This window comes from Haliotis cracherodii, unplaced genomic scaffold, assembly GCF_022045235.1.
Source record: "Haliotis cracherodii isolate W230 unplaced genomic scaffold, xgHalCrac1.p SCAF_27, whole genome shotgun sequence".
Classification (NCBI taxonomy): Eukaryota; Metazoa; Mollusca; class Gastropoda; order Lepetellida; family Haliotidae; genus Haliotis; species Haliotis cracherodii.
In genome coordinates, this window is record NW_027266283.1 from 4,377,078 (window position 1) to 4,517,585 (window position 140,508).

The 140,508-nt window shown below is 41.1% G+C and overlaps 3 protein-coding genes across 3 annotated transcripts; all 3 read right to left on the reverse strand.

Moving 5' to 3' along the window:
• Nucleotides 1–12,999: 12,999 nt before the first annotated feature.
• On the reverse strand, nt 13,000–38,998 carry LOC139473170 (pro-epidermal growth factor-like). The gene is made up of 11 exons (XM_071255686.1): nt 38,922–38,998; nt 36,847–37,098; nt 34,584–34,752; nt 32,679–32,806; nt 29,442–29,586; nt 27,494–27,603; nt 27,094–27,231; nt 25,568–25,699; nt 24,743–24,824; nt 13,262–13,279; nt 13,000–13,162 (listed from the first exon to the last, which is right to left on the reverse strand). Exons 1-11 carry the CDS (start codon nt 38,983–38,985, stop codon nt 13,000–13,002), a joined length of 1,401 nt encoding a protein of 466 aa, XP_071111787.1. The 5' UTR covers nt 38,986–38,998.
• Nucleotides 38,999–40,393: 1,395 nt separating this feature from the next.
• LOC139473232 (E3 ubiquitin-protein ligase MIB2-like) lies at nt 40,394–67,606 on the reverse strand. Its single transcript, XM_071255761.1, has 19 exons — nt 67,532–67,606; nt 62,558–62,807; nt 61,732–61,903; nt 57,283–57,389; nt 55,516–55,716; nt 54,631–54,752; nt 54,261–54,374; nt 53,500–53,604; nt 51,897–52,089; nt 51,114–51,271; nt 48,332–48,480; nt 46,259–46,421; nt 45,873–46,033; nt 45,411–45,534; nt 45,136–45,238; nt 44,569–44,648; nt 43,827–43,969; nt 43,132–43,362; nt 40,394–42,379 (listed from the first exon to the last, which is right to left on the reverse strand). The coding sequence occupies exons 2-19, from the start codon at nt 62,784–62,786 to the stop codon at nt 41,962–41,964; spliced, it is 2,973 nt and encodes a 990-aa protein (XP_071111862.1). The 5' UTR covers nt 62,787–62,807; nt 67,532–67,606; the 3' UTR covers nt 40,394–41,961.
• A 1,953-nt stretch (nt 67,607–69,559) lies between these two features.
• Nucleotides 69,560–95,655, reverse strand: LOC139473247 (E3 ubiquitin-protein ligase MIB2-like). Its single transcript, XM_071255778.1, has 19 exons — nt 95,545–95,655; nt 91,917–92,166; nt 91,115–91,286; nt 89,922–90,037; nt 88,868–89,068; nt 87,082–87,203; nt 85,929–86,042; nt 84,393–84,497; nt 82,869–83,055; nt 81,509–81,672; nt 80,140–80,288; nt 78,798–78,960; nt 78,454–78,614; nt 77,777–77,900; nt 75,751–75,853; nt 75,003–75,082; nt 74,489–74,631; nt 72,991–73,221; nt 69,560–71,599 (listed from the first exon to the last, which is right to left on the reverse strand). Exons 2-19 carry the CDS (start codon nt 92,143–92,145, stop codon nt 71,182–71,184), a joined length of 2,982 nt encoding a protein of 993 aa, XP_071111879.1. The 5' UTR covers nt 92,146–92,166; nt 95,545–95,655; the 3' UTR covers nt 69,560–71,181.
• Between the last annotated feature and the right edge of the window lie 44,853 nt (nt 95,656–140,508).

Sequence of the window (140,508 nt, forward strand, 5' to 3'; positions counted from 1 at the left end):
ACTCACTCACTAATACAGGAGGAGGGCCCGAGAGGGTGCAGGTTGTAGACGATTGTGAAATACACAACCACGAGTGTGGTGCTTACAAATGACGGATATTAATTAATGCGGATCCTCAAGAGGTCATTCCCAAGAGACACAACTCTGTATGGCAACGACAATACATTTCCCTCGAGTGAGTGAGTGAGTGAGTTTGGTTTTACGCCGCTTTTAGCAATATTCCAGCAATATCACGACGGGGAACACCAGAAATGGGGTTCACACATTGTACCCATGTGGGGAATAGAACCCGGGGCTTCGGCTTGACGAGCGAAAGCTTCAACCACTAGGCTACCCTACCACCCCATCAGTATTCGACAGAACAGTCTTTGTATCAATGGATATAACGGGCGCTGCTGTGCTGTAAGGCTCGGCAAATAGCTTAGCAGAGTTGCATCCCTTCCCTGTGCCAGGATATGCTTGGCAACGGGTTCAGCCGTCCGGATTTGTCCCTATTATGAAGTATATACTTATTACTAATGAATTCTCAAAGTTATACATCAGTGTCTACAGGGGGCATGGGTGGCCCAGTCGTCTGAGGCGTCGCGATTCGCTGTGCAGGGTTGTGTCCCTTGGGCACGCCAGAAACCTATGATTGTGGGTTGGAATCCCGGTTTGCCTCGATTATGTTTCTAGGTTTGTCAGCACCATACCCGTGCTCGTGGGTTTCACGGAAGTGGTAAACGTCTGAGACCTGCATCACCTCGTGCTTTCCTCCCACATTAAGCTGACACATATAACTGGAATGATGTTAAAAGCGGCGTTAAACCCAACTCACTCACTCAATGAATATATTACGCCATACAACATACAACAATTTTTATAGATACTAATATTGGGTTAACGGACAACGCAGCGGTGTTCAATTAAGAAACACAACTGTAACTAGAAAGGAACATAACAGATGACCCAGCTGTTTCTCGTATTATTACGTTTAAAAAGGATTTAAGATTTGATAGAATTTGAAGAGCAAGGGACCTAGATAACAGTTTATTTATGTATTATTTGAACATTGATTATAATGAATGGATCCTTCTTGGAATTGTCATGAGATATGTTACATTCGACAACACCCGTGAAGATCCGGGGTAGAATAGGTCTTCAGCAACCCATGCTTGCCGTAAAAGGCGACTATGTTTGTCGTTAGAGGCGACTAACCGGATTGGGTGGTCAGGCTCGCTGACCTGGTTGAAGCATGTCATCGATCCCAATTTCGTGGATCGATGCTCATGATATCAATCACTGATTTGTCTGGTCCAGACTCGATTATTTACAGACCGCCGTCATATAGTTGGAATATTGCTGAGTGCGGCGTAAAACACCAAACCAACCAACATTCGAGAAATGTTGAAGTTTGATGATAACGTGAACCTGTTCCTTGTACGACTATAACAGCATCAACTAAACTGTATAAAACACACTGGAATTTGTTTTTTAAAAAGTGTCTCAAATGACAGTGCCACAATAATGTGTGGTTTGTACAATGCATGTGCTGTCAGAGGCAAGATTCTTGTGACGTACAAAAACAAACAGAAGCAGTCAAAAGATTGTACTGTCGTGGTTGGTCTCCATCAAACGGAGACAACAATGTCTGAAGTAACACGCAACAGTCCATGAAGAGCGTTCCTGTCATATACACACGGGTCGTGTCATACGAAGGGGTCAGTCACAGCGGCAAGTTCACAGTCAGTCGCGAGTGTGTCCACTTCGTGCAACTACACGTTGAACAGAGACAGGGAATGACATGACTAAGCGGTAGTTGCAACGTTGTAGGAGGACGTCACAAACGTCGTTCCTTTCATCCCAGACATGTTTGATTGGTGACAGATCAGGGGAGCTTGCATGACAGGTTAACACATTGATCTGAGTCAGATACTGTTGCACAACTATAGCAAAATTCTATTGAATGGTTAAATTTCAATTTCAAACAATCACAATAATTCGAGTCTTTCCTGTAGCCGTTATTCCGCCCATGTCCTATGTTAATATGCGACAACCTTCACAGCGATCGCCTTCAAGAACACATGGCGTGACGTAACGTTCAGCTCGACGCCTGTAGACGGTGCTCTGCCATCGAATCGGTGAAGAAAGAAACGTGCCTGTGAAAAGAGGACCCTTCTTCACTGACGCGATGTCCACCACAAGTGTTGTCTGCACCAATGGAGACGTCAACGGCGATGTCGTCACGGGTGGCCACTACGTGCACATGGTTGTTCTGTTGATAACGTCGCCGTAACCATGGTGACCATGAGCGAGATAATGGATTCAAGGATTCCTATGGCTCGCAATGTGAGAATTTCACTTTATCTGATATCTCATCACATCTCTCAAAAGTTTCCGAAGTCTGCCCTTAAGAATGAATAGACATGTACAAAGACACGTTATTGTTCTGCGAGTATATGTGTCAATAAGAAATTAAAGGTCGTGAAGTGTCACTTGAACAATTATTCATTTCTGACGTTCCAGTTTTTGTCATACGTATTCTCCTTGGACAGTTGACGTTGGTCAGGAGGACGGTCTAGAGCACTTGTCTAACGGTGGCCACGCCCACAGCGGAGAGAACTATCCCAAAGGTCGATGACGTCACAGCGCTGGCAGTGTTCTGAAACGTTTAATTTCTTAAATTATTGTCTTCCCAGAAATATCTGTAACACTTCATTTTGGCAAATTCTAATTGTCCATATTTTGTGACATCTTGTGAAGCTATGATAAGACTCCATGCTACCTATGTGAAAAGCTTGTGACGGTATTACCCCTGTCAACCCAGGCATCCATTCATTTATCCACCATCCCTCCACCCGTCCATCCATTCATCCACCATCCCTCCATCTGCCCATCTATCCATCAGCCACCCATCTTTTGCCCATCAATCACCCACCCGTCCTTCCACGAGTACGTGCGGGACGAACAAATACGTACGTTGATTGGTGCTCCAGACACCTTAAAATAAACGTCACACATATAACACAATGTCGTGGAACAGTTTTTATGCAGTCGTAAATTCTACCCGAATACGACCTAGGTACCAAGATATTCTAATTTTGGTTCAATTCAGTGTTGGAGATTATGGCAATTTTTTTATGTTTATTAAGAACTCTTTGTGCACTCGTCACCAGGATCCCGATTGTTGTACTCCAATACTTTAAACACGGACCTGTTTCAAATCACAAACTTGACATGTTTGAAATGACCTTCTTTCAACCAATTCATGTTTAACGGTTGATGGGGTAGCCCAGTGTTTAAAGCGTTGTCTCGCCTCCCCGAAGCTGATCCGGGTTCAATTGCCTACATGGGTACAATGTTGAAGACCATTTCTGGTGTCCCCTGCCGTGATATTTCCGGAGTATTGCTAAACGCGGCGTAAAAACATTCACACACTCATATTTAACGTTCTCCTAGAATAAGAGTGAAATCCTTTCGATATCCTTGAACATAAGTCTGTATAACGTTTTCAACATTTCTTCAGTAAAATATATTAATAAGCAAGTATGTCCTTCTATTCTTCATATCCTTCAGGGGCGGTCGGGTAGCTGAGTCGTTAAAGCGTTCGCTCGTCACGCCGAAGACCCAGGTTCGATTCCTAACATGGGTACAATGTGTGAAGCCCATTTCTGGTGTCCCCCGCCGTGATATTGCTGGAATATTGCTTACTCACTTCACTAACTCACCTACTCATATCCTTCAGGGGCCACGGGTGGCCCATACGTCTAAGGCGCCGCGATTCGCTGTGCAGAGTTGTGTCACTTGGGCACGCCAGAAACCTAGCAATGTGCGTTCGAATCCCGGTTGGCCCCGTTTATGTTTCCAAGTTTGTCAGCACCATAAACGTGCTCATGTGTTTCAACGAAATGGTAAACGTCTGAGACCTGCATCACTTCGGGCTCTCCTCCCACATTAAGCTGACACGCCGCAATATAACTGGAATACTGTTAAAAGCGGCGTTAAATAAAACTCACTCACTCATATCCTTCATATCACCCCAGTTTTAATCATATTTTAAACTCTGCACTGGGTGTACCTATAGAGATTAAGTGTTATTTTATGCTGCATTTAGCAGTACTGAGATACCGCGCAAACTTCCACTACTTCACTGAATAATAGAAACCGGATATTCTCTGGTGTTGACGTTTTTTTTATTTAGGGAAGGGAACTTCAGTTCAAGTTATTATCTTTCACAGTAAAGATGGTAAGGTTCAGCAAAAGGTTATGCCACATTATAGATTTAATATACGTAAACAATATATGACACACGGGATGAAATACATTGATCTGATGATCTTTGTGACTGACGCCATGATATAACTGAAATACTGTCCAAAGCGGCGGCCGTAAATCAAAACTCACACACTCACATACGTGTCATCATTTAACTATTATGTATAGTGTGCCCACAACGAATTATGGCATTCATTACATATCAAGTCAATATTTTTATTTAAAAATACTTTTCATTTCATGTAGCAAAAAAAGAAACCTATTGGAAGTAAACATCGGGTATTCACTCACGTTCCCACCACCCGTTCCTGATGTTCCAGAAGCTCCCTGAAAGAAGGAAAAGATTCCATTAGGGGTAGCTTTCAAAAGTGAAACAATATCTGCAAAAATAAAGTGTGTAGTCGACGGAATGAATGATTTTTTAACGCAGCAGTCAGCTATGGTGCAGTTACATCACGGCAGCCTGAACATATACGAGTCTGGGTCAGACCCCCTGAATATGAAATGGTCGGTCCCTTGTGGACACAATACACGTAACACAAATGTTCCACCAGTGATGAAATACATTGATCTGATAATCGTAGATGACATATAAATCAAGAAGTCGAATTTATCCTGACGCCGTCATATAACTGGAATAATGTCCAAAACTTCGTTAAACAACACTCACTCAACCACTTATGCATCAAGAATTAACTATCATGTAATTATATAAAGTGTACCCTCAACGAATTATTGCATTCATTTCATGCCAAGTCAATATTTTTATTAAATATACTTTAATTTCATTTCACGTAACAACCGAGGAAACCAATATGAAGTAAACATCGGGTATTCACTCACGTTCTCACCACTCGTTATTGATGCTGCAGAAGGTGACTGAAAGAAGGAAAAGATTCCGTTAGGGGTAGCTTTCAAAAATGAAACAATATCTGCAAAAATAAAGTCACATGGATACAATAAACGTGACACAAATGTTCTACTAGTGATGAAATACATTGATCTGATAATCGTAGATGACATATTAATCAAGAAGTCGAATTTATCCTGACGCCGTCATATAACTGGAATAATGTCCAAAACTGCGTTAAACAACACTCACTCAACCACTTATGCATCAAGAATTAACTATCATGTAATTATATAAAGTGTACCCTCAACGAATTATTGCATTCATTACATATCGAGTCAATATTTATATTTAAAAGTACATTTTTGAAATTGGAAGTAAACATCGGGTATTCACTCACGTTCCTAACACCCGATACTGATGCTGCAGAAGGTGACTGAAAGAAGGAAAAGATTCAGTTTGGGGTAGCTTTCAAAAGTGAAACAATATTTGCAATAATAAAGTCACTGTGCATAATTCTATTACAATGTAGGTGTGTAGTCGACGGAATGAATGTTTTTTTAACGCTGCAGTCAGCTATGGTGCAGTTACATCACGGCAGTCTGAACATATACGAGTCTGGGTCAGACCCCCTGAATATGAAATGGTCGGTCCCTTGTGGATACAATAAACGTGACACAAATGTTCTACTAGTGATGAAATACATTGATCTGATAATCGTAGATGACATATTAATCAAGAAGTCGAATTTATCCTGAAGCCGTCATATAACTGGAATTATGTCCAACACTTCGTTAAAACAAAATTCAATCAACCGCTTATGTATCAAGAATTAACTATTATGTATAGCAAACCCTCAACGAATTATTGCATTCATTTCATGCCAAGTCAATATTTTTATTAAATATACTTTAATTTCATTTCACGTAACAACCGAGGAAACCAATTGGAAGTAAACATCGGGTATTCACTCACGTTCTCACCACTCGTTATTGATGCTGCAGAAGGTGACTGAAAGAAGGAAAAGATTCCGTTAGGGGTAGCTTTCAAAAATGAAACAATATCTGCAAAAATAAAGTCACATGGATACAATAAACGTGACACAAATGTTCTACTAGTGATGAAATACATTGATCTGATAATCGTAGATGACATATTAATCAAGAAGTCGAATTTATCCTGACGCCGTCATATAACTGGAATAATGTCCAAAACTGCGTTAAACAACACTCACTCAACCACTTATGCATCAAGAATTAACTATCATGTAATTATATAAAGTGTACCCTCAACGAATTATTGCATTCATTACATATCGAGTCAATATTTATATTTAAAAGTACATTTTTCTTTTCATGTAACAACGAAAGAAACCAGTTGGAAGTAAACATCGGGTATTCACTCACGTTCCTAACACCCGATACTGATGCTGCAGAAGGTGACTGAAAGAAGGAAAAGATTCAGTTTGGGGTAGCTTTCAAAAGTGAAACAATATTTGCAATAATAAAGTCACTGTGCATAATTCTATTACAATGTAGGTGTGTAGTCGACGGAATGAATGTTTTTTTAACGCTGCAGTCAGCTATGGTGCACTTACATCACGGCAGCCTGAACATATACGAGTCTGGGTCAGACCCCCTGAATAGGAAATGGTCGGTCCCTTGTGGATACAAGAAACGTGACACAAATGTTCTACTAGTGATGAAATACATTGATCTGATAATCGTAGATGACACATTAATCAAGAAGTCGAATTTGCCAAGACGCCGTACATATAACTGGAATAATGTCCAAACGGCTTTAATTGAAAACTCACTCAACCAGTTATGTATCAAGAATGAAGTATTATGTAAAGTATACCCTGAACGAATTATTGCATTCATTTCATACCAAGTCAATTTTTCTATTTAAAAGTACTTTTCTTTTCATGTAACAACCGAGGAAACCAATTGGGAGTAAACATCGGGTAATCACTCACGTTCTCACCACCCGTTCCTGATGTTGCAGAAGGTGACTGAAGGAAGGAAAAGATTCAGTTTGGGATAGCTTTCAAAAGTGAAAAAACCCAATAATATCTGCATAAATAACACCACTGTGCATACATCCACTACTCGTGACGTCGAGAATGAATGTCGTTTAACGCCACACTCAGCAATGGCCCGGCTACGTCATGGCAGCTTGCACATAAACGAGTCTGGATCAGATAAACCTGTTGTAATCACAGTAGTTAAGTCTTTCCCACAATGCCCACATCCATGCATCCATGACGAACGTGAATTGCGCGTGTTCTTCATGAAACAGTTTGAGGCTGATTTTCATTACAGAAATATTTAAAACGCATAACGAAGTGTTTCCTAAGCCATCTAGTGATGGGTATATGACGTCCTTTGACAGAAGTTATTGTCGAAAAGAAAATCATTTATAAACCGATCTGGCCAAGATTTATAATGGACTTCTATTAAAACGTATAATTTCAGCACATTGCCGGATAAACCTTTCTAGTTATATACATGTATACTTACTGGCTTGTCGCCGGATGATGGTGATGATGACGATCCACCTGTTGTGAACATCGAAGTCGGGAAAAAGATTATACTCAATCTGTCAAAGTGACGTCGCGTATATTAGTTGCCATGTATCGCAAGACTACCTAACATCTCGCCTTTGCGGGACGTCGCAAGTACGTGGATCGTAATTACTTTTCGATCATTTCGACATCTTAATTTGTGCAACGTCCGATTACGATATTTTAACACCTATCATGTATAAATCTACAAATATAAATAAACAAAAAATGATGGCTAGAGCTGTAGGTTTGCCTGCCCAGATGTCAAACAAAGTTCGGATCATGTATCAAGCCTAATGGTGAAAGTCTTTGCCCGTCACACCGAAGGCCGTATGGGTACAAAAGGTGTCCCCCGCTGGAGTATTGCTAAAAGTGGCGAAAAATATTTATTCACTCAGTCTTCAGTCCATCGTCCTGGGCTTTGGCAGACGAAATCTTGTTGCCTCGGTGATAGCTGGTATATATATATACCAAATACAGTATTTGATAAATAACACCTACATCAACCTATGTTATAATATCGTAGACATTTGAGATATTTCCTATATCAACCTGCCTTTTACATATTGACCATGAAGTTAAGGATATGATGCACGATCTCGCTTTAGGTAAGCATGTTATATTAATATTGATGTTTAATTTAAAGAAAATTACATTAGAACTTTTAATGAAAAAGTAAGCTTGTTTAATGTCACAATCAACAATATTTAAACTACATCATAGCGGTCAGTAAATAATCGCGGCTGGGCCAGAGACGTACCTGCACTCGTCCTCAACACCATGACACCGACTGTCACAACCAACAACAGAATGATGGCTCGCATTGTCAGTTCTCAATTGAAAGTCCTGTAAAAAATCACGGAATTTAGTTTCAAATCTGGTTTTAGTGTTTGAGTTATATGCTTGATTTATGGTAAATACATTTTCTATAATTTGGAGTGTCTGCTCCGACGTTCATACAAATTGGCCCTCTCTCTATGAAGGTTCATACTCCAATGAACTCAAGTCAATTCTTAAATAACACAGACGCTGCAAACAAAAAACCCAAATAACCTTGAATGTTATGCAATATAATCGATAACAACGTTTTAATAAATCATTGTTTATTGCTTTTTCCTAACGCTGACTAATTCGTTGTGACCATCATAAAAGAATCATAGCTGCGTCAACTGATAAGGGATGTTCAATCACGACATACCTGTGTAAATAATTGTCGGCTGTGCTCGTCCTCCGATCTTCCCCTTTTCAACACTTCGAAGGGGAGGTCCCTCCTTTTAAATGGTGCTTGGGCTGTTTCATTTTTTAAAAATAGGGCACTATTGTCATTAAATATTAAAGTTTGTATGAGTCAGCGTGCAGGTGTTTCACTGGATCTTGTCGGTCTGTGCTGCATGATTGTATTTATGTTGTATAGTATTATTTCACAACTTCGAAACGGTCAATGTTACTTCCAAATTAAACATTAGTAGACAACACCCCTTTCTCGTGAATGAGGTTCGTCAGACTACTTGTCGACAGTAACGCCTGAGAGCGGGTTTACTGTTTACTGCTCCCTTGGAAACGTGATAACAAAGCCATGAAAATTATACCTCTCAAAGCCTAAACGTAATAAAACTTGACAAACAATCTTTTCACAAAACAATATTTCCATATATATTCAGCCTATATCCCTCCAAAACTTTGTCACCCTTCTTTTCAATATGTGACCCCAAGAGTATATTTTAAGCAAGTGAAGGCACTGGTATTTTTTCTGAGAGTGAGTTGTGTTTTATTTCACGGGGTGTTAGACGTCGATTATCACGTTGGTGAAACCCTCGATCAGGGATGAAATTCGTGGGCAGGGCGCTTTCGGATTCGAACTTACGATTCTTAGGTATCTCTCAGTGCCTTCAATTTTGACTATTAATCCTATCACAAAGCAAATATTTCAATGTAAATTCCATCCTATATTCAAATACCAAACCTAAGCCTTACTAACAAGACATAGTTACTTTTAATAAGCGGGAGTAAGTTTTAAGCTGATTGGAACAGTACTCCAGTTATATCAGGGCGTGTCAGCTTGATGTGGGGGACAGGTCAAAATCCAGAATGCTGAAGGCGATTATCATGTTGGTGAAACCCAAGAGCATTTTATAGGGAGGGCTCATCTTGGATTCGAGGAGGCAGCCACTGGTTTACTCGTGCCGGCATTGGTGAGGGTTATGTATAAAGGATCAAGAAAAATGTTTCCGGTTTTTGCGCGGATGAGCGTGTGTTTAATTAGGCCTGTGTGCACGTTATGCCCTCGGAACCATTCCGATGATGACCGTATGTGGGAATGAAGCAGTGTGTTGGTTGATTTTGTATTTGTCACCAAGGTCAGTTGGTTAAGGTTTTCATAAGGCGCCATTCTCCATAAATAACATTGACCAGAAAATATCGTTTGAAGGAGTTATTTTTTCTGGTTGGTGCTACCACCTCGCAGGCGTAAAACCCATAACGTTTTGGTCGGTGAAATGTCTGATCGGAAATATTAATATTCTAATGGGGAGGTCCTTTTGAAAAAAGACATAGCATTAATGTAGAGGATATATTATTTTACCCCTGATGTTTGCTAGATTTCGTCTTCGATGGTTTTTTGTACTCTGAAATGCAAACTTATTGGACAAATTGGAAGAATGTCGACTATCGCATAACGTCAGTCCCTATATGTCTATGTTTCTGGATACATGCTGCACTGAGATACATTCTAGCAATATGACGGTGCCCCGTTAATACCAGTACTCGAGTCTGGATTACGTGCTTGATATTATAAGCAACGATCCATACCGTCGTAGTACAATGAAATGTTAACAAAGTCGCCTCTCACAACCATAATACACGTTGCTGGGCTCTATTCTAACCCGGCAACACCACGGTATCATTTCTACATGTACCCCAAGACATGTAAAGTCTAGGTCAATCGATACTTTCCTCCACCATTCCTTGGTTTCAGGTCATCAATACAAATCAAAGACGTTTCTGTACATATTCAAGTGACCAAAATCATCAACTTGAAAAATTAAGATTTTCTCTCAGTGATACATATTTTAGGTGTAACTGGGCTTATCCACATACATCACATACCTTGAAGCTGTTGGGGTATTACATTGGCGGCTGTCACAGTCGGCCTCTGTCCCAACAATGAACTGACAGCGCATGGTAACTAATCATACGTGTAAACTGTTTCTACAAAAAAGTCCTTCGAAATATGCATCGTGCGTGCCGATTGCAGAGGCTCATTTTAGAAGAGAGCAACATGAACCGAAATACAATCACTCACACGTATGTTCTTCGGGTGTTTGGGAACTGGCCAACTGCTAATGTCAATTAGCTCTCGTAAGGAACCTTATCTCCTTTTACAGTTTGTGTATTCTCCTTGTACTGTCTCCACAGGACCATTGTAGTGCATCCTATATCGCTTCCATATAACTCATATATTGTATCCTATATCGCTCCTATATAACACATATATTGTATCCTATATCCCTCCCATATAACACATATATTGTATCCTGTATATTTCCAATCCGACTAATGTATTGTCTCCCTATACCCCACACATATTATTAATGTATAGTCTTTCCTGTGTCGTACCCGTGTGACCAATGTAGTATCTCCTTTATACCACACCTGTGACCAATGTAGTATCTCCTTTATACCACACATGTGACCAATGTAGTATCTCCTTTATACCACACCTGTGACCAATGTAGTATCTCCTTTATACCACACCTGTGACCAATGTAGTATCTCCTTTATACCACACATGTGACCAATGTTGTATCTCCTTTATACCACACATGTGACCAATGTAGTATCTCCTTTATACCACACATGTGACTAATGTAGTATCTCCTATGTACCACACATGTGACTAATGTAGTATCTCCTTTATACCACACATGTGACTAATGTAGTATCTCCTTTATACAACACATGTGACTAATGTAGTATCTCCTTTATACTACACATGTGACCAATGTAGTTTCTCCTTTATACAACACACGTGACTAATGTAGTATCTCCTTTATACCACACATGTGACTAATGTAGTATCTCCTTTATACCACACATGTGACTAATCGAGTATCTCATTTATACCACACCTGTGACCAATGTAGTATCTCCTTTATACCACAAAGGTGACTAATATTGTATCTCCTTTATACAACACATGTGACTAATGTAGTAACTCCTTTATACCACACATGTGACTAATGTAGTATCTCCTTTATACCACACATGTGACCAATGTAGTATCTCCTTTATACCACGCATGTGACCAATGTAGTATCTCCTTTACACCACACACGTGACCAATGTAGTATACACGTGACCAATGTAGTATCTCCTTTACACCACACACGTGACCAATGTAGTATACACGTGACCAATGTAGTATCTCCTTTACACCACACACGTGACCAATGTAGTATGTCCTTTATACCACAAATGTGACTAATATTGTATCTCCTTTATACAACACATGTGACTAATGTAGTAAATCCTTTATACCACACATGTGACCAATGTAGTATCTCCTTTACACCACACATGTGACTAATGTAGTATCTCCTTTATACCACGCATGTGACCAATGTAGTATCTCCTTTACACCACACACGTGACCAATGTAGTATACACGTGACCAATGTAGTATCTCCTTTACACCACACACGTGACCAATGTAGTATACACGTGACCAATGTAGTATCTCCTTTACACCACACACGTGACCAATGTAGTATGTCCTTTATACCACAAATGTGACTAATATTGTATCTCCTTTATACAACACATGTGACTAATGTAGTAAATCCTTTATACCACACATGTGACCAATGTAGTATCTCCTTTACACCACACATGTGACTAATGTAGTATCTCCTTTATACCACACATGTGACTTATGTGTCGTCTCCTGTACCACGCCCATATAATGTAATTAGGTGGAAATATTCTTTGTTTTGATTGCTAACTTGAATGGAATATATATACTCAACAGCAAAAGAAATGCAAGTTGTACATAAAATGCGGATAACGTTAAAACCATAAGAGACATGTAGATAATATTAAGAAATGATTACAGAAAATATTTGATAACAAATGGCTGTTGATTGTTTTATGACAACCACCCGTGTTTATTGAAAAAATCCCCCGAAAACGGTTCCCCAAAAAAGAAAAATGACAAGTGTCAGTCATGACCATGAAAAGCGTGTGTGGCCTCCGTTAGCAACGATACAGGCCGCACATCGCCGTCTCATTGTTGACATGTCTTTGGAAGAAGAGTTGAGGAATCCCGTCCCATTCACGCACCAAAAAGGTTTCCAGTTCCTGAAGTGTATAGCACTCTGCGGAAGTCCATAGAGACCCGTGCTGTATGGGGACGTGCGTTGTCCTGCTGAAAGACATGACTTTGAGGTCTGACGTGATTACGAAGAACATCATCCCTGTACACGACAGTCACAAGCCGACAGACCACGTGAGGAGGGGTCCTGTGATGATAACTGAAGCCCCCCCACACACACGTGCACACACACACACGTGCACACACACACCATGATGCTACATCCTCCCGACCGGTCGTCCTGTAAGACGCAGCAGTTAGCCTAACACTCATTACGTCGTCTCCACACTCTGATGCTGCCATCGGAGTGAGAAAGGTTGAGTGAGTGAGTGAGTTGGGTTTAACGCCGCTATTAAGAGTATTCCAGTGATATCACGGCGTGTCAGTTTAATGTGGGAGGAAAGCCCGAAATGATGCAGGTCTCAGACGTTTACCACTTCGGTGAAACCCACGAGCACGGGTATAGTGCTGACAAACCTAGAAACATAATCAGGGCGAACCGGGATTCGAGCCAAACAATCATAGGTTTCTGGCGTGAACAAAGGACGCGACTCTGAGACGACTGGGCCACCCGTGCCTCCTTTTACACTGTATATGCATCCAGGTTACCTTCTGATTATGTGCTTAGGTTTGTTAGCATCACACCCGTGCTGCGTTAAGTCCATCCCACTCTCCATGTAACGTACTGCGGCGGGCTTTTGCAATGACAAAATATGAAATGTTCCCGTTATCTGCTACGTGCTTGAACCTGATGCACCTGCTAATGCACAAAAAAATCCAGCAGATCGATATGAACGCGACAACACCGGTTCCCTAGATAACTTGGAACTTACAAGACGTAAAGACCCTGGCGATATAAGCTGGACGACATTAAAGACTTCTAAAGGATTGCTCAGGAGATAAGAAAACACCTCATGGCACAGCTGATAAGATCTTGAAACACAAGCATTATATACTTGCTTAATCGATCACAACGCCTTGTTTTGAAGAGAGAGAGAGAGAGAGAGAGAGAGAGAGAGAGAGAGAGAGCAGTTTAGTTCAAACTCCTAAGCATTATAATAACAAAAATTAAGTGACGTCACAGCGTTAAGGACGACTGTGACGTCATAATGCCAAGGTGACAATGGACAAATACCTTACGCCTGTACATTCAACTTAGAAATTTAACTGATTTATGAATGAAATGTTGCTCCTTTCGGGACAGTTAAGGTTCATCATCAAACTTCAGTTAAAATAGCGGAAAAAATAAACAATTGCGACTTCCACATGTATGTAAGTGTTCACTAACTTGAATTGTGCGGTTGTGTGGCTGTTTTATTTGTGAACGGTGAAGAGTCATTCTTCTTTTTAATTTATTTTCTGCCTTCGTGATTATACTTTTCATTGCTCCCACTATAAACAATCAAGTAAATAACATTTAAGTATCACAAGACATATTTTGTTTCACAGTAAATTTAGTGTCCTTGTAATTTGGACTGAAAAGCCTTCAATTATATTGCTGCAAGTAAGGGAACGTTTGTCACCGGATTTAGAAACCTGTGGAGTAACGGCAACAGAATCAAATTAAGAATTTCTTGAACATTTTCTAAGATATTTTTGTTTTCTTAAGCTATTGATAACAGGCACGTGTCGTTGAACCATGGACAATGTTTTTTCATGATTTGGGTTGTTGGTAGATACCACCGTCAAAAGTGTTACCCTCATCGTTGTAGACGTTTCTGTAAGTATTGGTAGCTCAATACTTGGTGCCCTGCGTATGCTATCTTCACTTGTCTTTTCGGTGTTATTTTGATGCAATAGGACAAGGTGAGAGATGGCACATTAGTACTCGCATCACGTGCAAGAATAACAAGAGACTATAATATAAGCATTCAAACACGCATATAATTGACATATGTATCCCTAGATTGTATTTTTAAAACATTTGAGTTGTTTACCTTCAGCTTCAATGTGCTCGTTAGAGGAATCGATATCCAACAACTACATGTAGGCGTGTCTTAGTATGCATTTATAATATTGATTTAAATCAATCTTATGTGGGGATATAATCTGACAAGTATGAGATACTGTGGACCTATTCTGACAAGGTTGAAATATTGGCGACCTATTTTGATCATGTATTATATATTGGCGACCAATGTTGACAAGCATGCGATACTGTGGACCTAATCTGACAAATATGAGGTGCTGGGGATCTATTCTGCCAAGGACGAGATAGTGGTGGCCTATTCGGATAAATATATCATGGTGGGGATGTATTCTTTCGAGAATGGGATACTGGGGACCTATTCTGACAAGTATGGGCTACTGGGGACCCTTCCTGACATGTATGAGACACTGGGGACCTATCATGACAAGTATTATCTACTGGGGACCTATTCTGACAAGTATTATCTACTGGGCACCTATTCTGACAAGTATTATCTACTGGGGACCTATTCTGACAAGTATTATCTACTGGTGACCTATTCTGACAAGTATTATCTACTGGGGACCTATTCGGACAAGTATTATCTACTGGGGACCTATTCGGACAAGTATTATCTACTGGGGACCTATTCTGACAAGTAATATCTACTGGGGACCTATTCTGACAAGTATGAGATACTGGGGACCTATTCTGACAAGTATTATCTACTGGGGACCTATTCTGACAAGTATTATCTACTGGGGACCTATTCTGACAAGTATGAGCTACTGGGGACCCTTTCGTACATGTATGAGATACTGGGGACAACATATTCTGACAAATATTACATATTGGAGACCAATGTTGACAAGTATGAGATACTAGGGGCCTTTTCTTACAAGCATGAGACAGTGGGGGCTATTCGGACACGTATGAGATACTGAGGACCTATCCTGACAGGTATTATTTATTGGGGACCTGTGTTGACAAAAACGAGATACTGACGACTTATTCCGACAAGTATGCGATACTGGGGAATACTATGCTTACATATATCGGCTTCAGTGGCAACGGAGGTAAGTAGCGGTCTTGCACAACCTTGACATACCTTAGTGGGATGTGGTACATTCAGTGCCTACCTACGGATCTTATTGCGGAACAAAACAAAGAACTTGGCACATGGGTCAGCTGGACGTCCTTGCGCGGCCTGTATTACTCTAGCAAAACGTCAGTGACGCAAATAATACTTGTCTTGAAAGATGAATTAAACTGACAGGTTCCCCGCTCTGTCATTGACTAATCAGTATGTTTTCCTTCATTAGTTAGGAACCGAAGACTGACCATAATTGTATTAACACAGGCAGTTCTACATGGACTACATCAGTTAAGCGCCCCTCAACACCAGTGTGCCTTTGTGAACTGTTTCCTTTTATATATGTGTGTGTTTTGCCTGCTATTGGCGTCAAGAACATCGGGGATCTTTCATACAAAATCTTCTTGTTTGTCAAGTAATATTTAACGTGTGAACATTTGTAAAAGAAGTATTGACAACCACTCACAAATCTCTTTTATCAGGTTACGTCTGCTGTATAAAATGGCGTTAGCGCTCCACGGGTACATGTTTGTTTGTTTGTTTGTTTGTTTGTTTGTTTGTTTAACATCGCCAGCAATATTGCAGCTATATGATATCGGTCCATAAATAATCTGGACCAGGCAATCCAGTGATTGACATCATGAGCATCGACCTACGTAATTGGAATACGATGACATGCATGAACTAAGTCAGCGAGCTTGACCACCCGATCCCGTTAGCCGCCTCTTACGACAAGCATAGCCGGATTTTAGGGCAAACATGGTTTGCTGAAGATCAGTTCAAACCCGGATCTTCACGGGTGATCAAGACACGCACATGTACACGGGATATCATGTATTCTGTCAGTAATAGGTGAGGTGAAATGGGGTTTAACGTCGCGTCGAAGATTATTGCACTTATATAGCGACGTGCATGTGCGTGTGTGTGTGTTTGTTTGTGTGGCTGCTTGTACTTGTCCGGGCTGATGCCGATTTATAGTGCTAGCTCACAGAGAGAAAAGGGCTGCAGATTAACATGAATACCCCACTCAGACACAGTATACTGACTCCGAGCCGACCAGTCCTTGTTTTAGCTATATATTTGTTAGCCCCTTATTGCCGAGCGCCAGAGAGGGTAACAACAAGTACCATCTTTTAACGTCTTTTGGTATGACGCGGTCGTGGATCGAACCCCGGACCTTCCGCTCTCCGGGCCGACGCTCTACCACTAGACCACGGAGGCGGTCTCTCAGTAATAGCAACATGTATTTGTGGTGGGCTGAAAGGAGATTGTTATGTGAACTTCAAATGTCAGTTCAGTTTATTTCTCAGAAGGACCCACCAACAGTGGTACAGTGAAAAAATATACTATAAATTCATAATATAATAAAAATATCAATATCAAGATGACAGGAGAATAATGCAAACACATATAGGGATCAAAGGTTACAATGAAATATGATAGACATAAAGTAACAAGAATCTCATACACGTTTTTTAACAGCTTCAGTATTTCTAAAGATGGTATTCATGAATTTTTCATATTTTTTACTCTAATGCTGGATAAACTTTTTGTCTCAGTTTATACACATTAGGCCATTCATGGAGATCTTTACGTATGTGCATAGACCGCCACTGGAGAAGAGCTTCACATCTGAACAGGTCATGGAGCTCGTCACCAACCGCGGGAGAACGACTTAAATGACCCAAACACGTGAAGCTAACAGGAGACGGGTAGGCCTATCTATCGACCATCGTGTTGAGTGACTAAAGGTAGCTAACGAACGATACTCCAAGACAGGAAGATCTAAACCAACACATAATCTCAGAATGTCACACTGGAAATCCCTTTTTGTAAACGACACCAACTGTAACCACCAGTAAGGGCCTATGTGTAGAAAACACGGCTACGCTTAAGACTATCACGATAACGTAAGTCCGTCCCATTATGGAAGGTACAGGGTTTGGAATGAGGGCTACATTTAACACTGAAGACGAAATATATTTTTGTCATCACAACACCACGGCTTAATCCTGCGTTGAACTTCCCCCCAAATGGTACATGTACTCCTTTTCAAATCATGCTTTCACAAGAGTGAGTGAGTTGGATTTAACGCCGCTTTGAACACTATTCCAGCTACATCACGTCGTGTCACCTTGATGTTGGATGAAAGCCCTTCCACATGAACCTACTTACTATGCATACTATACTACATCACCAAACATTCATATAATTTATTCATAACTGGTAATGAAGGTGACACCTCGTTAATCCGGACACCTTTAATCAGAAACCTCCTCTTTTCGGACCATTATATTTGTAACGTCAACATATATTTTACAACAGTATCTACCATTCATGATTCTTTAATCCGGACAGTATTAATCAGGACTAGGAACGATACCGTCCGGATTATCGAGGTTCCACGGTATTTATAATTTTAAGACTACGACACGTCTAAAAAAGGTCACATTCAGCACAGAAGACGATAACAACAATTGTTTGACCTCCATTCGTCATTATGAATCAATGAACGCATCACCTATAACATCTACAAAACAGATTCCACAATAGATATCAACTCTGAAACATTCAGTTGGGCGTAAAAGGCAAAAAAAAGGTGACTAAAGTCTAAATAATAAATAATTTGGAAATTACTCGATTCTGAGCATTTTCAAATCACAATAATCCCCCTCTGATTATAACAGCTGGTCGCATTAAAGCGGAAGCTAATATAAAAAGAAAAGTTTTATTTCAGTCATTGTGGGTAGGCATATAAAAATAACATTTCCTGCAGAAAAACATGATAGAAATCTTCAACGAGATTGTATTTTTATGTTTTGGGGACAACTGAGAGCTTGGAATTCGGCGCTTTTCTATATAGACTGTGACGTCATATCTTTTGCGTCACAGTGACCAAAATGACGTCATAATGATGACGTGCTGTGTGGAGCGACGCTCTGCAAAGCTTGCTGAGTTTTCTTTAGCGGTTTTTACATCGAAGTAGCTGTGCCACATGCCTTCGCGCGTTCGGTTCCAAATTCAGTTTTCTCGGTTAAATCTACAGGTAACCTAGCTCTAAATTGAATACGCGGTATATACATATATATATGATATGTCTCCTAATTAATTACAGATCCACGAATATCACAATGCTTTCTTGCTGTCGTGTACGTGGTTGTGATATGTACCTGAAAATCGTTCGTTTTGTTTGATGCTGGCAGTAAGGGTTGGGCTGGTGAAGCTGGCAATAAGGGTCGGGCCGGTGATACTGGCAGTAGGGGTTGGGCCGGTGATGCTGGCAGTAGTGGTTAGACCGGTGATGCTGGCAGTAGGGGTTGGGCCGGTAATGCTGGCAATAAGGGTCGGGCCGGTGATGCTGGCAGTAAGGGTCGGGCTGGTGATGCTGGCAGTAGGGGTTGGGCCGGTGATGCTGGCAGTAAGGGTCGGGCTGGTGATGCTGGCAGTAAGGGTCGGGCTGGTGATGCTGGCAGTAGGGGTTGGGCCGGTAATGCTGGCAGTAGGGGTTGGGCCGGTGATGCTGGCAGTAGCGGTCAGACCGGTGATGCTGGCAGTAGGGGTTGGGCCGGTGATGCTGGCAGTAGTGGTTGGGCCGGTAATGCTGGCAGTAGGGGTTGGGCCGGTGATGCTGGCAGTAGCGGTTAGACCGGTGATGCTGGCAGTAGGGGTTGGGCCGCTGATGCTGGCAGTAGTGGTTAGGCCGGTAATGCTGGCAGTAGGGGCTGGGCCGGTGATGCTGGCAGTAGCGGTTGGGCCGGTGATGCTGGCAGTAGGGGCTGGGCCGGTGATGCTGGCAGTAAGGTTTGGGCGTTTGATGCTTGCAGTAGGGGTTGGGCTGGTGATCCTGGCAGTAGGGGTTGGGCTGGTGATGCTTGCAGTAGGGGTTGGGCTGGTGATGCTGGCAGTAGGGGTTGGACGAGTGAAGCTGGCAGTAGGGGTTGGGCTGGTGATGCTGGCAGTAGGCTTTGGGCCGGTGATGCTGGCAGTAGGGGTTGGGCCGGTGAAGCTGGCAGTAGGGGCTGGGCCGGTGATGCTGGCAGTAGGGATTTGGCTGGTGATGCTGGCAGTAGCGGTTAGGCCGGTGATGCTGGCAGTAGGGGTTAGGTCGGTTATGCTGGCAGTAGAGGTTTGGCTGGGGATGCTGGCAGTAGAGGTTTGGCTGGTGATGCTGGCAGTAGAGGTTTGGCTGGTGATGCTGGCTGTAGGGATTGGGCTGGTGATGCTGGCAGTAGTGGTTGGGCTGGTGATGCTGGCAGTAGGGGTTGGGCTGGTGATGCTGGCAGTAGGGATTTGGCCGGTAATGCTGGCAGTAGAGGTTTGGCTGGTGATGCTGGCAGTAGGGATTGGGCTGGTGATGCTGGCAGTAGTGGTTGGGCTGGTGATGCTGGCAGTAGGGGTTGGGCTGGTGATGCTGGCAGTAGGGATTTGGCCGGTAATGCTGGCAGTAGAGGTTTGGCTGGTGATGCTGGCAGTAGGGATTGGGCTGGTGATGCTGGCAGTAGTGGTTGGGCTGGTGATGCTGGCAGTAGGGGTTGGGCTGGTGATGCTGGCAGTAGGGATTTGGCCGGTGATGCTGGCAGTAAGGTTTGGGCGTCTGATGCTTGCAGTAGGGGTTGGGCTGGTGATGCTGGCAGTAGGGGTTGGGCTGGTGATGCTGGCAGTAGGGGTTGGGCCTGTGATGCTGGCAGTAGTGGTTGGGCTGGTGATGCTGGCAGTAGCGGTTGGACGAGTGAAGTTGGCAGTAGGGGTTGGGCCGGTGATGCTGGCAGTAGGGGTTGGGCTGATGATGCTGGCAGTAGGGGTTGGGCTGGTGATGCTGGCAGTAGAGGTTGGACGAGTGAAGCTGGCAGTAGGAGATTTTATAGCTGCTTCTGCGAGTGACGTTACCAACTGCATTCGTCACCACTTGCCACTTCCCGTAACCTGCAAGAAGACTCGCCCCCCTATCGATGAATGATATGTGCGAAAATACGACAAACCAATCAGAATGCGCGTATGATTTTAAGTTCTTCGTCAAAGAATCCCTCAGAAATAATTTTTGATTCTACATATGTCTTGCCATTCGTCAGCACTCGCCCCATTCTGTAACCTGCTATTCGGCTTGTCCCGGAATAACACGAGTTGGTCACGAATGTACCAACTGTTGACAAGGCGCTTCGGTCTTATAATGGTCATTGGGCTCACATCAATATCATAGATAATCTCGGCCAGTTCACGACATCACCAGTCCTTGTGACACTTTAAAGCTCTGACAGTGGAGTTGGTCCGAATCCCAACGCGATCGATCGTCTGTCTAGCCAGAAACCCGGGTTCGAATCTTCCATATGGGTAGGATGTGTAAAGCCCATTGCTGCTCCTTCCGGGCATTGAGTGAATGAAGTTTTTGGCAAAGTCAGAAAAGATGCGGCTATATCAAGGCGGCGTTGTATTAGCTGAAGACCTTTTGACGAATTAACCCTTTTGCAATGTCTCATTCCATAGATATATATGTTCCAATTGTCAGCATTTGGCTTACCCGTGTGAGCAGGCGACTGATGGAGAAAACACTCTAATAACTCTGTTATTCGCGGTACTTGTGTAAAAGGCACAATTGTGACGCACCGCTGTATTATTGTATTGCAAAAATGTCCTCCAAACTGCCAGGCACAGTAACGAACATACCCATGTTTGAGGGTGGCTAAAAATGGCAATTCGAATGTGATATATTTGATACGGGTATCGTAGTTACGATCTGGACCTTAGGTTGGCAGTGTTTAGCATTAAAACGTTTTGATAACGTTTGGAATATTTTAGTCAAATACAATTTTTAAGTTTATGCTTTTGTGCGGCAGTCTATATTCTTGTTACCTTTCCGAACGAGTATAGTGTACGAAAATCGGAAAGGAAAAATATACATCAAATGAGGTCTTCAGTGACTAGTATAGTCATGGCTCTAATGCTGTTTATTCACAAGCTAGTGTATGTATATAAATATATATATATATATATATATATATATATATATATATATATATATATATATATATATATATATATATATATATGTGTGTGTGTAAGTGCATGTATTTATGTGTGTAAGTGCATGTATTTATGTGTGTAAGTGCATGGATATATGTGTGTAAGTGCATGTATATATGTGTGTAAGTGCATATATCTGTGTGTGTAAGTGCATGTATATATGTGTGTAAGTGCATATATCTGTGTGTGTAAGTGCATGTATATATGTGTGTAAGTGCATGTATATATGTGTGTAAGTGCATGTATATATGTGTGTAAGTGCATGGATATATGTGTGTAAGTGCATGTATCTGTGTGTGTAAGTGCGTGTATATATGTGTGTAAGTGCATGTATATATGTGTGTAAGTGCATGTATATAAGTGCATGTATATATGTGTGTAAGTGCATGTATATAAGTGCATGTATATATGTGTGTAAGTGCATGTATCTGTGTGTGTAAGTGCGTGTATATATGTGTGTAAGTGCATGGATATATGTGTGTAAGTGCATGTATTTATGTGTGTAAGTGCATGCATATATGTGTGTAAGTGCATGCATATATGTGTGTAAGTGCATGTATATAAGTGCATGTATATATGTGTGTAAGTGCATGTATATATGTGTGTAAGTGCATGTATATATGTGTGTAGGTGCATGTATATATGTGTGTAAGTGCATGTATATATGTGTGTAGGTGCATGTATATATGTGTGTAAGTGCATGTATATATGTGTGTAAGTGCATGTATATATGTGTGTAAGTGCATGTATATATGTGTGTAGGTGCATGTATATATGTGTGTAAGTGCATGTATTTATGTGTGTAAGTGCATGGATATATGTGTGTAAGTGCATGTATTTATGTGTGTAAGTGCATGTATCTGTGTGTGTAAGTGCGTGTATATATGTGTGTAAGAGCATATATCTGTGTGAGTAAGTGCATGTATATATGTGTGTAAGTGCATGTATATATGTGTGTAAGAGCATGTATATCTGTGTGTAAGTGCATGTATATATGTGTGTAAGTGCATGTATCTGTGTGAGTAAGTGCATGTATCTGTGTGTGTAAGTGCATGTATATATGTGTGTAAGAGCATGTATATATGTGTGTAAGTGCACGTGTATATATATATATATATATATATATATATATATATATTTATATATAAAGATATATATACATATATATATGTGAAAGTGCATGTGTGTGTATATATATATATATATATATATATATATGTGTGTGTGTGTGTGTGAAATTGCATGTATCTGTGTATGTAAGTGCGTGTATATATGTGTGTAAGTGCATGTATTTACCTTTATATGTTCCCATACGCTTAAAATTTTGTGCATGCACAAAAATGTTTTTAAGCCTCGGCGTACTTCAACGTATACCAGCGTGCTTTTAACGTATACAACTTACACCTTACTTATCCATAGCGTGTTTCAGCGTTGACGGCGTTATGGGAAAAATTCTCATACGTCGCCATACGTTACTGCTATACGTTGTAGTGTGACAGGGCCTTCAGTATCATTGGTTGAAATAAACATTAACACACAGGTATGAGTTACATACAAGAAGTAGACATTCAATGGACCTATGCTACACTGAAGGTGTGTGGTCAGCAAGGGCTCAATTCAGCTATATAAATCTTTAACCAGTGCAGCCTATTATTGAGTACTGCAACCTAATATTTTATGTCACCATACATCAAGTCCACACAAAATCGATCTTTAAAAACTCAATACCTCTAAAGTTTATTTACCACACTACATCACTAATCCCTGTGTTATGTGTAATTTGTCATGCTTTCTTAGTTTTGACGTAATCAAACTGTGGGTACTTCAAGATTATGTGCACATGTTCCTATTACGTTTTACAGCAAGTCGTCATTAATGTTTACCACACTGGCAACTGACCGGCCCATGTTTTAACTTGGATACATTTATGGGACCCGAGTTCCACCTAGTTTGTTTGGTGCAAATTTGTTTTTAACATCGATCTTTCACATCGCGTCGATCCTTAAACTTCAGGTCGATGCTCTTCTTCAGGTCGATCTTCCACATCGGGTCGATCCTTCGCTCCTACAATTCGTACAGTCGGTTGCATCTCTCAGCAAAGTCTACATACGAGTTTTGGTATCTCGTCTTGAGTTTTCTGTGAAAAGAAACCAAATCATATAGGTATAACAATACAATAAGCTGATACACCACTGTATCTATCCATCTATCCATCCATCTATCCATCTATCATCTATCTATCTATCTATCTATTTGTTTTTGTTTGTTGTTTTACGCCGCACTCAGCAATATTCCAGCTTTATGACGGCGGTCTGTAAATAATCGTGTCTCGACCAGACAATCCAGATCTCTGCGTTAATGGAATGGTGAGCATTAGTTTTCAGAACTTTGGATGTAATTGTGGTCTTTCCAAAAAATGAGTTTGATTGTTGTAGTAATTAAAAGAAAGCTACGGATTGTCTCCCATTCGTAACATAAATATGGCGCTCCCTCAGAACTTACCTCACTCGTAATCCTAAAACCGGAAATTAAGTAAAGGGCACATCTTGACGCTCGTTAGCGATGATAACGGTTAACTTGTTATCCTACTCGAATGAACATATTTAATCCAGTTTCCCGTGTATTCCCCGCGTTGTATTTGGTTATATTTTCAAATGACATTAACATTTTAGATTTGGACATACCTTACATTGTATACAGCACCAACGATTACGACGACAACGATGACGGCTATTACCGTGCCCGCGACACCAAATAGAAGCCAACCTGTAAAAATGTAAAGACATTCACTATGTAATCGGAATACCATAAAAAATAATTACTACATTTACTATTATTTGTGTAAAATTATATACATGTATGTAAGCAATTTATGCATGTTTTACTGTAGACATGTGAAGGAAAATTCGTAGTGTGTTTTGAGATGGATTGAAGTGCAGTAAAGAATAACACTACAAATCTTTGCGTTAATTAAGTCGTGTGTGGGTAGCAGCTACGGCCCCTTGACCCATCACTTCTGGCGTTCTCGAGGCCATGACCATGCGAGGTGCAGACAGCGTCTCGGACTCACAATGCCGATACGGAAGGGCAATACGTAGGTTGGTTTGTTGTTTAACGCCGTACTCAGCACTATTCCAGCTATATGACAGCGGTCTGTAAAAAATAGAGTCTGGACCAGACAATCCAGTGATTGACATCATGAGCATCGATCCATGCAATTGGGATTGATGACATCATTAACTTTTTATGGCAACTAAAAGGCGACTAACGGGATCGGGTGGTCGTATGTATGTTATGTGTTTTACACAGATTTATTACGTTGATATTACTACAGTTAACTACGGTTATAACGAACTCAAAGGGACTACTAATTTTAGTTCGTTATAACCGTAATTCGTTTTAAGCATATATACAGCATAACTACAGCATATAGTCGGGACTAAAAAGTTAGTTAGTTATATCCGTTAGTTCGTTATAAGCGTGTTCGTTATAACCGTAGTTTACTGTACCTGTTTTACATGTTGGTCCCGTCCACCCGAACTTGCATCCCCTTGGGCAGTGCCCCGTTACTCTGTGACAGGGGTCATCCTCGGCACACAAGCCACAGGGGGTACATGCCCCATACGTGTTGTTCTGACACTCTGCATCGTGGTAACATATTGATATACTCTCTTCCTAGAAACTGGTCATACATATTGTATATGAAACATGAAGGAAAACTTATATAATTAATCTATAAAAAGGTTAAACTATATTGCATTATTTTATTAAATGTTAAAGTGATAACGGGTATACGATTTACACTTGTCAAGGCTCCTCTGTGCGTATACCGCCGGAGGAGAAAAGAGTGACGTATTTAATAAAAATATGATAATTATTTTGAATCATGGTGCAGTATATGTGTAGTCGTACGAGTGACTATATAGCTTTCCGTATGTATACGTATTGTTGGGAGACACGGCTAAACCACTAAGCACTACACATTTACTTTAAGATGGTAAATTGAAAATTGAGTTTATCGAACTTTTTATTTCACAATAAAGGCTTTTTTGGAGTGCTTTTTCTTGGATCATACAGTTTCAGTGCAGGATGTTAGATTTGTGTGCCCTATGTCTATTACGTTGAAAGCTTATATTGCATCCCCACCACAATTCCGGACATTGTTATGCCAATATCGGATACGGATTTCGTTGAGATTTTGATCTTTCAAAATATTTTACATCAGGCATCTATCTTTTCCGGTTTTTAACCAGATTAATTTAAAACTATGGTAAAGTTTCGTTTGACCGTCCTTTTTTATTTCTCTGGGAGATTTAAGCCCATGGAACACTTTTTACAAGGAAAATATTTCCACCGTACATTTACAATGGCAGTATTTGTTCCGGATGGGAACTGCTCATTGTTGTCATTAGCAATGATTCTCGTGATGGACGAGATTCATGGAAGTGAACAATATTCAAGTGTCGGATGGAAAGCCTTCAAATAAAGATGCGTTCCATAGGTTTGCCAACAATCCACGATCGGGGTATCGAATTCCAAAATCGCCCCGATTGTGTCTAGGTTTGTCAGCACCGTCGGTCTTGTGGGCTTCACGAACGTTATAAACGTCAGAGGCCTGCACCACTTCAGACTTTGCCTCCAGAATCAAGCTGACACGCCGTGATATAATTGAGTGTTAAAAGCGTTGAACCATATGCGCTCCTTGTGTGGGGGCACGGGTGGTCCAGCCGTCTAAGGCGCCGCGATTCGCTGTGCATAGTTGCGTCCCTTGGGAACGCCAGAAACCTATGATTGTGGGTTCGAATCCCGGTTCACCCCGATTATGTTTCTAGGTGTGTCAGCACCATACCCGTGCTCGTGGGTTTCACCGAAGTGGTAAACGTCTAAGACCTGCATCACTTCGGGCTTTCCTCCCACATTAAGCTGACACGCCGCGATATAATTGGAATACTGTTAAAAGCGGCGTTAAACCCAACCCACTCACTCACTCACGCTCCTTGTGTAGTGTGAGTGTAAGAATACAATTTCCTCTCACCTTCCCGGCACATGGGCATCCTGTAGCCTGGTGCACACCCCCTGAGACAAACGCCCGTGGTCTTCTCACAGATGTCCCCATCCTCGCAGTGACCGCAGGACTCGCAGCTGACCCCGTACTGACCACCAGGACAGGACGCTGGCACAGATACACAACAGTCTCAATCAGTCTCAGGCGCAGAGGTTATTTGCCGCTTTCGTGACGTAAATATCTTATATTTGGAATAACAGTACTATACGAATCATTAAGGGTAATTATTTCTTCATATAGAAACATAATCGACATGCAAGGTGTACGTTCATTCACAAAGATAACTTCACAAACAGCGTATGAATACAATACTGGAGTGAACAGCCTAGTTTCCCTGTTGATGTGGTAATTCATGGTTCATAGTAATTACCTGGCTTGTGGAAGTTCGGCGAGAAGACGTGAATACCTATCGGTTTCTGAAAGAGGTGTGACGCCAAGGGGGTCATGTGTTGGCCATTCTCCAACATCGTATAGATGCTCCTGAAAATATTCACATAATCACGACCTACTTTTCACAGATGATGGCCTTGGACATCCCGTGTAATGATAGCTAGTCAGTGAAGGTGTCGGGTATTTAATCTCGTGTGAACGTAATATGAGTGAGTGGGTGAGTATGGTTTTACGCAGCTTTTAGCAATATTCCAGCAATATCAAGGCGGGGGACACCAGAAATGGGCTTCACATATTGTACCTATGTCGGGAATCGAGCCCGGGTCTTCGGCGTGACGAGCGAACGCTTTAACCACTAGGCTACCCGACCGCCCCGAACGTGATATGAAAACCCCATAGTAAAACCAAAAATATTATTTCGCTCAACGTATATACAACATATTTGGCTTGGGGACATAGAATCTTTAATCTGATCATTTTGCTGCCTATCAATCTTTGATGAGGGATTGTTTTATAAAATTGTGTACCTGGGTATGTTTTGGTGTCAGTACAGTTTGGGAGTTTAAGGCACGCGTTCCTCCACTACCCGTGAATGCATACAGAGACCATACACCGAGTGAGAGGCCACAGCAGTAGATTATCACTGACGATCACAGCCGCGCACCTTAGTGTAATTGATACATTGACCCTCTGCTGCTTTTCTCTCGCACAGTCTCGCGTGAAAGTGCGGCTTGGTCTCGCGCGTTCGTGATTGGCCTCTAACTGGCCCCTCGGCCCGTCCCTCGGTGTATGGTCTCTGATACACATGGTCGCTATAATATAATAGCTAATCTACACACAACAGGAAACTGCCCACATCGCAAATAAGAAGAAACACCAGAACACGTACTCATTCACTGCACACACTACCAAACACACCGAACAACAGTACAGACCACCCTAAACCTTAAAACCGCACTTACACTAGAATTAATCCTTAATCCACGAAATAAATTAGAAAAATTCAAAGCATTAGGCATATACCTAATTAAAACAGGACTCATTAGTCGCTTTTAAACCCAAAATAAAATATAAAAAACCAAAACTACCTTATCTAACAACCACCCAACACACACAGCTCCCTTAGTTCGTCCTCCACCACTCTTGGCATTCATTCCAAATCTCAAAATTTCAAAATTACTATATAAGCAACCCCTAAAGCCCCCCTCCTGGATTGCACAAACTCACTTTTCCCCTTTTCGGAAACACATTAAATGGCCTGGCCGGGCCCGTGTACGACATACGCTTGCAGTCGGAAAGCGCACGTTAAATCTTCAATATAAGTAAGTAAGAAATGGTTGCTATGCGGACTGTCGCTATTTCCAAAGACCATATACCGATATATATACCGGTATATGGTCTCTGCTTTTTCTAAGTGTTTCTGGCGAAAGAGTTGGAACCAGGCGTGTGTTGAGTCCTTGACTACACATAGCGACTGCACTACACAGTGCCCGAATGTATTCACGGTGGATGATCGACCTAGTAAATACAAATTCATGAAGTATGGACTATGCAGGAAACTGTTTCTTAGTTATCCCAGAGACCATAAAATAGAGTGACGGCCCTCTAGCCTATGCGCGAAACCATCAGTGCCACGGCTTGTACTGCGCAGCCTGCCCGAAAGCGAGCAGAAACGCTTTCACTGCAGTCATCGTAGTCGCCTTATTTTAAATGCAAATAATATATTTCACAATACATATTACGCTAATGTATTTCTTAACATTGTCAACATTACATCTGAGATTTGTTGGTGCATGTCGTTATTGTATTTGATGACTGTGATCACGCTTTGTCTTTGTCCGAGAGAGCCAAATGGCGGACATGTTAAATCGGCAAAAGTGCAGATTGTGATTTTCAATAAGGGCAACTAATTTTATGGTTATTCTTACTTGTCTCGTAGTGCCGTGAAGTAGAGGCGGCCGTTAAAAATAGTTATGTCTATCATTGCTGTTTCAGTATCAACGTTCCTTCTCCCAGATCCATCCAGCAGAACAGAGCCTATGACGTCATGACCACACCAGAACAGTCGGCCAGCTGTAACGAAAAAATGTTTGTTTGTTTGTTTAGTATTTAACAGTGTTGCAACTATATGGTGGCTGAAAGTCAACATTCAAGTCTGGGCCAGAGAAACCAGTGATGGATAGTATGAGCAACTATCCTGGCCGTTGTCACCGAGTCGCTGCACCTTACCACCCGTTCCATTGAGTTGCCTCGTGTAACAATCATACGTTGCTAGGGAAACTTGGCAGATAGATAGGTCTAGTGGTGAACTGGTGCCTTTTTACAGTTTGGGATTTAAAAATAATCCTTTTTCGAGTTTCCATGGCAACGACTTTGACTTAGACTGAAAACGGCGGTAATCCTGGTTTCCGTAGCAGATCTTGAAAACCGTACACTATTTCTTCACCATCTTGGCACAAATATAGGTCTAGTGGACAACTGGTGCCTTTTGATACTTTGGGACTTTTTAGATAATTCGTTTTCGAGTGTCCATGGCAACGACTTTGACTTTCACCAAACTTGACACAGATTTTGAGAAACGTACAGTATTTCTTCCAAACTTGGCATATAAAAAGGTCTACTGGTAAACTGGTGCCTTTTGATAGTTTGGGAGTTTTTACGAATATTTCCTTAGCAAGAGCATAACTCGGAAACCGTTCACATATTCTACAACGGTTCTATGAGAACCGTTACCATACTTACCTAATTGAGATGTATACCACTTGACAAAGGAACTTGGTCAAGGCATATGCTTAATTATTGTGAAAATACAATTTACAAGTTGCACCCGAACCAGCCTACTTCATCGTGGTGCATGGTGGCAACATGAACCGTGGCATCCGAACCAGCCTACTTCCTCACAGTGCATGCATATGGTGGTAACATGAACCGTGGCACCCGAACCAGCCTACTTCATCGCAGTGCATGGTGGTAACATGAACCGTGGCACCCGAACCAGCCTACTTCATCGCAGTGCATGGTGGTAACATGAACAGGGGCACGCGAACCAGCCTACTTCCTGGCAGTGTAAGTTTGTTTGTGTGCTTGATGTTTTGTGTTTCACAGAACACACACACCAATGATTACATTGAACGTGACCTGCCAAGATATCAAGTCAATTCAGGAGACACTACACATGGTATTGCTGTGTATGTTTCAACAAGTTTCAAGAACAGTGTCAAGCTATGTGATGTAATGTCATCTCACAGTATTGAATACATTTTTCTTGTAACATGTCCTAGTACATGTCCTAGTTACTGGGGATTTCAACTTTGATCTAAGTGAAAAGCTGAAACTTGAAGATTTCTTGCTGAAAATGACTCAACTTATTCATTCTCCAACTCACTGTCTTGGAGCTATACTGGACTTGTTGTTTTCTGATCAAGCCAGTGCTGTAGCATTCCAGACTCCTGTCTACTACTCAGATCATCAGATGATTGGTGCTGTACTTCTCAGTACACCTCATGATCACCCCTGCTCTCATTAACCTCTAAATGTAGTAAGAACTCCCTTACTTCGCTGATTATTGCTTAAGTAATAACATTATTACAAAACTCATACAAATACAGTTATGCATTATATCATAAATTGCAGATGGCAAAACAACACAAGTAAGAACTTTTTTAGAGCTGCAATTATGCCATTAATAAAAAGGTCCAGTGAACATAGTTCACAGAGCTTATGCACTGCACACAACCTGACATAATATTGGCGGGGGATATGAGAATTTCATGCTTGTTGATATTTGGGATTCGAACACACGACAAGCGGATCCTGGAAACGTTGCGACACAACTCTACACATCCAGCGAGCCTGTCATGACTGGGCCACCAGTGATCCCGCACGTCACAGAGGCGAAGTGGCTTGACGCTGTTTTCAGACACATTGACCAGGAAGCGGAGGCAGCCACTTTAACGCTACTTGAGGCTGTGCTGTATTTACTTGCTATTTAAAGTATATTATTCATTGTTTCTCGTGTGCACATGGAAACGTATCTATTGCCCATTAGGACGCCACTTGACAATTACGAGGAGTTTCTGTTTATTGGTTTATTTAAATGTTTTTTTTCTAAGAATTTACTGGTTTTATGGGTTATATAATCGGATTTGACACGTTCATCGGTTTATATTTAACTCGTTCGTTATAACGTCAGCTAACTTGAATGTGAAACCGTTGTTTACAAAAAGAACGAGAGGCTACATCTCTTGTCTCGAGCTACGGATAACTCGACACATTTTCGATTGTCTCGGTGGTAGGCTTCCAAATCTATTCCGAGTAACACGTCATATTTTCACAGTACCGATGACTTCGAGATATGCAAGCCTTCTCGTTAAAAATGTTATTACGGGGCTTTTATATCGCTTGTCTCGATCTATGGATAACTCGATATATTCTAGATGGTCCCAAAGACTTGATGTGATATAGCATAATGTGAATTGCTTTATCGAGTTAATACCAAAAAGGTACACGTGTAACTATTTTCATCTAGGCCCACATGCACAAAGCGATCTCAGCGCTACGACCATCGTAACTCCCATATATTTTCTTTAACACAGACTTACGATAGTCGTAGCGCTGAGATAGGACTTCGACATAGTGGTCACATTTCGGCACACATCTTGTCTCCACCTATGGATAACACGATATGAGGAAATTGCAAATGATTCCATGGTATTTGATTGGCCAACCAAGCAGGTTTTGCGATTATGTTTCCATACACCGGGCGAAGTGTAGGCTATGGAGAGTGACGGACCTCTGTTTCCTGATGGCTGAAAAAGGAAGGGACAAGGCTTGTGTTTCATTATGGCGCTGAACGACGTCACTGATTTTTATTGTTTAGTGTCTGAGTGTTTTTGTGTTAATGATTAATTAAGCGGTCAGTGAAGCTAATAGTTTGGACGTATTGTATGTGGATTAACACGGTATGCACACCGGCCTTAACGTTTAAACCTCCAAAAATGCCAAAAATGTCAGTTCTAAAATATTTTCACCAGTACGATGCAGTGGTCTAATATTGGCACACCGTTTGTCTTGAACTACTTGTAACTCCATATATTCTAGATGACCCCGAAGACTTTATGTTTCGAGTCACCGCTAATCAACATTTATCCTTTATTGAGACTTACCCTTCTCATCCAGGGCTATTCCGCTAGGCACAGCGAGTCCTGATGTGACGACCGCCTTCCTGCTTCCGCCGCTGTAGTCGCACATCTCGATCTTCTCCTCCTTGCCCAGCTCTGTCCAGTAGATGTTTCTGGAAGCGGATGTTAAATAGAGAATCTGTCCCAAGTGTCTTTTGATATCAAATATATCAACACGAGTTGATAAAAGTGGAAAAATTCCGAGGCTTGCCGAGGATTTTTGCCACTTTTATCAACGAGTGTTGATATATTTTATATCAAAAGACACGAGGGTGAGATTTTATTTATCATCCAACATCATTCTTTCAACTTTTTCAATTCGTAGACAGTAATTAGCAGTGTCTTCAGTGTAAAAAGTACTGCAAACAGCTTCAGCAGCAGAGCCATTAGTGATGTCACAATGGTCTGCAAAGCCTTGTGATCTAATTTCATTGCAGCGATATCTACAGTGTAGATATCGCTTGATCTCATCCAAGCGATATCTCCTGTGGGAGCCAGTTTTGGATGATAAATATTGTTATTAGTTTCACATACGTCTAACATGGTTCCACTCAGTTTTAACCCGTGGAGATCCGGGGTAGGATAGGTCTTCAGCAACCCAAGCTTGCCGTTAAAGGCGAATATGCTTGTCGTAAGAGGCGCCTAACGGGATCGGGTGGTCAGGCTCGCTGACTTGGTTCATGCATGTCATTGTTTCCCAATTGCATGGATTGATGTTCATGATGTCAATCACGAGGTTGTCTGCCCCAGACTCGATTATTTACAGACCGCCGTCATATAGCTGAAATATTTTTGAGTGCGGCGTTAAACAACAAACAAACAAACTTAGTTTTAACTATACATGCGTGTTGTTTAGCGTCCCACTGAGCAATATACCATCCATTGCGGCAGTCCATAAGTAACGAGTCTGGACCAGACTATCTGGTGACTGATATTATGAGCAACGATAGACGCCGTCGGGGTAGTATGAAATACCATCAATTCAGTCGCCGAGCCTGACCAACCGTTCCAGAAAGTCACCTCTTACGTCATGCATTGGTTGGTGGGGACCATTTTATATCGAGCTGACAAAGGGATTATACCCTACAGTGCCAGTATGTTAAATACATGCGTATATACGAGTATGAATACGCCAATTTACTTTTGTCTGTTTGTTGTTTAACGCCGCACTCAGCAATATCCCAGCCAGACCAGACAATCCATTGATTGACACCACGAGCATTGATAAACCCAAATGGGATACAATGACATGCATCAACCAAGTCGGCGAGTCAGACCACGTGACCCCTTTAGTCGTCTCTTGCGATTAGCATGGATCGCTTAAGATCTATTCTCCCCGAATCTTGACGGGCTCCATTTACTGATTTTAGTGGTATCATGTATATGTACACATCTGAGTCTGTGTGGGGCGGTCGGGTAGCCTAGTGGTTTAAGCGTTCGCTCGTCACGCCGAAGACCCGGGTTCGATTCCGGACACGGGTACAATGTGTGAGACACATTTCTGGTGTCCCCCGCCGTGATATTGCTGGAATATTGCTAAAAGCGGCATAAAATCAAACTCACTCATTGAGTCTGGGGAATATACATCATCCACAGTTCTGATTCGAAGGCCATAGTGTCAGTGAGGATGTTGTCAGGACCTCTTCTTAAACGGTATGAATATAATGCAGTTCGACTTAACCAGTTTTGCAGTGAGTGAGTGAGTGTGTTTGGTTTTACGCCGCTTTAGCAATATTCCATCAATATCACGGCGGGGGACACCAGAAATGGGCTTCACACATTGTACCCAGGTGGGGATTCGGATCCAACATAAAGACGTGACGAGCGAACACATTAACCACTAGGCTACCTCATCTACCTTTAGAGTAATGGTTTTACAGAATGACCTACTTGTTTGTGGTATCCGCTACAATCCCCCGTGGTTGTTCTAGCCCCGTGTGTACAATCACTGCCCTCTCCAGGCTGTCCATGTCCATCCTGCCGATGACTTTACTACCTTCGTCTGTGTAGAACAGTTTCCTCGAGGCACCGTCTAGTGTCAGGCCTCCGAGTAAACACGCTGTGGGAGTAAAGATGAGTGAGTGCAATATCACGGCGAAGGACACCAGTAATGCGCTTCACACATTGTACCCATGTGGGGATTCGAACCCGGGTCTTCGACGTGGCGAGCAAACGCTTTAACCACTATGCTACCCGACCGCCCGTAGAGTGAGTGAGTGAGTATGGTTTTACGCCGCTTTTAGCAATATTCCAGCAATATCACGGCGAAGGACACCAGAAATGCGCTTCACACATTGTACTCATGTCGGGAATCGAATCCGGGTCTTCGGTGTGACGAGCGAACGCTTTAACCACTAGGCCACCCGACCGTCCGTAAAGAAGATGAAGAATAGAACAATTACTTCATCCCATCAGATGCTCTCTGTGGCATTTCAGGATCTCAGCATCTATCATAATCTCCCCTTTTTCTAAAAATCCCGCCCTTCGATGAAAAAATTAATTCATATTGTGAATATCAAACATTCAGTTCATATTCGCGTCTGAGCCAGTTTGACGTAGCGATTTTCGAGCCATGTCCAACGAAACTAGGCTTGAATGTAACTACGTGGGTAATAAAACCCGGGCCGTCGTTGTCGATGTTGTAGTTTAACGTCGTACACAGCAACATTCAAGCTATATAATCGAGTATGGACCAGACAATCCAGTGATTGACATCATGAGCATCGATCTACGCAATTGGGAAACGATGGCATGCATCAATCAAATTAGCGAGCCAGGACAAATATAGGTTGCTAGGGAGCAATTCTAACCCGGAATCCTCACGAGACCTATTCCATCTGGGCTTATTTAAAGCGTCATGATTTAAAGTTCTATTCGTGAAAATAACAGTGTTCCCCGATTGTACTATTCTCAAAGTTAAACTACTTGGACATCAATATATACCCTGCACAGTAACCCTAAATAAAAACGACCGCCTCTGTGGTCTAGTGGTAGAGCGTCCGCCAAGCGAGTGGAAGGACCGGAGTTCGATCCCCGGCCGCGTCAAACCAAAATACGTTTAAAAGGTGTTACTTGTTGTTACCCTGCCTGGCACACACACACAATTGCAATATCATTAAAATCAGATCTTAGTTCTCTCTACCGCTAAACAAAGATCTGAGGGCATCCCATTAGACCTACCTTGCGCGAACTTTGACCGACCAATGGAATGACCCATCAGAAGGCAGCTTTCTCGTGCTTTGCGGCACTATTTTCAAATTGGCGGGAACGCTTCGAAACATATTTTGACAAATTCTCGATAAAAAATTTGAAACCTGAACAAAAGAACATTCTGTATGGATTCATTCGTTAAACCCGTAACTATCGTTCGGAACACCCCGTGTTAAAGTTTTGGAGGATGCATGATCAGAAATCACATTCCAACTGTAACTTTCATGATCTGGTAAGCGAGGCTCTGATTGGTCGGATGAAAGGTCGTTCTGACGTGACCTCTACTGGGATGTCCTCAGATCTTTGTTTAGCGGTAGCAAGAACTAAGATCTGATTTAAATGAGATTGGGAGGATTGTGGCCAAGTGAAGCCAAACTCCGTCCGCCTCTGGGTCGTGCCAGAATCCTACATGTATGATCGTGGTTTCGAATCCCAGATTACCCTGATTGTGGTTCTGGGTTTGCCATCTATGCCGTGGTAAACGTGGTAAACGTGGTAAACGTCTGAGACCAACATCAAGCCGATTGTAGTCTAGTGGTAGAGCGTCCGCCCGGAGAGCGAAGGGCCGGGGTTCGATCCCTGGCCGCGTCATACCAAAAGACGTTAAAAGACGGTACTTGTTGTTACCCTGTCTGGCGCGCGGCATTTAGGGCCGAGACAATGACTGGTCGGCTCGTAGTCAGTATACAGTGTCTGAGTGGGGTATTCATGTTAAACTGCGGCATGGTATCTCTGTGAGCTAGCACTATAAATCGGCATCAGTCCGGACTAGTACAAGCAGACACACACACACGTGCATGCACGTCGCTATATAAGGGCGATAATCTTGGACGCGACGTTAAACCAAATTTCACCTCACATCAAGCCGACACGTCGTAATATAACTAAAATAATGTTCAAAACGGCGTTTACCCAACCCACTCAACCCCCTTCACATACTTACAAGAATTGAAGGAGGCAACGACCACATCATCCTCGCCGTCAAGACTCGCCCTTCTTATATAATGCAACTTAACGTCAGTCCAGTAGACATTGCCTGTAGTTACATCATAGTCTATGGCGAATGGCTTGTTAATATTTGGGACTTCCAGTTTTGTGAGGTTCTTTTTAGAGACGTTGTACACATAGATGGAACCTGCTTCTCCAGCGTCCCCAACATCCGTCACAAGAACGACCACTTCCGGTTCCGGAATCCCTGTGAAACAATGTAGTATATGTCTAACTATGTACGAACATAAATTTGAAACAATTGTCGCCACAAGTTTGGAAAATATTTATTTGTTTTCAAAATCATATTTTAATTGGGTGGCACGGGTGGCCCAGTCGTCTAAGGTGCCGCGTTTCGCTGTGAAGAGTTGCGTCCCTTGGGCACGCCAGAAACCTAAGATTGTGGGTTCGAATCCCGGTTCGCCCCGATTATGTTTCTAGGTTTGTCAGCACTATACCCGTGCTCGTGGGTTTCACCGAAGTGGTAAACGTCTTAGACCTGCATCACTTCGGGCTTTCCTCCCACATTAAGCTGACACGCCGTGATATAACTGGAATAATGTTAAACGCGGCGTTAAACCCAACTCACTCACTCATATTTTAGTTTCTTAGGTCAATCTAACAATAGATATTGTTTCAATTTACACATACACACTTTACAATGCCTATAATTTGGCTCTGGAAATGGACAATAGATAGACCCGTGAAGATCCGGAATAAATAGATCTTCAGCAACCCATGCTTCCCGTCAGAAGCGACTATGCTTGTCGTAAGAGGCGACTAACGGGATCGGGTGGTCAGGCTCGCTGACTTGGTTGACACATGTCATCGTATCCCAATTGCGTAGATCGACGCTCATGGTGTCAATCACTGGATTGTCTGGTCCGGACTCGATTATTTTCAGACCGCCGTCATATAGCTGGAATATTGCTGAGTGGGGCATTAAACAACAAACAAACAAAGACTTTTGAACCTAACACCTTCTTAAAAATATAAAACTATATCCACATAACCTCTGTGAACAAATTTTTAATAGGCGAATGATTGACGGTGCCCCCGGTGGGACAGGAAAGTGTCCTGAACATGGCTATTGCCGTATCAATACTATTTGATGGCGATTCATAAATATATACTTAAAGTGTGATATCGGAAGAGTACAACTGATTTCTCTTTATTAATATGGAAATGGTTTTACAACTTATATTTAAATGTCAGTCAGAAATATTGCAGCCATAATATCACCATAGCCTACAACTAATCGATTCCGTGGACCATTAACTGATGGTATAAGCATCTATCCATGCCATCGAAATACAAAGACATATCATCCAGGATGCTCACACTGTAGGTGAGTTAACACAGCTTTTAACATTATGTCATGATCAGTTATATCACAGTGTGTCAGCTTGATGTGAAAATCATAAAGCGACAAATCCAATAGAAATATCTGCATAAAGTACAATTCCGACCATATCATGAGCATATGTTTATGTCAAATAGTGATACCAGGTGTTCGCGAAAGGGTGAGCATATCCTGCTCCACCGGTGGCACCCGTCACAAACACATTCAAAGGCAAGGCAATTGTTCACCTGAAAACAAATTGATACATATGGTCAAAATAGGGAATTGCATCGGACATCATTCTTGCCACTGATGCGTCAAATTTGGAAATGTCCTCCACATATCTACCATAAAACGTTTTGAAAGCTTTACTGAGGTCTTGAATGCTGTTAATCCGGAAGGAAAGCCGGAAGTGATACTTTGGCGTTTTCCACTTTGGTGAAACCCACGACGACGGATATGGCCGACAAACTAAGGGTCATAATCAGATTGATTCCGGCAATCGAACCACGATTCACTCAATGTACTTAATGCACAATATTGATAATCATGTCAGTCCGCTGGAAACGACAAGCATTGGATTCAGCCGACATTGCCTGGCATGGAACCAGTACACAAAGTTGGTAGTGCTTTTTACATTACATGAATGCTAAGTGCACAAAATTAGTTTGAGAAATGTACTGAATTACCTTGGCATCTATATTGCAACACCAGATATGGCACAAGCGCAAAGAACATTGATAAAGACGCCATTATCCATCACTGCTGAGTCGGATACTGACTCGAATAGCTGACAACTTCCCTGTTGTCGGCTAGTGGATGCTTTGTTGAACATCGAGGGGAGCCTTCCGGAACAGTTAAAACATCTGTATAAACTTATATGTGTGTAATGGGCTTGTTTTTGACATCTGTATAAGTGAGTGGGTGAGTGAGTATCGTTTTACGCCGCTTTTAGCAATATTCCAGCAATATCACGCAAGGGACACCAGAAATGGTCTTCACACATTGTACCCATGTGGGGATTCGTACCAAACATTAAGACGTGACGAGCGAACGCTTTAACGACAAGGCTATCTTCCCATTGAGTGTACGGAGTGACCTGCTTGTTGCGGTGTCTGCTACAATACCCCGTGGTTGTTCTAACCCCGTGTGTACAATCACTGTCAATCATGGTATCTCAATGGGCTAGCACTATAAATCGGCATCAGTCCGGACGAGTGCAAGCAGCCACCACACGCACGCACACACACACACACGCACACACACACACACACTGACACACACACACACACACACACATCGCTATATAAGTGAAATAATCTCGGACGCTGCGTTAAACCACATATATTTCACCTCACCTCACGTCAATGTTTAAATATTAGAGTGAGTGAGTTGAATTTTACGCCGCTTTTGGCAATATTCAGAATATCACGGCGGGGGACACCAGACATGGGCTTCATGAATTATACCCATTTGGGGAATCGAAGACGGGCCTTCAGCGTAAAGAGCAAACGCTTTAACCACCAGGCTACCCCACCCCCTTAGATATTAGACCAAAATGTGTTGATGAATGACAGACGCGTGTGGAGGTGCTACCAGGGCGTTCACTTAAACAGTCGGGGACAATTGATTGCATAGGCTTTAATAACACAGTCGTGTTCTTAGTGTGTTGTGTATCGACACCCTTAATAGCATGTCGCATTGACTTTCGTACAAGGACCTCTGGTCATCTGACCCCATGTGTGTGGTGACCAACGCATGAATAAACGGAAGGAACCAACTGTCCGGCAAGAGAAAGTATACACCTTGAATGTAGCTATAAAGAGTGAGTGAGTGAGTATGGTTTTACGCCGCTTTTAGCAATATTCTAGCAATATCACGCCAGGGGACACCGGAAATGGGCTTCATAAATTGTACCCATGTGGGGAATCGAACCCGGGCTTTCGGCGTGAGGAGCGAATGCTTTAACCACTAGGCTACCTTACCGGTCCCCACCCTCATAGGCTAAAATGTATGTTTCTGTAGAATCATATCGTTAATTTCATTGGCGACGTATGTCGTTGGTTACGGGAGTGTGCCCCCGTCCCCCCCCCCCCCCTCAATTTGTGAAACTCCCACGAGTAAAATAGTGCACATACATATATTTTATTTGAGCATTTTATTACAATAACATACATAACACCTTTTACGGTAGCATTGATATAAATGATCTACTTGATAGATTTAGCCTGAAACTCAAACGAGCACACGGGCGACTTTCAACACATACCTTCAATCCTCAAAGCCCGTTACATATGACAACACCTAGTTTAAAACTGGAAGGGATGTACACGTATATGTGTGTTATCCTGACTGTCACATTCTGATATAGGAGTTAATTGGAAATGAAAAGGTTACACACTACAAATATTGGTGTCTTCTTAATGAAAACAAACTAGTTTCCACTACATTTGCAATCGTGAACACATAACGGAGTTATGCATAGCATTTCCTTTCGTGTTAAACAGAAATACAGGTGGCAATGAGATTGTTGAAAGGATAAAACACTAACCCTCTTCTGATAGTATACTAAACATCAAACGTCATGGAATTTCACTGTTTTAATTTCATCATACAAGTTTCATAAGAATGTTTAAGTACTTGGTCAAACCGCCAACTCTAGATTATGATCCTTGATTTGTCAGCAACTCGTCCGTGCTCGTAGGCTTAACCGAACTTGTTAACATCTTCGACCTTAAACGTTATACTGTCTAAAGTACTAATACAGTACGAACGCGGGATTAGCATATATGAATGGTACTTTGGGTAAAAGACCCGTGATGGTCCCGGGTGGAATGGGTCTTCAGCAACCCATTCTTGTCGTAAAAGGCGACTATGCTTGTCGTAAGAGGCGACTAACGGGATCGGTGGTCAGGCTGGCTGACTTGGTTGATACATGTCATTGTATTCCAGTTGCGTGGATCGATGCTCGATTATTTACAGACCGCCGTCATATAGCTGGAAAATGCTGAATGCATGTATACATGCAACTACAAATATAGATAAATACATTTTCACCCGAACATGTTTCATCGTGACCATCTAGTGTCTGCAAACATGAAACACAAATCCATACGTAACAACTAACGTCATCAGTAAACTATATCTCAATACCACTTCCTTGTGTATTATACTGATCATGGCCTCGTGTAAGATGCTTTGAGGCTTTCCACGAAAAGGATATAATAGTTTTTTTCGTAGAGACGTGTTGCTACATGTCTATGACGTAGGTGTTCAAGAATGCTAATGGATGGGCATGTTACCATGGAAACTTGACAAGTCACCAATATATTTACCATGTTAAAAGATTGTATAAACCGCAGCGTCAATTTGTGACGTCAATCAGTAACGTTCACGTTTCAAACGTTACTCCTGGGACTCTCACAACATACCATGTCTGATTTGATGTGCATTTTCAAACTAAAAACACCCACAATATGAATTACATTTTGACGAACGTGTGCCTGCGGACTATCATTCGGTCGTCATGACAACACACCATGACGTCCCATTACGTCACCCTGTAACGTAACCCTCACTCACGTTTATAGTTTATAGTACTTATTTTGCATTTCAACAGATAAGGAATCCGATTAAAAAAACATAATGAGTCCTGTGGACAAGAGTGTTGTTAGCGAACATTCTGAAGACACAATCTGCTGACTAAAAACACGTACATAAATTGGAAAATCAACAATATTCAATCAGATACTCGGGGTATATTTGACTTTCGCTGAAGATCACGTAGATTCTCGGGCTTGTTTCGTTATCACATGCAGAGTCAGCGAGTTTAGTTTTGTTGCTGGAATCCAACACAGGGGGACGTTTCAATTCTCGGTTTCCTTGCTTCGACTTCCCCACAAGAACTTTAGCCAAGAACATGAACCTGTGACGCCTGGCATCTTCTTTAGCGTAGCCATCCGAATACTTGGCGTCCACAGCAAAGTACGCCCCTTGGCCATAGAGGGCGCCCACTCTACTTCCAGCTAACCGGAAGTCGATGTTTTGGTGCGGAATGAGATCGGCCGAGTCTGGTGTGGTTCCGTGAAAGAGTTGCTTTTCATTCGCAAGACCTCGGCCATACTCACGTTGCATGTTGCCCTTGGCCCTGGAAGTAAGAACAGCCTTAAAGTCTTTTGGGGTCTGAAGATATGTGAGCCATGCCAACAGACATCTAGACAACAACTAGCATGAAGGGACAGTATGTAGATGACAAGCGCCTAGGGAAACGTTTTCAACGAGTATCTCTCTTTACAATGGGAAAACATCCAAACGAAAATTTCATTTATCAGTCTCAGAGGTGAGGTGAAATTGGTTTAACGTCGCGTCCAATATTATTGCACTAATATAGCTACGTGCATGCACATGTGTGTGTGTGGCTGTTTTTACTAGTCCGGACTGATGCCGATTTAAAGTGCTAGCACACTGAGATACCATGCCGCAGTTAAAACATGAATACCCCACTCAGACACAGTATACTGACTCCGAGCCGACCAGTCCTTGTTTTAGCCCCTTAATGTCGAGCGCCAGACAGGGTAACAACAAGTACCATCTTTAAACGTCTTTTGGTATGACCTTGTGTTTTACCACTAGACCACGGAGGCGGTCTATCAGTCTCAGAGGTGTGATACAAAATCTATTGTGGCAACTGTCTGGTAAAGGAAGATAATATATCCATATATTCTCTTCCTTGTGTGTATTACTTGCCTGTAAAAGGATAGGTGTCAATTGTGTGTGTGATTATATAAGTGAATTTGTGTCATTACCCTTGTTCTGATGACGATGATATTACGTATTAGTAGTATCATCATAATTGTGCGCCCGATAGTTTAACACGGGGCACTCATCATATATACTTACACGCTATACTGTTCCCACAATGCCACGTTCTGGATGCGGTAGATGGACTCGATGCTCTTATTGGACAGTGTGTCCTCCAGTCTGGACTCCACGTGTCTGTACTCAAAGGCCGTCAACGGGTTGGACTCACTCAACTCCACCTTCATAAAGCCGTCCCGTCCCATGCTTTCCCAGTGTGCCGGAAGACGCTTTGACTGGCTCGTTGTCGAAGACAAAGGCCGCTTTGCAATTCTAAAAATCAACATACACATTATGAGTAAGAAATAAATAGCCTTGTACTGATGTAGTTGTATAGGTATATGTACTGTAATAATTGATCATATAATGTATGTTTTTGATTACATTTTAATTTGTAATAAGAATTTATTTTTTGCATTAGTACATACAGCTACAAATTGTTCAGAGATTGGGTGTTCTGAAGAACAATCCTGAAAAACGAGTTCTGCTCTTCCTTTCAGAGAACAAACATTAGATAAAAGCACATCATGGTCTGTCTCTGTTAAGCCCCACTATTAACTACACGTTCCTATTTTTCTAAAACATTTTGAAATAAAAGGTCTAATAAAAGCCATTTTTTTCAATACGCATTTCGTGCATTACATTCATTATTTGTAAGTAACTCAGCGCTACGTATACTGACCTACCGTTTACATCCTAAAGTTGGAGTATATCTACTTAAAACTGATCCGTCGTACCTCTCTAACATAACGCGGACTTCTTTGTTTTTCACGAAATTAAGGGGCGTCTTCCCAGCGTTGTTTTTCAGCCTGATGTCTCCTCCACGTTCAGCGAGATGGCAGCGTATCTCTAGTGCCAAGTCCTCGTCCTTGGAAGCCTCCTGCAGATAGTGAATATAGGTCTAGCAAAAACATTCAACAATAGCTTAACTGTTCCTACAGGTAATAAAGACAGCCAACTCTAAGATATTCAACACAGTTTACCTCTCCAACAGACAGTGAGGACGGTTCTATCATCAACATTCAAAACAGTGTACTTCCTCCTTTCTACACTGTCAAGAAAGACAGTTCCATCATCAACATTCACATACAATAACTCCTTCTGCAGACAGTGTAGACAGTTCCATCATCAACATTCAACATACATTACCTCCTTCTGCAGACAGTTCTACCATCAACATTTAAAATACATTAACTCCTTCTGCAGACAGTGTAGACAGTTCCATCATCAATATTAAACATACATTAACCCCCTCTGCAGACAGTGTAGACAGTTCCATCATCAACATTCAACATGCATTAACTCATTCTGCAGACAGTGTAGACAGTTCTATCATCAACATTCAACGCAGTTTACCTACTTTATATACAGAAAAGCTGTTCCATCATCAACATTTCACAAAAATCAACATTCAACATAACGCAACTCCTCCTATAGATATTGCAGACAGTTCATTAATCCACTAATCCTTGTACTCACGGCTCCTGGCAGGGTGCTGTCCATGTGAGCGGCGTGTAGAGGGGAATTGCCGTCTTTGTCCTGTACGTTGATCTCTGCCCCTGCAGATCAGTAAATGATGATATAGGACTGGCATATACACAAGGAAGGTATATATTATTTATTTGCCGGACAGCGTGTGGAGTGTATTACACTGTCACGCCAGGACGCCAAAATGAGGTCCATCTGCTACAAGAATATATCAGATATATGTACGTGACGAAATACAACTGTCTTGAAAGCATTCAGTCTTAATTGCTCGACTATCCATACTCGCCAGTTGGACATTCTGCAGATATGAATGGCACACTGCATGTAACCTATACTCGCCAGACACGCCGACCAGTTGGACATTCTGCAGGTTACAGATTTGAATGGCACACTGCATGTAAACCATACTCACAAGACACGCCGACCAGTTGGACATTCTGCGGGTTACAGATTTGAATGGCACACTGCATGTAAACCATACTCACAAGACACGCCGACCAGTTGGACATTCTGCAGGTTACAGATATGTATGGCACACCGCATGTAAGATATACTCACCAGATTCCAGGAGCAGTTGGACAATCTGCAGATTACATCCTTGCACAGCCAGATGAAGCGCTGTCTTGCCGTTGTCGTCTCGTGCATTGATGTTGCAGCCAGCCTAGTTGAGATATAACAAAATTGACATTGACACAGCTGGTGGCATATTTTAACTATTACCGATAAATGCTGCACCGTTAACCTCAGACAGGTACTTCTCAGTATCGGCACATTTTGGAAAAGCGCAGGAGCTAATTAGTCTTTTAAACCTTTAGATTTTACAAGAGGCTTACCTTAACCAGGACACCTGCCAGTGCCACAAAGCTCCTGAAAGCTGCTATGTGTATTGGGGTGAGGGCGTTGTTCATTGGAACGTTGACAATCTTCGGGTCTCTTTGTATTAGAGCTTGTGGAAACCTTTTTAAAAAACGAAGGGGCATCATAAATGAAGATCACAGTAATTGGAGTTGGTGTAATTCCCTGGAATGGATCTCTTGTCATGAAGACAGTTTTACAAATTATTGAACAACAAAAACATGACTGCTGTTCTCAATGATAAAGCATACATGTTCTTGGGATCCAGAGTTGCGTCCCCAAATTACTTCAACATACTTTTCAGTGATTCAATTTTTTATCAATACGATACCAGTAAATCATGCTTCAGCACAATCTCACAAATTCAATGATCAATGAATAGACGATAACAAAGCATGCTTCAATATTCAGTGATCTCCATGATCAGTTGATGAACTCACTCTGTGGCCCCAGACAGAGACGTACACGCTTCATGGAAAGGGTTGCAACCTGATGAGTTAGCGAGTCTCAGGCTGAGCTCAGCACATTCCAGGAAGGGGTCAAGAAGATGCTGGTTCTGGGTTCTAATGGCATCGTGGAGGGGCGTATCTCCGTCCTCATCCTTAGGGATAGATTTAAAAAAATGCTTTATACTTTAAGGATTCAGAAAATTGTAAGGCTTCTGAAAATGAAACAAACAGATGTACATAATCCTAATCGATTGGAAAGTTACAATACGCTGATGGTTTAAGGAATTATATATTGTAATTAAGTTATTTGGTCTCATATTGTGTCTTTGTAACTTGCTTATGCCTACTGACTGACTAAACCATTGTGCTGCGTCTACCTGTGTGTTCGGGTCACACTTGGACCGTATGAGTCTCTTCAAACACTCGACACTGGGGTTCTTCTTGGCCACTGCCAGATGTATTGGTGTCAGTCCCTTGTTGTTCTTCGTGTTGCCCCGTGCCTTGGCGTCCAGCAGTATTCCTACCAGCATGGGCTGCTCTCTGTAAACATGACCAGAGATATATAGTCTAAATGGGAACCTGGCATATTGTTTAAGCCCTCTGGTCTCTACATTCCTTCATGACACCTCCGCTGTGACATTGCTGGAATATTGCTAAAAACGGCGTAATGTCAAACTCACTCACTCGTGACATCAAAAGGATGTGGATATTCAAACTTTGAGCGTTGATCCTGATAAGCCAGGTTGGTACATACGGGTGAATGTTGGCGCAGGTGGAAAGCATAGTCTATAATAACTAATGATTTAAACAACAAATGCAATCATCAATAGAACGCAATTTTGTACCATCTTAACTAAAGAGGCTCATTTTAAAATAGGTCGAAGTTAAAGATTGTGTTATATACATAAAGCCACATAGATATTGACGCTGAGCACAGCAATGGTGTATTTACACCACATTTATCAGTGCATCCTTTACTTCCACACCTAAGACAGGATTGAATGAGGTGGGTTTAACGCCGCTTTGAACAATATTCCAGTTATATCACGGCGTGTCAGCTTGACATGAGAGGGAAACCCGAAGCTATGCAGATCTTAGACGTTTACCACTTTGGTGAAATCCACGAGCACGGGTATGGTGCTGACAAACCTAGAAACATAATCGGGGCGAACAGGGATTCGAACCCACAATCATAGGTTTCTGGCTTGCTCAATGGACGCAACAGCGAACAGCCTCACATGACTGGGTTAGAATGTTCTTTTTTAAGCATAAGTAATGTAACGATATATTGTCATACCTCTGCCATGTTCTATTGTCCCACATGGGTGTCAATTATTATGGAACAATTTACATTTAGTATTTACCTGTGTTTATAATTTATAAATTGTAAATAAACTGAAATTGTTGTTTGAAGATATTAATTTGTATTTTGGTAACCATGAAAATATCACCCTGTCAAATTCATATTTCAATACTTTGCCACTCATGATTGATTTGCCTTTGCATGTGTTTGTAACTGGAGCTGGAGAAGGATACGCTCATCTCTGCGTGAAGCCCTGTTATCATCCCTATTTGAGAGTGACTCGTAGCCACATACGTACTATGGACTCTTTGTTGAGCAAGGATTTCTAACGATTACAGGGGCGGTCGGGTAGTCTAGTGGTTAAAGCGTTCGCTCGTCACTCCGAAGACCCGGGTTCGATTCCCGACATGGGTACAATGTGTGAAGCCCATATCTGGTGTCCCCCGCCGTGATGTTGCTTGAATATTGCTAAAAGCGGCTTAAACCCATACTCACTCACTCACTCACTCTAACGATTAGGGAAAGGCTTGTGTCGCTTCCATTGCAACAGCTGTAAGCAGTATACTACGTGTATAACGAACACGCTAATGACGAACTGACCGATATAACGAACGTATTTTTAACTCTGGACCATTTTTTGTATAGATACTGGATATATGCTTATAACGAACTACGGTTATTACGAACTAAAATTATTGGCCATTGTGAGTTCGTTATAACCGTAGTTTACTGTAGCTATCTACCGTGGAGTGCAGGCATAGCGGGGACAACTGTCGTGACTTTGCCTAAGGTAAAATAATGATAGCTCAGGGTTCTGGGTAGACTAGGGGCACGGGTGGCCCAGTTGTCTAAGACGCCGCGATTCGCTGTGAAGAGTTGCGTCTCTTGGGTACGCCAGAAACCTATGATTGTGGGTTCGAATCCCGGTTCGCCCCGATTATGTTTCTAGGTTTGTCAGCACCATACCCGTGCTCGTGGGTTTCACCGAAGTGGTAAACGTCTGAGACCTGCATCACTTTGGGCTTTCCTCCCACATTAAGCTGACACGCCGCGATATAACTGGAATACTGTTAAAGCGGCGTTAAACCCAACTCACTCACTCACTCTGGGTAGCATTGTGGTAGAGTTAAGAACACGTGCTGCTCACCCCGACACAGCATAGTGTAGAGGGGTATCACCATCGTCATCAGGCTTGTTTAGATGCGCCTCAGCGCTGATCAGAAGCTTGGCAATGTCAGCATGACCTTTGTAACACGCTGTCTGCAGTGCCGTGAGGCCATCCACTGATTCGTTCACCTGATGAATAATTTCATAACAAAAATATATAAAGAAATACATTTTGGTTTATGATGATCACACTGTAAGAATATAGAAATATTCATATCTGCAACGAATTACGTTAGTAAACGCAATTTAAGATTGCAATGACGTCGCTATATAAGTGCTCTAATCTGGAACGAGTCGTTGAACCTCATTTAACCCCCCTCACGTCTTGGTGAAGGATTAATGCAACACACCATGGCGGTAAATGACTGCAAAGACTACATTCAAAGATGGTTAAATGTAGTTAAACCCATAGATTTTTAGATAACATAGATTTATACACATATCATAGTACCAACGATTTGTTAATACGGACACTCGCTAATCCGGACAATTTTCCTGGTGACAGTTTTGTCCAGACTAACACTATTTGTTTTGATTAACAAATTATTTGTATTGGGTAATGTTTATTAAATCATGTGGACGTTCCTATAAGTTGTCTAAAAGGATCCGATTCCAGACTAAAGTGAATGCATTTTATTCCGCAGAGCATATCAGTTTGATACATTGTTTGATAGGCATTACTTAGAAGTTGACAGATGACAAAGTAGATACAATGTATGGATAACAACTTCTTTAATACTGTAAAGGCGACGTTTCGGTACAGATCCTTATACCGTTGTCAATCAAGACTGAATGATGGGCATTGTACAGAATATATATAGTAGGTGGAGGATTAACAGTAGAGGATTAACAGTAGAGGATTAACAGTAACAAGGGGGCGCGGGTGGCCCAGTCGTCTAAGGCGCCGCGATTCGCTGTGCAGAGTTGGGCACGCCAGAGACCTATGATTGTGGGTTCGAATCCCGGTTCGCCACGATTATGTTTCTAGGTTTGTCAGGACCATACCCATGCTCTTGGGTTCCACCGAAGTGGTAAACGTCGAAGACCTGCATCACTTCGGGCTTTCCGCCCACATTAAGCTGACACGCCTCGATATAACGGGAATACTGTTAAAAGCGGCGTTAAACCCAACTCACTCACTCACTCACCCAAACAGTAACAACAATTGCATACATGAGTGGGATAACATGAGTAAGTGTTGACAACAGAAGGACAATGCTGTCACAACATGATGGACAGAAAACACATCGATGGAAGCCAATGAGACATTATCATTGTCTCATTATCCTATTAGGATCTATACCGAAACGTCGCCTTCAAAGTATTAAAGAAGTTGTTATCCATAAATTGTGTCTACTTCGTCAACTTGATGCATGTGTATTGCAAGGTTTAGGAAAGCCTAATCACAACGGGTGACCCGGGCCCTTCCTTGTAAGCAGAGCAAACGTATTCATGTGTGCTAGCACTATAAATCGGCATCAGTCCGGACTAGTACAAGCAGCCACACAAACACACGTGCTAGTCCTGCACCATGACTGTGGAACATATTTATTTTATGAAAAAACATAATCTAGAAATGCATACAAAATCAAGTCTAGCCAGCTCAAGCTAGCTCTAGGGATTTTTATTTATATTTTTAGAAGGATATTGTGTAATATAACATTTCAGAGACTAAATGTTAGTCTAACACACGTGCATGCACGTCGCTATATAAGCGCTAAAATATTGAACGCGACGTTAAGCCCCATTTCACCTCACCTCACCTGTTTTGATAATGCTAACACTCGAATGAGTGAGTGAGAGAGTTGGGTTTAACGCCGCTTTTAACAGTATTCCAGTTATATCACGGCGTGTCAGCTTAATGTGGGAGGAAAGCCCAAAGTGATGCAGGTTCCAGACGTTTACCACTTCGGTGAAACCCACGAGCACGGCTATGGTGCTGACAAACCTAGAAACATAATCGTGGCGAACCGGGATTCGAACCCACAACCATAGGTTTCTGGTGTGCCCAAGGGACGCAACTCTGCACAGCGAATCACTGCGCCTTAGACTGGGCCTCCCGTACCCCCTGCTAACACTCGAAGAAATGTATGCTTTTACTTACTCGTATCATCTTCCCGAAGCAAGGGTGTTAACTGACTTCAAAAATCCAGTTTCCACCCTTGCCGAATTTCGTTACTCGATCGTAGTGCCACCAACTAAATTGGACTTTTATAGTCAGTTAACTCCCTTGCCTTGGGAAGATAATATGTAGGTGCTTCTAAATCATCACCTTTACAAGGCGAAATAATTGCTTGAGCTTAAACATGCATTAACATAATTTGGTTCTATATGTAAATTACATTTACGTATATTAATAATCTTATAAAGTTTGAAAAGGTGATGTTTTCCCCCAGAGTAACGGACCAAACAGAACTAGGATACTAGGATATACCCGGGTATCCAGTTATGAAATTAAACGGGACTGATACCCGGTTTAACTTTAACTGTGTTATTTTGATGCAACTACACTCTACTGAAAAGTGTAAGTGTCAGTGTGTGACTTGAGCCTAACGCCGCCATGACCATATTCAGTTATTACACTGACCGCCATCTTATGACGCAGGGCATAGACGTTCCAAGATCCAAGAATCTTAATCTGGGCGATTCCGTGATTCGAACCCACGATCAGCGAATCCTGTCAAGACAAGTGCAGTCACCTATTTCAGTATCGGAAGAATATACACGCACAGATGTTAATCTCATAAGGCCGAAACATGTACCTTGTCACCAATAGACTTGACAATGTCTTTCACTGTCTCTGTGTCGCCGTTGCTGACGGCGATGACGAGGTCTCGGGCAGACGTATTCGGCTTATAAAGAGCACTGTCTCCTGGTTTCAGAAGGCCGAACAGGACCTTAGCCACACCTTCGGCTATGTCTGGGAAACAAGGATACAGTGAATGAGAAAGGTATTTTAAGTCGCTTTGAGATGCAAATACCTTAAAACCATCATGTCTGTCTTCATCATGTTTGAAGGTTCAAGGGTCCTAAACGTTTACCATTTTGATAAACCACCACTACAGGTGCGGTGCTGACAGGCCAATAATCGACCCTCCCCCTAGCTGATCCTGATTACAAGGAACGCTCTATTGCTTCTCTGGTTGCAGCGCCTTAGACCCCTGGACAATATGTGCCCCCGAAATGCAAATCAGGTTGATCGAGAAAATCTTAATATAGATAAGCCACTAAGGCAGGCAATTCCTATAGGTACTAGGGTTTCAACTTCCGTGTCGACACTCTGAACTGGACTGTTGTAAAATATATCGCACAGGTGAAAATAATATTAAAGTTTCTTTATCTAAGATAAGGGTAAATACTTTTATGTGTCTGCCACTGTGGACAGTATCCAGGTATAGCAGCAAATGGGACGTTAAAATACTGCGGCTGGTACTGATTCCGATCCATGGTATCTATGCTGGTCAAGTGGTTTGATCGAGGAACCAATGCTTAATACATATGGTTTATTGCTTAAATATTGTATCATATAAGTGATGTATAATTACCATCCACATCGGATGTAGAAGAATCTGAGCTGGTGCTTCTGTTAGACCCGACGGAGAGGCCGGACCCAGACAAGGCTTCTCTGTCCTGGGGATCACAGCTGACGGGGCTGAAGAACCATTTTACTGGCCCAAAGGCAACCCTCAGGTCCCCGTCCTTGTCGATCTCAACCACCTGGCCTGTCTTGCCTAGACACTGAGGACGAAGAAGGATTGCAATAATGGTGGCAATGGCATTGAAATAATTTACTTATAAAATGTTGAAAGCTATGGCAATAACACTGGTACTGACATCTATATACAGTGAGCGGCGTATTGTGACGCCGGGTTTATGACTATTTCCTCATTCAGGGCTCAGCACTCTTGGAATAGGCTTTACACAATGGACATTGTACCAAGGTGGGGATCTGAACGAGGGTTAAGGCGAGGCGACGTTATAACCACTGGGCTACCCCTTCTTCCGTCTCTACAAATTCATCGAGGAGGGAACCCCAATGCCAGTGACAAACGACTTAAACAAAGGCCAGTTCAAACGTAGCAGGAAGGGTACTGATACAGTCGAACACCCTTGTGTCGAACTCTTACTTGTCGAATTCTTAAATGTCGAACTGAGTGGCCGAATGTCGAGTGTCGAAGTTTCTTGTGTCCCAAACCTTTTCGGTAATTTTAAATGACAACATGCAAGTACAAAAATAGCAACCCGTGAAGATCCGGGGTAGAATAGGTCTTCACAACCAATGCTTGCCGTAAAAGGTGACTATGCTTGTCGTAAGAGGCGACTGACGGGGTCGGGTGGTCAGGCTCGCTGTCTTGGTTGATACATGACATCGATCCCAATTGCGTGATCGATGCTCATGATGTCAATCACTGGAATGTCTGGTACAGACTCGATTGTTTACAGACCGGCGTCATACAGCTGGAATATTGCTGAGTGCGGCGTTAAACAACAAACAAACAAACAAACAAACAAAATAAACCCTTGTAAATCGAAAAGTTAAAACTGAACGTATGTACGTGCAGACAAGTTGTTTGTTGTAAAGGGACAGTAATGTTATTAAATTCATAATTAATTAAATTACACCAATTTCTATCTTTTGTTATTCTTTTGTCAATATCAAACCACGTTACAGCTTATTATCATTATTATTCTCGTGGTGTGAATTTGTTCACGGATGTGTCGAACATTCGAATTCGTCTCAGTTCCCTCCGGCAATGGCGGGAAAGAATATTATTAAGAAAACAGCATGTGGGTGTTTACCATGTGCTACACAGATACCAATAAAACCGACAATCACACTGTTCTAGCAAAGTCACACGGTTCTCACAATCCGTCAGTCCGGAATTTGATAAGCTAAACAGTTTTACTGTGTAGGGTAGTGTCCTTTATTTACAGTATATGGTGTCAAATACAACTACTTACATCTTCCAGGGGCGGCCGGGTAGCCTAGTGGTTAAAGCGTTCGCTCGTCACGCCGAAGACCTGGGTTCGATTCCCGACATGGGTGCAATGTGTGAAGCCCATTTCTGGTGTCCTTCGCCGTGATATTGCTGGAATATTGCTAAAAGCCGCGTAAAACCAAACTCACTCACACACTCACTCACTTACATCTTCCATTTTGTCATTCCATCCGCCATGTCCGTTCTGGAGCTCCACGGCAGCGTTGTAGTTGGTGATGAGCTTCACCGTGTCTCCGACGGCAAAGGTGTGCAGCTACAACAACGAGATGAACGCGACATCTTCAAACTTCTACTTTAGTTAAAAAAAAGTTGGCGAGTGAGTGAATGCGTGTTCAAAAGAACAGTAACGTCGTAAGTTGGAATGTACTTTTGTACATTTTGTCGGACATTCACGGTTACAGTCAGTGGACAGTCTTATGGGCGAGGGTCAGGGGTGGCCCAGTCGTCTAAGGCACCACGATTCGCTGTGCAGAGTTGTGTCTCTTTGGCACGCCAGAAACCTATGATTGTGGGTTCGAATCCCGGTTCCCCCGATTATGTTTCTAGGTTTGTCAGCACCAAACCCGTGCTCGTGGGTTTCACCAAAGTGGTAAACGTCTGAGACCTGCATCACTTCGAGCTTTCTCCCCACATAGCTGACACGCCGTGGTATAACTGGAATACTGTTAAAAGCGGCGTTAAACCGAACTCACTCACTCTTATGGGCGAAGACAGGTCTATATAGACGTAAAGGCAATGCGTTCGCTCTGGATCTCAAACTGAACCAGATCAGTGCAGTTTTGTTAGATAGAAAACCCGAATAGATTTAGAGGACCAGACATGACTTAATACCGTTATGTTAATGCCATATCTCGACTACTCAGACATTCTGTGTTTTCGTAAAGTTGATATTGCCAAGGCACGACCTACCCTTGTTAAAGTGGACTTAACCAGACCATACTTCTCTGCATCCTGGTACTGTGCGATAATGACGCGCTCGTCTTTCGGGGGAAGAGTAATGACGGTACCAACCTCTCCCAAACACTGGAAATAAAAAGACATCGTTCTTAATTCCTTATAAACACGTTTTCCTTCAGAATTTAGGTCAGTTGTCGAAATAAAAATATATATATATAAAACAATTAGAAAAAGGATAGAAACATTCGTCACCAATGTCATTGACCACAGGTGCGATTATGACGTCGCATACATCATCTGTGACTTCACCAACAACGGATGACCACGCAGTGACGCTTATAACAATGGAACTATCAACATGGGAGAGACGACTGCTCTGTACCTGTGACATGCCTTCACGAAGACCTGTTATGTCCTTATGCATACGTTCAAATATATCCTTGTCAACCTCCACTTTCACTTTGTCCCCAAGTTTCAGGCGAACGTCATTTGGATTCAAAACATCTGCAACAACCAAACTGCAATTGTGAACACATTTTCAAAATATTCGTCTGCTTCCAAATTTGGGACGTGTCCTCACCTGATTAATGTTATGATGTAAATGATCATGATATTGCTAAAATAAAGCTTTCAAACATTTATCCAAGATTAAAGATATATTCCTACATCGTTTGAAATATTGATATTAAACGTGTAGATGAGCCTGGTCTAAATTTAGCTAGGAGTAATTAAAGAAATATATATTTCTGACTCATATCCACGCCTAAGTAGATAATTAGCACCTAGCTGTGATTACACTACCATAACCACAAACAACAAAAGAAACTACACAAAATTAATAATGAGACTCAGAAAAGCTACAATTAAAATCAAATAATCAATATGATTTAGCCTAACACTGTTCAGTGAAAATAGTTGTCCCTTTCCTTAGGGGTACAAATTCATAACCCACGCTGTCCAATATAACGTAACCCTCGTAGCCATGTGGATATTGTTGTAGTTATTTGTACAACTAGTTGCTAGGATTATACCTTATCTCGTCTTAATTAAACTACAGACACCTGTTGTAATCAAACAGCCTGATTGCGTCAAAAGAGTATTTTTTTAAATTTACTGAAAAATATTAACAATTTGATACACACAACGATGGAGAAAATAAACACAAAAATACTCCAGAAAAAATACTGGACGAAGTAATTATATAATTTCACCTCAATTTTTTCGTTCGACAAACAGAATGTCCGGGATGGCGTTGCTATCAACTCACCGAGAACCGGGAGATGTGCCTTGTAATACCTCCAACCTTGTGCCTCTTCCACCGTGATGAGTTCCACCTTGCCCTGAGCACCTAAGCGGTAGCCCTTCAGACTGTCCTGCCCCCCCTTCCACCTCACATTGACAGCGCCCCGACTGTACCCACCCGTCCATGACCCGAGCTTCACGACGTCCCCGGTGTTGCCCTCTCCACCTACAGACGCAGTAGTCAAAGATGTAATGCTTGAGTATATGGCGTTCTTTTTTATGCACTTGTATGAATGGCGGGTGCTACCGGTAGGACAGGACATGCTTACCCTTTTCAATGGTCCCTTCATATAATTTGTCACAGCTATTTGCCCTTTACGCCAAGTGGAATCTGTTTCGGCAGAAAATCTAGGCTGGTTATTTTCTTGCATTGACAATTTACATTTACACCAGAATAGCAATTACCGTCGCCATTGTGACATTTGATGCACTCGATTTGGTCCAGTCAATCATGATTCTGTGTCAACAACAGGTTAACACTTTATCGTTCAGGGTACTATTGTACAAAGGATCTTAGCGCTAAGATGATCGTAACTCCCATGCCTTAACATAGACTTACGACAGTCAACCTGTTCCACAACACTATCTTAAAGCTACGCCTGTCGTAAGTCCATATGGAATTATTTGAGTTAGGATTGTCTTAGCGCTAATATTGCTTTGTGGATCGAGGCCCTAGGTCTCTTACCACAAAGGGATCTTAGCGCTACGACAAGCGTAAGTATGTCAGAGGATGGGAGTAACGGCTTAATTGTCTTGACGCCAGATATTATTAGTTATGGTGTCTTTAGTTGCCATATACGGTGACATATTAGGTTAGCAGAAAGATATTGGGGTGACGGCTCGCCCAGTATGTTTCTGCTAACCTAATATGTCACCATAAATGGCAACTAAAGACACGATCACGAATTTATTATGCCGAAAAGTTTACACTCTATGGTATCGATATCGCACGTGTCATGTCAAAGTGAAAACTTGACACTTACAACCGTATGTTGACGTTAAGGGTCAAAGGGAGACTACTCTTCAAACCTTACACCCATATTATCAGTATCAACCATCTTGATTTTACTCATGTGGGGTCAGTAGTTCTGCTCTCTAATTGTTCAATCTCACTTGGAGGCATAATAATGGTATTGATACAGGCCCTTGGATAATGAGAGTGACAAAACAACCGACGGATATTGATACCAATATTGATATTAACGAGAAACCAAATAACAGTGAAATTTATCAAATGAATATTTTATGTATGTATCTTCATACTTAATGGACAAAAATGAGGTGATGTGAAATGGGGTCTTACTTCGCGTTCAAGATTATTGCACTTTTATAGCGACGTGCATGCACGTGTGTGTGTGTGTGTGGCTGCTTGTACTAGGCCGGACTGATGCCGATTCATAGTGCTAGCTCACGGAGATACCATGTCGCAGTTTAACATGAATACCCCACTCAGACACAGTATACTGACTCCGAGCCGACCAGTCCTTGTTTAAGCCCCTTAATGCCGAGCGCCAGACAGGGTAACAACAAGTACAATAGTTTAACGTCTTTTGGTATGACGCGTCCGGGGATCGAACTCCGGACCTTCCTCTCTCCGGGTGGACGCTCTACCACTAGACCACGGAGACGGTCGTGGACAAAAATGAAGGGGCTTAGTGTTAGTTAACATATTTTGAAAGTAGATACCTCTTTAATTATGAAATAGCAGACAGAATCATATTTGAAAACTGACCGTCTTGACTTCCATATTTCCAGTGAGGACCACGCATCACCTTTGATTCCTTGAACAGACCGATTGCACGGATTCTTTGTGCGCCGGAACGAGGAGACACTCGCACACTGAAACGGTGAGTGAGTGAGTGAGTGAGTATGGCTTTACGCAACTTTTAGCAATTTTCCAGCAATATCACGGCGGGGGACACCAGAGATGGGCTTCACATGTTGTACCCATGTCGGGAATCGAACCCGGGTCTTCGGCGTGACGGTTAAACAACGAGGCTACCCGCCCGCCCCCTGAAACGATGAGGTTAGACAGGTTATTTTATTCATATCAACTCAATCCTATATTTCATTCAATTAAAATTAATCAAATTTTCTTTTGTGGTAAAACCTTATCGTCAGTGTCACGTGATATAGAAGACAATCGCCATCTAGAAAGTAGTTGTAAAGAGTGTCACGAATTGATTGCTTAATGGAAACCCTACACACTTCTTTAATAGCGGACGGTGGGGTAGCCTAGTGGTTAAAGCGTTCGCTCGTCAGGTCAAAGATCCGGGTTCGACTCCCCACTAGGGTACAATGTGTGAAACCCGTCTGGTGTACCCCGCCGCGACATAGCTTGATGATTGACTGCCAAAAGCGGCGTAAAACCATATTCACTCACTCTTTAATAGCTTTAAGAAATGAGATTTCATGCTTAGAAGCATTATAATACTTTTCATAGTTTCTATAGCTGATGACCTTTTTCACACTTCGCTAGTTCCGGTTTGAAAGTGAGGCTTGGGGAGTAAATGGTGACGCCTGCATAGCACATGATCCATATGGCGATGTCAACAAAACAACCGGGACAAACTGTGACAATTTGACCACGCCCATACGACCACGACAACATTTATGGTAAGTATTGAACAGCTCACATTCTTATCATTGACAAAGGGGCGGTCGGGTAGCTTAGTGGTTAAAGCGTTCGCTCGTCACGCCGAAGATCCGGGTTCGATTCCCGACATGGGTACAATGTGTGAAGCCCATTTCTGGTGTCCCCCGCCGTGATATTGCTGGAATATTGCTAAAAGCGGCGTAAAATCAAACTCACTCACACTATCATTGACAAAGAATTCTATTGTCATCTGGTCTCCTCACTGAAGTAAGTGAGTCTAGACTTTCTGCTGTGATTTCATTTTCATATGTCCATGACCATCTGGTAACTGAGCACCGAGTGCCGTATATACTACCTGAACAACGACTTAATACAAATCCTACTGGAATTGTGTAATGAATAATTCATTGTTTACACACCATTCACCAGAAGTTATTGATACATTTGTTTTAGTCAAGGTGTGAGTTTGAACAACGTTGCGAGCTGTACTTGAAGTCAGCTGGGTCTTTGGCGAGTAGAAACTATTGACCTTTGACCAAGTCCAGATAGATGTCAGGAATTAACTAAATGGATATGTTTATTTTGTTTATCTTATCGTAACCTATTAAGAATTTACAATCATACCCAAAACAGAATTTGCATCAGTTTTGATTTGATGTTAACTGTAATGCACTTAAATACATTCTTATAAAATATTTGACCTCCAGATCTGCTAGTGCTGCTCTGACCGTGAACAGAGGTTATCTTAATTGTCAATTATTAGTCGGTATGAGGTGTTTTATTTCTACAGAATTATTACAAAGAGGGTGTTGACATAAATAAAATAATATGCGGTTTTACCAAAAATTATATTTACTTCTCTGTACAAATATAATCATGTCATTAAATGAAAAATCACCCAACTTATTAATGGGCAGTACATGGTCAATCTACATGTGAATCCATGTTATCGTTATGTAGTGTACGGAAACAGATACGTCTTAAACAGAGATATTTCAAGTTTTGAAACAAAGACGGAGTTAACAGAAACAGAGAGAAATTATGAGTGTTGTGTAATTCCCATGGCTATTACAATCATAACTCATTCATTCCCTTTGTCTGTGTTTACTTATGAAATCTATCTGGTTTTATGTACACAAACATGTTTTGATAGTTTTAGAATTATTATTATTAGATTATTATTCATGAATATGTTATATGATAGTTGTGCTTAATGTGTCAGTGTGCAATAATTATATTATTATGATGTAATATTTATTTGTAAAGATTAACAATCTTTATAACTTTATTTGTTTAAATCAAGTCAAGTGTTGTGATCATTTTGATAATTTGAAAATTCAATCAGGACAAGAAATATAAAAAATACATTGAGGAAATGTGTTTTTTTTGTCAAATAATCATAAAACTATGTATTTATCTCATCTTGTCAGAGCTGATATTTTCAATTTAAGTAAACCACAAGATGAGATAAACATTTTATTTGACTAAAAATACAAGTCTTATTCATATTATATTTTCTTTGTGACCCTACCTTAAAAACCATTGTGTCAATGAGTCACACTGACGTTATCTCACGCCAGCGGAATTATGTGTTCAGCATGTTCATACTGAACAAGGTATTTCATGATTACATACACAAAGCAAATATCAACACATGTCAACAAAAACACCTGTGTGCCGTTGTACAAAGCTATCTTAGCGCTGAGGTGATCGTAACTCCAATACCTGAACATAGACTTACAACAGTCGTAGCGTTAAGGTTGTTTTGTACAACGGCGCCCTGATCATATAAACAAGAGTGGCTTTGTATGACATTGATATAAAGAACTGTAGTACATTCTGTGTCACTAGAGTGATGCATCTGTTGTGTTTACGAACTCTATACAGTTTGGGTTTTAGACATATCAACTGAATTGATTCAAGATTGTTCTACAGAAGCATGTTATGTTATTCACTGTGATTAATTTTCCCAAAACTGCCCTGTTCAGAAAAATAGTGAAAATTTTTTGCTGAATAAGAAATATTTTGAGAAAAGATGAATATGCATTGTATATAAAAATATCATAGAAGTAGAACTTTTATTACAATATTGAAATATAAATTTCAGACTTTGAGTCCAGAAAGACAACACAACACAGCGACTATCTACACAGCCTACAATGTTCCCTCTCGTTATAAGCGCGTTCGTTTACTGTATCGGAAATCCGAAAGATTTTAGAGAGCTGCAGATGTGGCATTCACTAATATCCAACATTAAGTTTGATCAGGATCATTTAATTGAACCTACAAAACTTTTATTTACCTGATGGGGTTACAGGAATGGATTTTTATTATTGGATTTATACATGTAAGCAGTCCAAATTACAATTATAGTTATTCCTTGAATATATTGTCAGGTTTTGGAACTAAAAATGATTGAGGATGATATGTCAGATAGATATTTTCCCGATCCACTTAGACATTATATTACTGACTGGACATCCGGTGGAACAATTATAATTTCTCCAAGATGATATTTTATTCTAGATTTGGGGTAAATGTTGGTATATTCATAGATCCAAGTAAAATATAACACCACTTATATTAGTTTTCTGGCAGATAATATTATTAAATTGTGATAATATCTGAAACAGGGTGAACATTATGAAGATATTCAGAGCATGCTGAAAATTTTGTGTGATATCTTAATCATTTAATGGTCGAAATCACATGATCAAAATCAGTGTCAAATAAAGAATATACAAAAGTTTGAAAGAAGAAAAGGTCACATATACTAATGTCACACTGACCGAAGTGTACCAAAATATATCTACAGATCTATATCACAACCTTAATTAATCCATTGACAAGGCTTCTATTGACATTAGGAAATTTAACAAATAATGAATTTTTGTCCTGCTACGACTTAATAGGGACACCATTAAATGTAAAATATCTTCTGTGTTAGACATAGAGGATATCATTTTATTGGTTGATATGTCCTTATGTGAAACACGGATACGTGCAGTCTCCATCAAACTACCTAGAAATCCAACACAAACCGAACCGCAAAAAGGATTTTACTAGATTTCTAAGTGATCAAAATAACTGATGTAGAAAATACTAACAAGGTGGTGAGGTGAAATGGGGTTTAACGTCTCGTCGAAGATTATTGCACTTATATAGCGACGTGCATGTACTTGTGTGTGTTTGTACTAGTCCGGACTGATGCCGATTTATAGTGCTAGCCCACTGAGATACCATGCCGCAGTTTAACATGAATACCCCACTCAGACACAGTATATTGACTCCGACCACTCTACCACTAGACCACGGAGGCGGTCTAAATACTAACAAAATAAGTTTGCCTCAGGTTTGGCGGTCCGACTGCAATTTGTTGGGAACAGGAAAACGTTTCTCTACCCAGACGATAAAGAATGTCTGGAAACAGTGACACTATTCTATCTGAGACCCCCAACACCCCATCTACCCACCTGCACCCAACAAATATTTTACTGACAATCCCGAATTTGATTTGCATTTCATAGATGGTTTCTATTTTGTTTACTTCGACCCTGTGACGATGAACACTGAGCCGATACTCACAGTGGTGAGTTGTTGGTGAGACATCGAAGGAAGGCGTGGTCCGTCGCATGGCGTTCCGTGTTGTAGCACAGAGTACACAAGTCGAAGTCCGTACATTGCGAACACTTCCATCTCATTCCTGCGATGTTATCCTCGCCACACCCGTCACATGTGAAGCCTTTTTGTTGAACTCCTTTACAATAAACAAAGGCACATTACAGAGATAGGAGCACATTCTGTAAGTTACAATCTTTTTTTTTTTGAAGGGGGTACAGAACAGACTGATCGAAAATGGAAACATGAAATTACGTGTTTCCGCTAAATGTAATTAAAGAGGCTCATCAAGTCACACCTAAAGGCTGGAAGAGCTAAAATGACACGTGGTCTAAACAATTCAAAATGAAACTCGCTATTTTGTATCTCACAAAACAATTAATTCAGTGAGTTCACATTGATCCGTGCTTTTATTGAACTCAATCTTCCTTTCAAGCCATGTATGTCATTTGTGATGGAATTTGATGACTACTTTGAATCTGACACAACACTATACAATTGAACAAACGTGACAAAAGCATTTCCATATTCATAAAAAATCGTGTAAATTGTACTATCTAAGTACTGTTCAAATGAGAAATATAAATTTAATCCTTGTTTACTTCATTATTGATATCACAATGATAATTATTAATAATTTACACACTGGTACAGAAAATATTTTATTAAGAGACAGGATATCTTTTTTCGGTCACTGATCCAAAGTACGCATTTTTTCTCTGAATGCAGCCGTAAGGTTTTCTTTTCTTATACAAGACGTCAGATAACCTTCATATATGAAAGTGTTTCTTACCTGTAGGACCCGAGTCAAACACCAGCAGCTCGAACTTGCCGTCAAACCCTGCCCGGTACTGGAACTCACGGCCACTGTCCCAGATAACGGTCACTTTTCCTTTTGCCCAATCAGAAGTCTCTATCTTGACGACAGTTCCCACGTGACCTTCACCGCCATCTTGGTCTCTCCCCGCCCAATCAGGACCTCTGACCACTCTGATGCCCGGACATGGGTAGGTAGCGGTCATCGTGTGCGGACACTATGGAGGCTATGACAGACAATGAGTTACAAAATCAGCATTAGCTGGAAACGCTGGTAAAAGTTCAGCCTCTGAACGCCTGACGCCTGGACAGGGGTAAGTTTGTTTGTTTGTTGTTTAACGCCGCACTCAGCATTCCAGCTATATGAAGGCGGTCTGTAAATAATCGAGTCTGTACCAGACAGTCCAGTGATTGACATCATGAGCATCGATCCACGCAATTGGGATACGATGACATTCATGAACCAAGTCAGAGAGCCTGACCACCCGATCCCGTTAGTCGCCTTTTACAGCAAGTATGGGTTGCTGAAGACCTTTTCTACCCCGGATCTTCACGGGTCGGACAGGGGTAAATAGCTGTCATCGTTTTGGGCTGTGTAGTCATAGGTAGACATGTGCCATTGAAGAAAGAAATGAAAGTAAACCATGGTTTATGCATTTGAATATCGTGTAATTGGTGATGGCTACGCTGCGAAACCGGCTCTGGCATCTGCAAGTCATCATTATAAACGGAATTAGAACTCAAAGCAAATACAAATGAAACTCAATTTATTGAAACCAAAGCCGCAATCACAGCTTATAATAGAAGTTTTTTTTGTAAATCATAATTGCAATCTCCCTATTTACATTTCCTTTGTCATGTCGGTCATATCAGATAAATGAGTGTTGTTGCTACTAGTTGGAGGCTAGGCCACCAGGTGTTATTCGGGCGCACAACTGATCAAGTCATCTAATTCTAAGTTGGCTGAAACCCAGAAACCTATCATCCTGGGTTCGAATCCCAGATTCACCATGATGAAGTGTCGAGGTTTGCCGGTGCCATAACCGTGCTCCTGGGTGTCTCAAAAGTAGTAAATAAATAATGAATATGATAACAAAACAATACGATGACGTGACCACAAATAGTAAAATGCTTACCAAGAAACAAGACTTGACACAATAAGGACAAGACCTGTGACAGTAAAACAATAAGCTGATGAGACCCAAAACAGAAAGAAAACACGTAACAACAAAACCAGAAAAACAACGATCAAATGACAACTTTACACCAAGCACTGAATCAATCAACTGACAACATGGCCCCAAACAGTGACTCAATCAACAGACAACGTGGCCAGAAACGGTGAATCAGTCAACTGACAACATGACGCGAAACGGTGTATCAATCAACTGACAACATGGCCCCAAACAGGGAACCAATAAACAACATGACCTGCAACAGTAAATCAATCAACTGACAACATGACCCGAAACAGTGAATCAATCAACTGACAACATGGCCCCAAACAGGGAACCAATAAACAACATGACCTGCAACAGTAAATCAATCAACTGACAACATGACCTGCAACAGTAAATAGATCAACTGACACCATCGCCTGCAACAGTAAATCAAGCAACTGACAACATGACCTGCAACAGTAAATCAATCAACTAACAACATGACCTGCAACGGTAAATCAATCAACTGACACCATGACCTGCAACAGTCAACCAATCAACTGACACCATGACCTGCAACAGCCGACCAATCAACTGACAACATGACCTGCAACAGTAAATCGATCAACTGACACCATGACCTGCAACAGTAAATCAATCAACTGACAAAATGACCTGCAACAGTAAATCAATCAACTGACAACATGACCTGCAACAGTAAATCAATCAACTGACAACATGACCTGCAACAGTAAATCAATCAACTGACAACATGACCTGCAACAGTAAATCGATCAACTCACAACTTTGCCCCAAACAGGGAATCAATAAACAACATGACCCCAAACAGTGAATCAATCAACTGACACCATGACCTGCAACAGTAAATCAATCAACTGACACCATGACCTGCAACAGTAAATCAATCAACTGACACCATGACCTGCAACAGTAAATCGATCAACTGGCAACATGACCTGCAACAGTAAATCAATCAACTGACAACATGGCCTGCAACAGTAAATCAAGCAACTGACAACATGACCTGCAACAGTAAATCAAGCAACTGACAACATGACCTGCAACAGCCGACCAATCAACTGACAACATGACCTGCAACAGTAAATCAATCAACTGACTTAGACCTGCAACAGTAAATCAATCACCTGACAACATGACCTACAACAGTAAATCAATCAACTGACACCATGACCTGCAACAGTAAATCAAGCAACTGACAACATGACCTGCAACAGCCGACCAATCAACTGACAACATGACCTGCAACAGTAAATCGATCAACTGACACCATGACCTGCAACAGTAAATCAATCAACTCACAACATGACCTGCAACAGTAAATCAATCAACTGACAACATGACCTGCAACAGTAAATCAATCACCTGACAACATGACCTGCAACAGTCAACCAATCAACTGACAACATGACCTGCAACAGTAAAACGATCAACTGACAACATGACCTGCAACAGTAAATCAATCAACTGACAACATGACCTGCAACAGTAAAGCAATCAACTAACAACACAAATGCAACAGTAAATCAATCAACTGACACCATGGCCTGCAACAGTCAACCAATCAACTGACACCATGACCTGCAACAGTAAATCAATCAACTGACAACATGACCTGCAACAGTAAATCAATCAACTGACAACATGACCTGCAACAGTAAATCAATCAACTGACAACATGACCTGCAACAGTAAATCAATCACCTGACAACATGGCCCAAAACAGGGAATCAATAAACAACATGACCTTAAACAGTGAATCAATCAACTGACACCATGACCTGCAACAGTAAATCAATCAACTGACAACATGACCTGCAACAGTAAATTAATCAACTGACACCATGGCCTGCAACAGTAAATCAAGCAACTGACACCATGACCTGCAACAGTAAATCAAGCAACTGACACCATGACCTGCAACAGTAAATCAATCAACTGACAACATGACCTGCAACAGTAAATCAATCAACTGACAACATGACCTGCAACAGTAAATCAATCAACTGACAACATGGCCCCAAACAGGGAATCAATAAACAACATGACCCCAAACAGTGAATCAATCAACTGACACCATGACCTGCAACAGTAAATCAAGCAACTGACAACATGACCTGCAACAGTAAATCAATCAACTGACAACATGACCTGCAACAGTAAATCAATCAACTGACAACATGGCCCCAAACAGGGAATCAATAAACAAAATGACCCCAAACAGTGAATCAATCAACTGACACCATGACCTGCAACAGTAAATCAAGCAACTGACACCATGACCTGCAACAGTCAACCAATCAACTGACAACATGACCTGCAACAGTAAATCGATCAACTGACAACATGACCTGCAACAGTAAATCAATCAACTCACAACATGACCTGCAACAGTAAATCGATCAACTGACACCATGACCTGCAACAGTAAATCAATCACCTGACAACATGACCTGCAACAGTCAACCAATCAACTGACAACATGACCTGCAACAGTAAATCGATCAACTGACAACATGACCTGCAACAGTAAATCAATCAACTGACACCATGACCTGCAACAGTAAATCGATCAACTGACAACATGACCTGCAACAGTAAATCAATCAACTGACACCATGACCTGCAACAGTAAATTAGTCAACTGACAACATGACCCGAAACGGTAAATCAATCAACTGACAACATGGTCCCAAACAGAGAATCAATAAACAACATGACCCCAAACAGTGAATCAATCAACTGACACCATGACCTGCAACAGTAAATCAAGCAACTGACACCATGACCTGCAACAGTCAACCAATCAACTGACAACATGACCTGCAACAGTAAATCAATCAACTGACAACATGGCCCCAAACAGGGAATCAATAAACAAAATGACCCCAAACAGTGAATCAATCAACTGACACCATGACCTGCAACAGTAAATCAAGCAACTGACACCATGACCTGCAACAGTCAACCAATCAACTGACAACATGACCTGCAACAGTAAATCGATCAACTGACAACATGACCTGCAACAGTAAATCAATCAACTCACAACATGACCTGCAACAGTAAATCGATCAACTGACACCATGACCTGCAACAGTAAATCAATCACCTGACAACATGACCTGCAACAGTCAACCAATCAACTGACAACATGACCTGCAACAGTAAATCGATCAACTGACAACATGACCTGCAACAGTAAATCAATCAACTGACACCATGACCTGCAACAGTAAATCGATCAACTGACAACATGACCTGCAACAGTAAATCAATCAACTGACACCATGACCTGCAACAGTAAATTAGTCAACTGACAACATGACCCGAAACGGTAAATCAATCAATTGACAACAGGGAAACAACACCAGGGACAAGACATACTGTTTAAACAACTGTTTAAAGTTAAACGAGAGACTAGCTCCAGTCTAACCCACCAGGCCGAGCACATGTCAATGATCAGGTCATCTATTTATATTTCCAAGTCAGCCCAATTAAACATCCACACTTAATACAAATAATATCATATCATTTTTCACGTACATGTTTCAGTTGAGGAACACGCATTCCGTTTGGGCTAATTGACAGCACTACCGTGGCATGTTGTGCTGTAGACGTTGTCGACATGACAAGATCGAACACGCTCAGTTCCCATATTCCCACAATAACACAACGTATTCTGAGTGTCTAATGTATAACCTGGAGGTTTATTATGATTATGATAGTGTTTTTATGAAAATCAGACTTACCTAGATATCACAGATGTGATAAACACAAACTCCACAGGAAAGAGACGGACTTCCTTGTGAACAGTACGATCCAACTAAACCGAAAGTAGCAACACAAACTTGGCTTTATGCCAGCTGGAAAACCCAGCGACAGAAATAACTATAAATGCGAGACAGGCAGATCTGTCACCGGACTTACACTCATGGGCCGTTTCGGCACACAGCACATATTGATGGGTTTTAGATATCGTTACCGACGTCGGCATAGTCTAGTGGGTTTAAATACCACCTGTGTGTGGTTGCTCAATGGGTTTTTCATGTGGCGGTTGCTCAAAAGGTGTAGCTATAAATGGGTCTCCTCGATTGCTTTGTAAACCTGAACAATGTTATCGCGTGATTCAGCGAAAGGGGCTGCATCGAATTAAATACGGATGGAGTCTTGGGAGGATTTGAAATTCAGGTTCGGTTCCGGTTGGCGTCTATTTGAGGAGGAGCATCCTGGGCGGGAGGGGGATGAGGGGATCCGGGGTGGGAGGTGGCAGTCTTGGATGACCTACCTGTGATATAGGTGCTTGTAAGTGTCGACACGTGTGATAAATGCACTGAAAGAAATAAATGTTTCTATAATATATAATTATCAACTTTAAAGTTCATTGCACTTATCTAGCAACGAATATGCATGCGCGCGCGCGTGTGTGTGTGTGTGGCTGCTTGAAATAATCCTAACTTATACCGCTTTATTTTTAGTGCTAGACTAAAATCTAGTCTCTGAAATGAACATATCGTACATAAAAACAGTTGTTCAGTTATCTTAATAAAAATATAATAAAAAGGAGCCCAGTGACTCTCTTCATTCCTGATACTGCAGTGATCTAGACTTGCCAAACACTATAGACTTGCATGGGCTGTATTTGATATATATTTGTATCAGGGTCTGTAAGACAGACTATTTTAGTGCTAGTCCACCGAGAAACCAAGCAGCAGTTGTAAACATGCATATCCCACTCAGACACACACTAAACAATCCTTGTTTTTCCTCCTTTATGCCGAGTGCCAGGCGCGGTAACAACAAACACCATCTTTTATCGTCTGTCGGTATGACGCGGCCAGGGGATTTAACCACTGATCTTCCGCTCTCCGAACAGACACCCTCTCCACTGGACCACGGAGGCGGTCATGTTTATATGAAAAATAAATAAAATAAATAAAATAAGCTCAGATATAATCATATACCTGTTTCTGGCCTATCTGGTCGCTCCCTTGCAGGTGAAAGGCTGGAGTCCTCCATATAGGCATGCGTATCTCGTATAGATCACAGAATACGAAGACCGGTGTTCCTGTTCGCAGTCGCGGTCCTTTGCGTCCAGAATCCCTTGATTCTTGGTTCGAATCCCAGATTCAGCCCGTTAATGGCACCTCATTTGTCAGCACAATGCACTGTATGTTGGCCATGGAGGCACATGTCAGTTTCATCTAAAGTTTAACTGATTTATCTGAAATACTTTAAAAAGAAGCGTTAAATACACTTATGAAATCTTACTCGATTGAATATTTCGTTTAAATGTGAACGTTTGATAAATATTTTCGAACCAAGAAAAGATAATGAAGCATGAAAAATTACATATACCATTAAAGTGGAAAAAATATTTATTTATTTATGTATTCATTTATCTATTTGTTTATCTTTATATGTATTATAAATTGTATATCCTAACAACTTATTTTGTACCTTTATTACAATTTTTATCGTCAATTATTTCAGTTGTCTCTCTTTATTCCTTTGGTCAAATTTGCCCTATTATCATTGTTGCCATTATATTAATCACCTTGATAAAAAAAATCAAAACTTAGGTTTTCTACCCAATAATAAATACAACAGATGTCTGTTTCCACCATTGCAACAAACCCCTGCAGTCTCTGTACCAACAAATCACTAATACATCAACATGGTTTATGTCCACAGAAATGAAAATATAAAGGATTGATGAACAAACAAACACATATGATTTTTCTATATTTATTATAATGCTTTCAAATTGAAGTCTGAAAGTATATAACCATAATTATAGTATTATGATTTGCAAAGGTGTCGGGAGAATGTATATGTCTGCGACTTGTAAGAGAAAAAAATAGAGAACAATTTTTGGTGCACAATCATTCACATGGATACATCTTAACTACCACATCAACCTTACAGAATGTTGAAATTTACCCGAGATGCTTGACGACAAAACCCGGCAACAAAGATACAAAATACTTTGTTTGATTTTGGAACAGTATTGAAATATTAGGGAACACGGACTCCTTCTTGTCAGAATTTAAACAAAGACTTAAAGATAATCTTGTTCAGGACTGCCAATCATCACTTTATTGGTGTTCATATACGTGTAGATGTAATGCATCAAATCACTACTTGATGTCAAGATTTATCTAACACTGGACTTACCACTTCATATTTTGCGAAATTCCGATGCAATAAGTTAATCTGTTAATTGAAACTGGTCAATATAATTATAAAGACTAAGTGTGTTCTGCCTGAGGGGAAATACAACTGCAATTGAGGACAAACATCTACATGTATGTGCATCGTAAGAACTATATTAAACCCTTTTTTTATGTATTTCAAACAATAGACAAGTTTGAAAAGCTCCTGACCGAAGACAAGGTGTTGAGACAAGTTAAATAGTCACAATTGCGTGTATTGTATTATTTACACCATGTAAACGACGAACATGATCCACTTTACACAATAATGCAAAACCCTGACCCAGGATTCACGCCCCTCTCGTCCACATCAATTCGTCCAACCTCGACTCTGGTAAATACATACAAATAGTTATAACGAAAAGCACATGCCGAAACAATGGAGACTACACACCCTAACGGTGTAATGCATTGATCGACTAGCCACACATACCTCTCCGCCCAACAGCCATGTCAAAATATGGTTGACCATAACATAAGTTATTCTGTCTCCGGCAGTATTGTAAAACTCCTTGCACAAATATTTGTTTGTTGTTTAACGCCGGACTCAGCAATATTCCAGCTATATGACGGCGGTCTGTAAATAATCGAGTCTAGACCGGACAATACAGTGATTGACATAATGAGCATCGATCCACGCAATTGGGATACGATGACCTGCATCAACCAAGTCAGCGAGCCTGACCACCCGATCCCGTTAGTCGACCTTACGCATATGCATTAATGGGTCATATTGTACATATCAATGTGATATTTATTCAGTATGAATGTAAATTACAAACTTCGTGATCATTACAGAAACTCTATCATTATGAATTGTTACAGAGTAAATGTGCCTAAATATCGTCAAAATACAGATGTTTTCTGTGTTTCGTATACATTTGAAATTTGGTTAAATCTGGGACAGATTGCACTTTCTTGACTCGCATGAGTTACATTTGAATACTTTGATCTCGGTCAGTTGTCATATAAGTGAATGAATTTCTTTCTCTAAGATCCCTTCAGTCAAATAGAAAGGACAAAGCCCTTTTCACATCCATAAGATATCTGCTAAAAGCAGAGTCGGTTGTACGATTACGAATATGTCATCAGCATTTGTTTATGAATCACTATGAAATATGTAAACATAATAATAAGAAATGCACTTTTCTAAAGCCAATACAAACACAGGGCGGACATAATGACAATCAGTTATATTCAATCAGATACTCTGGGTATATATGACTTTCGCTGAAGATCACGTAGATTCTCGGGCTTGTTTCGTTATCACATGCAGAGTCAGCGAGTTTAGTTTTGTTGCTGGAATCCAACACAGGGGGACGTTTCAATTCTCGGTTTCCTTGCTTCGACTTCCCCACAAGAACTTTAGCCAAGAACATGAACCTGTGACGCCTGGCATCTTCTTTAGCGTAGCCATCCGAATACTTGGCGTCCACAGCAAAGTACGCCCCTTGGCCATAGAGGGCGCCCACTCTACTTCCGGCTAACCGGAAGTCGATGTTTTGGTGCGGGATGAGATCGGCCGAGTCTGGTGTGGTTCCGTGAAAGAGTTGCTTTTCATTCGCAAGACCTCGGCCATACTCACGTTCCATGTTGCCCTTAGCACTGAATATAACAGAAATAACAGAAATAACAGAAATATGTTTGAGGCTACACGGACAAGACGCAAAAGAGAATAGTTTTAAAGCGAGTGGCACTGTGTTTTTAGAAAGCACTATCAGGTGAGGTGATGAGGTCGCGTTCAAAATTATTGCACTTATAAAGCGACGTGCATGCAAATGTGTGTGTGTGTGTGTGTGTGTGTGTGTGTGTAGTAGTAGTAGTAGTAGTCCGGACTGATGCCCATTTAAAGTACTAGCTCACTCCTTGTTTTAGCTCCTTAATGCCGAGCGCCAGACAGGGCAAAAACAAGTACCATCGTTAAACGTCTTTAGGTATGAAGCGGTCGGGGATCGAACCCCAGACCTTACGCTCTGCGGGCGGACGCTCTACCACAAGTCCACGGAGGCGGTCAGAAAGCCCGTAGTCTATAACATGTACACATACGTGTATATAGCAACCGCAAGACATAAGTGATAAGAACAGTGTCTAGCGATGTGCTGTTGCTGGTGAACTGTTTGTTGTTGTGCTTTTGTGAACTATTGTTGTTGTTGTGCCCTTTTCAGGTGAACAATTGACTTGCCTTTGTGTTTGCATGTGTTTGTGACGGATGCCACCGTAGGGGCAGCAAACGCTCACCTTTTCGAGAACACCTGGTATCATCGATATTTGATAGTGATTCATACTCATGATATGGTCGGCATCCAACAATTGACTCTGTTTTTGGAAGAGCTTTCTTATGAATATCAAAAGTTTTTTTGTCGTTTTTATTTTATTAACAAATTAAGAAATTAACAAATAAGAAAGTGACTGTTCCCTCGTCGAAGCCTACACTAGGCTTACAATAGTAATAGAACGTCCTATTGTATTTAACTGAGCACGTGTACATATTTAAGTTATCTGGATTTATCATCTATTAGGGAATTACATATCATATTCGCATTTTACATATTAAATCGTCATTTTAATCCGAAGTAGATCAATGACAAACGTATGATTTTGAAAGAAATATAATAAATAAATTAGTTGTCTGGTGTCATAACGGATTTTAGGTGATCCATATTTTAACCGCTATTTGCCTTTTACACCCAATGAAATTTGTTTCGTCGGATAATCGAGACTGGTTATGCTCTGGCGTTGAAGTTTTATATTTTCTTGTCCAATAACATGTTTTACTTGAAAATGTTAACAAATTCTCTCCAAAGAACATCTCAAACCTTTTCAGGGCACACGATGAAATACAAATGGTACATGACATGAGAAGCCAAATATCATCCCCGTATTTATATAAAATAGCCCTAATCTGTTTGTAAAAGTATTGACTAAAAACGATTGTAAACTGTTTACAAAGCCTAACATGTGTCAGATTCGGCAGATGTTAGAGTCTCTATACTTACACGCTATACTGTTCCCACAATGCCACGTTCTGGATGCGGTAGATGGACTGGATACTCTTATTGGACAGTGTTTCCTCAACCTTGGACTCGACGTGTCGGTACTCAAAGGCCGTCAACGGGTTGGACTCACTCAACTCCACCTTCATAAAGCCGTCCCGTCCCATGCTTTCCCAGTGTGCCGGGAGACGCTTTGACTGGCTCATTGTCGAGGACAAAGGCCGCTTTGCAATTCTGAAATCAATATATATTTTCGTATCATGTAAATTCACCACCAATGAACAGGTTTTAAATTATCAGTACCATCATTGTTATATACATCATAATGGTATAATGTCATCAGACCCGTGAAGATCCGGCGTAGAATAGGTCTTCACCAACTCATTCTTGCCTTAAAAGGCGACTATGCTTGTCGCTGAGGCGACTAACGGGATCGGGTGGTCAGGCTCGCTGACTTGGTTCATGCAGGTCATCGTATCCCAATTGCGTGTATTGGTGCACATGATGTAAATCACTGGATTGTCTGGTCCAGACTCGATTATTTACAGACCGCCAGCATATAGCTGGAATATTGGTGAGTGCGGCGGTAAACAACAAACAAACAAACAAACAAATATAATGTCATCAGATGGGGCAGTGGGGCAGTATTGGGGTTAAAGAGAAGGCTGGTCCCAAGACCAAACTTCGATAACAATGTCATATGATTGGAATGTTGCTAAAAGCGGGGCAAATCATTCTCAGTTAATCATATTAACGGAAGGCAGAAAGTGAAGCAAGTTGCCTCCCCTAGTAGTACCAGGAACAGCTGATCTTTGGTTCAATTCCCAGAATCACCCTGGTTATTGTATCACCCTGATCCGCACTTGGCCTGCACCTAATGTGTTCCTTATTTCTTTATGAAAGTGGCAAACACCTTACACACACATCACTTTGGACTTTCTTACTTCAACACTGAGTATCAAGAAATCAACACCCTCTGTATACATGGCAGTTATTTGGCTATCAATACGGTTCTATATTAACCCCCAATGACTCAAACATCCTAGCGCAATTGTCTGATATTATTTATTATCTATTCATTCCTGACGATCTATCATAATCAGCTGAAAGTTCCATCTATTTGCAACAGTCTGTTTATTACTTCTTTTCAAATTATTGATTTATTATTTATTCAAAGTCATAATCATATTATAGTTCAAACCATCTGATTGCAGTTGTCTCTTTGCTACTTGTTATCAAACCAGTCCTACCTCTCTTACATGACCCTCCGAGTGATGCAGTTGTCTGGGTATTATTTCATCGTAACCCGATCGATACTCATAATATCAAACACTGGATTGTCTGGTCCAGGCTTTATTAGTTACAGTCAGCCATCATATAGCTATAAGATTGCTGAGTATAGCGTTAACAGTAGAAAAGCACTTAAATAAGCACACAGACTACTCGATCATAAACATGTGTTTTTCTGGTTATTTCTAATTCGTGACGTCATCAGTCCTACCTAACCAGCAATGCTCGGACTTCTTTGTTTTTCACGAACTCAAGGGGCGTCTTCCCGGCCTTGTTTTTCAGCCTGATGTCTCCTCCACGTTCAGCGAGATGACAGCGGATCTCCAGTGCCAAGTCCTCGTCCTTGGAACCCTCCTGCAGATAGTGAAGACATTGCCATAAACAGTCACAGCTTCACTCCTCCAACATACGGTGTGCCTTAATTTCGACAAGCATGAAACACACTTCACACAGGCAAATGCGCCATATGACACGCTCAATGCCTCCTTACCTGTTGCAGCATTGCAAACACAATCCAACTACATTCGGACCACGTTAACAGTATGACGGTAGTACTCACAGCTCCTGCTATAATTGGGACCACGTTAACACTAAGACGGTAGTAATCACAGCTCCTAGCAGGTTGCTGTAATTGGGACCACGTTAAAAGTAAGATGGTTGTACTCACAGCTCCTGACAGGATGCTGTAAGTGGGACCACGTGAATAGTATGACGGTAGTACTCACAGCTCCTGGCAGGGTGCTGTCCATGTGGGCGGCGTGGAGAGGGGAATTGCCATCTTGGTCTTGTACGTTAATTTCCGCTCCTGTAGATCATATTAAGTAAAATGTGTCATAGTTATAGAAGACTCGTAGACGCGTAGCATAGAATGTATAGTTTACTGTACAGTAGGTAGAGCGTAGGTCATCTACTGAGTATGTCATAATCGACGAGCAGACAATCTGCATTAACATATTTGGCCGGTGCACTGTGTGCATGCTACATGTACCTTCACCAGATTCAGGGATCTTCCGTTAGCCTGACCGGACTCCTGGAGGTGACGAATCATGTGCAGGTCATATCATTCACAACTCACTTGACCGAAGAAGCAGTTAGCCTTTCTGTACTAAGGGATCTATTTGATATGGGGAACTTTTTTTTGGAGATTAGATATTGTTCAGCTAAATCTGCTAAACCAGATATTTTTGCATATTAAAACTATGAGCCTGATGTTTTTTTAAAGAAACACATCTTGTAACAATTTTTGTGGCAGACAATTTCTTCTTTTTTTAACATTCTGGAGCATTGATATTGTTTTCATGCATTTTATTGTCATAATTTTGATTTTGTTGTTGTTGTTGTTTTTTTGGGGGGAGGGGCACAAAACCCCAGATCCCCACGCCCATCTCCTTCCTCCACCGAATATCAAATGGTCGGCCACTGACCAGACTCGAGGAGATGAATCATATGCAGATCTCATCATTCTCTACTCACCAGACTCTAGGAGCAGTTGGACCATCTGTAGGTTACATCCTTGCACAGCCAGATGAAGAGCTGTCTTGCCATTGTCGTCTCGTGTATTGACGTTACACCCAGCCTATTCACGAATCGTCAAATTGAAATTGTCATGAAATAGTTTCAGTCATATGTACATAAACTTTTTCTAAATAAGGGAAACAAATTGTCAGTGATAACAAAACCATTTCTATTTGGTCTAATAACCCATAGCATACAACCTTAGATGTAAAATACTTATAGGATTATATAGACAAGTTCAGTACACAGTTAACGTTACAATTCCTAGAGCTTGTGAGATTCCCTAATCAGTTTGATTCGTGTTTGCGCTGAGAGAACTCTCGATGACTACTTATAATTAGTGTGCCCTCAGGAGCTACTGAAAGAATAAGAGTTTTCGCCACATTCGTGACCAACTCCGAGACAAGCCGAATAGCGACTCGTGTCCCTCTCATGGCCATTTTTCATTCGTCACCACTCGCCCCTTTCCGTAACCTGCAAGAAGAATCGTCCCCCTATCGATGAATGTTATGTGCGAAAATGTGACAAACCAATCAGAATGCGCGTATGATTTCAAGTTCTTCGTCAAAGAATCCCTCAGAAATAAATTTTGTTTTACATATGTCTTACATCTAAAAATATACCAAAGACACAGTTAAATGTGTTCAGTCATGTCTGTATAATTCCTCATGTCCCGATGTGCTTTAAATTGCGTCTGAAATATATGTACAATATGGGGAAAATGTGTGAACCATTACGCAACGAGTTGACAATTTTGTTAGGTATGTCCGTTTGCGCTAAGACGGAACCCGGTCGCAAAAATGGCCACGAGAAGGGCACGAGTCGCTATTCGGCTTTTCCTGGAATAACACGAGTTGGTCACGAATGGGCCATTTTTCCGACTGGGTTCCGTCTAAGCGCACACGGGCATAACTTAAAGAATTGTCAACTCGTTGCGTCATGATTCCCGTATATTTGCCTCATAAATCATATACGTTCCAAATGCTATTGGGGACACATCGGGAATTACAGTATTATACAGTAAGATTGAACACACTGTATGTTGGGCATATGGTTAAATGCAAGACATATGTTAAATCAAAAAATATTCCTGAGGGATTCTTTGACCTTTTCCTATGCGCATTCTGATTAATTTGGTTTGTCGTATGTTCGGACATAACATTCGTCGATAGGGTGACGAGTCTTCTTGCAGGTTACGGAAAGGGGCGAGTGGTGACGAATGTTAACGCCAATGAATTTAACAATGTTCCAGCAATACGACGGGATGGACTCATTTCTCATTAAACCCGGGTCTTCGGCGTTACAGGACGAACGCTTTAACAAGCAGGCACTTACTCCATGGTTCGCTCACGTCGGGACAACCTTTATCATGTCATCCTAGAAAGGTTTGTGATCACGTTAAAACCCGTTACAATTGTCCAGCTATACGATGTCCTGAACCAGATAAACCAGTGATTAATATGAGCAACGTTCCACAGGGAATACGAGGTGGAGTGCACATCTAAATATGCTACACAGAACAAGCCATTCTTTCATTTATCTGTCAAGGCATTATAATAAACAAATTATACTCCTACAGTTAATCTGTCGTGGCGGCAGATTGACTAAAGTAATATGAAAGAATCGGGTGTTCGTTATCTTTCTTGTGAGTAGTACACATACATTGGGACTACCTTTGACATTGTTAGTTGATACAGGATCTGTCCCTGGCCGTGTCACACCAACCCAAGTTAAGAGATGGTATGGAACTTGTTGTTACCCTGCCTGGCGCTAAGCAAGCATTGAGGGGCTAAAACGAGGACTTCTCGGCTGGGAATATACCGTGTCTCAGCGGGGTATCCACGTTAAGCGACTAAATACCTCACTTGGCTAGCACAATACAACTGGCATAAGTCCGGACTAGTACAAGCAGGCAGACAGACAGAAAGACAGACGCACTCGCCATAACAGGGCAGTAATCACCTCACCCTCTAATAACATTTACCTTAACCAGGACACCTGCCAGTGCCACAAAGCTCCTGAAAGCTGCTATGTGTATTGGGGTGAGGGCGTTGTTCATGGGAACGTTGACGATCTTCGGGTCTTTCTTTATCAGTGCTTGTGGAAACCTGAATAGTATGATGAAGACATTCACAGCATGTGCGGAAGCTTACGATTCGTCATGTGATGTATCTCCTGAACTAAATTTTGTTTGTTGGTTGGTTGTTTAATGCCACACTCAGCAATATTCCAGCCATATGACGGCGGTCTGTAAATAATCAAGTCTGGACCAGACAATCCAGTGATTGACATCATGAGCATCGATCTTCGCTAATGGGATCGATGACATGTCAGTAAACTGCTTCAGTTGGGGAATTCACTCTGATGTCCCAGCGTGGGGACGTTCTTTGTGTTAAGGGTTGCATTGGTACAGACAGCTCCAGGCGGTAAACTTACTCTGATGCCCCAGCAAGGGACTTACTGTGTTAAGGGTTGCATTGGTAGAGACAGCTTCAGGCGGTAAACTTACTCTAATGCCCTAGCGAGGGGACGTACTTCGTGTTAAGGGTTGCATTGGTACAGACAGAGGCAGGCGGTAAACTTTCTCTGTTGCCCAAGCGAGGAGACGTTCTTTGTGTTAAGGGTTGCATTGGTAGAGACAGCTTCAGGCGGTAAACTTACTCTGTTGCCCCGGCGAGGGACATACATGCTTCATGGAAAGGGTTGCAACCATCAGAGTTGACCAATCTGAGGTTCAGCAGGTCACACGCCAGGAAGGGGTCAAGAAGATGCTGGTTCTGGGTTCTGATCGCATCGTGAAGGGGCGTATCTCCGTCCGCATCCTTGGCGGTTTAAACAAAGTGAAAAGTTTTGAAATCTCAACGAAAATAAGGCCAATACGGACTACATGATCCGTCTGATGAAACGTAACACAAGTACCATATTAATTACTACATGGAGTGGATGTTTAGTTGTAAAGGGTTAGGGTAAAGGATTGTGGGTTCAAGATAGGACGCTACGCTCACCTGTGTGTTAGGGTCACACTTGGACTGTATGAGTATCTTCAAACATTCGACACTGGGGTTCTTCTTGGCCACTGCCAGATGTATTGGTGTCAGTCCCTTGTTGTTCTTCGTGTCGCCCCGTGCCTTGGCGTCCAGCAGTATTCCTACCAGCATGGGCTGCTCTCTGTAAACATGGCACAACGTTAGGTCAAGCATATAGAGACTTTCAACATTTCAACGTTCCGGTATTACTCTTGTTAGGTCTTGTTTCCGTCTGGGTTCCAGGTTAGAATTTGTCCCCAGCATGAATCCAATGAATCTGAGGTCAGACTTGGTAGGTTGCTTGATATCGTAACTCGACGGCGTGAGGTGCTGCTCATTGTATCAACCACTGGTTTGTCTGACCAAGACTTGATTATTTTACAAACGCCGCGGTAATATCTAGCTGGAATATTGACGTGAGCGGCGTTAAACAACAACCAAATTATTTTAACTGTTTGATTTATCACCATCGCTCAATTATGAAACGAGAACGCCAGTAAATATTCAGACTCGATTATATGCCGAATTCAGTTAGTTGTACATGTAAAAATGCAAAATAGCAGGGAAAATGATATCAACTGAACTCAAAACAGTGATGACACCAGGTGTTCGCGAAAAGGGTAAGCTTTTTAATTGTATAGCAAGATTAATGTATCGGTAGGATGGACTGATCTGAATGACGCTCTTGTGTGAAAACCGCAATCAGCCGACCAACAACGTTTGTTCATCCTCAAACTTCTCTCAGTTTCCTTACACATCAACAAGAAGGTAGCCATGTTGAAACTCAATGAAGTATCAACCTAAGCCACGCTAAGGTTGGGTCTTACCAACCTTAAAGTTTCACCTTAACTAAGGCTACCTTAGCGTAAGGCAGTTTCATGCTACAGAGGGTCAACCTCAGTAAAGGCCTAAGGTTAAAAATTAAGGATATAAGGTAACCTTAGCGCTAAGGTTGTTTTGTACAACGGCACCCTGGTCTTTAAGAATTGGAAATTTAGTAGACGTGACTTGTGTTATGTATATACTGTAAAACAGGAAATTAATGCGAGCAGAATATAAATGCGAAAAATGCGAGTGACGGAAGGTCGCATTAATTTTAAAATGTGCATTTATGTCTAAAATCAAGAGCTCGCATTATTTTCATGTCGCATTAAATTCCTGTTTTACATAACTTAGTATATCAAGATATGTCCTACTGCGTCACTTCTGCTGTTATGGACATATGTTATGGTCTTTGCATAAAAGAAATCATTGAAAATTGTTTCTTATGCTTCTATATCAATTATAACAGCATTGCCTTGTTTTAAAGGTGCATACTGACCCTGACACAGCATAGTGTAGAGGTGTGTCGCCGTCGTTGTCTGCCTTGTTTAGATCAGCCTTAGCACTGATCAGAAGCTTGGCAATGTCAGCATGGCCTTTGTAACTCGCTGTCTGCAGTGCCGTGAGACCATCCACTGATTCGTTCACCTGAAGGGGGTGAAAGCAGACCTCACTACATGTACACTTTAAATATGTGAACACAGTCAGCGTAAAAATAGGAACAAGACCTTCACTAAACATTGCATCAAAACTTCACACAACATATACAATATGTTTTTCACAAACATTTGATACCTTGTCTGACAAAGAACCATTGACGAGGAAAAAAGTGAACTGAAAAATGTTTAGCAGGTACATAAATTGTATTCGGTAATGATGACAACAATAATAACAACAATGACAATCTTTAGTGGCATTGTGGAGGGGCTCGGTCATTTTATTACCATCTCTTTGCCATGTTTTGACAAAGAGGTCCATCCATGGTACGACCAAGAATATGTAGTGGGTTTCATGGAAAATGATGATCACAAATGTTCTGGGAATAGGCCCGTATACAGCCTCTGACCTATCCAGGCCAACAAACCTGATCTTGTCTTTTTTCAAACATCCGATGAAATCATTTATATCATTGACTTTTCTGCCCCTTTTGACACTAATGTGAATGACAAGATCCAGGAAGAACATGGCAAATATGCGGACCACGCTTTCGAAATGTCACGCTTGCATCCCAAGTACCAAGTTGTCCGACTCCCCATTGTTCTCGGTGCCTTAAGTTTGGTACCTCCCAATCTGTTGACTGACATTGGGAGAGTACCCGGGAATGCTACCAGGAATACAGCCCTTCTGACATTCGGGGTAATGCAGAAGGCTGCAGTGTTGGGGAGTCTTCACATTCTCCAAAAAGATCTGGGTGGGTTTGACTAGGCAGCGCTTCCTGGGAGAAGTCCCATTCGCTGTCTGGGCTGCGTGTAGAGGGGGCAAGGGCCCTGAGCTGATGATAAGCCTAACCAGCCTGACCGTGCCACGATCACCCAAACCCTTGCTACATTTTTCTTATTTCAATCTCTAAATAAACATAATAAAAACAACAACTTCAACGATAATAATAGGATAAATACTTTGTAAACATGGTACTAGGCATGGCGACTAGAATACAAAATCCACAAAACAGTGTTATAATCGTCGTGCAACAAAACTTATTCAGTTGTCATAGTAACATATGACGTCATCTATTGTCATCTATCAGAGTATTACCGGATGACGTCATCTACAATGTATGTATCACAGCTTACAGATTTCCGGCCTTTAGATACTAAATAAATCCAAAAACGCAATATGGTATCTCCTAATTAAGATCGTAAACATGCCTTGTCACCAATAGACTTGATAATGTCTGGGACTGCTTCTGTGTCACCGTTGCTGACGGCTATGACGAGGTCCCTGGCTGTGACAGACGTCATTGGTTTAAACCTAGCACTCTCGCCTGGTTTCAGGAGATCGAAAAGGACCTGGGCAACACCCTCTGCTATGTCTGAGAAAAAACATATCATGATGTTCAAAATATATTAATGGAACAAAATGAAAACAACAACATATTCTTGAATAAATAAAAGCAAATTGATATTTTGCATCACAATGCATGAGATGGAGTTGTCACACGGAAAAGAAAATTCAATGCATAATTATGCAGTAATAAAAGGTAATACTTTAACGGTTTGCCTTTTCGATAAAGTAACAAATAGCCAATGACCCATGCTTGCCGTAAAAGGCGACTGCTTGTCGTAAGAGGCGACTAACGGGATCGGGTGGTCAGGCTCGCTGCTTTGGCTGATGCATGTCATTGATCTCAATTGCGTGGATCGATGCTCATGACGTAAATCACTGGATTGTCTGGTCCAGACTCGATTAGTTACAGACCGCCGTCATATAGCTGGAATATTGCTGACAATAAACAAACAAACAAACAAACAAACAAACCACCGATCAGGTGAATGAGAACAAGCAACTGGACTAAGCTGCTGTAAAATATAAAGAAACAAGGGAGGCGACTCCTCCTTACAACTAATCCCACCATACCGTGCCACATTGTAAATGTGAATGTTTGTAAAAAGTGGTTCCAAAGAGCCCACACTGGGCATTTCAGTTAAATCCCAGCAGGTCAGCTTGATGGCGGACGAACAATCAACGTGAAGATCCTTGACTTTTCACAACTTTGGTAAAACACAAGGGAATGGAGTTTAATTCAGTAACATAATCTGGGCGCATATTAGTCTGGCACGACCTGAAGCTCGCAGGTGGTAGTTGTCAGTCATTCATTCGCTTCAGCTTACATAACTACGTTGGACTAAGTAATAGTATTTAGGTGAGGTGAAATGGGGTTTAACGTCGCGTCCAAGATTATTGCACTTATATAGCGACGTGCATGCACGTGTGTGTGTGTGGCTGCTTGTACTAGTCCGGACTGATGCCGATTTATAGTGCTAGCTCGCTGAGATACCATGCCGCAGTTAAACATGAATACCCCACTAAGACACAGTATACTGACTCCGAGCCGACCCGAGCGCCAGACAGGGTAACAACAATTACCATCTTTTAACGTCTTTTGGTATGACGCGGCCGGGGATCGAACCCCGGACCATCCACTTTCGGGGCGAGTACTAGTATTTAAAATCACTTTATTATAAAAAATGAATGATAAATACATATTTTGTCCCGAGGCCTACTCACTGTCCACGTCAGATGAATCTGAGCTGGTGCTTCTGTTAGACCCGACGGAGAGGCCGGACCCAGACAAGGCTTCTCTGTCCTGAGGATCACAGCTGACGGGGCTGAAAAACCACTTGACTTGGCCAAAGGCGACCCTCAGGTCCCCGTCCTTGTCGATCTCAACCACCTCGCCTGTCATTCCAAGATACTGAAAAGGGAGATAACCAATCGCAGTGGAAGTTACAGATTACATTTGGCACCATGTATTTGTAAAATATTTTCACAATGGTATTTTACAACTACTGCGACTGGCTATATCTAAGTGTCAACTCAGCACAACACACATACATACACTCCTACATTTCAAAAATCTGTTAATGGATGAGTGAGAGTTAAAACTCATTCTCACTTCCTTTGGGAAACCGCAGTACATCGTTGAGCACCCATGGAAAGTTTAAGCTTGTGTTCTTACACAATTTGAATTTTGTACCTCAAATTTCAAAACACAGGCTGTATGTGGCCATTCTACCATGGAGACTATGTGACCTAATGGGTGAAAATTCACATCTTGACTTTTCATCATATGTTAAAGCTACAGCATCTTCGGAACAGAGAAACAAGGCAATACATAATTCGACGTCAAACGACTTTATGACTTTTATGACAGTTGTATCGTAGCACCCATAAGGTCCCTATTAAATGGTGGGTCACATATTACTCAAATTAATTGCTGATATAACTTTTCACACACACACACGCACGCACACACGCACGCACACGCACGCACACACACGCACGCGCACACACACACAAACACACACACACGCGCGCGCGCACACGCACACGCGCACACACACACATCGCAATTTCATCGCAGCATTTTGCAATCTTGCACTGCTTGGCTTATCCATGTATGGAAATCAACATGACAGATTGTAGAAAAAAATTGTTGACTACGAATTTATCTTACTGGCATAACGTTCGCCCGTTTTTTTCAAGTGTCTTCATCAGTATGGATATTCTCGATTAAGCTGTCTAAGCTGCATTTCAAGGTGTTCAGTTTCGAGATAATGTCATCATGTCATGGTATTCGCATTTGTGAGAAGTTCGGCGATTCCCGGCGAGGTATATACTATATGTACCTTATCTATCAGCGGGGAAAATGTCAGCGGGGAATCAATGCCATTCCGTAAGCAGTCAGAAACGAGTTTCGTAATGCAAGGTAAGATAACTTGTTAAATAATCTGTTTGACTTCTGCCCATTCACCCAACGTCAGACAATGCTATGTACCATAAGCTTGTACCTTAGTTGTCCTGGGGCCAGTTTCAAAAAGCGGCTGGTGCTACGACTGTCGTAAGTCTATGTTAAACTGAAGGAGTCACGGCAGGCGTAGATAACCTAATGAAACAGTATCCTGGTGAAATACAGATGTTAATCCTGAATTTATTAGTTTTATCAATTTAGATTCGGGGACGTATCTCAAAGTTTGGGTCACACAAAATCTGATCTGATCAAATTTGACAGGGAAATGATTCAACACTTACGTCTTCCATTTTATCGTTCCACCCGCCGTGTCCATTCTGGAGCTCCACAGCAGCGTTGTAGTTGCTAATGATCCGCACAGTGTCTCCAACAGCAAACGTGTGAAGCTGCAACAACCAGGACCCACTTGCACAAAACGATCTTAGCGCTAAGACTATTGTAAGCTTTTTGTTTGTTTGTTGTTTAACACCGCACCCAGCAATATTCCAGCTATATGACGGCGGTCTGTAAATAATCGAGTCTGGACCAGACAATCCAGTGATTGACATCATGAACATCGATCCACGCAATTGGGATCGATGACATGCATCAAACCAAGTCAGCGAGCCTTACCACCCGATCCCGTTAGTCGCCTTTTACGACAAGCATAGTCGCCTTTTACGGCAAGCATGGGTTGCTGAAGACCTATTCTACCCCGGGTCTTCACGGGTTACTATTGTAAGCCTATGTTAGAGTATGGGAGTTAAGATCATCTTAGCGCTAAGATCGCTTTGTGCAAGTGGGCCCAGATAGTGTCACAAGGCAATTGCACCTGTTACAGAATAACGCAGACCATCTGTAATGGAGTGTCCAAATGTACCACAGTCAGTGTGACGCTGGATGTACGGCCAACCTTGTGAATCGGGTTCAAGGTCTACAGGGCATGGTCACAGACGTTACTCATGACCCTGGTTCATCAACAAAATCTTTCAATACTGATTTTGAATTGACAGCAAGATCGTCAAAAAACATGTTCATTCTGATCCTAATAAGACTGATCAGTTTCTTTTTCTAGAAAGAGAACAGCAAGTATAATGCCAGAACTATTTGTGAACGATATTAAGATTGACCAACTCTGGAGAATGAATCTCGATTATTCCTGTGGAACTTCGATTTGGTCTTAGCAGGATGAAAGGACAAATAAGGATATGATATATGGATGAACAACTTCTTTATTACAATTAGGAGCGACGTTTCGGTGAAGGTTCTGACACCGTTATCAAGCAAGTGCTTGATAACTTGCTTGATAAGGGTGTTAGAACCTACACTGAAGCGTCGCTCCTAATCGTAATAAAAAAGTAGTTTATCCACAAATCATATCCTTACTTAAGACACAAATTGGATCGTTTCATTGATGATATTTCAACTTGTAGCGGTGGCGTTTACTGCGTCGTCATTATTTATTGAGGTGTTCAAATTTCAGTCATGCACGAACCAACTGTATTTCTACAATAATGATATATATATATGGTAACAACTATATTGTTCGGTAAGATAGATTGCCAGATGTATTAAATGTAAAGATTATTGAACTTGTCCATAATTATTTTAACCAAACAATCGTTTTCAATCGTTTCACTACCAGAGTTAATATATTATACTATTTAACCTTCTGGGTATTATATAATTGTCTCTAGTGTGTTATTCTGAAAATGTATCGATAATATGTGTATAGGAGATATCTTTAAATAGGCACTATGCCTGTTGACCAATGATGGAAACACAATGTAGTTTACTCTATATGAAGTATAGTTTCCGCCCGCTGTTTGTGGACCTACCCTCGTTAAAGTCGACGTGATGAGGGTATATTTTTCTGCATCCTGATACTGTGCTTGAATGATGCGCTCTTCATCTGGCCTTACTACCACCACTGTACCAATCTCCTGCAGGCACTGAAACATGTTAAATTCATCGTTCGTTCGTTCATTTGTGAGTAAGTGTGTTGGGCTTAACGCCGTTTAGATAACGTATTCGGTCATTTCATAGTGTGCCATTTTAATGTAGAAGGACAGCCCGAAGTGATTCAGGTTCTTAGACATTTACCACTTTGGTGAATAAACGGGCGCGGGTATAGTGCTGACAAACCTTGAAACGTAATCTGGTCGAACCGGGATTCGAATCCATGATTAATGGGTTTCTTTCACACATCTTTCACGGCTTAATAAGTAATAAGTAATAAGTGCCCAGGGCGCTCTCAAAATTAGAAACAGGGGGCGCTTATTAAAATATCATTTTGGTGAAAAACACCCAGAGTTTAAAGATTGTAAATTTCGTGGTTAAATTTAAAATGCTGACAGTCTGTAATGATACAAAAGAAAAATCTGTGTGTATTATACACGACAGATATATTTTCCAGAATTTAATTGCCCATAATTAAGGATTCATATATAACACACGTATTATACACACGTCTTGTGTACATGGATCAATAAGAAGGGGTGCTAATTAGGATTGTTCACTAGCCAATATATTAGCAAATAACGCCATTGGCGCTTATTACGTCGAATACGGTATATCATGTGGACACGAAACCTAAAACGTGTGTCTAGTATCATGCATTTAGCTAGATAAAGCGACAAAACCCTTTCCGTATTCATAAAATAAATATCTGTCAAAAGCGGGGTCGATTGTCGACTGTATCATGAGCATGTGTTTATGAATCACTATCAAATAGTGATCATACCAGGTCTTCGCCTCACTGGTGCCCGTCACAAACACATGCAAATACAAGTCAAGTGTTCATCTCAAATAACATGGGAACATATGACACAAGTTAATATAGGTAATTGCATTGGACATCATTTCGGTCACTGATACGTCAAATTTGGAACTGTCCTCCACAAGGATATTATACAATTTTTGAAAGATTCGTTGTGGCCTTGAATGTTGTAACCTTAAACAAACAACCTTAACTCGCCATTATACTGATACCTGTGTCATGCCGTCTTCATGTAACAACTTATGATCTGAATGCACACGTCTAAATATTTTCTCGTCCTCCACTTTCAGTTTGTCCCCAACTTTAAACCGAACCTCGTTTGGCTGAAGAACATCTGGAATTGCAAACATAAAGAACAAACATATAGAGGATATTTTTCCATCGATAGTCTTAGAATCCAAAAATATGTCCCTGTTTCTACATTGTCAGTACTTTATTAATATCCATGACAAGATCAACACGTACAATAGCGTTATGACTATATTTCTTACCATAGACTTTGAAAATAATAGTATACACGTGACAACGATTAGTTGCCTTCAAGCATGCTAGTAAGATGAGATGATAAGAGGTTTAACCAATTTCAGTATTATTTCACTAATATACATGCATGCACTTATGTGCGTGGCTGCTTGTACTGGTCCAGGCTTATGCCGTTTTATAGTGCAAGAGTGCCACTGAGATATCATGTCCATATAGTGCTAGCCCACTGAGACAGTATTAGACACAGTATGCTGACTCCGAGCCGACCAGTCCTTGGCTTATCCCTTTATGACGAGTGGAAACAACCAAAGCGTCCACACCCTTTCTGTATGCGTTCATCACCTGGGTTGATTAATGAAGAAAGAACCGAGGGTCCTCAATGTTCCAAGCGCTCTCCCCCCAATACACATTACATCCTTCCATGGGATCCCTGGTTGAGGTACATGTTAGTGAAGTCCCATATATAGTAAAGTATGTTTTTACGAAAATGCTTATAACGAACTGACGGATATAACGAACTGATTTTTTGGTCCCGACTATTTGCTATAGTTATGCTGTATATATGCTTATAACGAACTACGGTTATAACAAACTAAAGTTAGTGGTCCCTTCGAGTTCGTTATAACCGTAGTTTACTGTACATTTAGGAGTGCATCCCGCATTGATATCCCAATGGCTAGTCCATTAATCTGTTCATTAATCTCCAAAACAACAGGACGATCTTTTAACGTATGTTGGTGTGACGCGACCAGTGGATTCAACCACAGATCTTCCGCTCTCCGGGTAGATACTCTATCCACTGGACCACGGGGGCGGGTTTGTCAAGCAAGCCAATGCAGTCTATTGTAGAAGGAAAACTTTAACTGGTTCATAAGCAGCTTCATGACTTGTTATATAACACCATTTCGAAGTGTCCATTGTCATACATTGTAACACAGGTGAGGTGAAATGGGGTTTAACGTCGCGTCCATGATTATTGCATGCACGTGTGTGTGTGTGTATCTGCTTGTACTAGTCCGGACTGATGCCGATTTATAGTGCCAGCTCATTGAGATACCATGCCGCAGTTTAACATGAATACCCCCACTCAGACACAGTATACTGACTCCAAGCCGACCAGTCCTTGTTTTAGCCTCTTAATGTCGTAACAACAAGTACCACCTTTAACGTCTTTTGGTATGACGCGGCCGGGGATCGAACCCCGGACCTTCCACTCTCCTGGTGGACGCGGAGGCAGTTTTAACACAGAATGTGATATCACAATATGACGCAAATGAAGTGTTTTACATTGCACTTTACCATTGTGATTATGCGTGAAGGGCTTACCTCCCTTGGAGCAGAAAATAAAGAGCATGGCCGAAGTATTGCCTCTCTATGTTCAACCGACTATAAATCGATGTGCATCCACGTACAAATATACAGTTAGCGCCTATCGGCTTGCTTATCATCACAGCAATGTGCTTGAATTTCAATTATCAAGACTTCGACAGCGCGATGTCTGCCACAACAACTCACCGAGGACAGGCAGGTGCTCCTTGTAGTACCTCCAGCCTTGTGACCCCTTCACCGTGATGACCTCGACCCTGCCATTAGCGCCAGCACGGTATCCCTTCAGACTGCTCTGGTCTGCGGACCATCTCACACTGACAGCGCCTCGAGTGTAACCTCCTGTCAACGTGCCCACTTTGACGACTTCACCAGTGTTCCCTTCTCCCCCTGTGAGGAAAGATGAGACATCACGTGCCTGATGATTTGGATTTAACGCAGCGTTGAACATTTCTTAAGTTTTTGTTTCAGTATGAGAGCCCGGGTTTTTTTCAACATGACGCGGGTCGTAGATGACAGCCGAAAAGTACGAGTACAGTGTTGACAGGCTTTGAACTTTTAATTTTTGTTCCCATTTCAAGGGGCGGTCGGGTAGCCTAGTGGTTAAAGCGTTCGCTCATCACGCCGAAGACCCGGGTTCGATTTCCGACATGGGTACAATTTGTGAAGCCCATTTCTGGTGTCCCCCGCCGTGATGTTGCTGGAATATTGCTGACTCACTCACTCACTCACTCACTCACACATCTACGACATGTTTGATGGTATTTGCATTGTAACAAACTGAAAAAAACGGGTGTTGGACGGGTGTTGAATTCAACTCCATTCTAAAACGCACCACTGAAAATCTTAAAGTTCACTTGAGTACTTTCAAACATACTCTAATTCATAATCAATGAAGACTTGAAGACAAGCGTCTGTATTTATTTCCAGGAAAGTGCATTCTCAAGCCCTTTGTTTCGTTTTTGAAGGTACGAGTGAGTGAGTGAGTGAGTATGGTTTTACGCCGCCTTTAGCAATATTCCAGCAATATCACGGCGGGGGACACCAGAAATGGGCTTTACACATTGTACCCATGGCGGGAATCGAACCCGGGTCTTCGGCGTGACGAGCGAACGCTTTAACCACTTGACTACCCGACCGCCCCTTTAAAGGTACGAGGAATGTGACGTTTAACGAGTATACGGGCGTATGGCCTATGGGTTGTGGCGTTCAATGACAATGGCAGGTTGAGCTGAAAACTGACCATCGGAATTTCCATTTACTCGTTGACTCCAGTGAGGTCCACGCCTGACCTTTGCCTCCTTGAACAAGCCAATAGATTGGATTCTTTGGGTGGAAGAACGAGGAGAAACACGCTCACTGAAACGTGAATACGTACACAGTAAACTACGGATATAACGAACTAAAAGGGACCACTAATTTTAGTTCGTAATAACCGTAGTTCGTTATAAGTATGTATACAGCATATATACAACAAATGGCCGGGACTAAAAAAAAAAAGTTCGTTATATCCGTCAGTTCGTTTTTGCGTATTCGTTATAAACGTAGTTTACTGTACTATCAGATAATAAAGCCAAGTCAGCGTTGGTGATATTATGGTGGATATAACATTTTTTTTACTCATATATTTTATTAATCTATTAATGTATGTCACGAATATAACCCTAATCCCACAGTCGGCAAACATAAAAAATATTATTATCATTATTTGATTATCATTATTATCATTATTATTATTTCCATAATCACAAGAATCTGTGCCATAAACATAGTCCATTGTACGATTCCGACCAATTGTCATATCCGAGGGTTGCACATCGTTAGATATGGAAATATAGTTAAAGATTTTACAAACAAAATCAGTGATACGTGTTTGCACAGAATTCGAAGTTTTCAATGTTCATGACTTCCTAAGAATCATTACTGTAAATTTTCCTCATAATTACGTTCTTTGAAAATACAATGTGCTCGCGTCTATCGCAATAGACCCACATCGACCAAGGGCTTGTTTTTGTGATAGGACTAACTGGATTAGAATATAAAATTTGGAATGTTTCGAAAATGTTACATATTGTGTTTCTGCTTTTTACATCCTTCATACATAGGACTAGTATTCACAGAATATTTCAAAAATACCTTAACGTTTCAACTGCATCATCGAAACTGCCTGATGGCTACTCATACCTCATAGAGTGAGTGAGTTAAAGTGTTTATCGCCGCTTTGACAGTATTTCAGTTAGGCTATGTAGAAAGGCCATCAAAGGCCATCAAAGGCCATAAAAGCTATCGGGTATGGTCAAATGCCACTTGTATTCGTTCCCTGGTTAGAGTCGATCCATCATGCACTTTCAATACCTACTTAAGTAACGTTTTTAGTGGTATGTTATCGTATTATTTGCTTTGCATCGCAAATAGTTTGGCTAACTGATTACTCACTGTGGTGAGTTGTTCGTGAGAGATCGGAGGAAGGCGTGACTCTTGTCATGTATGTCTGTGTTGTAGCATTCCGAACACAGGTCGAAGTCTCGGCACTCCATGCACTTCCATCTGAGTCCTGTAAAATTCTCATCTCTGCACCCGTCACAAGTTACTCCTTTTTGTTTTACACCTGTTTAACAAAAAAAAAAATAGATTGTGCTGAAGCATCACGGGGCGACAATATTATATTGTGGAGTGTGGATGTTGTTGTTGTTGTTGGTGGTGGTGGTGGTGTTGTTGTTGTTGTTGTTGTTGTTGGTGGTGGTGGTGGTGGTGGTGGTGTTGGTGTTGATGGTATTGGTGGTTGTGGTGGTTGTGCTGGAACCGGGGTGCCGGTGGTGTGTGTGTTGATAATTTATAACAAAGGACAATGTCTTCCTCTTGGCAAGCTGGATGTTCTGATCAATATTTTAGCTCTTAAATTCAAAGAAATTTAAATCTATTTATTTCAAGTAATGCTTGTCGTTCAAAACGAATTAACTTGAACAATGATATTCTGCTTATTTGGAATCGATTTATTTCTTGCATGACCATATACATATATTATACTGATAGGTTTTAAATGTTACATGGTTTGGATTATATCTAATACATTCAATGAATTTGTATGACAAAACTAAAATTTAGCTCTTTAGCTTCAAAATGTATAATGCACCTTGACATATCTGAACTTTAGCCATTCATGTCGTAAACAGATAATTATGTCGTAAACAGATAATCTTCACACAACTTATATACCTGAACATGTTATTCGTCTTACCTGTAGGCCCCGAGTCAAACACCAGCAGCTCGAACTTGCCGTCAAACCCTGCCCGGTACTGGAACTCACGGCCACTGTCCCAGATAACGGACACTTTGCCTTTTGCCCAATCAGAAGTCTCTATCTTGACAACCGTTCCCACGTGACCTTCACCGCCATCTTGGTCTCTCCCCGCCCAATCAGGACCTCTGACCACCCTGATGCCCGGACATGGGTAAGTAGAGGGCATCGTTTGTGGACACTATGGCGGCTGTGACAGACAATGAGTTACAAATCAGCATTAGCTGGAAGCGCTGGAAAAAAAGCCAAAAACCGGGCAGAAGTATAGCGCAAGAAATAATGGTTCAGATCTCAAAACAAGCGATGACATGAGCGTACGTACGCCCGTGTCCTCAAGGACATAGTATCCTAGCTTGTAGTTTACAACAGAAAATAGGATCAGTAGAGGTGCAGTGGTTGTTACAACTATCCCAGAGAGACAGTCGCAGTAAGGCTGCGTTCACACAGTGCGATTATGACTCCCGTTTGAGATCAGACAGCGCTACGACGCGAAAAGTGAAAAAGTCGGATACGGATCGGGAAGGTCCAGAGAGGTCTACCAAGCACCCCCGACAGTATGGCGCGTCCCGTTCCATTCGGGAAATTCAGCCGATTTTGTCTGGTCGGATTACAATCGTGACTATGTCGTGACTGCTGTATCGGATCAAAATCGTTACAATGTCCTGTGTTGTCTGGACGGTGTCCTGTGGGTCGGGACGCTGTCGTGATGAACGGGCATGCTTTGGAGAAATTGTCAAGATTGCGTCCAAATCTTGTCGGTTCACTGTCTGGTCACTGTCTGAGTGCTGTCTATTCACATTAAGTTGTTTTGGACTCTTCTCTGGATTAAATGTAAACATTGATAAGACACGTCTAAGTTGGATAGAATGAGGAAAATCAAGAATGAGGTTAAGTCCACAGTGGAAGCTTAACTGGGCCAAATGTCCTTTTGACCTCCTTAGGATATCATATTGTCTTTAGTTTGAAATTATAATTGATTTGAATAATTATAAATGTTTTAGAAATTGAGAAACACGAGTGTCAATTTGTTTAGTTCAACACCTAACTCACCTTGGCAGAAATATATTTATAAAATTTCCTATCTTGCCTATATTTAAATACTTGTTTGCAGCGTCAAAACGATGACCTTTACAGACATCTCCTGACTTCTTTGTTGATTTTCATTTGATCTATTCATTCCACAGAACTATCAGAAATGGAACTTCTTACTGAAAATATTTGGTTAAACGAAAACATTCAGATTAATGGAAAAGGAGTGTTCTATGAAAATTGGCACAGAAAAAGCAACCGTTATGTTAATGACTTACTGGACGACAAAGGCATTTTTCTCCTTGAATCTTTTGTTAAGAAATTTAATTACCAAACTGTTCTTGACATACGTGTGTACTGTTCGGTGTACGAAAACAATACTGAAGAAAAAAGGCATAAACTGGCTTAATACGATACCCGATACCCCTCTTTAATCCCTCTTTAATAGTGCCGACAGAAATATGAAGAAGGTACTCAATATCTTTTCAAATCTTGAGTAACGAAACATTGTGAAAAATATCAACGTTCCATAAAAATATTTTACAAGAAGTAATATCTTTAGATGACTGGACAAACGCGCGCGCGCGCGCGCACACACACACACACACACACACACACACACACACACACAGTCTCTCTCTCTCACGTACAGTCTCCCATACAGGCACACTCTCTCTCTCTCTCTCTCTCTCTCTCTCTCTCTCACGTACGTGCCCACAAACACACGCACACAAATACACGTACACACAAACACACACACGTACGCACAAACGCAAATACGCACGCACACACGCGTACGCACACACATTCACATACTCATTAACGCACACACGTACACAGACACACACGATCACATACATGCACACACATACAAACAAACGCACGCTGACATACATAAACACAAAATCACACGCACACATACATACACACACGCACGAATTACACATACACAAGCACACACACAGACACGCACACACACTGACATACACAAGAACACACGCGCACGCACGCACTCACGCACGCGCACACATACACGCATATGTACATACACATACATACACACACATGCACACACTCATACACACGCACACGCATACATACGCAAATATAACCGCACACAGACACACACGCATGCACGCCAACAAACACGCACCCACACGCTGGCACGCACACGCACACACTCACACACACGCGCAATTACACACACACACACACACACACACACACGCATATATACATACACATACAAACACACACATGCACACACTCATACACGCACACGTATACATACGCAAATATAAACGCACACAGACACACACACGCACGCACGCACACTCTCATACACACACGCTAGCACAAACACATACACACACACGTCACTGGACGCCGGCGTTGTACACTGAGATGACCTGACTACATCGACAGCTGTCAGGAGCTCCAGTGCAGCGCAGTGTACAGCTAGCTAGACACATTGTCACACATATAGTGCAGCATGTGTGACGCTGCGAAGGCGGGTCACGGTCGGCTGGGTCGTTAGTCACACAAATCACAAAACTGTTATGACAAGAAACTGTGGGTGAGCGGAACACATGAATGTGGGTACTGCATACTTAACGAAGCAATGATAACAAGGTTAAGGTCATTCATGATCACAAACCGCTGTCTTATTAATAGCAATGTGGCCTGGCCAGAACTCATATTCATGTCTGCTGAAAGATACCCATGCACGTCAGAGTAGCCCCAATACAAGGTCGTTTGGTCGTCACTGTGCTACTGCGTTGCATGCGTGTCGTATCAGTATTTAGGGAGGGTTCATTACATAAAAGTACTTTTCAAAACTATGTCACGGCAAGTCTTTGGTATGCTTGTCTTTACATGCCAGCGGGACAGATCTATCTCAAATGTACACACAACCCACATATGAATCAGTGAGTTGATATTGTTGTATGCAGCAGACAGTTATAGCACAACATCCTGTGAACCAGATTTACAGTGAGTGAGTGAGTTGGGTTTAACGCCGCTTTTAACAGCATTCCAGTTATATCACGGCGTGTCAGCTTAATGTGGGAGGAAAGCCCGAAATGATGCAGGTCTCAGACGTTTACCACTTCGGTGAAACCCACGAGCACGGGTATGGTGCTGACGAACCTAGAAACATAATCGTCGCGAACCGGGATTCGACCCCACAATCATAGGTTTCCGGCGTGTCCAAGGGAAGCAACTCTACACAGCGAATCTTATATATTTTAGCATTTCTAAGCTATCAAACATTGTAGCTAATCGATTCATTGTATACGCTTTCTTTTTCATTTCAATATATTGTGTTTATTACAATTTTGGCTGTACACAAAGGAGACGTTAATATCAGAGTCTAACATTATGAGCAACGCAACGCTCAGTCGGGGAACGATGTCATGCAATGAAACAATGTCACGGAGGTTGACCACCCACTCTAAGTCGCATCTTCACACACACATAAGTTGCTGGAACCAATTCGAACCCCGGGGGGTAACACTACTGTAGATTCGTTCTAGCTTACCTTGAAGGTTCCAATCAATATCCTGATGTTGTGATCACGAAACCCTTAACGGATTACTGTGTTATCAACGTGAAATACAACCGACAAGAGCTTCCTTGTCGGGTCCTGTTATCTGACTAAAACGAAAGTAAAAATAAGATCTTGGCGCTTTGCCAAATGGAAAAACCCAGTGACAGATATAAATATACACGTTAATATTCGCCCTTGTATCCGGAGAATATGACGGATCAAATAAACTATTAAAACATATTGTGATGTCGGATTAAATATGTCATTACACGGTGTTGAGAGTCGTAGAGTGAAAATAAATTGAAGTTACTGTTTATTGGGAATACAAACGCCTATTCTCTGAAAATATATGATTTTTATTGAAACAAGGAAGCGAAACAAGCAGCTATATTTAAATTGAAAAGGTGCCCCAGTGATATGCTGAAAATATAGACTTCCTTCATTTATAAAGCTATAGCATAAGAGTAAGATTTGTGCAGGGGTGTGTGTGTGTGTGTGTGTGTGTGTGTGTGCGGGGGGTGGGGGGGGGGGGGAGTAAAATGATCTAAGTAATATAAGACACTGTTGATCAGTGTAAATTGTGGGATGTCAAATTTAAGAAATCATCATTGGTTATTTTAAGTGTTGTTACAATTGTAATCCAGTTCTTTATAACTCTCGGGACACGCTGACGCAAAACAGGCCTACCTGCATCGATAAATATCGATTCATAGATGAATATGTACTTTCGCAAGGACATAACGGCAATACCCCTGTGTAATAATTAGAGATTACGATAACAAAAAATAAAAAATTATGCCATTTTTAATGTCATACCCCATAACAGCCTGAGATCCTCAAGCCGAGGGCCGATATGAAGTATGATATAAAAACTACCATACAATAACCTTTTAATCATATACCATAACATCAAATTGTAAAATTATGTATCAATCCGAGCAGACGACACACTAAGGGACATAACTCCAATTTCTATTCCACTTGTTACCGTCTCTTTGTTGGATATATATATACAATGTAGAGTTACATTGGCTATACAGCTATGTTGAAATAAACACCTTTGTGTCAGCCTAACACAGGCATCTGATTTCAATTTGGACACCTTCAAAAGGTTGTATTTCCCTAACGACCCCTTATAAGTGTGTCGGATTGATAGAATTTGGAGAGCTTTCCAACGACCCATCGTGCACTATAATCGCTTGATATTTGAGAAAAGTGTGTTTTTTTCACTTGTCCAGCAAAAATACATCCAAGTCAGCAAAGACATTGGTATATCGTGTCTTTGAGATTCATGGCAAGTTTTTTATGTATTATCCAGAGTATGTATAATCATGTTAAAGCAACTGTAACATACGATTATGGCAAGAAAATTACTGAGTATTTTGATAGTTCATGTGGGGTAAGACAAGGTTGTACTCTTCGTCCAGTACTGTTTTCTTTGTTTATCAACGAATTAGATATATGTTTGGAAAGTAAATTCCAGGATGGTGATTTTATCTCAGAGGAAATGTTAAATATAATTGTCCTACTGTTTGCCGACGATTTAATACTTGTGTATTAAAATTACAAAAACGTCTTGATGAACTATATTTATACTCTGATAAATGGGGTATGGATATTGATACTGAGAAGAGTAAAATTATTGTGTTTAGAATGGGAGGACCTTTGTCAATAAATGAGAAATTGTATTATAACGGTGAACGTATGAATATGGTTAACGCCTATACATATTTGGGACTTGTTTTCACTCCCAAATTAATTTGGACTAAGGCCTGTAAAACTTTATGTGAGCAAGCAAGCAAAGCACTTAGGTCAGTTACATCGTCAATAAGACGTTGTGACATTTCGGTTACGGAACCATTTTTTATATTTGATAAAAAAATTGTTCCGATATTAATGTATGGTGCTGAGATTTGGCGATACCAAAAATGGAATACGATAGAAATTGTTCACCGTAAATGTTGTAAATTTTTACTTCACACGGGCCACAGAACTGCAAATGCCGTAGCCTATGGTGAATGTGGTAGGTGTATCCACTTCATACTATTTATTATGTAAAATGCATTAAATATTGGTTTAAGATTTTGCAAGTGAGTCCAAACAGATACCCATACCAGTGTTATAAAATGTTATTATCCATTTCTGATAGAAAACGTCCTATCTGGGCATCGCATATCAGACTTTTGCGAAGTCATTATGGTTTTGGGGATGTATGGGCTGCACAAATGTAAAATTAATGGATTTTGTACAATGGGTCAAATGGCCTTATACAGATAAATCTGTCTGTTTGTATGTGTTAGAGAAACGTGCCAATTTTCGTAATTGGTATAAATGTGCATGTTTTTTGAAGCACTGTGCAGTGACCAAATCTTTTGAAACATTGAAAAGGTAACATTTGCTATGCAACTATGGTAAAATAACCACCATGGTGTCGCGCATGCGCGTGCAGTAGCACTCTAACAGAGGCCTCTTACATCAATTTGAACACCTTCAAACGGTTGGATTTCCCTAACGAGGATTTGGTATCCAGGTCTGAGAATTTGGAGAGCTTTTCATCGAGCAATCATACACTAACATTGCTTGATATTTGAGAAAAGTGTGTTTTTCACCTCTCCATCAAATGTTAATATCCTATGTCAAAGTTATGAAATGAAAGTTTTACAAACACTAGAATACTCTGATGTTTGTTACCTATGATTTCATGCACCATTTTAATATGTATATATGCACTTTTTGTGTATATGGGCCAGTGGCCTTCATACGAATAAAAGACTTGATTAGATCTACACATACAAGTCATCAAAATAGATATTGTACCAACATGATCAATAACTATCCGAAATATATGATATTGTTCAGTTTGGAATATTTTGAAAATGAAAACCTAAAAAGAAAACATATATCACAACCTAGAAATAAGAACCACGGAGGATCAATTCAAACGTATAACCTGGCTGAATGTGTATCGTCATACCCTGAGGGCGTGAAGCGGTGCTCACACTCTCAATCACTGGTTTCTGGAACCCGAGTTATTACATACCTTCAACACTGATAATCCAGTCTTTCTAGTATTCACTGCGACTCACTCTAGGCATAGTTGAAAAGGCGAAAAACATCAATGGTATCGCTTATATCTTTTAGAAGCCCCGCCTTATTATGAAGAGGGTATGATTGTCTATTGTGAGTGTTTGTTTCCAGGTGATTGTCTTTTTTGTGTTGTAGCGCGGAAATAAATAGTACACAATGGAGTCTGGACCGGAAAATCCAGTAATTGATATAATGAGCAAGGATCCACGCCGTAGGTGTACGATGACATGCAATCAACAGTCACCGAGCGGAGGTTGCTGGGGTCCGGATTCCTCATGTTGTTGTTTTCTAAATAAAAGCAAGAAAACAATTTCCATAATAAGAATAAATCTCTGCTAAAAGTAGAGTCCACTGTACGCTTCCACATGCAGCAGCTCGTTCTAAGCATATATATGCAGCCTATACACGGCAAATGAACAGGTCACGAAAACGTATTCGTTATAAACTGTTATAATCACTGTCAATAAGTGATGATATCAAGCGTTGCCCTTGTCGCAACCGCAACAAACACATGCAAAGGCAAGTCGTGTGTTTACCGGAACATAAAATACGGGAACATATGGTACAATCCAAACAATAGAATTGTATCAGCAACAATTTGTCACTTTTGCCGAAAACTTGGAACTGTCCCATAGATGTCCACCATAAAACGTTTGAAAGTTTTACTGATCCCTTAAATACTGTAACCCTGATCAAGCAGCTTTTGAGCAAGAGTATTCTTTGAGAGAGAATGATCAATTGTTCCTCAAAGGTTTTGAAATGTGGACACCAAAGGCTGGAAGCGCTGGTATGTTGTTCGACATGACGGAATTCTTCTTGCCATTCAGCCTTGTGGATATTGTATTGTCACTCTGCTTTTTTAGGCATTGATCTACAAATGAATCAGAGGAGGCGATTTCACTGTCTGGTAACTTATTTCTAGTTCAGGTGGGTAATTCATGTACCTTCGATATTCCTATGCTTAATTCAAACTTCTTTTCATGGTTTGATTTTGCTAATCAGAGGAGAAATTCTGAGGCGCGTGCATAAAGAAACAGATCACCCAGTTAGGGAGCACAATCGGTGCCTGAGGATTTTACTAAAGCCTTAAATGCCTCGGATCGGATCCGTGTCATTGTTCAAATTAAGCAAATATGCTGTCGTACACATGCAACCTTGATTAAAGCAGAGTTCAACTTAACTACGAAACATATCCATTGCACCTTCAATAGGCCACAATACATTCAGCACTACGTTATTTCTTCTGAGAACTCTATTTATAACAACGCCCCAATGTCTCCAAGTGGAGTAGTATGTGTTGTATACATGTAGCTAGTTCAGCAGACTTTCACACCTCCAATCTCTTTAGCCCTGACTAAGGTAATATGTACTCGAGGTATTCTGGTTTTACCTTACACACTCATTGAACCTTTTAGAATGAAAGAAAGGTCAATTATTTTGTTTCTATGTTGGGAACTTTTGCCATCATAGGGAGAAAGGGGCTATGTAATGATATACTTGCATGATTAGTTGCTGCAAATATGGCTAAGGGCCGTGTTAACATGACTGGTGTCGATTATTGTATCGCATTGCATCCTTACAGTGCTGATAGAACGGTGTCGACAAACCATAGATCGACATCAGGGTGAATCTGCGATTCGAACCCACGATCACATCCTGACATGGCTAATGGACGCATCTGCCAACTGCGGTGCCCCAAACCACCAATATTCCCAATGTTCCTTGTTATGTTGACAACATAACACAATATTGTTCATTTTAAAATTTTATTAAAAATATTTTCCAATAAGTATGAACAAAGACAACGTATACACATATTTACAAGGTCGTGTTTTCTTAAACATTGTTCTCAATCAGGTTTGTACAAACAGGGTGAGTATACAAACATCAAGGTGAGATGGAAGCACTGTACAGAAAAAATATAATCTGAGGGTGTAAGGCCGCTTTTAGCAGTATATAAATCTATCTGAACATCAAGAAGGACATCATAATTGTGGGGATCGCACTGTGGTCTTAGGCTTGAGGGGAAACGCTTTAACCACTAGGCTACACGACCACCTCACGATTTTGTGAGCTTAAACATTAGTATTGTAAAGTACACTGGGAATACACAAAACATGCATGAATTGCTATAATATATGAAATACAATCATCACTATAATCAATATCAATATTACTTGTATTGGCATTTACACTGACAGCGGTAGAATAGACCCGGATCTGTAAAAGACCGCTTGTTTATGAAGCTGGCTAAGGCTAGGTAACCCAGTGTGTACCGATACTATGGAGAACCCCTGGGCTTGTTAGGAAGGTTGTCAAATGAATACATCCAGAGCAGCATGGCCCAACCACATCTGTATATATCCATTCTCCTGAACTGTAAAGACCACTAACATGGCGGAACCCTACGTTGACCCACAGCAACAAAACACTGAGCTTTGAATTTCAAAACAATTAGTGAAAATAAAATATTTACGTTTGGTTTAATTTTTAAATATGCTTATTTAGAATGTCACTTGGCTGAATATATCCAGGGTAGCATGGCTCAACTGCGCCTGTATATAGCCACCCTCCCGACAGAGACCGAAAACAATGTCATATAACCATGTTTCAGAATCCAATGAGTATTTTCCTAGCAGTTATGATGTGGTCATGGCGTTATATAATATTGTCCACTCTAATACCACCCATCATGAGATTTCAACTGACGAAAGAGAAGGCCCACCACCTAGTTGTAGATTTAATTTAGTTACCAAGGAAACTGACGCAAGGGGTATCAGTGATAGTACACCACAGTTATACAACAGCACTGACAATGATAATACTGATAGAAGTGCTGTGTTCACCGTCACAACCCAACACAGGTGTGATGCAACCTGGTCCTTGGTCCACGCCAGTCTTTGAGAATGTATACAATGTCATATGTACAACATGCTGACTCGATGCAGTGGTCGTCCGGATAGCCTCTCTTTGAAAATTGAGTCTGGACGATTTGATATAGCACTTCACTAGGTTGACACTCATTCGGAGTGACAAACGAACACCTTAACCACTAGGCTACCCCACTGCCCCAGTCTGTTAAGAACTACCCCAGTGAGTCAGTCACAATGACAGTACAAGTAAGTCCTCTGCCTCTACCTCCAACTACCGTATTTCCTCTATTAGATGCCGGACCTCTAATAGAAGCCGGGTCAATTGTTCAGTGCAAAAAATAGAAGCCGGGCCTCTAATAGACGCCGGGTCGATCAATCGATACAATTGATGTCCCTTTTTGGGACCTAAATTACATAATGAGGACTTCTTTCTCTTCCGGTAACTCCACGTGTGTCGGAAAACGGTCCTCGATCCGACAAAATATTTCCACTTTGTGACGATTCGGGACATTCGTGGTCATAGTGAAATGGGGGTATTAATAGAAGCCGGGCCTAATTGACGCCGGGTCAAAGTCTTGTCCGAAATAAATAGAAGCCCGGGCGTCTAATAGAGGAAATACGTTATACATTATAAAAGCACAGATATAAGCACTTCCAGTTTCATGACATCACTTCTGGCTTGGAAAATGCATGCTCAACGTAGTACAACTTTGAAACAGAAAGTCCTGTGCCTATAGCAACCTTAATATCAAAATAATAACAACTTCGGGGTGAATGATATCACTTCAAGTTTGGGAAAATACTGTACAGCTGAAAAACAAAGTCACATGCCTCTTGCTACAATAATATAAAAGAGTCATCAGATAACAAATCCCCCAAAAAGACACAAATTCGAAAGAACAATTCATCTGACTGTTACTTTAAGTCCAACTTGATGAGATAATTTCTATCTAATCTGTCTGTCCATGTACATGGGTAGTTATGTAGCATTCAAAACAATACAATGGAATTGGGATCGCAATTTTGTATTTCTGTCAAGCACAAAATCAAATTTTTTGCCAGGGTAAACATTATTTTTTTAAAAATTCCTAAATAGCAAAAGGCACCACTTCATCCCTTGATTAATACATGAACCAGGTTTGGATGAAAAATGTTGAAAAATTTATTAGTTCTGCTCCAAAACGACACCTACCAGTGTTTCGGCTAAGTCTAAATAGTTTCACTGGAAACAGAGGAAAATCAAATTTTGAAAAATTCCTTAATAACGAAAGGCACCACTTCAGCCCTTGGTTAATACATGTACCCGGTTTGGATGAAAAGTCTTTCACAGTTTTCAAGTTGTGCTCTGGAAACAACACCTACACCATTGTACACTTCATCTGAGACAAATAAAAACGCCAAAAATCTGCAAATACCATTTTTTCTTTTTCTATAAATGTGAAATAGAACATGTAGCACCCTTCCTGTGCTCTAGCAACTCCTTTGCCTCCTTTGCCTCTTCCTCACCTATGTTTCCTCATCATTTGATAAATGCACATGTGTGCATGGTCTGCCTCAAAGCAGCAATAAAACCCCCCAAAATGACTAGCTTAGCCAGCTCCTTTTCCGAGTACAGGAAGCTAAACACACCACCCCCAGTTCCGCACCAAATATCTAAAAATCACTAAATAACAGAAGGCACCAATTGATAACCTGGTCTTTGTGTGTGCACAGTTTCAAGAAAGAATACCTATTAGTTTTAGATATATGGTCCAGACAAACACACCACTATGAACAGAGGAGTCAAAGTCAAACTTGTTGCCATGGAAACAGGAAAAATTAATTTTTGTTAAAATTCCTAAACAGCGAAAGGCACCACTTAAGCCCTTGGTTAATACATGTACCAAATTTGGATGAAAATTTTCTCACAGTTTTCAAGTTGTGCTACAGAAACAACACCTACCCCTACCCTTTTGAGACTAAGTCCAAATTGTTTCAATAGAAATCAAGAATTAAAAATAAAAAAAATTTAAATCACAAAATAGCAAAAGGCACCACTTCAGCATGTGACTGATACATCTTTCAAGTTTGGATCAAATATACTGAATGGTTTTCGAATTCTGCCCCATCCCCAACGGAGTCTATGTCCAACTTTTTTCCATAACAAATTTAAAAAATAAAAATTCGAAAAATCGCAAAATATCAAAAGGCACCACTTCAGTATGTAACTGATAGATTTGCCAAGTTTCGATGAAATACACTGAATGGTTTTCGAGTTCTGCCCGGAAAAGGAAATGATTACAGACAGACGGACGGACAGACAGACTGGCTGATCGCTATATCCCCTGCATTAAATGTTGGGGGGATAAAAATGAACAAATCTTTAAACCTCAACACAAATAAAAATACATATTTCGAATTCATTAATGGTCCCAAAGCACCCAATGACTGTCCACATTTGGTAAATCATCTACAGAGGGGCTAACACAAATGTTTGTGCTTTCTTTTACTCCCAAAATCAAAAGTAGAAGCACCTATGATATAACCTTGTGACATAAGTACACATGGAAAGAAATCAGAAACATTATTCAAATTTGGACAGAAAGCATGGAATTCAGGCCAGAAATTGGCCAGGGACACATTAAGCAGCTTTAACGTTCTCATACATGTGAGGCTAGGTAATGAACTTTACCAGATTGTGGCCAGCAATCTCAAACTCTGATCAGTGAACCATATTGTCTATGACAGCCGATAAAGGGAAGTAACACCTTAAATAAAAGAAAACAATTTAATACCACAACATGAAAGAAAATTACACTCAGATTTAATGATTCATTTACTTAAGACTTTGAAATACTCCCAGGAAATCTAAAACACTTTCTGTTTAATGTTTTTAGGTGGCGAAACATGCCAATTTCAAATATTTATTGGCTCTCCTCTTGTTGATCACAAAACAAGGCAACGTTCACATTCATATTGTGAGAAAAGGTTACATGGAAACTCGTAACAGTACGCATCAAATAATTACCATATGCTCTGGCCTCTAAGGCCCTCAGCAAGCCAACATGCAAATTTCAAATATTTGCCAGTTTGAAAGAGACAAAGAAAAAAATCCATATTATTGGGAAATTTGTGGGTTATCCCTACACAAAAGTTATTTTTATTCACAATTTAGCAGTGTTTGGCAATACCAGCTTAAAAAGTATTTCTCACCAATAATTTATGGGCTTATAGGGTACAGAAATATATATGCATTTTACTAAACAGGGGAGATAATTTAGTATATTAGATCAATGTCACATGCTTTATAGTGAGTGAGTGAGTGAGTGAGTGAGTGAGTGAGAGTATGGTTTTACGCCGCTTTTAGCAATATTCCAGCAATATCACGACGAGGGACACCAGAAATGGGCTTCACACATTGTACCAATGTCAGGAATCAAACCCGGGTCTTTTGTGTGACGAGCGAACGCTTTAACCACTAGGCTACCCGACCACCCCCAAATGCTTTATAAGGTCAATTAGAACCATAATGTTTTATTTCGCAAGGGCCAGTTGGTGTTGTTTTCATCTCTGCAGGTTCTGGGGCTGATGTATGGCCCTTGCTTCACGTTTGGAAAAGTGAAAGGCTGCACTGTCAGAAATGTCTAATGTATAAGGGTGACCTCATGATGGAACTCAACCGTGGGGCCTTACAGGGCTGGGGGAGGGGGTGGGATTAATGTACTAAATGTACCTACATGTCCAAGTACCACAACTTCTACAAGAGGGACGAGGGTAGTGAGGGTAAAGAAGGGTGGTCGATCATACATTGCAGACACCCGACTTCAATTCAGCTGGTCAAAACACCACTTTGGATGTGTGGGCTTCTGTTTCTTCTACATGAGTGCACATATATCTCCCCAGTCAGCATCGGGCATGCCAAAAGCTGAAAACAGAGTTGAGACTATATTAAATCTCAAATCATTTATGACATAACAGCCAGGAGACACCTGTTGAGGGAAAGAAATAATTATTTGAAAGTCATATTAGTTAAACAAAAATAGTAATATATAAGATAACTTGGATCATCAAGACACAAAAAGGCTGACACGCCGCGATATAACTGGAATACTGTTAACAGCGGCGTTAAACACGACTCACTCACTCACTCATACCAAGGAAGGATACCCTGATGGGGGTTAAGGTACTACATTTAACTTGCTCTAGGTGCATATTGACATGAAAAGCTAGTTGCCCCAGACAAAATAAATTTGTACTTATTCAGTTTATTCATCAATGTTTCATCTTTGATAAATTTATGGGACAAGAGTACATCTCAGATGTCTGGTGACATAATATATTTACCGTATTCGACATAATAAGCGCCCAGGGTGCTCTCAAAATTAGAAATAGGGGGCTCTTATTAGAATATTATTTTGGTGAAAAACAACTGAGATGAAAGATCGTAAATTTCTTGGTTTATGCTGACAGCCCGGAATGTTTTTATTCAACAGATATATTTTTCCAGAATTTAATTGCTCATAATTAAGGGGACATATAACAAACGTATTATGCACGAATAAATAGTCTTGTGTACATTTGTCAATCGGAAGGGACGCTTATTGGGATTGTTCACTTGCCAATATATGAGCCAATATCGCCGTGGGCGCTTTTTAGAGCGGGGCGCTTATTAAGTCGAATACGGTACATAAATATTGCTGTAAAATGTAATAGGATGTTCCCACAGTTGGAGGATGTCAAGAAATAACACAGGGATTGGTGATGTAGTATGGTACATAAAATGTGTTCAAAGACTTGTCAAGTGGAAAAGTTAGGGATAGTTTGACACAAATTAGATTTTTTTAAACATTCATTTTGTGCAAGCTTTAAGCCCTAATAATTTTTAGTCAATACATGAAATAAATGGACAGATTTTTCAGTCAATTTGTAAAATGCCGAAAACATTTAGACATTACCTGAGTGAATCACAATTTACAAATTGACTGTAACATTTACACGCCTACAAACGAAAAGGCTTGTGAAAACAACTTAGTGTTGTCTATCTCGCATCGTAGCACTTCCCAACAAAAGAATGATTCTGTTCAATGCTACAGCAAATGAATGAAAACAAAATGCAAAATGTCATAAGTACAACCGACCAATGTTGTAAGGAAATATTTGTTTTATCTTATCCAAGGAATGTATCCGTGAATATCTACAAAAAGGAAGAATATCCCATACATCTGCAGCTGTACAGACAAACTTGCTGCATGTCACCTGTCTTTGTAACCATCTAAAATGTCTAAAACTTAAAATATATATAGCGTTTCTGGATGCTATTACTTGTGTTTGTATTTCAACTGATCACTTAAATTTGTTTCAGGTGTTTCACAAATGTGTCAAGTCTCATTGGTCAGCAGAGATAGCACACATGACAGCTATTTTCATGATGTCCACGTTTCTTGAAATAAATCCACTGAGTTAGATAACAATGAGCAATCAAACATTATATTATAGGCTAATCCTTTCAGCAAAGTATGTTGTTTTTATGGGTGTATTCCATCTGATTTAGTAAACCTACACATGTAAACATTTACTGTTGACAAATCCACTTTCCAAGATAACAGTTGATCATTCTCTTGCTCCACTGTACCAGGCGTGCATATTACATAACATACATTTCACCTCACTTCAAACCTGGATTTATATGGAATAATTACCCCAGACACAATAAATGCCAAATGGGAACCTGTCAGGTAATCTGAGAGAAGCTACCACTAATTATACCTGAAATAAATTCTTTAACTGAGCATCAAGTGAATGACGACAAATACACAGGTGTAGATTAAACCAGGAACCATGGATGACAAGGGAGTAGCAGTTGTATTATCCACGCAATCCAAAATCCAAAAATGCTTTCACAGCAGGGATACTTTTTTGTCGGTTTGTTTAGGTTGAAGAAATTAGGTGAGGTGAGGTGAAATGGGGTTTAACATCGCGTCCAAGATTATTGCACTTATATAGCGACGTGCATGCACATGTGTGTGTGTGGCTGCTTGTACTAGTCCGGACTGATGCCGATTAATAGTGCTAGCTCACTGAGATACCATGCCGCAGTTTAACATGAATACCCCACTCAGACACAGTATACTGACTCCGAGCCGAACAGTCCTTGTTTTAGCCCCTTAATGCCGAGCGCCAGACAGGGTAACAACAAGTACCATATTTTAACGTCTTTTGGTATGACGCGGTCGGGGATTTAACCCGGGACCTTCCGCTCACCGGGCGGACTCTCTACCACTAGACCACGGAGGCGGTCTTGAGGAAATTAACATGCGCCTTTGTAATATCAGAATCTTCACATATCACAGGTAACGAATCAGTGGAGAGAAATGCATATTGATAACGACTACCAGGCAGTGTTAGACAGCCTTGAAGAAGTTCGAGATTGGTGCCCCTTTTATGCTTAGTGTTTGTATATTTGCTTTGAATAAAATGTTAAACTACCCCTGAATTTAAGAAAGAAAGGAATGTAAGAAAATTCCAATTTGAACAAAATTACAGTTTTATAGGCCTATAATATATCCCTGCGTGGAGATAAGGGTCCAAGTTGGCCTATTGGCCAACCAATAACATGTCTAGGTGTGTCTGCCAAAATAATGTCTGTCTGCATGGTCTATGAAAACATCATGAAACATGTGACTGCTTAAATATGTTGAATTAAAAATATAAATATTCACATTTCTAACTCACAACATGATAACTAGGGCTGGGATGGGCAACTCAGGCACTTGGGTGGGTGGGTCATGAGTAGGACACGGGTACAAACTGTACTAGATCTAGCCGGACCTTTGTTTAGTCACTTGATATTTTGTTTAATGACAATAACAATGAAACTCCATGGTTACACTATCGTATATATATATATAAAAATGAGCAAAAAATATGGAAGACACATATTTTATTTTGAAGTGAAACTACAGGAACATACACCTATGTCTGGCAATGAAAGTACCGTATTCGACGTAATAACCGCCCAGGCGCTCTCAAATTTAGGAATAGGGGGCCCTTATTAGAATATCATTTTGATGAAAAAACAGCTGAAAGTTAAATTTCGTGGTTTATGCTGACAGCCTGAAATGTTTATGTACGACAGATATATTTTTCCAGAATTAAATTCACCATAATTAAGGGTGCGTATAACACACAAGTGTGTATTATACGCGAATAAATAAGTCTTGTGTACATTGATCAATTGGAAGGGATGCTAATTGGGATTGTTCACTAGCCAATATATTAGCAAATATCGCCATGGGCGCTTATTAGAGCGGGGCGCTTATTACGTCGAATACGGTCAGTGACCCCAGGAATCGAGTTAGGAGACATCGTATTGGTCATTTAATGGATTTTCATGTCATACAGCTTGATCGTTTTGGGGTTGATCCATAATGGTTTGGGGTGGCACAATGACTGGCCAAACTGCGCTCACAGGTCAGCACTATTGGGACAACATCATTTCATCACTTGCACAACGTGTTGAACAATGTTTCATCTTTCAAGATGATAATACACGTCCTCATCTTGCCAGGATTGTGACCCAAATCTTCCAACAGCAAAACATCCATGTCATGGCCAGCACTCAGTCCTGACCTTTTCCCCATTGAACACATATGGGTTGCCTTTGACCCAGGTGTAGGTCAACATCAAAATCCACCCATCCCTCTCAATGAATTCAGTGTTGCTCTCACAGGCCTCAAAGTTTAAATTTTTACCAAGTAGCCATATGACAAGTATTTTTTCAAGGTAGCCAGTGGTAAAATCAAGAAGTCAAGCCAATATTGTAGGTAGCCAAAAGCATATGAAATTATCTTCATCAAATAACTATTATAATATGTACAAGTTACAGCACTAGTCTTGAAATTGTATCTTAATGGAAACTCTACTTTAATTTTGTTACTTGTGACTTGAACAATGATGCAATTTATGTTACTAGATTATATAGGTATATCCTCGCTTATCCAATGAGAAACTAAAATGAAGTATTAATTACATTAATTTTTATGTAATTTGTTGGTTTATTGTAGATATTAGAAGGAATTATTTGCGAGTACAATTATTAGCAGATGTGTTTTCCTATATCAGCCGTTATTTATCTTTGTGTCTACAGATGTGAAGCACACAAGATATTTTTCTAGGTAGTCATTTGGCTACCTGTGAATTTTAGACAGTACACAAACTGAAATTTAGGTTGCATTGGCTACCGGTTTAGTCGCAATTTTGAGGCCTGTCTCACTGATGAGTCGAACTACATGTGTCAAGCTAACATTGGTCACCTCATCAGAAACATGCCAGGAACAATTTGTGCATGTCTGGCCAACATAGGTGGTTTTACTCGATAGTAGTGACTTGGCTGCCAAATGCAGATTTCGAATTTGACCACCGAGTTCTTTCATGACCTCGGCTGCCACCGTCTCATCACACAACTATTAAAACACATTAGATGTGATCGCCTACTCCCCGACAGATATGATCATATTATTTCCATTTGCCAATACAATATAGATCAGATTATATGTCTTGATGATTCCCAATATCCAGTAATATTTGCACAGTATGTTCATTCACGACAAATATTTACCATTGCCAGGGATATTGGTGACTCTGCCCTCTTGTAACAAATGAAATTGACAATTGGTGACATTTGAATAATTTAGTACCTGAGTAATCGGTATTACGCTTAATTGTATAAAATAGTTTTGGTTGGATAATACTGCATAGTATTAATTATTAATTATTTGAGTAGCATGTGAATAAAAGTATTACTGCTATCCTACATATTTTGACTGAAGTGACAACATGAACTTCATAATGCATCCTAGATTATGAAGTGAGTGAGTGAGTGAGAATGGTTTTACACCGCTTTTAGCAATATTCCAGCAATATCACCAGAAATGGGCTTCACACATTGTACCCATGTCAGGAATCGAAACCGGGTCTTCGGCGTGATGAGCGAACGCTTTAACCACTAGGCTACCCGACAGCCCCTAGATTATCAAGGGTGTTAGACCTTTTAAATGATTCTATCAATTAATGTAGAATCTATTATCTGGGAAGGGGTGGAGGAGAGGGGCCTTACTTGATTAACACAGCATCTTACTGGTCAATTCACAGATGCATAATGAATTCACAAATGTCAAAAAAAGAGCTGAGTCAACTGTTCCAAAAAAATCAAACAATGATAAATGACAAAGGCATAACAATTTCCTTGAAAGATTTGTGGTGGTGCCTTGTCAATAATTCAGTAATGACTAATGCATTTGATCATGTTGGCATGGTAATATTGGTATGTTTGATACTATTGCTTTGAATATGATTACACAACTTGCCCGAGAGTCAAACATTTAATGGATTGGAGGATTATTCCACATGTCAGATTTGTTTGTTTTACAAGGCATATCTACAAATACAATTTACACATTTAAAAACAAGTAGAAAATTTGTTTTTAAACGCTGACTCATAGTCTACAAGGAACAATAAAGATTCCAGTTATTGATGAAAATAAATCAGGTATTTTTTTCTAAAATTTGTTTCAGGTTTATGTTTCCAGAAGCTACACACATTCAAAAAACTTAAATGATGGTTTTAGTAACAAAACCCTTTGTCCCTTGACGTAACAAAAAATGAGGAAAATTCTCATCCCTGGAAATATGAGATTATGGAAATTAAATTTCTCATTTCAATTTTTGTGGATTCAAATTAGTCTACAAACATGTAATCTTCTTTTAATAAAGAAAACACTTATTTTAAAAATTATAAATGTATCATACTTGTGTACTGGTTCATCATCTCCTATCGGCCAATGGTGTCAATGAACTCGTAGTACGCCTCCATACTGTACTTACTGAGTGATGCTTCAAGGAGGCCAGTAGGGCTGCAACAAATACACTATGAGGCGAATACAATTCGTATCACGAATATAGGGTAATGAATACAAATATTAATTCACGAATACAGTAATAAGTCAACAGTTGATGTATTTTTTGTTATATTCGGTGAAACATTAACAACATAAATTATTTGACATGGTTTGTTAATTATCTATATTAAACATTTACTTACTGCACTTGTCCAGGTGCTTAGTCTTAGTATCTGCTACCACAGACTGCATGTCAACACAGCTCCACTACCACAGACTGCATGTCAACACAGCTCCACTACCTCAGACTGCATGTCAACACAGCTCCACTACCTCAGACTGCATGTAAACACAGCTCCACTACCACAGACTGCATGTCAACACAGCTCCACTACCACATACTGCATGTCAACACAGCTCCACTACCACAGACTGCATGTCAACACAGCTCCACTACCACAGACTGCATGTCAACACAGCTCCACTACCTCAGACTGCATGTCAACACAGCATCACTACCACAGACTGCATGTCAACACAGCTCCACTACCACAGACTGCATGTCAACACAGCTCCACTACCACAGACTGCATGTCAACACAGCATCACTACCACAGACTGCATGTCAACACAGCTCCACTACCACAGACTGCATGTCAACACAGCTCCACTACCACAGACTGCATGTCAACACAGCTCCACTACCACAGACTGCATGTCAACACAGCTCCACTACCACAGACTGCATGTCAACACAGCTCCACTACCACAGACTGCATGTCAACACAGCTCCACTACCACAGACTGCATGTCAACACAGCTCCACTACCTCAGACTGCATGTCAACACAGCTCCACTACCACAGACTGCATGTCAACACAGCTCCACTACCACAAACTGCATGTCAACACAGCTCCACTACCACAGACTGCATGTCAACACAGCTCCACTACCACAAACTGCATGTCAACACAGCTCCACTACCTCAGACTGCATGTCAACACAGCTCCACTACCACAGACTGCATGTCAACACAGCAACCCCATTACACCTGTAACATTGTTGCCTCAGGAATCTTTTTAGTATGTCATATCATTTAACTTGCACAACTCACAGAGCTCCAGATAAGCTGCGTATCTGCGTGAAATACGCATCACAAATGCAGAAATACACAGTAAAATATAATCCAAGCGTATCAAATACGCAACGAACATTACAGATACGCTACAAAAATAAAACTTGTGCGTATCATCAAAATATTGTGAAGTAACCCTGCGTATTCGATTAGCAAATCAGCAACTTATTTTGAAATTATAAAGGGGCATTCCGTCAACCTTGCCAAACTCCACGATGACAGTTACATCATGATCATTTGCCATCACACTTTCTTGTGGAAGTATCGTGGTATTTTTTATTACTATAAAGCTCTCGAACCCACAAGACACCAGTTTGCAGGGACTAGATGAATAGTGTTTTTAAATATTTAACATAAATACCCACATGTGTAAAAATCAGTGGGTAACAGAAACTTGAATACGCAGGTAGAATTACTGATACCCAATGATTTTAAAATGCATGGGTAAAATACCCACAACACTAAAAGCTTATCTGGAGCTCTGGACTCATCATAATTTCAAACATGATTCACACTTTGTAGTTCATCACCAGGCCAAAGCATATAAATTATAATTAGGTGAAAACAGTTGGACAGTTTTACTAAAGCATATGCACGCAGTTAATGTTTACAAAACACTGAACACAGGGTATCTGACTTAAAGTGTCCATGGTGAACGAATGATAAAACATATTCTAAAACACCTTGTAAATTCTAATTATTGGCAGAAACTCAAGGTTACTGTTAGGTCTATTTTAGAGGCAAACTTGAGTTACTGTATTCAACATAATAAGCGCCCAGTGTGCTCTCAAAATTAGAAATAGGGGGCTCTCATTAGAATAATATTTTGGTAAAAAAAAAACAGAGTTGAAAGATCGTAAATTTCGTGGTTTACGCCGACAGCCTGAAATGATACAAAAGAAAAGTCTGTGTGTATTATACACGACAGATATATTTTTCAAGAATTTAATTGCCCATAATTAAGGATGCATATAACACACGAGTGTGTATTATACACGAATAAATAAGTCTTGTGTACATTGATCAATCGGAAGGAATTGGAATTGTTCACTAGCCAACATATTAGCAAATATTAGAGTGGGGCGCTTATTACGTTGAATACAGTAATTGAAAATGTTAGTAAATTTTGGGAGCCATGCTTTACCCTGCACTATAACCGAGCTATATTGGAGAGCGCAATAGCGAGGGAACACTGTATTACATATCTGCCTGAAGAAATTTTCCATTGACCAGTTATGGTGGTTTATGTAATAGTTTCCCAGCAATGTTGCAATGGTTTTGTTATGATGCCGGGGTCAGAACAAACCAATATTATAAACAATGATCTGTTAAATATAACTGATGTCAAACACAAAACATAATATTAGGACTTCTCTGGGCCTACTTTTCAAAAGGAGCTGGTCGCATACAACGGGTGGCACAGTGGACAGCCTGTGGAACAGTAATATCACAGTTTGGATCTAAAATATATCTACTAGATCTGGAGAGGTTAACATGTGGTTATTGTCATGATCAGTATGTTGTCAATAGGTAAACAAATCAAAGTGTTGACTCAGCAGCTATATAGTCTGTCAAACAGACCCTGAAACAAATATATCCAATACAGCCCATGCAAGTCTATAATGTTTGGCAAGTCTAGAATACTGCAGATGAAAGTCTCTGCATGGGCTCCTTTTTATTATATTTTTAACTATAATTTAACAACTGTTTTTTCTGTACAATATGTTCATTTCAGAGACTAGATGTTTGTCTAATTCGGCAGCCTGCGGGGGGTAGACTGCAGTATTTGGGTCCCCACTTCGGAAGGAACGTTTTTACGTGTTTACGGAAGTTGTCGAATGCGGGACGTACACCTAAATCGTGTTACGCGAAGAATACCAACGGTTGGCGATATATCTATTTGTTAATTAAAATTGCTATGTTGCCTGGAAAATAGCCCATTGGTAGTGAGGAAAATCTTTGATAAGCTCAGATTGCGCGACATTGCCAAAGAATCGTAACAGGATAGGACATGATATATAGCCAAAGAACAGCCTGGGTTACCGTGCATGGCAAATATCTCTAAGAATGCGTTTCGCTTCTGGAAATCTTGTACCATGAGCTGTAATGAGATATCTAGGCCAAGTTTATTCTTACCAAGGTGGTCTCGTCGGTTGTTGCGTTGATGGGTCGGAGTTTGACGACACGAACAAAAGGTCTTCATTTGTTTCCTCTCCATTACCATACCTCGACTGTATCTTGAAGTTCGGGAAATTGGCTGGTGTAGGTTCAAAAGCATATGGCTTTAAATTTTCTCGCTGGCCTAATGACAATTCTTCGCAATCAGACGATTAGTCGAACTCGCAGCCAATGTTGTTTTACGGTAAACTGGTACTTGATATCTTTCGCGTGGAGACTAGACAGGGACCCAGTTAATTTGGCACCAATTATGTCATCAAACTCCTCACAGCGATAGATATCTTACCGGGAGTGTAACGAAGGTATCACGCGCTGGGAAGGAGCTTATAACGTCATACTCTGAAGGGGATAACTGAGGCCTGTTCAGCTCGGAAAACGAAGGCCTTATAACGGCATAACATTTTCACACTTTCTACTTCACTGTAAGGAAAATGATTGTATATTTTCAAACAGTTATATTAACTGATTCTAAAATTAATTTTTGTTTAAGATAAGAACGAAAGTGATGTTGGGGTGTACGAACTTGTCCTGAGAGGAGACCAAATGGATGTGATTGACTTGATTGATTGTGTGTCATCATACCTTGCTTCACGGCTGATGATTGCTCACAATATCAATCAATGGTTTGTCTACTCCAAAGTTAATTATTTTCTTGCTGCCATCACATTGTTGGAATATTGGAGTGCAGTGTTAAACAACAACTATTATACGTGTATCTAAGTCATAGTTCAGTAAGCATATTCTGGTATGAGAAATTATAGGGTAGACTGCAGTATTTGGGTCCCCAAACCGGAACGTTTTACGTTTTTAAGGAAGTTGTCCAATGAAAAGCGTTCCACTCCTGTGCAGATCGTTAAATATACGGTCGAAGCGATAGGATTTGTAGGCCGCCATTGTTTCTACCGAACGATGTCTGCAGTTCAGTATTTCTTACACAGACAACGGGTGATCGGGGAATTAAACTATTTTAACTAAATTACGTTACGGTAATTTCAATCTGTTTCTCGAAAAATGTATTTTGTAAGACGTAAAACACAGCGGGGTTCAGAAATGGTGAAAGTGAGTTACGGCGGTTCCAAACGCACTACGGCATAAATCCATTCATGAAGGCATAGGAATATTCATATATTCATAATTGTACACCTTTTAACTCAGACATGAGAAGTATCACATTCTCTGTTCGGTGTTTATTGCAAAATTCAGCAATATTCTAAATAATTATAATTGCTGTACTCGTATATACCTCCCACATATACATTGTAGAAAATCATCCCCTCTATCTTAAACTGTCATGAATGTATATACTTCTATGTATTGTATTCCTGAATATCAGAAGACATATTCTCTGTATTGTATAAACTTGCATACGACAAAAATCGTACTTTTATGAACTCTCACAGAGAGCATAACACAAACATCCTAAGATTTTATATACACTATACGAACTTTAAAATTTGAATTATTACAGTATATCCCCATCCAGAAGTGTAATAACATTTTTATAAATATTAAATAGAGAATAATTTCGTGTTGTCACTTGCTTTTTTATAAAAAGATTTACTATATTATAACATATACCATGTGTCCAGAAGTGGCCAAGACGGCTATTTTTAAGAGAAAGTTTCTATTTTATTTACACATATCAAATCCTCTAGGGCTTACATGTCAGTTAGAGTAGGTATACAGAAATGCAAGCCCTGGAGATATCGGGGAGACATACATCACCACCTCGTGATTTTTTTACAAGTTTTCCATAACATCTTGTAACACCTTCATATAGTTAATAAACTATATTCAGTTCCCCTATGCTGCTATATATTGTATATCAGTCACATCATATTTTCTTCTCCTCTTTCATGAGGAGGCAGGGTGTCCCAGTCATCTAAGACGCCGCAATTCGCTGTGCAGAGTAGCGTCCCTTGGGCAGGCCAGACATGCAGGACTCAGTTTACCACTTTGGTGAAACCCACGGGTAGGGTGCTGACAAACCAAGAAACATAAACGGAGCGAACCGAGATTTGAACCCACTATCATAGGTTTCTAGCGTGCCCGATGGACGCAACTCTGCACAGCGAAATGCGGCTCCTAAGACAACTGGGTCACCCGCGACCCCCGTCGTTGTCGGGTCTTGTAGAGGACCAATATTAGGCGCTTATCGACCTGCCTTGCTTGGTGTACTGACGAATCCGAGGACCTTAAATATTCTAATTACCCCGTCCCCTGAAATCCTGGGAAATTTTTTCCCAAGTAGTTTGAACTCCAATAGTAAATTGTTCAGTGGATGTCCTTATAAAATGTGTTGTGTATAGTGTTTAGTTATCCTTTTCAAAGTAGGAAATTGTATGTTTTGAAGCATTCAGAGAAACGTATCTAGTCTCTTACTCAAAGAAAATTCCAATCTGATTTTAACATGGTCGTAATGACAGCCATGTTGAATTTGTGATTTGTATCAACAATCTGTCACCAAACAAACCCTGTTATCTATACACCCTCACGTAAACATAATCACCATGCACACATGCTGCGTGTGTGTGAACTCTTTGGAAAAAACGTCTTGTGAAGACTTTCACTCCGGCAACAAACTTATAAATGACGTCAACAGTATACATATATACACATACATATCTTTCCACCAAAACACCCAAACATTTTTGCATGTAGCATTGCTACCCCATAACCACCATACACCTGAAGCTGTTTCTCCCCCTTTCACCCTACCGCTCTCAACGCCCCGTGGGCTTCTGGGTTAGAATAGGTCCCCAGTTACCTATGTTAGTCGTACAGTCGACTAAATGGAGTGGGTTGTCAGACTCGAATACTAGGCTCATTGCGTGTCAGCGTAATTCGACGGCGTGATCTCAGCATTGATCACTGGATTGTCTGGCCCAGACTCGATAATGTACAGGCCGCCATCACACAGCTGAAATATTGCTGAGTGAGCATTATTGAAAATCATGAACATCGATCTTCGCAATCGGGATACGCTGACAATTAGCATATCTATGATTTTCAATTAAAAATATCTTAAGTAAGTGATATCATACCCCAAAAAGTATTATGGCGCCTTGTCAGCTCACAAAATACCCCAATATGGTTTTATTGTTAAAATATGATTTAATTAAGAACTTTAATTTTTTTATTAAAAATCACATAATACACAATTGTTGATGGATATCTAAGATATCTTATCTTGAAAAACAATAAATTTGCTCTTTTCGGCATAAATTAACATTTCAAACATGTTAGGGGTCATGGAGTTGCAAGTTCATTTGCTACCCCAGTCTGCATTGAACCAATATTTCTTTGCACTAATTAGCCTGGCACAGACAACATTTCACGAAATGTTGCAGGAATGAGTGATGGTTAAATAGGCATAATCTACAATTGTTTCAATTTTCCATTGCACAAGAACAAACTCGGTATTCTTTCTTTTGACCTTCAGTTTATATCATTTTTGCTTCTGGTACTTTATACATATTGTTCATAATTCTTTAATACATTTTATTCATAATGATCATGGAAAAAACCCACCGTTTTGTCGGTTAAGATTATTTATATAAACAAATGTCAAATCAGGTCAGAAGTGTTGTATATTTCACGCAGGTGTTCACCAGAATAGTCACGTGGTGTCATGGTTTCAAGTTTAGCCAATCGGTAAACACTTCCGTTGCACGAGTTTTTCATGCGCGTAAACCAGACTCCTTGGATCGAAGCAGACGACGCTCAATTTATCTATCAGTGCATGTTGAATTAATTTCAACAAGCTGTTTAGAATTCATTTAAAATCGACATAACAATGGGTATTTTCTATGTTTATATTATTCACGCGCTACGGTGAACGCTCCTTTTTAAACTTTGGTATGTCATTGTGCATTATGAAGACTTTCCTTCCCTGCGGCATGTTTTCACTCTGGGGAGGACGTTGATCAAAACAACAAGGTAAGTGCAGCAATATGTAACTAAACAATGTGTTCGAGAACTTATAATTATGTAAAAGTATATATGATATTATATTCGATACGAAACATCACATGCCATGGGAACCAGACCCGTTTGAGCGTTTCTCCGTTCTCAGTCACTGTGTGTGTCCGTGTGTGTGTGTGTGTGTGGGGGGGGGGGGGGGGGGGGGGGGGTGGTTTCGTCCCATGTCGTCAATGAATTCAAAGCATATTATCAAATGTAAGCATACAGCATGTACATAAAAACTATTGATTCTAAATTCTGTTTCGCAGGGAATACTCTGTATGTATGCAGGTGTTGGCCTATATGTGGGACCCGCGAAGATCCGGGGTAGAATAGATCTTCAGCAAGCCATGCTTGCCGTGAAAGGCGATTACGCTTGTCGTAAGAGTCGACTATTAAGATCGGGTTGTCAGACTCGCTGACTTGGTTGATGCATGTCATTCATCCCAATTGCGTGGATCGATGCTCATGATATTAATCAGTGGATTGTCTGGTACAGACTCGATTATTTACAGACCGCCGTCATATAGCTGGAATATTGCTGAGTGCGGCGTTAAACAACAAATCAAACCAAAAAAGCCCATATGCGGAGGCGTTGGACAATATTGTGAATATCCTTGTGAATATATATTTGTTGAAAGGAATACTTCGGTGTGTGTGTGTGTGTGTGTGTGTGTGTGTGTGTGTGTGTGTGTGTGTGTGTGTGTGTGTGTGTGCGTGCGTGCGTGCGCGCGCGCGCGCGTGTTTGGTTCTACTCCCACGGGCCTGTGTACACTTTGGGAAAACTGTTGGTATTTTCATCTTATTGATATACAAGAGAGTTACAGCCACTACCAGTACATGCAACTGACATCGTACAGTAGACTATGGTTATAACGAACTCGAAGGGACCACTAACTTTAGTTTGTTATAACCGTAGTTCGTTATAAGCATATATACAGCATAACTATAGCAAATAGTCGGGACAAAAAAATCAGTTCGTTATATCCGTCAGTTCGTTATAAGCGTGTTCGTTATAAACGTACTTTACTGTAGTTCCGAGTTTGTTATGATATCACTAATGATCCAAAATGCGAAATAAACTTTATTCGAAACTAGGATTTTCAATATATTGACTTTATATGTACCCCAAGGAAAGTGATAAATGATATACGACTTGTTCGTACGGGTGGAGTTTAGAAATGGTATATTAACGTGGCATAATTGTGTTGAAGAAACCGGTGCGAAACTGTTTTCTGTTGTTTACATCACTGGTGTTGTATGGGAAACAATGTTATTAATACGTTCGCTCGTGGGACGAAACGATAATCCGGGTCCCGTATCCCAAGTAGGTAAATGTGTGAAACGACCCGTGAAATATTCCAGCGATCTATACGGATCCGGGGTATAATAGGTCTCAAGTAACCCATGCTTGCCGTAAAAGGCGACTATGTTTGTCTTAAGAAGCGACTAACAGGACCGGGTGGTCAGACTTGCTGACTTGCTTGATGCATGTGATCGTATCCTAATTACGTGGATCGATGCTCCTCATGTCAATCACTGGATTGTGTGGTCCGGACTCGATTCATTTGCAGTCCGCCGTCATATAGCTGGAATATTGCTGAGTGTGGCGTCAAACGACAAACAAACAAACAAACAAACACATGTGTGAAACCCATCCTTGGTCTTCCCGTCGTAATGCGGCTGAAATATGAATATGATTGTGTAATTGGTTAAGTTGAAAACACCAACGACATAGGTGTAAGAACATAAATGGCCGTTTTAACCATTCACTGAAACTCCATCATGACCAGCTCCGCTATGACAGGTGTAATAACATCAATGCATGTTGTTTTCTTTGTGAAACCTGCAAATTGTTGGTTTTCTGTCAATAAAACTTAGTATTAATTGCACTAAAACTAGTTTTAGCTACGCCGTTTTAGCAGTACGTCTTACTCCGAGGAGGGTCGTCGTTTGGTCAGCTCTCGGCAGCCGCAAATTTAGTACCAGTGTCTGAATAGGTTAGGTGTCACGTTTTCCATCGGCATTATATTTTTTATCTACAAATGTTCACAAGGTGAGACTTTGCTAAACCCTTTCAACCATTGGCCGACATCTAGATACATACAAGGATTTTAGAAACCGAATTTAGATTGAATATGATAATATAATTTCATATATTTATGTTTTGATATAATAATATGATTTTGAGTTTGGTCTTTTAACGCCCCCTCCCTCCTCTGAGCTACAAAAATGTATGTTTTTGGTGAGCACCATACCCGTCCTCGGTAGGTTTCACCAAAGTGATGCAAGTCTTATACTGCATCGCTTCGGGCTTTCCTCCCACATTAGGTGCGGTCGGGTAGCATAGTGGTTAAAGCGTTCGCTCGTCACGCCGAAGACCCGGGTTCGATTCCCCACATGGGTACAATGTGTGAAGCCCATTTCTGGTGTCCCCCGCCGTGTTATTGCTGGAATATTGCTAAAAGCGGCGTAAAACCATACTCACTCACTCACTCACTCCTCCCACATTAAGCAGACTGGAAAACTGTTTATGTTAACCCATTTGCGCGCTCGCTCACTCACTCACTCAACAATGCCTACTTAAAGTCATACACACACCAGGGCTCCAGATAACCTTTTAAGCCATTGAGTATTTTCACACGTGTTATAATTCATATTGGGTATTGAACGTTTTCCAATAGGTTAACTCCCTTGGACCCAGTCTATTGGATATTTTCAAACGAATGAGTAGGCATACTTGGCAATATCATTCTGCTTGAAATGGTGTTTCAAGTAACGTCTGTGTTTGGTCTGCTCATGTGCAGCCCCGCGTGTCACGTGACTCTCAACAGCGATACATGAATGGAGACAGGATTTTCTTTCAGCTACAGATGCAAAAGCAGCTATTTTAGGACAATTTTAAACTTTGAGGTTAACTTATCTTTTAAATTGTTGTGGCAGACAATTTCTTTTGTTCAACAGCCTGAAGACTAATTACATTTTTCAAGTCATTTCTGGGTCAAATTTGTTTTCGATAAAGTTAGGTTTAGAGACCAGCGCCGGTTGTAGCCATGTTTAGATGTGGGTCCCTCCCCATTGCAGAATAACACGGCCGTTATAGCAGACCACCATTCCTTTCAAATGATATAATATGCACAAATGGTTTTAGTACATGTAATGTTCGCACTGTTGAAGATGAGATGCACTTTTTTTCTATATCATGTCTTTTTTGTTCTGACTTAAGAGATGATCTTTTATCACATGCAAGTAATATGGCACCGAAGTTGCCATTACGAACGAGCGTGAAAAGTTAATGTACATTATACAGAATGATAGTTTAGTGAACAATTTATCAAGATCATTGCCCTTCATGCAGTCTGTATGAACATTATAAAATCATAACACGAAGCTATTAATAATGTTTTTCTTTATACAGTGATTGTACGGTTGTATTTACATAATACCGTGGCACTATTTTATACATCACCATGAATTTATACCATGAATTTGTGCATATTATCAGTAAAAACAATGTGAAACATTAGTACTACGAATTATAGAATAGAGAGAGAGAGTATATTAAGATAAACTGTATCAGCTAAGCTGGTATTAATATAATAGACCTATAAATAAAGAAAAAGTAGGTAAAACATTGTTGCTGTTGCAAAAAAATCACGTTCGGCTGGGAGGCGGGGTAAGGCGGCTGATGATTGCAGTGTTGTGGTTGTGTGGGCGTGGTGACCTAGATAAATTGGTTGTATAATCGATTTGGATAGATTCACAGATAGGTGTTTAAACGTCGCGCGCGCGTGCGTGCGTGCGTGCGTGCGTGCGTGCGTGTGTGTGTCTACCTGCGTGTGTTTACTTGTACCAGTCCGGACTCATACCGATTTTATAGTGCTAGTCCATTGAAATACCATGTCGCAGTTTCACATGCATACCCTAATGTAATGCGCAGGCAGGTTAAATTTGATAAATTAAGTACCATCTTTTAACGTTTTTTGGTATGATGCGGCAGGTGATCGAACCCACAGACCTACCGTTCTACGGGCAAACGCTTTACCACTAGACCACGGGGGTCTGTCGATTCAAAGATAGAAGATATTCTTTATTTCTTCCATATGAACGAATATTACAACGTGTATTGATAATTTTAATCTCGATCCGAAAGGGAGAAATATTGTTTTAGCAATTGGTTTGTTTGAAGTTTTCTTGAAGTCAAAGATTTATCTCAAATGTTTGCTGTTTATGTTGATGAAATTTAAAATTGCCGAGAATACTGCGGATGCATTAAATGGTTTGAAGAGTAAACCTTAATTGTTTTTATATTTTGATGTAGAGCTCGAACAGAAGTTTGATGGTGATCATGATATATAGATCAGTTGTAAAAGTCCTCGGATGTTTTGCAGTTTGTACATTGATCATTGTGTTCTTATGTTGCAGAGTTTAGATCTGAAATGGCTCTGAATTCCTGAACTTATCGTTTTGTCTAAGTGGATCTAGTTAGAGAAATTGTGCCATTTAGCAAAACTGTTAGTGTAAAGGGATTTATGTCCATGTAGATTTACAGTTTGGAATATAAATTTTGAAATGTTGAAATTTTATTCTATTTAATATTAATCTCTGCGTGGCTGCCTGGCTGCTTGGGGGATGTTCCCGTGTGTTTTTTTTCAGGTCAACAATTAACTTATTTGCCTTTACATCTGTTTGTGACGGGAGCTACACAATCGACTCTGCTAAAATCTCTATTGGATATGGTAAGGGTATTGTCGCTTTTATTTGTTTGAACTAAGTTGGTCTCTGCTGTTTCAGCTGCAGATGTGACCAACCACTTCATGCAATAAGTTGGTCTGTAATATTTCATTCCAGTTGTGATGCGTGACTTCATGCAATGAGTTGGTTTCTAATGTTTCAGCTGCACTTGTGACACGCCACTTCATGGAATAAGTTGGTCTCTTATGTTTCAGCTCCAGTTGTTATGCGCCACTTCATGCAATGAATTGGTTTCTAATGTTTCAGCTGCACTTGTGACACGCCACTTCATGGAATAAGTTGGTCTCTTATGTTTCAGCTCCAGTTGTAGCGCGTCACTTCATGCAATAAGTTGGTCTCTTATGTTTCAGCCCAAGTTGTGATGCGCCACTTCATATGGTGAGTTGGTCTTTTATGTTTTAGCTCCAGTTGTGACACCCCGCTTTATATAGTGAGTTGGTCCCTACTGCCTCAGCTCCAGTTGTGACATAGCTCTAGTTCTCCAGTCAAAATGCGTTGGTCTCTAATATTTTAGCTCCAGCTTAGATTCGCCACCTCCTAGTTAAATGTGATACTGTCTAATGTTTCAGATCCGATCCAGTTAAGATGCGCCAAATCCTATTATTATGATGTGTTGGTCGTTAAATGTTTGAGGTCGAGTTGAGACGCGCAACTTCATACTATGATGAGATTTTTATGATTCAGATCCAGTTTGAGACGCATCATTCAGACAAACACATTATTGCGTAATATTCTAAAGTTTCAGCTCCAGTTGTGACTTGTCACTTCATACAGTGCGTTGGATTCTAATGTTTCAGCTCCAGTTGTGATGCGCCACTTCATGAAATGAGTTGGTCTTTATTGTTTCAGCTCCACTTGTGATGCACCACTTTATGCAATGAGTTGGTCTTTAATGTTTCAGCTCCACTTGTGACGCGCCACTTTATACAATGAGTTGGTCTTTATTGTTTCAGCTCAAGTTGTGACTTGCCACTTCATGAAATGAGTTGGTCTCTTATGTTTCAGCTCCAGCTGTGATGCACCACTTCGATTCATGCACGAGTTGGTCTCTTATGTTTCAGCTCCAGTTATGCTGCGCCACTTCATGCAATGATTTGGCTTTAATGTTTCAGATCCAGTTGAGATGCGCCAAATCCTATTTTTATGATGTTTTGGTCGTTTAATGTTTCAGCTCCATTTGTTGTGCACCTCTTCATGCAATGAGTTGATGTCTAATGTATTAGCTCCACTTGTGACGCGCCACTTTATACAAAATCGGTCTCTTATGTATGTTTCAGCTCATGTTCTGACGCGTCACTTCATACAATGTGTTGGTCTCTTAGTTTCAGCTCCACCTGTGACGCGCCAGTTCATGCAATAAGTTGGTCTCGTATGTTTCAGCTCCAGTTGTGATGCGCCACTTCATGCAATACGTTGGTCTCTTATGTTTCAGCTCCAGCTGTGATGCACCACTTCGATTCATGCAATGAGTTGGTCTCTTATGTTTCAGCTCCAGTTGTGATGCGCCACTTCATGCAATGAGTTGGTCTTTAATGTTTCAGCTCCATTTGTGATGCGCCACTTTATGCAATGAGTTTGTCTTTAATGTTTCAGCTCCAGTTGTGACTTGCCACTTCATACAATCCGTTGGATACTAATGTTTCAGCTCCAGTTGTGACTTGTCACTTCATACAATGCGTTGGATTCTAATGTTTCAGCTCCAGTTGTGATGCGCCACTTTATGCAATAAGTTGGTCTCTTATGTTTCAGCTCCAGTTGTGACTTGCCACTTCATACAATGCGTTGGATACTAATGTTTCAGCTCCAGTTGTGATGCGCCACTTCATACAATGCGTTGGATTCTAATGTTTCAGCTCCAGTTGTGATGCGCCACTTTATGCAATAAGTTGGTCTCTTATGTTTCAGCTCCAGTTGTGATGCGCCACTTCATACAATGCGTTGGATTCTAATGTTTCAGCTCCAGTTGTGACACACCACTTCATGGAATAAGTTGGTCTCTTATGCTTCAGCTCCAGTTGTAGCGCGTCACTTCATGCAATGAGTTGGTGTCTTATGTTTCAGCTCCAGTTGTGTTGCGCCACTTCATGCAATGAGTTGTTCTTTAATGTTTCAGCTCCAGTTGAGACGCGCAACTTCCTACTACATGATTCATATCCAGCTTGAGACGCATCATTCAGACGAAGCAGATTATTTTTCGTAACAGAATTATTTTTTTCAAAATTATAGTTTAATCTCGGCGCTACTTTAATTCCATATAGTTTCTATAGTCACGGTGACTGAATGTGAACATGTCCTTCTACAATTGTAGGTTATACCCAGACGACCAAGGTGCCTGGACATGGGTTACACATTGCAACTGTCCGTGGTCACGTGGGCTCCATTCTGAGAAAGCCATGCTATGCTGGACTTTCTCTGTGAAGAATGTGGTCAGTAGATATAGGGGTGTATTTTGCTGGTCCGAATGTTCCGAGTAGCGGTGAAAGTATAACCTTCCGCATTCATGGTGAAGTGTAAGAATGAGTTGCGGGTGCTGTCCACACCCAATGATACCCCAGTTACCGTAGAAAGGCAGTTGTAGTGTCAGCTGAGGTCGTCTGGAAGTCTGATTACTTTGGCACTTATATTGATAGTTATTAAAAAGCTCTTATCTTTAGGTTATAATGAAGAAATACACTGCGCCACTTCATGCAATGCGTTGGTCTTTAATGTTTCAGCTCCAGTTGTGATGCGCCACTTCATGCAATGAGTTGGTCTTTAATGTTTCAGCTCCAGTTGTGATGCGCCACTTCATGAAATGAGTTGGTCTTTAATGTTTCAGCTCCATTTGTGATGCGCAACTTCATGCAATGAGTTGAATGTCTAATGTTTCAGCTCAAATGGTGACGCCCCACTTTATACAATATCGGCCTCTTATGTTTCAGCTCCAGTTGTGACGCGCCACTTTGTACAATATTGGTCTCTTATGTTTCAGTTCATGTTGTGATGCGCCACTTCATGCAATGAGTTGGTGTCTTATGTTTCAGCTCCAGTTATGCTGTGCCACTTCATGCAATCATTTGGCTTTAATGTTTCAGCTCCAGTTGAGATGCACCAAATCCTATTTTTTTGATGTTTTGGTCGTTTAATGTTTGAGGTCCAGTTGAGACGCGCAACTTCCTACTACATGATTCTTATCCAGCTTGAGACGCATCATTCAGACGAAGCAGATTATTTTTCGTAACAGAATTATTTTTTTCAAAATTATAGTTTAATCTCGGCGCTACTTTAATTCCATATAGTTTCTATAGTCACGGTGACTGAATGTGAACATGTCCTTCTACAATTGTAGGTTATACCCAGACGACCAAGGTGCCTGGACATGGGTTACACATTGCAACTGTCCGTGGTCACGTGGGCTCCATTCTGAGAAAGCCATGCTATGCTGGACTTTCTCTGTGAAGAATGTGGTCAGTAGATATAGGGGTGTATTTTGCTGGTCCGAATGTTCCGAGTAGCGGTGAAAGTATAACCTTCCGCATTCATGGTGAAGTGTAAGAATGAGTTGCGGGTGCTGTCCACACCCAATGATACCCCAGTTACCGTAGAAAGGCAGTTGTAGTGTCAGCTGAGGTCGTCTGGAAGTCTGATTACTTTGGCACTTATATTGATAGTTATTAAAAAGCTCTTATCTTTAGGTTATAATGAAGAAATACACTGCGCCACTTCATGCAATGCGTTGGTCTTTAATGTTTCAGCTCCAGTTGTGATGCGCCACTTCATGCAATGAGTTGGTTTTTATTGTTTCAGCTCCAGTTGTGATGCGCCACTTCATGAAATGAGTTGGTCTTTAATGCTTCAGCTCCATTTGTGATGCGCAACTTCATGCAATGAGTTGGTCTTTAATGTTTCAGCTCCAGTTGTGACTTGTCACTTTATGCAATGCGTTGGATTCTAATGTTTCAGCTCCAGTTGTGACTTGCCACTTCATACAATGCGTTGGATACTAATGTTTCAGCTCCAGTTGTGATGCGCCACTTCATACAATGCTTTGGATTCTAATGTTTCAGCTCCAGTTGTGACGCGCCACTTCATGCAATGAGTTGGTCTCTCATGTTTCAGCTCCAGTTGTGTTGCGCCACTCCATGCAATGAGTTGTTCTTTAATGTTTCAGCTCCATTTGTGATGCGCCACTTCATGCAATGCGTTGGATTCTAATGTTTCAGCTCCAGTTGTGACTTGTCACTTCATACAGTGCGTTGGATTCTAATGTTTCAGCTCCAGTTGTGACTTGTCACTTCATACAATGTGTTGGATTCTAATGTTTCAGCTCCAGTTGTGATGCGCCACTTTATGCAATAAGTTGGTATTTTATGTTTCAGCTCCAGTTGTGTAGCGTCACTCCATGCAATGAGTTGGTCTTTAATGTTTCAGCTCCATTTGTGATGCGCAACTTCATGCAATGAGTTCAATGTCTAATGTTTCAGCTCAACTTGTTGCGCGCCACTTTATACAATATTGGTCTCTTATGTTTCAGCTCCAGTTGTGATGCGCCACTTTGTGCAATATTGGTCTCTTATGTTTCAGTTCATGTTGTGATGCGCCACTTCATGCAATGAGTTGGTGTCTTATGTTTCAGCTCCAGTTATGCTGTGCCACTTCATGCAATCATTTGGCTTTAATGTTTCAGATCCAGTTGAGATGCGCCAAATCCTATTTTTTTGATGTTTTGGTCGTTTAATGTTTGAGGTCCAGTTGAGACGCGCAACTTCCTACTACATGATTCTTATCCAGCTTGAGACGCATCATTCAGACGAAGCAGATTATTTTTCGTAACAGAATTATTTTTTTCAAAATTATAGTTTAATCTCGGCGCTACTTTAATTCCATATAGTTTCTATAGTCACGGTGACTGAATGTGAACATGTCCTTCTACAATTGTAGGTTATACCCAGACGACCAAGGTGCCTGGACATGGGTTACACATTGCATCTGTCCGTGGTCACGTGGGCTCCATTCTGAGAAAGCCATGCTATGCTGGACTTTCTCTGTGAAGAATGTGGTCAGTAGATATAGGGGTGTATTTTGCTGGTCCGAATGTTCCGAGTAGCGGTGAAAGTATAACCTTCCGCATTCATGGTGAAGTGTAAGAATGAGTTGCGGGTGCTGTCCACACCCAATGATACCCCAGTTACCGTAGAAAGGCAGTTGTAGTGTCAGCTGAGGTCGTCTGGAAGTCTGATTACTTTGGCACTTATATTGATAGTTATTAAAAAGCTCTTATCTTTAGGTTATAATGAAGAAATACACTGCGCCACTTCATGCAATGCGTTGGTCTTTAATGTTTCAGCTCCAGTTGTGATGCGCCACTTCATGCAATGAGTTGGTTTTTATTGTTTCAGCTCCAGTTGTGATGCGCCACTTCATGAAATGAGTTGGTCTTTAATGTTTCAGCTCCATTTGTGATGCGCAACTTCATGCAATGAGTTGAATGTCTAATGTTTCAGCTCAACTGGTGACGCCCCACTTTATACAATATCGGCCTCTTATGTTTCAGCTCCAGTTGTGATGCGCCACTTTTTACAATATTGGTCTCTTATGTTTCAGTTCATGTTGTGATGCGCCACTTCATGCAATGAGTTGGTGTCTTATGTTTCAGCTCCAGTTATGCTGTGCCACTTCATGCAATCATTTGGCTTTAATGTTTCAGATCCAGTTGAGATGCGCCAAATCCTATTTTTTTGATGTTTTGGTCGTTTAATGTTTGAGGTCCAGTTGAGACGCGCAACTTCCTACTACATGATTCTTATCCAGCTTGAGACGCATCATTCAGACGAAGCAGATTATTTTTCGTAACAGAATTATTTTTTTCAAAATTATAGTTTAATCTCGGCGCTACTTTAATTCCATATAGTTTCTATAGTCACGGTGACTTTGACTGAATGTGAACATGTCCTTCTACAATTGTAGGTTATACCCAGACGACCAAGGTGCCTGGACATGGGTTACACATTGCAACTGTCCGTGGTCACGTGGGCTCCATTCTGAGAAAGCCATGCTATGCTGGACTTTCTCTGTGAAGAATGTGGTCAGTAGATATAGGGGTGTATTTTGCTGGTCCGAATGTTCCGAGTAGCAGGGAAAGTATAACCTTCCGCATTCATGGTGAAGTGTAAGAATGAGTTGCGGGTGCTGTCCACACCCAATGATACCCCAGTTACCGTAGAAAGGCAGTTGTAGTGTCAGCTGAGGTCGTCTGGAAGTCTGATTACTTTGGCACTTATATTGATAGTTATTAAAAAGCTCTTATCTTTAGGTTATAATGAAGAGATACACTGCGCCACTTCATGCAATGCGTTGGTCTTTAATGTTTCAGCTCCAGTTGTGATGCGCCACTTCATGCAATGAGTTGGTCTTTAATGTTTCAGCTCCAGTTGTGATGCGCCACTTTATGCAATGAGTTGGTCTTTAATGTTTCAGCTCCATTTGTGATGCGCCTTTTTATGCAATGAGTTTGTCTTTAATGTTTCAGCTCCAGTTGTGACTTGCCACTTCATACAATGCGTTGGATACTAATGTTTCAGCTCCAGATGTGACTTTTCCCTTCATACAATGCGTTGGATTCTAATGTTTCAGCTCCAGTTGTGATGCGCCACTTTATGCAATAAGTTGGTGTCTCATGTTTCAGCTCCAGTTGTGATGCGCCACTTCATGCAATGAGTTGTTCTTTAATGTTTCAGCTCCATTTGTGATGCGCAACTTCCTACTACATGATTCCTATCCAGCTTGAGACGCATCATTCGGACGAAGCAGATTATTTTTCGTAACAGAATTATTTTTTCAAAATTATAGTTTAATCTCGGCGCTACTTTAATTCCATATAGTTTCTATAGTCACGGTGACTGAATGTGAACATGTCCTTCTACAATTGTAGGTTATACCCAGACGACCAAGGTGCCTGGACATGGGTTACACATTGCAACTGTCCGTGGTCACGTGGGCTCCATTCTGAGAAAGCCATGCTATGCTGGACTTTCTCTGTGAAGAATGTGGTCAGTAGATATAGGGGTGTATTTTGCTGGTCCGAATGTTCCGAGTAGCAGGGAAAGTATAACCTTCCGCATTCATGGTGAAGTGTAAGAATGAGTTGCGGGTGCTGTCCACACCCAATGATACCCCAGTTACCGTAGAAAGGCAGTTGTAGTGTCAGCTGAGGTCGTCTGGAAGTCTGATTACTTTGGCACTTATATTGATAGTTATTAAAAAGCTCTTATCTTTAGGTTATAATGAAGAGATACACTGCGCCACTTCATGCAATGCGTTGGTCTTTAATGTTTCAGCTCCAGTTGTGATGCGCCACTTTATGCAATGAGTTGGTCTTTAATGTTTCAGCTCCAGTTGTGACTTGTCACTTCATACAGTGCGTTGGATTCTAATGTTTCAGCTCCAGTTGTGACTTGTCACTTCATACAATGCGTTGGATTCTAATGTTTCAGCTCCAGTTGTGACTTGTCACTTCATACAATGCGTTGGATTCTAATGTTTCAGCTCCAGTTGTGATGCGCCACTTTATGCAATAAGTTGGTATTTTATGTTTCAGCTCCAGTTGTGACGCGCCACTTCATGCAATGAGTTGGTCTTGTATGTTTCAGCTCCAGTTTTGTTGCGTCACTCCATGCAATGAGTTGATCTTTAATGTTTCTATAATGATGATTTAGTCTTGTCATGTTTCAGATCCAGTTAAGACGTTGAAAATCCTATTTTCATGAATTGGTCTTTCAAAGTTTCAGATCCATTTGAGATGCGCCACATCCTATTTGGTTGCTCTGTTATAGTTTGGCTCCATTTGAGACAAACCATCTCCTATTGTTATCAGTTTGTCTTTTAATGTTTCAGATCTTGTTGCGATGCGCCACGTCCTATTATCAATGGCTCCCTTTTGTTACAGTTCCAGCATAGACGTACCACTTCCTATTATAATGATCTATTTGGTGCATAGTGTTTTAGATCCAACTTTCATAATGAGTTTGTCTTTTATTGTCAGTTGAGACGCGCCATTTCCTACTCTGATAAGTTGATCTTTTAGCTCCAGTTGAGCCACCGTGACGCCACTTTCTTTTCAGATGTGTTGGTCTCTATTATTAGCTCCAGTTATAAGGAGTTAGTCTCTTAATGTTTCAGTTCCAGTTGAGACGCGCCACTTCTCATCGTTATGGTCTTACCTCCCGTATTGTGAAAGGATGAGATGCAGGTGTTCCAAATGATAGAGGGTGTTAACTCACCAGATCTAGGTATCCGGCATTTGCCTTGGCATCCAATTTAAGTACTCTTGAACGTTATCAATGTACACAGCTGGTACTAGTATTTGGTTGGTTGGTTGGTTGGTCGTTTAACGCCGCACTCAGCAATATTCCAGCTGTATGACGGCGGTATGTAAATAATCGAGTCTGGACCAGACAATCCAGTGATTAATATCATGAGCATCGATCCACACAATTGGGATCGATGACATGCATCAACCAAGTCAGCGAGCCTGACCACCCGATCCCGTAAGTCGCCTCTTACGACGGCAAGCATGAGTTGCTGAAGACCAATTCTGTTCTGGATCTTCACGGGTGCTGGTACTAGTAAATCCGATTTTCATATACAATGCATGACCAAGCTAAGCTAAGAGCTATATATATTTATATATTTTGCTCACTCTTTGCATTAATAACAATATTACGAAAATTAGATTTCAACATGGCCATAGTGGCAAACAGTTTCGTAAATTTAATAAGACATATTTCTTAAAATGTTTGATTGCAATCTTCTAGTTGGTGTGCCAAAATTGTTTTAAACACACGAGGGGCGGTCGGGTAACCTAGTGGTTAAAGCGTTCGCTCGTCACGCCGAAGACCCGGGTTCGATTCCCCACATGGGTATAATGTGTGAAGCCCATTTCTGGTGTCCCCTGCCGTGATATTGCTGGAATGTTGCTAAAAGCGGCGTAAAACCATACTCACTCATTCGCTTTATTTTATTGATCTTGTATTTCGCGCAATTTCGGTTACTGTACGCAAGAAGTTCATATGTAAGCGGTACGTTTTTTATGGGCCACACGGCATTCGTCACTCTCGGTAACCGGCAGTCATGTTGGCTATAACAGTTTCAACATGCGAGATATCCCATTCACATTTGACAGTACATGGTGTATTTTGTAATCGTACGGTATCCTTTACATCATTTATGAGACATAAGATTACAGGCATATGGTTGCTCTCAACGCTGTTGACTACTAAAAGCTTGTTTTTGAAACAGAAAAGTTCCACCAGAAATGAAATAATCGATCACACTACATCCTTGCTAAGTGATATACGTAAAAGAAACACCACTGTCTCCGACAACACAATTAATTCTAATCTAAATACATAGGAAAAATTCAAAAGTAAATTTCCGAAGGTATTAACCCGACTATCACTTGAATATCGGCTATTGATAAAGGCACAGGCTCATCTGGAATAAAAGGAATATTTTTACTGCTTCAATATGAACAGAAAAGGAGGCTGATTTCCACAGCCGATTCGGGCGTTAAAGTCCCCGTACATTTGGATATGACAGTTTGCAACATAGCTGGGTTGTCATACATCCATTGCTCTAAACGTTCTAAGGGCAGTGGGGTCGCCTAATGGTTAAAGCGTTCGCTCGTCATGCGGAAGACAATGGTTCGATTCCCCACATGCACACAGTGTGTGAACATTTCCGGTGTCCTCTGGATATTGCTGGAATAAAAGCGGCGTAAAACCATACTCACTCACTCACTCACTCACAAAACGTTCTTATAACATATAGGTTAACTTGTAACACTATTATATATTGACACATAAGGAGGATCATCTGCTACTGTCAGTCAATCGTTAGCTGAACACACAAAGTGTGTAAGATTCAACTCTCAGACAGTATACAGATTAGAAAAACCTTGAGAGTGAATTAATCCATTTTAGACGAGCGCCTTCAGATTGAACGCGCTTCTTCAGGCACACTTAACACTATCCGTCAGGATCCGACTATATTTAACAGCTAGTGCTAATAACGAAAAAAGTGCAGCTGTTGTATTTAAAGTGCCATTGACCGATTTCGAGATGCACGCACTGCTACATATAATGGCTTGCAGTCATCTGACTACCAATCCCAATCCGGATTGTAACCACTTGATCAAAAGTTGATGATGTTTCTGGACAGCCAAATGGATATTTCTTAAAAACGCACTCTGCAAATTATTGTCACGGCTGAAAGTAATATTTCTTATAGCCGGAAGGGTTTATTTTCACTTTATAAGAATTTAGCACACATGCACCTGTCTTCGTTAATAAATAAATAATTGCGATATTTAGTGATTCTATATCAAGTGGCGAGGACTATAATGTAGGAGCAAGTTATGAAGCAAAACGTTATTTAGCTTGGCGAAATGTATAGCACGTTTTTTAAATATTAGATTAGATCAATATCAGAACTGCCTAAAAACATACCCTAAATGTTAACCTGGACTATGAGCGCTGAGGCATGTTTTATGATAGACACGATTGTTTCCGGTGAACAAGTTGCCTGTGCATGTGTTTGTGAAGGATACCAACAATGGATACGCCCACCTTTTCGCGAACATCTGGGATCACCACTATTTGAGAATGATATATACAGGCATGCTTATTACATAGTCGAAATCGTACGATGTACCGTTTTGGAAGAGATTGTGTCGCTTAGATTCCCATTATTTGGTAAGACAAAGTGTCTGTAATGTACCTTTTCCTTCAATCTATAATTATTAAAATGAGGACATCCCATTACGGGTCACCTCAGAACGACCTTTCGCGAACTTTGACCGACCACTGAAACAACTAACAAGAAGTCGACATCGGCCAATTAGAAAACAGCTTTCTCGAACTTTACGGCACTCGTTTCAACATGGCGACTTCCATTTCTACGCTTGAAAAATATGTTGACACAGTTCTCGATTAAAATTTTGAAAACTGAAAAACAACATTCCGGAATGTCTTATATATGGTTGAGATTGTATGGCAGTTCTTTCCACGTACTGTGCAATGCCTCCTCCGTTCAAATGTTTATCCCACGTAAGCGAGAGATAGACGATACTTTTGACGGAATCTGTCGTACGGGCCGTAACTGTCGTTCGGAATACCCCGTGTTAACTTTTTCGAGTGTGACAGGCCGGGTTCTGTGGCAGGTAGGGGTGTGTGTGACAGGTATACGTAGGTGTGTGTGACAGGTAGGGTTGTGTGTGACAGGTATACGTAGGTGTGTGTGACAGGAAGGGTTGTGTGTGACAGGTAGGGTTGTGTGAGACAGGTAGTGTTGTGTGTGACAGGTAGGGTTGTGTGTGACAGGGCGGGTTGTGTGTGACAGGGCGGGTTGTGTGTGACAGGTATGGTTGTGTGAGGCAGGTAGTGTTGTGTGTGGCAGATAGGGTTGTGTGTGACAGGCCGGGTTGTGTGTGACAGGTAGGGTTGTGTGTGACAGGTAGTGTTGTGTGTGACAGGTAGGGTTGTGTGTGACAGGGCGGGTTGTGTGTGACAGGTAGTGTTGTGTGAGACAGGTAGTGTTGTGTGTGGCAGGGCGGGTTGTGCGTGAGAGGTAGAAGTGTGTGACCGGTAGGTGTGTGTATGACAGATATGGGTGTGTGTGACAGGTATGGTTTTTGTGTGACAGGTATTTATGTGTATACAGGCTGTGTTGTGTGTGACAGGTATGGTTGTTTGTACCTGGTAGGGATGTGTGTGACAGGTAGGTTTATGTGTGACAGGTAGGGTTGTGTGTGACAGGTAGGGTTGTGTGTGTCTGGTTGGGTTGTGTGTGGCAGATAGGGATGTGTGTGGCAGGTATGGTTGTGTTTGACATGTATGTTTTTTGTGTGACAGGTATCTATGTGTATACAGGTTGTGTTGTGTGTGACAGGTATGGTTGTGTGTACCTGGTAGGGATGTGTGTGGCAGGTACTGTTGTGTGTGACAGGTAGGGTTGTGTGTGACAGATAGTGTTGTGTGTGTCTGGTTGGGTTGTTTGTGACAGGCATTGGTGTGTGTGACAGGTAAATGTGTGTATGACAGCTGGGGTTGTGTGTGATAGGTAAATGTTACAGTTTGGGTTGTCTGTGACAGGATTGTGTCACAGGTAGGGTTGTGTGTGACAGGTAGATTTGTATGTGACAGGTAGTTGTGTGTGTTTGTGTGTGGCAGATAGGGTTGTGTGTAAGACAGGTAGGGTTGTGTGTGGCTGGTAAGTTGTGTTTGACATATTCCAAATAATCAATTTAACTCCATGTTTGAATCACATAATAATTCAACGGTACCTAAATTGATCCAAGTTCTCTAAGAACCATTAGGGCTTTAATTGTGTGAGTGGGGCCCTTGTCACAGTCGGCTCCTGTTGCTTCTGTTGTTCCCACAGAGAATTCAGAGGCCTCACCGCTGAGTGGCTGACAGTCAACGTGATCACCCATGGAGCTTGTTTGGCTGATATCGACGTTGAGCTGTATTGCCTCTGCACAAAGAGTGTTATGGGGTGATAAAAAGTAAATAGCAATCGATCAGCGACACACATTCAATGAGGCTAAAGCCTTGCATGCTTTGTAATAGCAGGGTACTTACAATTTGTAGACCTAATAACATAAGGGCAAGTTACTGTGTGGAAGGGGCGTTGTAATAAGTTGATTACTGCAGTGAGAGCAGTGGTTTGTCTGACTGGGCCTATGTTACTTCTGGTTGAATGAAGTCCCCGAGTTTTTATCATAAACTCAGTTATGCTGAACCAACTGTACACAACATCTTTGGGCCTTGACAAGAAAATTGACGTTTAAAAATGAACATATTTCTTAAGCGTTTTTCTTTCCTTCTAAGCAGCAGAATTTCTACACTTGTACACAGCAGAAGTGATACAAAGTTAACGTATCGTTTTTAGTTTCAACAAAATCAGTAGACCTGCTATTGTGTCACTGGATTGTCCGGTCCAGGCTCTGGCGTTTGCAGGCTGTCGTCGTATGGCGGGAGTGTTACTGGGGGCGATGTTAGTGAACATACACGCACGAACTTTTTTGTGCAAGGTGTGTGGGTGGCGGGCGTACCGGTGGAGCAGGACATGCTTACTCCTTTCCGAACACCTAGTGTCATCGATTAATTTCAGTAGTCTATTCATATGGTTTTCATTGCTGTTTTTCTCATTTACTTTCGGCATTGACGTTTCTTAAAACGCACTTGCGTTTCATTCGTGCATCATGAAAACAACGAACATATGTCGAGACAATATACGATTATCAGCAAGTAAGTTCAAGTTCAGCTCTGTGGATACATCCGTTCCAGTCTACAGGAACATATTTATGTATTTAAATGATTGTGTTACTGAGAACTAAGGGTTCATCAGGGCAGCGTGGCGTTCACAGTCACCTTGTTTCTTTTGCTCTAATCCCTAGTGCTGAAAACAACTGAACACAGTATGAACATGAGTATTTAATATCCATGTTAAATTCAGACCTATCAGAACAGTTTTGATATTTCCTGGATGGTCAGATGTGATTTTGGAACGTCGTTGTAAGAGAAAACTTATTGTTATTGGTTGATCTTGCTGAACAGTTCCCTTGAATAACCACTGGCTATATACAAATAGTGTTGTGGCGCAACTCACTACAGATAGATGCAAAGGTTTTGTCTTGGTTGATATATATATATACTACTCAAAAGAAGTTAAGGATCACCTGATTCTTTCATATTACTATAGTTAATCTCTCATGTCATGACAGATTAACTTTACCATTATGAAAGAATCGGGTGAGCCTTAACTTCTTTTGAGTAGTATATATAGGTTAGAGCACCTGGACACCCTTAGCTCCATTTCAAAGCTTAGACACCGGGTCGACGCACTGATATCGACTAATAATGCACATGTGACACTGTTGTTAATTCTTCCAATGTTTGGTCCTGATATCCTTATCAATAAGGATTGGTCACCTGCGTATGGCTTCTGCAATATGTACAGTATAAGCAAGTATTATATATCCATAATATATTTCCTGCTGTAACACGGAGTAATAGCGTAAATATCCCTTAATAAACACCAATGTTATTAACGTTATGTTACTGAAACCAACCAATCAGAACGGACAATGTTCCAAATATGGTTTATGTGACCTATCCAACAGAAATTCAGACCTATCAGCATCCGAACGGCTGTGATATTTCTTGCGTGGTCGGATGTGATTTTGGAAAGTAGTTGAAAGGAAACAAATATTGATATTTATTGAATCTTCTGAACTGTTCCCTCGAGTTACCACCGACTAATTACAAATAGCGCACAAACTCACAACACAGAAGACAGGTGCTAAAGTGCGGTCATTGTTTGATTAGGTTAGAACACCAGGACCCATCCACCCTATTTCAACGTTGAGACACCGGCCTTCACTGATGTACCTTCAGTTGAACTACTTTCCTGAGACTGTCATATCAGACATCACCAGAATGTTCGGAAATCAATAACAATATATTGAACAAAGCTGTATTGTTCGCAAATGATTTCTCCGGACCGAAGCACTATGCAACCTATATTGTTACGAGGTGCTTTTTCAAATTACGTGACACGCGAAGGTCAATAAAGAAATTGGAACATACAGCACTAAAGCGGGAAATCAGTAAAGAACCACACAAGATCAATAGAAAATTAACAAATATTGGAACACTAAAGATTGATTTTGATTCACTAAAGGCAATACAGTTGGACAAATATGAGAGGTGAGGTGAAATTGGGTTTAATGTCGCGTCGAAGATTATTGCACTTATATAGCGACGTGCATGTACGTGTGTGTGTTTGTGTGGCTGCTTGTACTAGTCCGGACTGATGCCGATTTATAGTGCTAGCACACTGAGATACCATGCCGCAGATTAACATGAATACCCAACTCAGACACAGTATACTGACTCAGAGCCGACCAGTCCTTGTTTTAGCCCCTTAATGCCGAGCGCAAGATAGGGTAACAACAAGTACCATCTTTTAACATCTTTTGGTATGATGCGGCCGGATCGAACCCCGGACCACTAGACCACGGAGGCGGTCGGACAAATATATGACAGCAGCAATGAATAACAGGCCTTATTACACAAGTCAGTGCACTCACGAATGTCCAGAATTTGTCAGAGTCGGAGGTCGTGAGTGAGGAATCTGATTCGTTCTTGAATCCAGGAATCAGTGTTGGTAGTAGGTAGAAAGTCAATGTTTCCGATAGTTATCCCGTCCGTACTGGTAGATCACGGAGGAGGTCAAGAATCCCCGACCTACCACTCTCCTGGCAGACGCTCTTCCACTAGACCACGGAGGAGGTCAAGAATCCCCGACCTACTGATCTCCTGGTAGACGCTCTACCACTAGACCACGGAGGAGGTAAAGAATTCCCGACCTACTGATCTCCTGGTAGACGCTCTACCACTAGACCACGGAGGAGGTCAAGAATCCCCGACCTACTGATCTCCTGGTAGACGCTCTACCACTAGACCACGGAGGAGGTCAAGAATCCCCGACCTACTGATCTCCTGGCAGACGCTCTACCACTAGACCACGGAGGAGGTCAAGAATCTCCGCCCTACCACTCTCCTGGCAGACGCTCTACCACTAGACCACGGAGGAGGTCAAGAATCTCCGCCCTACCACTCTCCTGGCAGACGCTCTACCACCAGACCACAGAGGAGGTCAAGAATCTCCGACCTACCACTCTCACGTCAGACGTTCTACCACTAGACCACGGAGGAGGTCAAGAATCCCCGAACTACCGCACTCCTGGCAGACGCTCTATCACTAGATCACGGTGGAGGTCAAGAATCCCCGAACTACCGCTCTCCTGGCAGACGCTCTACCACTAGATCACGGTGGAGGTCAGGAATCCCCGACCTACCGCTCTCCTGGCAGACGCTCTACCACTAGACCACGGTGGAGGTCAGGAATCCCCAAACTACCCCTCTCCTGGCAGACGCTCTACCACTAGACCACGGAGGAGGTCAGGAATCCCCAAACTACCTCTCTCCTGGCAGACGCTCTACCACTAGACCACGGAGGAGGTCAGGAATCCCCAAACTACCCCTCTCCTGGCGGACGCTCTACCACTAGACCACGGAGGAGGTCAAGAATCCACGAACTACCGCTCTCCTGGCAGACGCTCTACCACTAGACCACGGAGGAGGTCAAGAATCTCCGCCTTACCACTCTCCTGGCAGACGCTCTACCACCAGACCACAGAGGAGGTCAAGAATCCCCGACCTACCACTCTCACGTCAAACGTTCTACCACTAGACCACGGAGGAGGTCAAGAATCCCCGAACTACCGCACTCCTGGCAGACACTCTACCACTAGAGCACGGTGGAGGTCAAGAATCCCCGAACTACCGCTCTCCTGGCAGACGCTCTACCACTAGATCACGGTGGAGGTCAGGAATCCCCGACCTACCGCTCTCCTGGCAGACGCTCTACCACTAGACCACGGAGGAGGTCAGGAATCCCCAAACTACCCCTCTCCTGGCAGACGCTCTACCACTAGACCACGGAGGAGGTCAGGAATCCCCGACCTACTGATCTCCCGGCAGACGCTCTACCACTAGACCACGGAGGAGGTCAAGAATCCACGCCCTACCACTCTCCTGGTAGACGCTCTACCACTAGACCACGGAGGAGGTCAAGAATCCATGACCGACATGATGCGCAACAACATTTATTCCAATATAAAAAACAACATCAATACATAAAACACTACGATATTGCTGTCCAGCTTTGTTTGCAGCAATTGCTTTGATAAATTAAAAACAACACCTGTCAACATCTTAATTCTTTTCCGCATATCATTTTTCAGACTGCAATCTAATTGGAATGTGTTTATGTAACATTTTTTTTCGTCCACTAGGGACCAGGGAAGAGAATGGAAATATCACAAAAAAACGTGAGTGCAAATATATGACCCCTCGAACCCTGGGACAGAGGTAAATACTTTCATATACTTAGACAGAATTACATTTAATGCAACAAGATAACACAACGATCAAGATTACATCATGATTACTACCGTGAAGATCCGGGAACAGAATAGATCTTA

Excerpts from the sequence above, each read along its gene's own strand:
- LOC139473170 (XM_071255686.1), bottom strand. The coding sequence starts at position 38,985 with ATGGCGTCTTTATCAATGTTCTTTGCGCTTGTGCCATATCTGGTGTTG. Across the intron at positions 32,807-34,583 it reads GTAGCGGATACCACAAACAA|AAACATCTACTGGACAGAGC; the intron begins GTAGGTCATTCT and ends ATCCGCTTCCAG. Across the intron at positions 25,700-27,093 it reads GATGCCCATGTGCCGGGAAG|AGTGTCAGAACAACACGTAT; the intron begins GTGAGAGGAAAT and ends ACCACGATGCAG.
- LOC139473232 (XM_071255761.1), bottom strand. The coding sequence starts at position 62,786 with ATGACCGCTACCTACCCATGTCCGGGCATCAGAGTGGTCAGAGGTCCT. Across the intron at positions 54,375-54,630 it reads TTCGTGAAGGCATGTCACAG|TGTTTGGGAGAGGTTGGTAC; the intron begins GTACAGAGCAGT and ends TTTTATTTCCAG. Across the intron at positions 51,272-51,896 it reads TTCTACATCCGATGTGGATG|ACATAGCCGAAGGTGTGGCT; the intron begins GTAATTATACAT and ends CTTGTTTCCCAG.
- LOC139473247 (XM_071255778.1), bottom strand. The coding sequence starts at position 92,145 with ATGCCCTCTACTTACCCATGTCCGGGCATCAGGGTGGTCAGAGGTCCT. Across the intron at positions 84,498-85,928 it reads TCACGTCGACTTTAACGAGG|CTTCACACGTTTGCTGTTGG; the intron begins GTAGGTCCACAA and ends TGGTTGTTGCAG. Across the intron at positions 83,056-84,392 it reads GGAACGATAAAATGGAAGAC|TATCTTGGAATGACAGGCGA; the intron begins GTAAGTGTTGAA and ends CTCCCTTTTCAG.